Raw genomic sequence first — 139408 nt, 5'->3', positions numbered from 1 at the left:
GGGAAGAAATATTTCGTACAGAACAAGGAAGGGCACTGCAACCTATGCGTAAGGCCCGATGATGCTGAACCTACGACGATCCAATGCGATGAGTGCGACAGATGGTTTCATCTGAGTTGCGCTAAATTGGAAGAGAAACCTAGCAAGAATGAAGAGTTTTTAAGCATAAAGTGTAAGATCGATAAATCTCGCTTGGTACCGATACCAGAGGAGAAAAATCAAGATTCTGCTATCCAAGCTCTCATTGAAGCTTTAAAACAAAACAATATGAATGACAGTACATTTTTTAAACGAACGACTTTGCGAGAACTTCCATATTTTGATGGAAAAGCAAAAGATTGGCCTAAATTCAAAAAGGCATTTGAAGTAACCTCCAAAGAAGCAGGATTCAGTGATTTGGAAAACATGAATAAAATGAATATGAATATATTAAAGGCGATGCAGAAAGAAGCGTCAAACCGCTATTTCTGGATCCTCTAAACGTAAGAACCTAATTATAAAACGATTAGAGGAAGTATACGGAAGACCGGAATTAGTATTTCAAGAATTACTAAAAGATGTAACAAAAATACGTGCAGATAATTGCAAAGTTCCGGAATTGAGTGATGCTCTTGAAAATCTGGTTACAAATATCCAGATCATGAAGAAAATGGCTTTTCTGTATAATCATCGATGAATTGATGAAATCGTGGCAAAATTGCCTCAAAACCTACAAACAAAATGGATAAAGTTTAAGCTAACCGTAGAGGATGACGAAATCATTACTCTATCGCATTTATCAAACTGGTTGTTACCTATTGCCAACACCATTCGTCTTATTCCAAAACGGAATGAGCGCCATACAGTAAACGTGCATGACAATGAAGGTCCAAAAAGCCAAAACTACCATAAAAAATATAATCCATCAGAAAGGTTAAATAATAGACAAGATTTCTATTCGAACAATAAACAAGTAACCAAAAACAAACAGCAATGGTTACTGAAATGTCTCATTTGCAGCGATGCTCATTTGCCATCGAATTGTGACGAATTCAAACAAAAAACTGTTCAGGAAAAATACGATCTTGCTAAGTCACATCGACTGTGTTTAAACTGCCTTAAGAGCAGAAATCACCAAACTAAAGATTGTAGAACAAAAACAGCATGCGAAGAACAGAATTGTAATCAGAAAAATCATCCTTTACTACACCGTCACGAAAATTCTGCTGTTCATTACCATAGGATGACAGAGGGTGTAGTTTATTATCAAATTGTTCCTGTAACACTCAGTAATGGAACAATCAAACAAAAAACGTATGCATTTTTAGATTCAGGATCATCCCTTACTTTGATGGAGGAAGGAATGGCAAAGAAACTCCAACTGAAAGGTACAAATGATCCATTGACCATGACTTGGACACAGAATTTATCTGTAAAGCAAGACTCCAGTCGTAGAGTACAATGCTCAATTCAAGGAAATCACGAACAGACAATATATCAATTAAAGGGAATAAGAACGGTTGAAAATTTACAACTACCACAACAGAGAAAAGACTCGTTCCGAAGAAGAACGAGCTAAAGACATAATAGAAAAGACGCTCAAAAAGGAAAGTGAAAGATATGAAATAGGTTTGCTGTGGAAAATAGATGATGTGAAATTTCCGGAGAGTTATAACCACGCACTCCGACGCCTAGAATCACAAGAAAAACAATTGAAGAAAAATCCACAATTGTTCCATGAGTGGCTTGAAAAAACGTTTGATGAATATGTCCAAAAAGGGTATTTGAGGAAACTGTCGGAAGACGAAGCAAAACTAAAAACAAGGAAAAACGTTTTATCTTCCGCACTTCATTGTTATAAACCAGAATAAGCCAAAACCAAAGCCAAGATTAGTCTTTGACGCGGCTTCCAAAGTGCAAGGTGTTTCTCTAAACTCACAGCTGTTAACGGGACCAGATGAAATGGCATCCTTGTTTGGAGTGCTGATTCGTTTCCGCGCGGGTACGATTTGTGTGACGGAGGACATCAAAGAAATGTTTCACCAGGTGAAAATTCGCAGTGAGGATCAAGATGCACAGTGTTGAGAACGAGACGATATTTCTGTTACGAAACTCATTTTGATTATTTTGAATTGAAAGCAATGCGCTCAACTTGTAACTTGTGGAAGGATCGTTATCGTTTGCCTAAATAAACATATGAGGATCGAAAGGCGCGATTCACGAAACCGGAAACAAACGCGCGTGCATAAGGTAATGGGAAAATAGCGCAAAGGCAAGAACAACGCAATGAACCAAACCATACGAATGCAATAGCTACATTTGGTCAAGCCATAAAAATAGGTAACGAATGTTTACAGGATCGGCCATAAAAGAGGCTCGTTCAGGCAAAACAAATTGCTAGACGGATAGGATATGTGCTTCTAACACATGTTTAGGCAAAACACTGAATCCTTGATGGTTTATCAACCAGATAGCACTTGACTTAGGCTAATTATTTGTTTAGGATCAAAATGAGAATATCGCAGAAAAGAAAAGTCGCGATCGACTTCACCAATACGTTTCAAAGTTTCAATACTACATTCACCAATACATTGTTATCAAACTAGTATATAAGAAACGAAATTTTAGAATAAATCATCCTTTTTACACCAGACACAGAACGATCGACTTCGTCTTTGATTTGGTAGAGATCTTGACAGGGTTCAAGAACGGATGTCTGCCCGAGACGCACTGCGTTTTGGTCTTCTCTGAAGTAACCCTCGAAAGTTACAATCTTTTGAGTCTCGAGAAAGGGATCCGTTTTCGCGATAAACGTACGCGACCGAAGTACCTTCGCACTGTAGGTCGCAACTAACACACAGCGAATCCTATGGAGAAATTGTGACACAAAAACGATACCGGATACATATGTTATGCAGGTTATGACGTTCGGTGCAACTTGTTCTCCAGCCTGTGCACAAGTAGTGAAAAACCGCAACTCTTTGGAACAGAAAGAAAATTATCCTTTGGCATTCGAGCCGATCGTAAAACAGCATTATGTGGATGACTATTTGGATAATTTCTTTACGATGAAGGAAGCTATCGCTACCACAGAACAAGTGATCAAGGCACATCAAAACGGTGGATTTTATATTCGTAATTTTACATCAAACAGAAAACAGCTTTTAGAATCGATTCCAAGCGACAGGGTGGAAACTCCATCATCGGTCGTGGTGCTTGAGGAAAAAGATTCAAAAGTGGAAAAAATATTGGGCGTGCAATGGAATATCGTGAATGATACGTTCGGGCACTAAGTAAAATTGCCCGAAATAGACGAGTCTGTTATTTTAAAGAAACGTGTTTTGCTCAGCTATGTAATGAGTATTTTCGATCCATTAGGATTAATAAGCAATCTGACCATACACGGAAAAATACCTATGCAAGCAGCGCATATCGCTACTGCAGAGTGGGATTGTGACCTGCCAGAATCATTGAAGAAACAATTTTATGAGTGGAAGAAAATGGTTGGCAGCCCAAAAGATTTTGCTATCATCAGACAGATCGTGGTTTCGAAACCGGATGGTTTGGAATTGCATACATTTGTCGACGCTTCAGAAGAAGCTTTTGCAGCTTGTGTGTACGCCAGAAGCCGCTATAACGATTATCACATCGTGCGTTTAATTGCTGGAAAGGCACGTGTCGCACCGATAAAAGCCATGTCAATTCCTCGATTGGAGCATTATTGGGGGTACGATTGACGGAAGCAGTCAAAAGAGAGCTCCGTATTCCAGTAAAGAGATCCATATTTGGGAGTGACTCGCAAACAGTCCTTGATTGGATTAATAGTGAACACAGAAAATATCATCAGTTCGTGGCTCACAGAGTGAGTGAAATTTTGGAATCAAGCCGTATGGATCAGTGGAAATACGTACCACCTAAGGAGAATCCTGCTGATGTAGCTACCAAGCTCTCTAAGGACATGAATTTATGGTCAAACGGACCATCATTCTTGGAAGCGGATGAAGAAAATTGGCCCAACAAATATAAACACAAAAAGACCAAGGAAGAAATCCGCCTGGTAGGGTTGCATAGCGAACAAACAATTATTCTACCAGAAGAAAATTATTCGAATTGGGAAAGATTAATAACCCATGCAACTTATTTGAAAAATTTTGTTGATTTTATTAAGGACAAAAATTCTTTTACGAAGAATATAACAAATAAAGACACAACTATTGCAAAGATTCATTTTTACAAAAGAGCGCAATGGGATGTCAAAGGAAACGCTAGTAGCCTTATGAGATGGATATTAGTAGTAAAAAACGTACTTAGAATGTACGCTCGTCTTCCGAGAGAATCCATTGAGAACCATGTAATTGAGGGAATAATTCGTAAGAAAATTAAAGGAGAAGCGGCAGATGTGCTTAATATTAGCTGCATAACAGGTGATTGGTCTAGTATCAAATCTACATTGCTGCTTTATTACAAAGAAAGAAGGGAGCTAAAAACTCTTGACCATAAACCCACAAGGAACAGTAAGAAATCTTCAGAATCCCTAAGCGGTTATTTTAGTCGCGTGAATGATTTACTAACACAAATAGTAACGCAAATTCAGACTGATACTAAATATGCTATAAATTCAGAAGTACATATAGCATATTTTAGAGAAAAAGCACTCGATTGTTTTATTAGAGGTCTGGAGAACCCTCTTTCCTTTTTGTTAGAAAATCATCATCCAAGTAACTTAAATGCTGCATATAATTATTGCCTTGAATATTGCAACATGAATATGAGGTGTTACGAACGCGAAAAGAAGGAACATGCTAGCACCCGAAAAGGGAATAAACATAACAATCAAGAAACTCGCGAAATCGGTCGAAATACAAAGTATGCAAATAAAATTCATTAATGAGCACGCGCCCAAGAAGGGAGTTAATCATAACAATAAGAGAAACACGAGATCGATCGAGACGCTAAGAACATGAACGAATTCATGAATGAGCACGCGCCCAAGAGGGGAGTTAATCATAACAATTAAGAGAAACACGAGATCGATCGAGATGCTAAGAACGTAAACGAAGTCATGAATGAGCACGCGCCCAAAGAGCTCTCCCGTCTGATACCATAAACAAATACGATCAACTATACGGTTAAGAAACAACTATCGCAAATAAAATGACACCAGACGACCGTCAACGGGCAGGTACACCCGACACCACAAGATTTACCAACGTAGAAGAATGATTCTATCGTTCATCTCGCTTTCACTTTCGAATATTCAAGACACATTGTTAGTATATAAGCGGGAGATTTTGACAATAAACTTCACTTGTACTTTAAACCCTAACACGGTGCTTTCAAGTCAATTCTACGGCCCTTTCAGTGAAAGTAAAGATCCACGTTAGAAACTCGCCCTGGGAATCCAGCTACGAAACCTAACGTCTGATCCGAACTGATCTGAAAGGTGAACGAGACTTGCGCGAGAGTCTCAGGGTAGGCCAACCTTCGCGTGGTCAACCTACGGCGGCGGACCTAGCAGTCCGACTTTGTTCCCGCAGCAACATGAGGTCTGCTCCATGTAAATCAGACACAAGGGTAAACAGCATATCAAAACCACGAGAGCTCTATGTCCCACCACCACCAGCTCGCCCTATTTTTAATACATGTCAGCAAAGACCACCTCTCCCGCCAATAAATTTCTCTCAGTATAAGATTTTTCCGCAACGTAGAAACATGTACCCTGAAGGATATACCAGTCAGCCCGTGAATCATCAACACACAACAGCGTAATAATTACCCCGTGTCTATGGAAGTTGATCCTTCAATACGATCAAACTCCTTGAACTATGGCAATCGACAAAGCTAAAAAACACAGTCACTGGATGATACCCCACTGGAGTATATTTCAGGATCACCGATCAATCATCCTATCTATGGCATACAAGTGATGCAACAGGACAAAGTCGTCAATTTGAGTCTTGAGCATCTACACGAGCTACATAAAGAATTAAGAACGGGGATGAAACAAATCCATTGGGAATCCGACAGCATCACATGGAAAACATCGAAACATTGTTAGTATATAAGCAACAGACAATTTGTTTAATAAAGTTAGATTTAATTCAGAATCTAACGGAGAACGTCTCGACTTTCGTATGAATTTTTTTGGCGTCTCCTAGGATTTGCTTGAAATCTCGGATCTTCTGCCCGCATCGGAACTGTTAGAGTTTCCATTGATACACTTTTGCGGCTTGGGTTCCCGAGTACCGAGAACACTAGCGGGAAGTTTAACTATTAATTTGAGACAATAAAGCCTTTCAGGCATAAATTGAAAATCTTATCTGTTTCCGGTAAAGTTAAGGACTTGAAAGCCATTCCTTCGCGTGATCTGGCCGGAGTTTTACCTTCTACAAAAATATACGAAAAATATACAAAAATATTTGTGGTAAGCACGTAGAATCTTGCCGTGTTAAGATTCAGTTTACCTAACTGTACACAGACTTAATCTTAGTGTCCATCACTTGGTGGATCAGCGTAAGATTCTACGTGCTTACCACATGGCGACCGTGACAGGACTTTGTAGCTTCGGATAAAGTGAAAATGGAAAATGATGACGGATTCAACGAAGAATTTTTCCATGAGATAAGGCATATGCAATGTAATCTATCCAAGAATCTGATAGAAAACCTTATCAAAGCTCTGGAGGAATTCCCAGACGAGTTAGTGCAAATAATATACAAAGACGAAATAGAAGAATTAGTGAGTGACGCAAAAAACAAGTTGGAAAGTGACAATGAAGAAGAGTTGGACGAGTCAAGCGAAACGCTCACCAACTACTTACTCTTCCTAAGAGCGGAAAGAAGATTTATGGAAGAAAATAGAATCTTCACAGGTGAAGTGGAAGAATAAAAGTTAAGAAGTTCATCAGTGTATCGAGGTATCAGTGTATAGCAGTGTACGAAGAAAAAAAAAAAAAAAAAACTAATAAGTGAATAGTGCATCATGGCTGTTGGCGGAGAAAGTGAGCCTCAGTATATAGAGGAGGAAATAACAACCGAAGAAGAGAACATTGTGGAAGAAATTAATTATTCCGGACCGTACATACCAACGCATGAAGACTTTCTGGACGTAATCGCGGATACATTGGAAATGTTCCAAACAACAACGCCACAAAGATTTAACGCCCAGATGCCAATATTTATAAACATAGTGGAAGATTATAACAATAATAAAGAAACGCTAAAGCGCTCGTTCGGTCTAATGTGTGAAGTGCAGTGGGAAATGTTGAAGCAATAGAAAAAAAACCGTGAACTAATATACAAAGAAAAGAAAGTGATAACAGACTAATATAAAAACAATAAAAAGAAGTGCTACGAAATGGGAGCAAGGTCGACTAAACTGGACACCAAAGTTAGTGGTGACCATGATCTCACGATCGTGCAAACACAAAACGTGCATACAGAGCACCATTTGACACACGAAATGAAGTTGAACATCATTATGGTGTTACTAGTGATTCTGTTGATAGTAAAAATCACCAAAGCGTGTTACAAACATTTATGCAACCAAGCACAAAAACACGCAGTGAAAATGCTCTCGTTACCGAAGTGAAGTACCGGTGCCAGCAGAAAGAGAAAACCACTGAGGAAGGCGAGACCATGGTTCAAAAATAATTTTGACCAGCGGGATCTAAAGAGGCAGGAGCCTCCAACGAAGGAAGAAAACTGCGAACGAGCACATGCAGGACAAATAATCAACGGGACAGCGAAGCAGTCAAAAGATGAGCAAGTCATTTTATAAATTATGCACCCCAAAATAGAAGAAAAGGTAAAAAGACTAAAAGATATATATGACCACCTTAAACATCTCGACAGATGCTACAGATTGTGCGCTATAAGCACCTATGAGGAGAGCGCGTTAGAAGCATACAAAAAGATACAGGGAAAATTATTAAAGCATGAAAGCACGTTGACAGACGCAGAAATAACAAATACTTCAAAGATAGCTAGAGCATTATACTTTGATATACAAAAATTTATCCGCATACATAGAGAAAAGAACAATAAACAAATACTAATGACAAAAAGTAAACGCATATCATTTAAAACAATTGCATGCTGTATCACGAACTTAATACGTCTAGCTAGAAATAATAAGCATTACATTAAAAATACTAAAATGACGTCCCCTGCCGAAATGTTAAAACTGGCCTCGGCAGTCGTGCCGCGATATGACGGTAACGAAAGTGAAGCAGATAACATTATAGCGGCGTTAACAGCATTAAAGACAACAGTTAACGAACAAAACGCTCAAACAGCAATCTGCATTATCGTGTCAAAACTATCGAAAAAGGCAAAAACAGTAGTAGGAAGCGAGCCTACCTCAATCGATGACATTATAAAGATCATCAAAGAAAAGTGCAAAAGAAAAAGCACTCCGGAAACCCTTACTGCAACATTAAATGCAACAAAACAGCAGGGTAGCACGGAAGATTTTGCCAATGAAATTCAAAATCTGGCAAAACAACTCGAGAAGGCTTACATAGCAGATCAAACTGCACCAGCCAAGGCCCTGCAGAAAGCAAACAAAGCAGGTATAACAGCGTTTGCAAATGGCCTGAAGAAAGAACAACACCAGACTATTGTCATGTCTGGTAGGTTCGAAACGCTACCGGAAGCCATAGAAGCTTTGGTAGAAATTGAAAGGAAACAGAAAGAGAATACAATCCTTTCTATCAATAAAGTGGAAAAGGTACACCACGACATTCGACAAGGACCGCAAAGATGGTCAAGAGATAGGCCAGGATATAATAACAATAACTATAGAAACAATAGACAAGGAAACTTGTACAATAACAATTACGGACACAACTCCTACAGTAACAGGAACCGTAATCACAACACTTACAACCCGAGACCTAATTATAACAATAGAGTACAAACAAATTTCAGAACAAATCAACAAAACAGCAGACAAAAGTGGCAAACAAACAATAATCGTACAGTATACCGTACAACAGCAGAAGAACAGGAAAACCCTTTTTTAGAACAACCAAGGTCGTTCCAGAACAACGACACATATTTGCCATAAATCTATCGGGCACAGACTACATTAAAGTAAAACTACAGATAGCAAAAGATGCGTATTGCACACTAATAGTGGATACAGGCGCATCAGTGTCTTTGCTACAAGCAGAAAAAGTCAGACAGTGCCGAGTTACAGCTTGTGACGGAGCATGGTACTGATGCCACTCGAGATACAATCATCAGTAACCTTACGTGTCTCATTCTATTGTAACTAATCGGTGTCCCCCTACCCGAGGTAAGGCCCGATATAGTTCTCAGCGCGCAGTGCCTAGTCGCGCCTCACTCCACGTCCGAAATCGCGGATATGCAATTCTGCATTTCTGGGCAAAGCGCCGCGCGCCGATCGGCCCCGTTAGTATCGCGGGTTACCCTAGTTATCGAGTGCGTGTGTCAGCGATAACAATCGAACGAAAAATCCGAACCTACCACATATTCTTGATCGCCCAAAATCCCTAAAAATGGATCGCCGTTTAAGGATAACAAACGACAGCCGACCAAAATCGGACAGGAAATAGAGATAAAATTGGGGAATGTATTATAAACACAGCTGCAAAGTGCAATACGACGTTGTAAAACCCAAGCAAACTTAACGGAAAAAGATCATAAAACACAGATTTACCACGTCACAATCGCCAGGATCGCCTGAATCGATGAATAAACAAGCTTCGTAAGAACGTGAAGAAAAAAAACGTCTAGATATTCCTCCGTTCTGTAACCAGGGCCAAGGGCCAGACTTTTGGCATTTGTTTATCTAGGACCAGTATGAGAAGATCTTAAAAAGGCAGTTCACGATGAACTAAAATATCAAAGGTAAAGGCATGCCCGTACCACTAAACTGTAAGAAAACTAGTATATAAACCATAGAATTTTAGCAATTAAGTAATTTACATTTTAACTTCGGAAACTAAAAAACGTGTCAAGTACATTTGGAAATTAACAAAATCTTTCTTGGACTTCCGTTCGAATGCAATTTCTATTTCTCAATTACGTTCAGCAGAACGTAGCATTTCTCGAACGTAGAAGAAGCAAACGCAAATATCCCCTTTTCACAAAAACTCTAATCCAATCTGTTGAACTTAGTTGAACTTAGGAGTTACAGGCCTTTCCTTTGCGTTACCTAACCTGGAAATACCGGCAATAAGACTCGCATAAGGAATACGCTACCTTCCCACCTAAAACATATGTTTAAAATAGGCGCATATTGGAAATACCCGATGTACTGTTAAAAATCAGGTACATAGCCGGCTTCCAAAAAAGAACGTTATTCTGCACAGGGAATTAAAAAAAACTAAAATCTAAACCACAGTTTTACGCAGGGTATCGAAACGAGATGATATTCTTAATTACATACAATGGCTTGAAGGAAGAAATGAAGAAAAGAACTCATCGAAACTATTCAAACCAAGCCACGATTAGCATCAGCTTTCAGGATCATCATAGGTGGTCATAAATTGGGAAAACTCGCGTCAAGGCAAGAAAAAAAGAGATGGAGGATATGTCTAGTGTCAAAATGATTATAGTTGTAGAAGAGATCGCGATAAATTTAACTAACACAAGCCGCAAGATGTCCTCTTACAAAACATTACAAAATTAGTATATAAGAAAAACTAGAACAGATCATACTTTTACACTCTGGATGCAAAAATTCTTCTGCCACGTATCCGAATATAAATATATTAATTTATATAATCCTCAACCTCAACGTATCACGAAATCCTTCACTAGGTATTTAATAATTTGTCCAGTTCGTAATAAAATTGGCCATTATTCCCTGGTAATTTCAGGATTACATTTTTTCACTCCGTTCTGATTTTTCAAACATTAGTGACCGAAACAATGATAAAATTTCGTTCTTAAAGCTTACACAACTGCTGCTGCGCTGTTAGGAAACGTCCCGCACTTGCATCTAAATTGACCACCCACGCCGTTGAGCTTCGTGTAGAGTCTTGCTTTGTAACACTGAATTTTTGAATCACTTAACGTAACTATCCTTATTAGGGACACACTATAAGGTCTTCTGCAAGAAATCACTCAGGAGTTTATTGCGTCGCACAACATACAATTTCACTTGCATTTCACTGATCCAAAGTTCCAAATATTTTGCCAATTCTTTTAGTGTTCTAACTAACACGATCTAACTGCGGTTATAACACGCCGATGTTCGGACAAGTATATAAGTTTGAACGTTAAATCAAACGTATCGAACTATTTAGCTTGATTGTTCAACAGTTGGACACTATCCACTATAAGGACACTTTGAATATCTTCCAAATTATTTCCTCGGAGTGCTACAATACACACGCTATAAGCAGGCAGCATCCGAAGGGGCGACAGAGAAATTTTATCCGAATCACCAAATGAACGCAACGCGTCTGAACGATTCCGAATTCAAACTGCAAGTGTTTATCCTTTAAATAAAAACACATGCTTATATGCTACATATCTTGCAGTGTATTGGTGTGTGTACGTTCACGTTCTTTCCTTGGGAATTGTTGGGCTTTCTCGTTTTTCTTTCCCACCATTTTCTTACCTAAATACTTCGAAGATCTTTGTCCATGCGGCACTCAGCATCTGCATCTGTTTATATGGTTTATACTCTGTACACATATGGTTTACATTATCGCAATTTTCTATGCGCTTACGCACATGTTTTCATCGTATGCATCCCTGTATTCGTTTGTTGTTTATTTTAGCTCAACTCGACGATACGATCCTACAATTTTAAGCAAGATCTGCTTAAAAACTGTATATAGCATATAGCATTAGACAAAACAAATTAAAATAACAAATGAATAGCCAAGGATATTTATTTACTACCTTTCCACACATGGCATGCTTCAGGGTACGTGAGTCAACGTACCTGTTATATTGAAACGCTTACCATAGCAACGACGATTATGGCCAGGTATGCAAAACAAAGATCGATTTTTTAAAACTCTTTTATGTCCTCTGTCGTGACAAGACTTGTACACAACATAGGTACAATTTTGAAGCAGAGTTTATAATAAAGAAGGGTTAATTTAAAACGGCGCGTTTGCTCTGATCGGCAAATATATGAACCGTTGGGATCGTGCAATACGAAAACGCATAGTTTGCTGAACGTTAGAAATTACCGTACATTTTTGCAAGTGTTGTCCTGATCATATAAACAAGCCTCAGATGAAACAACAGTTCTTGCTCAGATCGGTGAAATGATGAAAGGGAAAAATAAAAATAAGGAGATAAGGGAGTATACATATAAGCAACATAAGCATACAAACACGCAAAATAATGCTGGGTAAGGATTTTGATAGACCAGATCGAAAACAGATGATACCTAATGCATAACACCCTTGGTTATTACAACAAACATATTATCCAGTTTATTCGCTTCCAACATACAGGAAAAGTAACATACACTCACCAAGTAAAAATATATCGCTTAAGATTATTGCTCTAAAATACAATTTCTATCTTGATCTCTGGTTTTCTAGAATTTAAATTTCTACTTTCTCGTTCTTCACAAACTCTTTCCTACTGATTGAAAAACCCTACATCACGTTTGTATTTAATTTCAGTCGAAATTACTTATCAAGGAAATCCTAGTGGTAACAAAACGAGCCTATATAATGATTGAGCAAGTTTGGTATGGGTGTTAAAGTCACTATTATGGATAGAATTTAACCTAAGAATTTGCAGCAAGCGAATTCAGACGGAATGCGAAACATATAATCTCTATACACCTGGAACATCATCTTATATAGATCGTTCTTTTGGCACTTGAATTTCTTAAGCACTGAGATACAGGGAAGGCAAGAAATTGATGAAAAAAAAACAAACAGAATAACTCATATCTTGATGATAAAAGATTGTTAATCCGCAGCGAATGAAAAACACGTAATACATGTAACTTAAAACTATTTTTGCCTCCGTTTTCTTTGGGAATGCCCGTTTCGTTCATCAACGTTAAGGCACTTTGATGGATATTAGCTTTATCAATTATTTAAGATATTGATGTGCGGTTAGAAAGTCCCATCTAATTTTGCAGCTCTTCGTACGGAATTGGCTCGGTGCTTTGAGACCATTTTTTGATACTGCAGAATAGGAACACAATTGTCATAATAGTGCCAATGGAACCAAAGAAGATGCACACGTAGATACCCAACGACGGTAATGCGAGCGCCAACTGAAATAAATAATACGATGTGGATGAGTAAAAAGAGGTATGATTTACTTTGTGCACGCAAATGGTACCTTTGCTTGTTCCGCAAGCTCTTGTGTTAGGGTGGCACGTTGTCGGAACCATAACATCGGTATCATCACATCCGGTACATGCTTATAGAAGCTGTAGTGAATGATACAAATATGACATACATCAGATTTTACTGGCTACGATAATTCATGATTAAATTTCCAACTGCAACATACCTGAACCCGCTTATCGGTTGTAAGTGTTCGTTGATTTGCAGCTGGGCACGCACATCCAATGGTATGCCGGTTTTCGGCTCAATAGCCATATAAAACTCGTGTTCAGATTGATTTGGCTTCAGTCCAGTTACTGCATTTTGGTAGCTCTCATCAGCCAAATAGAAGTGCGGAAAAGATACAAATGTTGGGGAACCGTATTTGCACGCCGAGGCATTAAAGACACCCGGTTTTAAATCTGGGCATTTGGCCGGATCCGCATTGCACCAGCAGCCTGCCTCAGGATACTTCACCCCATTATCGAAGACACGATCATCGCCGACATACTTCATGCCCTGGACATTGTACAGTGAGACTTGCTCCACACCTTGCAGCGTTATGGAACGGCAAATGTCCGATGGGAAGAGTGTGATGTTCGGGGGAGTTTTGGTACTGGCGGGCCAGAGCTCACCGGAGGTACCGTAGACCTCGCCACACTTTCCCCGGTACATGCCCGTCCTTGGCGAACCGTTCCACTGCGTCAGAAAGCCCATTTCATCCAACCCACCAGCTCCCGTTTTCATTGTAAACGACCCGTCGAAGGTATCGCTTAGGTTGCGCCCAACGAACCAGCCAAATTTGTCGAAAGGTATGTTTAGTGTCGTAGTATTGAGTGTCTTCAAGAGATCCAAAAGGGGATCTTTAATACCTTCAAACAGCAGCTCCCGTACAGGTTTGTTTTTCCACAATAACGAACCTTCCGTTTTGAGGAATATATCAATAAATGGTTTCAGTAAAGGGTACGAGTTACGCAAAAAATGTGCCGCATTCTGGAAAAGAGTACAATTAGTACACAAAGAAGGATTTCTGAAGAGTCACCAGTAGTTAATCCGTACTTACCAAGGTAATAATATTTAAATTTGTAACCTCATCATCCAGTGTGCCTTTCGATAGTTCCGGTACAAAATGCCATGTCCGGCGCTGGTCATAGGTTACCGTATCGTTATCGTTCCACACAAGATTGACTCGTTCGTGAACCTCGGAAAAGGTATACGGCCCCATTTCGACAAAGTGTGGCTTTACGCTTTGATTCGCCTGTACTGCATCCGGATTGGTCCAGTTAAAGAAATAAACTTCCAGGTACATCGGTATCGGTGTTCTGATCCAGTTGTCATAGTTCGTCGATCCATTTTTGATTACAAGTTTCTGCCGGAGTGAAAAGAGTGAGTGAATTAAACAGTGACCACAAGTAAAGAACATGATCATTTGATGGGAAACTTACATTATGCAGCATCTGTTCGGACATGGATGGCCATAGGACGCCAAGTGCAATCGCCAGCAGTATCAGAAATGATGAACACCCGAGTGATATAATTTTTTTTTGGAAGTCTGTACATGTTGAACACATTGTAGTTAATGAAAGGGGATACTTTAGATACGCCTAGGTAGGTTGTATTGGAGCAGCTGTGTTATTGCTTTTGTTGATTTGGCCGCTCCGGCTACGGCAGTACAGAGGCTTGTTGCGCTATACTATCAGCTCATCCGGTACGCTAAGAGAAGATTGATATACATAAATAGCAATAACACTACAAACATATTATAATAAAAACTGGATAAAATGAAATATGTTTGGAACAAATAAGTTCTCTAACTTATGAAAGGGAAACCAATACCACTTTTGCTAATTCTTCGACGTTATACTTATCGCTAGGATACGAACTCTATCTCAAATGCGTCAGCTCATTCTGCCGTATGAGTGTTCCCGTTTGTAGGCGATAACATTCATTCCTCAACACGCCTTACTCATCAGAGTCTGATGCAAAGAACCATGCGAATACACACTTCCTCCGGGCGTGTTGACTTTCTTTGCTTCAAATGCAAATAGACTTGCGTTGCACAATTCTTTATGCATCTGTTTCTATCTTTCGGTAGATAATTGAATTAACATCTAACTTCGCTTTACGGCCATTCTTTTCGTCGTGTAGGTAGTCGTGGTGTGCTTAAGTGGACTAAAGCAACAGTTCGCAGTTACATATCGATGACTCATCGTAATTTATTCTACCGGTACCCAATTGCATGTGTCTGGTGGGACAGGTGAGAGGCCGTTATAACATTATGAACGACCTTGCCGGAATGTGAAGTCTGGGGAGAGAAATTGAGCTGCACCGCTATTACGTACCAACGTGATGCAATTTTGAGATCGCATCGCCTCGTCGATTTCGATTACTCGGTTTGAAGCGAGGCGTTGGAACAAGTATTACGTAGAGGCTTTCATCGCAGAGCGTGTGAGAGTCGCACTTTAAATGGAGACTGCTGTAAACTGATAATCGTTCGAGTAGGCAATTTTGCTGATAACCATTGTTTGTTTTTGCGCGTCGATTCTCCTATACCTTGACCTAAGGTGATGCACTCTTATTTTATTTGCCTGGCGCAAACTAGACGCACTACTAGACGTGATAGGCATTTCACTACAATCGTTAAAAGAATAGTTGCATTTTGAAAGATAAGTGTTCAAGGCATTAGAGAGTTCGATTTCAAAAGCGAAAATGTTGATTCATGCGTCTCCAATCTTTACCACACAAACTGTTATGACCTTCAGTAGATGATCTATTGAAAACACAGAGCAAATCGATAATACGCGATATAGCTTCCACCACAACAGAACCCGTAAAATGGTGATTTTGTAGCAATGTAACTGTCTGAGATGTACAAACTATTCTATAACCCCAAATTTACCTTTATTTTCACCCGTCACGAAAATATTCTGTCGTTTACTTGCGCGATACGCACGAAAACAAAGCGAGATCTTGAATGAAACGAACGAAAGTACATGCTTGTCAAAAGGTTGCTGTCAAGCGTAGGGTTGTCAAACTCAAAAACGGATTTTAAAAATTAATATTTTTTCTAAGAAAATGATGTGAATAGGTCTTCATTATTTAAATTTACGAATAAACATTATTTGCATGATTGTCCTTTTTGTTCGATTTGACCAATTTTTCACACATCACTCAGCATTCAATTTCGTTTGACATACCTGTTGGACAATTGTTCCCAGTCGACAATTTGTGAGATGCTTAAGCCTACGCTACACGTTTGGATTATTCTATCCATAATTTGCATCTAGCTAAGGGAATTATCAAGCAATTCTCATGGAACAAGCTCGTTTTGTTTTCTCCTTCTATCCAACTAACAATCAAATCTGCCAAAGCGAGAAAGCATGAGAAAGTTTCACACAGTTCGATCAAAGTTTCCATCTGCTGGCGTAGCTGAAGACGGAATGAGCGGAATTTAAAAGAGTAAAAGTAATGTACAAACTCTGCTAGAATAGTTAAACATAAAAAAATAATGTGATTGAAATCAAGTTTCCCACACAAAATAACTCGTTCTATTGTTAGTGTCATTTGTAAAGCTTTTCGTTAAGACATTACAAACATTACTCGAAGCAATTGGAAAAAAATTTAAAAGTTACTTTTCGAATTTGCTTCAAAACACTGCATTAGCTGCAAACCATTTACTCATATAAATATCCTTCTGAATAAATCGTAAAAATACGATTTTCCGATGAAGATAAGATACGGGTATTAGCGGCTTGTAAGATTTATCTGTACAACGAAAAACAATAAGCAACAATCCCAACAAGCAATTTGGGTGAATTTCGAGTGAATTTTGAGCTCTGGTCCGAGAGCGGCCCGATGGAAGTCGCTATATGACTGAGATCCTGAGGGATCTCATTCATGCACACAGTGGTCTTTCCTCATCAAAATCATTAAAATTTATTTTTTTTTTTCGTTTTTAAAATCAAATTATTTTTTATTTCATTTTTTTTGTTAATTTACAATTTAACTTATTTTACGGTTAGTTTTACAATAAATGAGCATTATAATTAATTTAAAACATAAAATTGTGTACAATTAACATTAAATAGACTTAATAACTATGTTAATTCACAAAATTACTTGCTTACATTCTAAAATTAGTCCTGACTAAACAAACATTTTATAGCATAAACCAATCGTCGACTACATGATGTTCATGTTGCCATTTATAAAAGTTAAAATAATTCTACATTAATTTAAATATTAATACTAAATAAGTCGGTTGTTTCGTCCGCATTTAGCTGCAACATGCTCAGTCCAGAGTGTGCTTGTAGAGTATAAAATGGTAAACACAAACCAATGCTTCAATCGAAAGCAGCGTCCTTTAAAGTGTAGCGACAGGTTGCACATCTGCAATCATTAATTATTTAATTATTATTATTATTCTTTATTATCGTATGAAATGATATAAACCATATGTTATCATAATATGAAATGTTACACTTACCGTTGCATTTGTACTCTCGGTGCAACTTGCTGATTGTGCGGCCTCGAGAAAAATTCTTGGGCAGGAAAATTGCCGCTACGCCTCGTTATTCTGCCTCAGTGTTGGATTGGCATATAACAATAACAAGAAACGATTAGTTTTTTCCGTACAAAATTATTCGTCCCTGCAATGGGTGCAAGAATGTATTAAATATCCGCAAGCAATTGGCTCATTCCAAAGATGAATATTCGTCGATGGACAGGTTAAGCTGAATTTTACACAATGCACAAGCAAAAAAAATCTTACAACAATATGTAAAACTCAAAAGCAGTTTCATTTTGGTTTTACCAACGAATGACCTACACTAGTATTGTCATTTCACTTACCTGGTCATAGCAGGCTGTTATTTTTACTTGTGGCTTCATGCTTCCTGATCATGCTTGGTTTAAAACATTTCCTTGTGGCGTTTTGTACCTATTGGACGTGTAACAGTTTGGCTTTTTTTCAATACGAAAAGCATTGTGAAACATTTTTAGTGTGAACAAAGGGGAGCATACAATAGCAAGGCTTTGCAAGTACGGGATGGGAGTAGAAAGGTCGAGGATTATCGTTTTCATTAGGCAGCCAACGCTTCCAGCTCACGCTCGACAATCTTGCGGTATTCGTCAAAGCCTCCCTCGATGCTCTTCACTGTACCGTCACCGCAAACCCACAACTCCTTGCAAATCATACGAATCAATCGCTCGTCATGAGACACTAGAATTACACCGCCCTGAAACCGGCAAGAAGAGAAGAACATTGTAATTATTGTAATTAACATTGTAAACATTGATATAAAGAAAAAAAAGTTTCTCCTTACGCTGTATTTGTTGATCGCTTTTCCAAGCGCTTCAATCGTTTCGATGTCGAGATGATTCGTCGGTTCGTCCAGCACCAGGAAGTTCGGTCGGCCCATACACATTTTTGCGAATGCGACACGACATTTTTGACCTCCGGATAAGCTAGCGACGACTTGGAGTGCAAGATCACCAGATACTCCGAAGCTTCCCAGTACTCGCCGGTACTCTTCTATCGGTTTGCCCGGGTACGCATTCTGCAGCAGTTCCACGCTGTTGACCGTCATATCGAGCTGGTCGACGTGATGCTGGGAGAAATATCCGAGCCGAAGGCCACGATGTAAATGGACCAAACCGCCCGTCGGTTGAAGCAGGCTCACGACAATCTTCAGCAGTGTTGTCTTACCGGCCCCGTTTTCACCGACCTGTGTGTGTGGTAAGCAATATGATTAATCATAATCAGACGATCGTTTCTTGTACAAATTCTCCACTTACGATGCATATCCTTGAATCTAAGTTAGCACCCAAATTGACGCTCGTAAATATCACCTTATCCTGTACTTAAACTGCACCTCGTTCAGTGTCATCACGGGAGGATTGAGTGGTTCTACTTCGGGGAATTTAAGCGTCACTTCAATTTCTTTTTCCACCGGTTTCAGTTCGGGGCTAAAAGAGAAGAAAACAAACGTGCAATTACCATCGATTCGGTTACCTTTCCTCAAGATCGAAAACTCTTACAGCTTTTCCAGCATCTTAATCTTTGATTGTACGCTCGCGGCCCGGTTCGCATTGTACCGGAACCGATCGATAAACTCCTGCACGTGGTTGCGATGGGCCAGTTGCGCTTCGTACTCGCGCCTCTGTGCCTTGTGCCGTTGCGCGTTTTGTCGAATTGTTCGTAGTTGCCCTTGAACGTTTCGATCCGCATCGAGTGCAGGTACAGTATGTCGGTCGGTACGGTGTCGAGGAAGTTACGATCGTGCGACACTACCAGCAGAGTGGTGGGCCAATTCTGTAGATAGTTCTCCAGCCAGATGATCGCCTCAATGTCCAACATGTTGGTCGGTTCGTCCAGCAGCAGCTGCAGCATGGTAAGTTTTTGATACCACGACAGAGCAGCTGCTTCCGTTGTCGGTGCTTCGTTACGCCTAAAAGAAAACAATCACTCGCCGTTAGATGTAACACTTAGTTAACTGAATTTCAATTTCACCTTAGCAAACAATCGAGGGACATCCGGAAACATACGTTGTTTTGGTTGATCGTCAAATGGACGTGGATACTGCTCCGTGTGTTATCCGTACTGTTCCGGATAGTTTACACTGCTCCATGTATTATCCGGACGGCAAAAGGAGGATTGTTCGTAACGTCGGCAACCACATAGTCATACTTACGTAAATTTCTCGGTCGGCAAGGCTAAAAATGTACGCAAAACATGGAACAAAACGAACAACAGTATCCATACATACCTGCAGCTAAAAATCAAAACCAAAGCACTAATCCTATTGGAAACAAATTTCTGCAGTGCACACTCGATATATACCCGCACTATAATTCTTTCCACTAAAACTAACAGCATAAACTACACTTTTGTAACTAAAATATCTCAAATAAACGATACGATGCGGAAGCGCCGTAAAAACCAAAACAAACAAAATGGGTGACAGTTGAGAGGGTCAGCGATGACGAAGAGGAGAATGAAAAAAACGATGAGTGAGCGCTCACAGCAATGGGCAAGCGTTCATCTCGGCCCCAGTTTTGCCCAACACCTTCACTCGCCGCATACTGTTCCACAGTCCCCATGCACCACCCCATGCAGCGCCCATAACCTTATCGGACTGAGACCCCAAAAGTTCATTCAAAATGACTTCGAATGCCGGTTGGGGGGTCAGCGATGACGAAGAGGAGAATGAAAAAAACGATGAGTGAGCGCTCACAGCAATGGGCAAGCGTTCATCTCGGCCCCAGTTTTGCCCAACACCTTCACTCGCCGCATACTGTTCCACAGTCCCCATGCACCACCCCATGCAGCGCCCATAACCTTATCGGACTGAGACCCCAAAAGTTCATTCAAAATGACTTCGAATGCCGGTTGGGATGTGTTATCAGCAATTTTAAAACAGACGTAAATTTGTTTGTGTTATCGAAATGAGGCATAAGCCCGATCGTGTTAAGATTGCCACGCGAACGAAAAATAATAATTCAGCAGAACTCGAAGAAGGCTTACAGACGGAATGGAACGTATGCGACGATCCTTGGTAAAATCAGAAGGTATGGAAAGTTATTTGTGAAAAATCTAAGATTTATCGATATCTACCAGATAACCAGATATACATTAGAGCCGTCCGGTCTATGACTTGCTAACTATCAAAACTCCAAAGCCGATATAGTGTATAAATCCCAGTTTTATTAGTGAAAAGTCCTTACAATAATTTTAGTAAAAAATAATTAATGGATCACTGCATCAGGTATGTCGTAACGACCGTAACGTTTAAGCTTAGTCTTTCCACACGAAGAACGCTGCGTAAAGCGATAAACCGAGGAGCAAAGCACCCACCCCACAAAGGGCGAATGATGTATAGATGAAACCCCATCTAAGGTTTTCGATTAGCTACAAAAAGCAGAATATGAGTTTAATTTGATTGAGTTGGTGGGCCGATCGACATTTTCGACGCCATACTTACTTTAAGATCATCAGCAATGTCTTCGGTAAGGACCATGCGTTGCTCTACCCAGAACGCGGGAATAATAATATCTGGTACGCCTTGGAACAAACTGAGTGGGTATAAGAAGAGATGCGATTGAGTTGTCGTGTTTTTTTTCTACCGTTTGAGAACACCATTAGATAATGCAATACTTACATCATGCCATTATCTCTGAGATGCATGTTATATTGGATGCGACCGTTAGCGGTCATTGGAATTCCTGAGAATGGATGCAATGCGAAGCGGAATTCGTGTTTGGCTTTGTCTGGGTTCATTCCAGTAACGTCAGTGCGGTAGCTGGGATGTGCGAGATAGAAATGTGGGTAGCTAACAACTAGCGGGGCACCGAACTTGCACTCCGACACATCGAGCACACCGGGCCGATAGAAGGGGCACTGGTCGACAGGAGATGTGCACTGGCATTCAGTTTCCGGAATCGTGTGCCCGTTGTCAAAGTTGCGCGCATCTCCAACCCACAGCTCTCCATCGAGTCCGTGCACGGTAAACTCACGCTCGTGGCGCAGTGTTAGCGCACTGCACAGATCCGGCAGGAAGATGTTCAGTGGTGGAATGTTGTCATCCAAATTGCGTCCCATCGGTGGCCACACTTCACCCGCCGATCCGCGCACCTGTCCGCAGAAGCCACGATAGTTAGGCACCTGGGGAGCGTTGTTCCACTGGCGCATTACGCCCGTGTTGATGCGATTATCGGTACCAGTACCCATCTGGAACGTTCCGTCGTAGGTGAGACTTTCGTTGCGCTCCACAAACCAACCGAACCCTTCCCAGGGTGGAAGGTTGATGTCTGGCACAGTGCCTGGCGGTAATACGGCAAGCAACTCTCGTAACGTAGTCAACAATTCGTCTGGATGTCCATCGAACAGCATCTCATGTACGGGTACATCTTTGTATAGAAATTCGGCAAGATTGTTCGCCATGATGATACCATCGAGCAGGGGTAGCAAGGGATCTCCTTCCAACGTTTTGCCGACGGTCTAAGTGTGACGAAAAGAAGATATTAGAACATGAAGCGACTATCTCGCGTCAATGCGCCGTATTAACACGCCATGTATAGACGAGTTTCCGTATCTTACCGCTAGAACTGGATTAAGTGTAGTGACACGGTCGGTTAGATAATCGCCATTGGATTGTTCGGGGATGTAATGCCAGATGCGTTTCTGGTTGAAGGTGATCGTATCGTTCGCATTGAACGATACCATACCCCGCTCATGACGCTCGGAAAAGACGTACGGTCCCATCTGTACAAAGTTTGGCCGCACGTCTGGGTTCCGGATCTCCTCCGGATTGGTCCAATTGAACACGTAAATATCGAAGAAGATCGGCACCTCACCATCGAAGAAGTTCTCGTACACGCGGGCACCCTCCTTGATGCGGAACTCCGTTAGCGCCACGGCATCGATGATGGCCGGTAGACCAAACCCGAAGAAGGCGGCCGCCACAAAGATCGCCACGACACCGCCAAATGCCCATAGCTTTTTGGCGGTGTTGGAATATTTCTTCGAACAGCAGCACATGGTACGGCTGGTAACCGAAGTTTCGACAGAAAATTTACGTTTAGCACGGGACAGACACGTTGGCCACCCGTACGTGGCACTGCGCTGCGAAGGACTATTCTACTAACCTTTTGACACTGCCGATGCCAAGATGAAGCCGCTGGCTAGCAAAGAGCCTAGATTACACACCAACCCCGCGCGTTACCTTTATCAGGATGTTTCTGATTTTCCCTTTCTTGTCGCAAATCGTTTACGTTACAAAGGTATTGGTTTTCCTATTCTTTTTTTTCGTTTGTTTGGTTTGTGTCACACGTTTTACTGCCTTGTGTTGATCGTGTTGGGCACTATAAAGATAAACTGCCAGATTAGGGTACCGGTAGGTGTGCTAGCTGTTGTTATACGATTGTGCGTAGTATATTACTTATGGTGCTGTAATACCGATTAAATTTATCAATTTCAACCCCCTCGGACGCATAATCTTTTCCTTCGAAATAATCCGTCGGTGATACTGCAAACGTTTTGTGTGTTTCTGTGTGCGTAAAAATGTTCCGCGCTGTTGTTTTGTTTTCTTCAGTACATCCCTGCGCGCTGTACAAGATATATCGCACCGAATGCGATATTGTTTATTGCACATGGTTTATTTGAACCATTATCATGACGGTTTTTTTTCTGCAATCGTTGATATCGACACGATGTTCAGATTGTTTATTGCCCCTGAATGAATGTTGTTGTTGTTTATATTTTTAAAGAGATTTTGGGCCGATTGGCCACTTTCATCTCTTAGGATAAAAAAGAATGAGGTTAGGGATAGTAGGGAGGGGGATATTGAGGATAAGGATAATTTAGCCCCTGAATGAATGAAGATCGATAGGTCGATTAAGCAGTTTTTAACACAGTAGTAGCTGCAATCACTATCAGCCTTAGTCGATGCCCTTTGATATCTGTTTCAGTTCAAGGTGAGGATGATGTAAATGCACTAAACTGCACACCATATGCTTGGTAAGTTTATCGAATTTAGATATACCATCCAACCTCCATCCAATCAAAAAAATATGATCGGTTTGAAGATGATCATTTCTTGAAGTACACATGTGACACATATATGATTTTCTGATCGATTTAGATGGATGGGCTTTTTTTGTGATGGACACACATTAATCAACGTGTTCTTCTTTCTTATCTAGAAGAATGCACAAAAAGCATAAAACCGGGGCAATTTAATAGTTGCTTCTTTCCTTTCTAATTCATGTACACAAGAGCACAATCACAAGAACTAAATAAATATTCTAAACTATACATGTTACCAAAATTTGCGTGCGGTATCTGTACCTTGGTCATTATCAAATCATTTGAACCATTCACAATTCCAGCCACATTCACACATGCACCAGCACTGATTGGTAAATGACCCGTAGCACCGTGTGCAAAAAAGGAGCAAATCAATATACGACAATTAAAAAGAAACCCCCTAGTATGGACTGCACTCGGCTATTGTTAGTACCATTGTCGTCAGAAAAGGCCGAAGGAAAAGGAAAAGTCGATCGAGGCTCCGATCTTATCTTCGCCAAGGTTGGTTGGTTGACGATGTTGGATTAAGAATCCCCGATAAGTCTTATTGGAGAAGGAACGCGGATAAGCTCCAGTGTCCACCCCCGTCAACAAGTACTCCGATAACAATCTTATCAGGTATGGTAACTTATTTATGACGGTTAGTTCGGTCAGGCCGATACCACACCACTTACGCTGCCGGTCAAAGGACGGTGAACCGCACATTCCTAACGTTGGTACACCGTGGTCGTCAAGTATCGGTAACCATGGATTTGATTCTTCACCTTCACTTAACTAATTTCTTGGCAATACTTTAAACAATTCGTAGTGGAACACTTTGATTGTTAATCTATTACACGTTGTTTAAGCTCCAATGTGCAGCTAAACGTATGATGAAAGTCGTCTACATAAAATAATGCCGCTTGCCATAAGCAACAGCTTATTATAAGCTAAATGGATGTAAAATCGTGTTTTTACTAGAGCTGTATGGGATAGTAATTAAAACCACATCAGTATTATGGATGCCGAAATTGCTAATAATTGTTGTATGTAATGAAAACAAATTAAAAAATAAAGCATCATTAGTTACCGTTAGTGGAAACGGATTGTTAATGGCATGGTAGCTGCAGTACTCTCAAAATGTCCACAATTAACCCTATAAAATAAACATTTAAAAGTATTGCTACGATAATTAACTACTTTTTGAATTAAAATATTGCTATCTATCTTCAATTCAATGCTGGCATTGCAACTACAAATAGAGCTGCTAATCGATGAAAGGTCTTGAGAAACGGGTGATGCCTGAATAATCGTATGAGAGACCGCGATCCTGTAAACCTCAATGACTCTCTAATCTGCTCACAGATTAGGTGATTGGTGATATACTATTCGGTGTTCCTGTCGTAATCTGCCTGGGCCAAGGTCCACATGCACCGTGTAAGTAGAGGTTGGTGATTTGTTGCCACTCTAAAGATCCTCGGTAATAACTCCTCTACATGGCTTTGTTACGAGAATAGGTGTCGATTTTGTGTCTTATCTTATTTTCAATCGTCCCTGATGCAATACAACATGATTCAAGATGTCCCTGTACCGTACTGTTCTCGTCCATCCGATTTGCACACATTAGATTGCACTATGCGGCGGGCACCATTACATCTTCAACATGCCGTAGATCTTGAGCGATAGGTGCAGGTTGTACCCATTCCATCGCTTCATTGACTTCAAGACCGCATACGACAGCTTAGAAATCTTCAAAAAAAACCACGACGCAATGGAACTCATTTGAAGTCCCGGGCAAACTTACCAAACTAGTACGAATGACAATGACGAACGTCACAAGCCAGGTGACGGTGGATGGAAAACCCTCAGGGCCCTTTGCTACCACCAACGGTCTGCGCCAAGGAGATGGGTTAGCTTGTCTACGTTTCAACCTAGCGCTAGAGATAAGTCAATCCAGAACCAGATCGCATCCAATCCAGATAAGCTGATGACATAAACTTCATTGGTTTGCGGCTCTCTTACGTAGCGAATGCTTGCCAAATGTTTGAGTAGTCGGCGGAAAATCTCGGGCTGGAGATTAACGATTGATTCAAAAACTAAGTGGAGGGTGGTATCACCAACAACCCGACAGGATCGGACTAAAATCCCATCCGAACCAATGCCCCGTACCCAACCCAGGACTGACTATTCAGTTACGGGCATATGAAGTCAAAGAAAGCCAGAATTGGAAGGCCTAGACCTGCTGAGGTTGTTGTGTCGAAAAAGAAGATAAAGACGTACAAATTGGTGAGCACACTTTCGAAGTCGTACAAAATTCTACCTATCTTGGGTCACAAGTCAGCACTGGCAATATGGATGTTGTGCTGGCTGCCAACCGGTATTTCTGAATTCAATTTCCGGGCAATAAAATATATCAGGATCAAATATTTCAGGCAACAATATTTGACAAAATCCTAAACAAACTTTGTTGGCCGCAGTTTATACAAATGGAGCATCCAAAGGTTCTAGGATTCTAGTGAGAATTACCAAAATGTAGTGAAATGTTATTTATGTGGAATCAGGCGTAGTTGTGTTGAGAAAATGCTCAGAGGATAAAGTCTTTTTCATGGCATAACGTCCTGACTAGGTCATATCTACCATTTCTGGTTTACTAGACTTAATGTTACCATGTAGCCGCATAGTCAGTCCTTATCACGGAACGGTCGGGACGGACTTCTGTGTGTCGGGCCGGTGTCGCTACCAAATACAACCTCTAGGGGCATAGATGTTGTCAAACCATAACTCTTTTTAATGATTGTTATAAAAGAAATCGTTAAAGTATGACACATATTATATCACATATTTATTGTTTTTGTTATCTACGGATTTATACTGCCTGTTTTCTTTTTTTAAAGATTGCACAACTCCTATAACAATTGGTGATATTATGAGTCATTGCAAAAATATACGTGCGTATCGCTGAATAGAATATTAGCTACAGCGTTAATCATTAGATAAACTCGGGTTTTCCACAACAGAAAGGCGATTTGAAAATGGGAAAATAATATAGCACTGAATGAAATAAAACGGAAAAATTAACTGGATTGACTCGTCTTCTTCATCTTTAGTAGTACAGCAACCTCATCAGGGGGTCTAGAAAGACCTGTTATTCCTTAATTGACTTTCTTTGATTTTGTGTACGCATAGTTTCAGTCAATAGTCAATCTTGCGTACGGAGGATTGGTCCGGATAAGATTTTACACCGATCCTGTAGTGTGAAACCTGTGCCGCTACCGCATACACCAGACATACATGAACTTACCACTTAAAATAAACTGCGTAAAGTGGAAAACATTCGGAATATTCAAACAATTTGCAATAATAATTCAACACCACCAAGTTTTGTTAGTATGAGGAAACTATGTTTGTTGGCGGTTTTCTATTGGCTAAATAACAGATGTTTCATGTGTGTTAATGAATAGATTAGAAATTAACGGTATAATTTCGAAAAGAAAAGAATAATAATTGCTAAAATTGTATGTTTCATTGAACCTTGTAACTATTTCGTTCCAGCAGCTAGAGTCGAATTCACACCATAAACGTATAATCACTTCAAATTTTATTTCGTATGAATTGTTATCAAGCACAGTTTGTTTTCAGAAGGATGGTGAAACAAAATACGAGATAATCAATCGTATGGAAATTCAAAGTGTATCTAAAAAAGCTCTGTATCATATGTTTCTGTTTGTTCTGATAGATAAAAATAGTAATAAGAGTAATAATATATATGTAGGGTTGCGTACAGTACGCTCTCGCTTCCGAAACCCAATAACAACATATAAAGTTGGGAAAGAAGTAAACGAGAACAACAACTCTTTTTCTGCATTCCTTAGAATTTCCAGCTTTTACTACATTTCAACTCAAGATTTTTCAACCATTTTTGATTCATGCTTACTTCTTCCTTACCAGGTTTGAGATACATTTCCCTTTTTGGGTCGTGTGCAGTTTAACACCTTCAGCGCCGTGTCAAAAAATTACAATTGTTATTGCAATTTTTACCGTGGTGTCGGTGTCAAAGCTTAGTTGGCTTTTTGTTTAACACATCACCTAATTTTGGGTGATACGGCCTGGTGGTAACCATTAGCATCACCCAACTTCGGGTGATGCGGCGCTGAGCGTGTTCAAACATTTTCCCTTTATACGTTTAACAGTCCTTTTCTACTGCCTCGTTGTCATTTTGCATGATTCTACTGTTTGTAAAAACAGGGTTTCGAGAAGCAGTTAACACTCTTTTTGATGCAACTGCCAATCGATTATCAGTATTCTACAAACCAGACAGATTCACGAGCTCAAATTATCCGATGCAGTGAGAACTTCTGTTCAAAATTCTGCTACAAATTAAAGCATTACAATACCATCATCGGTGGTGGAATCTTAGCAAATTCAGAAAAAATGATAAGAAAAGCATTACGTCTATGTATTATAATTATAACATAATAAGTGCCTTAATCTAATAAATGTTATAGAAATGTGCCAGAAAAAGTATGAATCTTCATCGGGGAACGAAAAAGTTGCTCTATTATTTGATGCATACGCATTGCAGCGTTCAATAAGTACTGGTTGTTATTATGGTTGTCAGAAACTAATCCAAGGTGTTACAAAAAGATAAAAAAAACTACCAGCCAAGATGTTCAACTCAACAACGAAATTAACGACACCAACAAAACTCCATTCGGCACAAGACCTCCCAAAAAAACAAACCTGTTCTTCCGTTAAACTTGCGTCACGAAGGAAATCGAATTCACAATCGCGATCTTTTCTTCGTTCCTTTCGCTTTCATTGGCACTACCTGTTTGCCTCGCATCTGTTTGACTCTCGTCGATACGTCACTCGGTTTCTGCCTCGCTTCTTCCGTTGGCCGTTAGTTATGTTGCAAATTACATCTTCTAAAACATGTACCTTGGAGGAAGAACCATGGTTGAACATTATGTTTGTATCTTTTTCTAACTCCTGGTTTTTCTTGAACGTCGTGTTATGTTTTTCGTTACATTGCATTTTTTGATAGTAGTAATTTCTGCCGTCTGATAGATCTGATTTACTCTTATGTTTGCATGTTATATCATGATATAAAAAAAACTTTTTTTTTGTTAAAAACAATAAATTTGATCTTTTTGTGACTTTTTTCAATTTTTTGTTTTTTTTTTACTTTTTCTAGCATTTTTTATGATTACCAGATAGTAGCATTTCTCTTAAACAATTACAAATCGCAAGTATTTCGACTGCCTAGATTGTGATACCGATTCTGATGATGCTGTTTTTTCTTCATTCTTTAATTTTCGTTCCCATTAGTATTCTACTGTAGTATGTAGTATTATGTACGCTATAAAATATCTTCATCGTTCGTTTGAAGTAACGCGTGTTTCTATGTGAAGAACCTAGCTGGTATTGTAATCTTCGAAAAGGGAAATGTTATCTTCTTAGGCTTTACTTGGGATAAGCCTTCGGTTTTGGTTGCGTTAAGAATGGGTGAAGAGATGGAAATTTCACTGAAGAAACCATTCAATAAGCGTTATGTTGTTCGCTGATGGTAATCGCATATTATGTTTTATGCATTACGTTACACTTATGTGTTGCACTGTGTACCATACGATCGTATCAAAACGGACGAACATTAACAACACCGATTTGGAGTGCAACGATCTCTGCCACCAATCGAAGCTCAGTATGTTAGTTTCGTCCTTATCGTTTAAGAACAGGAAAGTTGTTAGTGTTGCTCATATCCAGACCGAATGTTGTCATTTGTATTTATCTTACTAGCGTCGGTCTATAGACACGAATTTCATTTTAATACGAAAGTACCCACGCACGCCTTCCTGCTGAGATGTTATGATCCTTGATGGTGGATGGTAGGATGGATCATAATGAAATGGATTTCCGTATGTTTCTACTCCTCGATGCTGTAGATCATGAAGAGGTACTCATTTCTCTGCTGCTCATCGATGTGTGGTGGAGCGAGCGGAGATTTTGGGCTGAGTGGCTGAAAACCTACAAAAGAGAACGTCCGTACCAGGTTCGGGCGGTCGAGTCGATCTTTGCGGATGCACAGCACAACCGCGTCACATTCCAGCTTCTCTTCTGCAAACTCAAGAAGCGAGATGAAGGAATGCTTCGACGCCTCGTGCGACATCGCCGACGGCAGCGACACGTACAGAATGTTGTCGATTGGGTTAAAGACCGTCTCCCAGCTGCTGCATTTCTGCGGTGTTACGAAGAGCTTCAATGTGATGGGTGTTGGAGCGGATTGGCTCAGCACTTCCTGAATTACAGCAGCTTCCTGATGGTTCAAATAGTCGACGGTTGATTCGGGGAAATCCAGATCATAATACTCAGATGAAGCGGTGGTCGTTGTCGAATCGAAAGAATCCTTGCGATTGTATTCTGCAGGCCAAACAATAAAACAAAACCATTGGTTCTATGCTATCGGATACCGCATTTTCACCACATGTAGGCATGCTTACCCTTCAAGGGAGACGCCCTATCGTGATCGGTCCTGATTGTTGGGACATCAGGACCACCACAGCGGTCCTACAGCCAACGAAACACAGTAAGAGTCGGAGGCCGTCGAAGACGAGGAGGAAGAAGAAATCGTACGTTTACTCGTACGATTACTACTACTAAGACTTGGCTCACTGTAAGAGAATTAAGTGTAGGAATGTAAACATTAATGAAAGCGGTACTAGATAAACTCACATTTAATGGATTCAGTTCAGTTCAGTTCAGTGAAATTACTACGAAAAAGATTGAGTTACATTAAACGGATCATGGGTACGACACAGCTGCTAGACTACGATGCTATTATGTAAAATCGTGTGCAGTTCAGCACAAGTTATGCATTCGATCTTGATAACACTGTTAACCAATTGCTTACATAACGAGATTAATTAATCCGCATTTATTATACGGTCTAGCGTTTTCTACATGTGCCACACTGTTTCAAATCAGATTGTAGCATTTGTTTACAAATGTAAACGTTTCCCGATCTGACAAACCCGTTTTGTTTTGTTATGGCAGAGAGAAGCACTTACATAGCCAAAGTTCTCTCCATTATACCGGTCCGATCAACCGACTCGGATGTAGTAGCACTGGTAACGGCAACAAATGCAGAAGTATTGGGCACCTTCATATTGATAGCGATCACACTTTTTGATTGCAAACTAAGCATAAACAAAATGCACAAAACCACAGAAGAATAGGTAGCAGTCCAAGCGCAACTTAATTTCGTTCTTCTTAATCTGTCTGTTTTTGCACAATATTGCATATGATATGCTAAGATACGCGTGTGTTTTTTATTCAAACGCAGCCTTCACTGTATTAATCTACGTAAAATCGCTCAATTAACGATCAATCCGATCATACGAAAGTTATTCTTGGTCTGAGCTTATGCATACGGGTTCACTACCAAAAGACGCCTTTACTGCTTGCTTGCTTGATGCGTTGGTTCAGAAAATCTTTCTATTCACTTCACGAGATCTCGCCGTACATAATAGCGCGCATTTTCTCGGACAAACCCCGACTGATTGTCTTTTCCGCAAGCCGGGGCGTTGAAAGGGATCGCAAAATATGATACAGTCGACTCGACAAAAAAAAACTTTCATCACCAACACACACTGACGCGACCACGAAAGTGCTGTGTATGCCGTTTTTTAATGGCCAAGCGGCAGCATCGGACGATGGCGGATGTTTGGGGTGGTTGGTTTCGTTGTGGTTCGTATGTTTACGAAAACTAACGACATTGTCGCTACGGTGGTGGCTCACACATCATCATAGAAGCAGCAGAAGGGAAATACGTAAAAACCAAATAAAGGGCAATACAGCAATAAGACAAGCTAGAATTCTGGTTGATGGTAATTGTGTTTGGTTTGATTAAATACGTTGTATATGGTGGGTTGCGACTTGTACAGTGTAACGATCGTTGATCAATGCCGAACTTAAATGTAATTTGTAAAAGATCACAGCGTTTGGCGTATGATTGACAAGAGAACTTTACTACAAGCGATCATCTCACCAATAAAATGGACATGTACTCTCTCTCATGTTGTTTGGCGAATGTTTGGTAAAACATTTGAACTTTCATTGGCAGTTTGCAGTAGTACCTCCAAGTTTGAGACGCATTTCCACCGGCGTTTGGCATTACGTACAAAAGAAATCATTGCAAAAACCAACTGTGAATTTCTCTGAGTCCCCCCTTTAAAAGTAAAGGAAAGATATGTGTCATTCTCGATTATTTTTATCTCAATCATCACATTCACACGGGGGGGGGGGGGGGTTGTGTTTGTTGTACGTATAAACAGTTGTATCGCAGCAAGTGCTTGTTTCTGTCTCGTTGTCATTGTGAAAATTGCGCACTTGCTCGATTTCGGGATCCGCACCTTTTGGTTGTTAGTATGCGTTCATTTTCTACCCTGCACACCAACCACACGATCAAGCACACGATCAGCCATCTTTCCTGGTAGGGTGGAGGGTTGTTCATCCCCTTATGTGTACCAAATTCATTAATTCAAAACAGCAACAAGCAGCATTTAAAAACAAATCAGAGTAATGTACATCACGGCATGAGCGAATGCAGAGGTCGAATTCACACGGTTCGTCACGGATGGGGGTGTTTTGTTTCGAGTGACGACGGAATGATATGACGGATGCGAGGATCGAAAGATTGGTTAAATTTAGAAAAAAAAAACTCACACACCTACGAACGGCGTGTGCAGGCGAAGAAATTGTTGTAGCAGTGTAAGAGTATTGTTTTATTTACACTCCTATTTATCCCTGGGTATATATGGTAGACATTTTGTTTTTCTATTCGTTATCTGAACTTACCGGTTACACGGGCAGACTCAAATGAGCCAGAAATAACAAACAACGTGTATGTGTCTGTGGTCGAAATTAGCTTCCCGTTGCTCCCAACACGTGGTTGCTCAATTGCACGCGGAAAGACGCGGCCCTTTGCTTACCTTGAACTTGCGCCAAATTAAGTTGACGCGAAGAAGCCACACAAACGAATCAGGTGGAATATACAGATCAAACATGCGCTGACTATAAGATTCTGAGACGAACCAGCGCGGAAACAGAAGAAGAAGAAACTGTTCGCCCCATAATAGCATCTAAAAACATCAAAGGTTCATTGCCATTTTGAAAAATACACCTTTCTTGGGGGCCAAATTAAACGAATGCTTTTACAGCTGTGCATTCCTCCATTATACACGTGAGCGAGATAAGTTCCCAGTCGTGGTTGTGTGTTCTACTGACGCAGTGTGTGCGTTGCGTCAATGTGTGTACATTTAAAATTAAACAGCTACCTTTGTATGACGTACATCCTCCTTTCATTCCCTCCTGTTGTATATAAGGGGGATGAATTTCGAGTGCGAAACCGATTCATTTGGCAGCCAAAAATAGTTCCAAAAACATTTTCAGGGTATTGCGCGCTCGTGTCGGCAGGACAGGCAGGAAATACATTTTTAATGAGCTGATTCTACCGGTAAGTATTGAACATTTTTCATGAAACCACTCGTGCCCCCATAAGGGTTCTTTACATACTGTTGCAGCCAGTACTAAAACGTTTGTAATGTCCTGGATGGAATAATAATATTTAGCCTAGCTAAGTCTAGGTCTGGTGAAGCAATTCCATTTTCGAAATCCCAGAATAATACGTTTAGCGATCATTTAGCGAAGTTTCAAGAACAATAATCCTGTCGGTGGGGCGGGCCGGTGGTGTATTTGTAGAGGTGCCGGTCTTCACGACAGAACCTGTCCAAAATCCCATCCGGAACAATCCTCCGTACGCAGGACTGATTATCCGGCAACGGATAAAAATAAAGTCACCATACGGCGACCCATAAAGACTCAGAAATGGATGGCTTAGACCTCCCGGAATTGTTGTACCGCTGAAGAAGGATCCTATCATTAAGCAACGAGAGCGATAAGTAGCATCATACAAAGGGTTTTTTAGAATCAAGCGAGTGTATTGCGTACAGCTACTGTACAGATTCAAGATTACTGACCAAGGACGCCATGGAACAGCACAGTACTCAAGTAATGTATAGTATGCGCACAGCAAAATTAGGTAAAACCAAAACTAGCAGTGTGATTTTTTTATTTATTCTGTAAAAATTCTTAACCTAAACCAAAAATAAAATAAAAAATCCGTTGAACATCATCCTGAAAAAGGACGTTCGTTGGTATTTGTTTGCATCCATTGAATTTTGAAAAATGTTTTCAGTTGAATGTCTGGAAGTACTTTGAAGCAATATCTTTCACATTATTGGCCTATCGTTTACTAAACGATACTAAAACTGCATTTCAAGTAGTTGGGATGTTCCCGGGGTCTCTAGGTGAGCCGCAGGAGAAAAAGAGAACGCTCCAACATACAACAAAAAATGAATTGCGACTAAACAGCAAGCGTACCCGAAAATAACAACACATGACACATATCATTACATTATCATTACTTTCTGTGACGCAGTTGGAACGATGACAAATAGAAAAAAAAAAAACAAACTTGATTCTGGTTTTCCAAGATAATGTAGAGCCTCTTATCAAAGTTTCAAGCATCAAATGAGGTTCGTGAGCGTGTGTGATAGTGAATACACGATCATGAGACTTGTAACAAATAAAAGCGACTTATTAATGAAATATCAATTCAATATGAGATAAGATAAAGGGTAGACAGTACAGGAAATAGTGTACAAATTGAAAAGATTTGTATACATACGAAAGGCAATAGCGTCTGCTTGCGCCTTATGGTAATGTTATTTTAAATGTTGGAGAATTCAGGATATTTCCCATTTTTATTATTGATTTTCAGCTGTATAGTCAAATCCCGGATTCCATATCAACATTTTCCTTTGTCTTCTGAAGCAATCATAAAACCAATGTTATCTGAGTTTTTGAACAGTCGAATTTTTTTGCTTCTTCTTTATCGATACAACCGCCATTTCTGGTTCTCTTTGACGTTATTTAACCTTAGTAAATTATAGTCAAATCTGAATAGCCAGGGACTGGTTACAGCTTTGCCGCATTCAGATCTGCGCGCATGTCGTTGTATGGAATTTTACGTTCATTACAGCAGCTCTCATTTTTCCGTTCGGCAATATAAAAAAAGTTTGAAATTGCAGCATCGCCGCATGCATTATCTGTCACTTTGAAATCGGCGTATTAAATTTAGCTGTTTTGCATACGTCGAAACAACCGCTCAACGAAGAAAGGTGAATTTCCTGCACGAAAACCGGTGTATGTGGTCACATAAACATGAGCATTACAAAAACAAGGTGAAGCAAAATGCCTGGAACAAAATTGGACTATTACTTTCCGATATTTTTCTAATACTTGGTTATATTTTACGCAGAATGTAAAAAAAGATTCTTTTGCCATTCTCATATGATTTTGGCCCGGTCCTGCAACAAATCACATGCCATGCCTCCAAGGGTACATTGATAATAATCACACATTGACATTGTGACATAATCTAATTGATTGGTTTCGTTAGCATTCTCCAGCTCTGGTTTTGTCAAATTTCAACAATCTATAATAAATTATTTTTATTCTTATGGATTAGCTTACATTGTTTGCCAGAAGGCCCGTCGAATCAGCGAAAAGTGACGGAACCATTCCTGCCAATTTGTACCACTTACAGAAGCACCTTTGGAAACGTTTAGCAGTACGGTTTGGTAAAGCTATAGATACCGAATGCCTCATTGTGATGAGAACCAAATAGAACTTTCTTCAAATGTCGATTATTACAAACGGAATCAAGCTACTTTGAACAGAGTAAGATCATGTTACATCAATAATAAAAAGGGCAGTGCATTATTTTTTATACACCCGTTTTTTTTCCTTAAGCTCCCAAATTTCATAATGATTCATGTCCCTATGGGCTGGTAAAATCAATGAACAACCATTGTTTAATCAGATTGACAATCATTGTGCAATGGCGCTTCGGACGTTGAAATGTAAACAATTCAATTCTGGATCGATCGTTGGTGGTTTAGCAGTACGTACCAATTGAAAACTATTTAGTGTGTATGAAGATACTGATGTACCGACAAGCTGATTGATCCAATGAGCCAACAATCTTGTAATTACTCGAATCAAACTGATCGATCGATAGGCTATGGTAGTAGTTTTTGGTGAATATGATCGCACATGTAGTGGTTTGTGATCGAGACACTGCCTGTGTGTATTGGGACTAAATAGTCATGTAATTCCCTGCTGCTTTACCAAACATTGTGATCGCATTGATGTGGTCGACGTCACTCTAAAAATAGATTGCACAACACTACGCTCGAACGGTGGTCGCTTAACGGAATAGCGTCGTGCATTATCATCTACTCAGTTCAGCATAAGGTCAACTATGGATGATGACGACGTTAGAAATAGTACCGCCTGGATCCAGAATAATGAAGAATCTAACATAGAGGAACATAGAGGAAGATCACAGCGCTTCCGTTCGGTTAGACCAGAAAAATGAAAAGTAAAATACTATCGCTACTTTTACTATCTTCTTCCTTTTTAATAACATAGAAACTAGTCACCATAGTAACGCGTCGATTCATCTAGATGCGCATCCCCGTTGCATCCATCAGAAAGAAAACGATCTCCATGTCGTTAGAGAACAAAGCAGACTCGGTGCTTTTACAGGCGAGCCCCATATATATTACGCACACATACCAACGCCTTCACACACTAACGGTATATTACGACCTATACCAACTCGTTCATTATTAAATCTTTTATGTCTTATCGTAACTTTTGCAACAACGCATTTAATCAGATTGTACGATGCATGGAACCATCTGTATGCTACAATATTGCTACGGACTAAGGAAAACAAAACATCATTTACCAAAAAACATGTTTGTTTCGTTACAAATTTCCTCCGGCTGTAGTGCGCAGACTCGGGTTGGCAACATATGAAAAAATGGTGTACTTTCGCGATGTAACCAACTAACACAGACGTGCCATTCCACGCACACACAATATATCGTGGTGCATGATTGCAAGGCAAACAAAATGGCGATACATTCCACGACGGGGTAATCCACAGTCAAGGCATACTAAAATAATATTTCTTTAAAATAAAACCAGCAAACAACATTACGCAACAATACCTTGTAACAAGAAGGCGACATACTGGTTTTACGTATGTTGTATAGCACAATTCTTTGTTTATATCAGAAAGCTAATTTGGACAAAACTTGCAAGACATGTATCGTCATTAGCATTACCCGTACCGAAACTCGTAGCAAATCTGAACGTAAATCGCACTTCATGTTAGATATCTTACTTACCGCATGTTAAAACTTAACGACGGCATTTTGCTGGATGAGAATGGTTGTTGATTTTCTTTACTTTTAATTCTGGAGCTGCTGTAGCCACGGGGATAAATCATCACTTGCTTGCACCACTTTATGTTCAAGAATAGCTGAGCTCGCCAGCTGTCAAATTGTTATCAACTTTCCAGAGAGACCCAAATAACAAAAATTTCATCGAGCAAAAACATATAAACGAATCGAGCACTTTTGGGCGCAAAGATAAACAATTGAAGCAAAGAAAATTAAAATATAATTGCACTGCATGGAATGATTAAGGTTTGATCTATGTTTCTCAAAAAATGTTTTAGATCGGCGCACCAAAATCATTTTCTTTAGAGAGACAATTAGAGAGATAGAGAGAATAACAACCTGCAAGCTCATGCCATTTCTGGCAAAGAAATATTTCTGGAAGGAACAATCTGGTAGAGATTTTGTATTTGTATTTTTGTATCTTTCCATAATGACCTGCCAGATCATGCCTTTAATTTCTGGCTTACTAGAGTTAAATTGCCACGTAGCCGGATAGTCAGTCCTTGCATTGGGGAATTGGTTCAGATGGGATTTTGGACCGATCCTGTCGTATAAAGACCGACGCCGTTTCCATTATATCATCGGGTCGGCTCAAATTACCCCAGTTTACCCTAAAACCACTATTAATTTATTGTTCAACAAAGGTAACATCTTGCATTTTGCAAACACTACGAAAAACATCAATGCTGTTAAAACCTTTGTTAAATGCTGCACCTTAAATGCACCTTGAATAAATGCTGTTAAAACCAATGTTGTTTTAAAACCTTTTTGAAGACATTAATATTATGCAATTGAAGTTGAATGAACAATTAAGCTGTACGCTGCCTGACGGAGCATTGCATTGCATAAAGATTACGCATTTCGTATTACACAGATTATCGTGCACCGTTTGTGTCGTGTAGACATACCTTTACTGTTTCTACATCTTGTTAGCAGGGAACTTAAACCCAGATAACATTTTTATGATGGCATTTTGACTTCTCATGTTATTTACAATTTGGTTCCGGTGCGAGGAATTTTTTTGGTGAATCTTTTGTTTTATCGTCTAAAGTTTATTAACCTGCAGTGGTTCACTTACTAACTTACCCTTTTACTAAGTGGTTTATATACTCTTCTCAAGTATTCTAGAATCTTTTAAAGGTAAGAGTTACGTTATTTTTCGATTGGACTTTCCCATTAGTTGATAAGAACCTAGGTTCAAAGTCCAAAGCTATAGGGTAGTTTGGCTGATCATCGATACAATTTCTCTACTTTTTTCAAAACCTCTTTGGTACATTTTAGCGTTTTAAAATGCTGCGTGTTTTTCATCGTGCCACTCGTATGGTAACTCCAGCTGCCCGTAATTTAAGCAGCGTGGCTGAAAATAATAAGTTGGTACTTATGGAGGTGGATGATAAAACGGGATATGCTACCGTTACGTTAAACAGGCCACCCGTTAACAGCTTGAGCCTGGAATTGTTGAAAGCTATCTCGCAAACGTTGGACGATCTGCAAAATAATAAGTCTCGTGGAATGATTCTGACTTCGGTAAGATTGTCCGTTCCTATCACATGCGAACAGACGGTATTGAAAGTGTAGGGTTTTATGTAGATTTTTGTTCTCCTATTTTTAGTCATCAAATACAGTGTTTAGCGCTGGATTGGACATCATGGAAATGTACAAACCTAACCAGGATCGACTGCGGGACTTTTGGTCAACACTGCAAGATGTTTGGTTTAAGTTGTACGGATCACCCTTTCCTACAGCAGCTGCCATTAATGTATGAACCATAATCCGAGTAGTGAATTATAGAAAAAATAAAAATGTTTTCCTTTGTTCGTTATAGGGCCATGCACCAGCAGGTGGATGCTTATTATCTCTTTGCTGCGAATATCGTGTCATGTGTCCTAACTACACGATTGGGTTGAACGAAACCCAACTAGGTATTGTGGCACCAACCTGGTTCCAGGCATCTCTTCGCAATACTATCTCTCGCCGGGAGTCCGAGATGGCTCTTACTTTGGGCAAAATGTATACAACGGACGAGGCACTGAAAGTTGGTATGATCGATGAAATTGCCGAAAGCAAAGAAAAGGCATTGGAGCAGGCCACAAACTTTTTGAATCGGTTCCGCAAGATTTCTCCAATGGCACGAGCGATGACGAAACAAGCTTTGCGCAGTAAAGATATAGTTGAACTGGAAGATAATCGCTCCCAGGATATCGATCTGTTTGTCTATGCCGTTAACCAACCTGCTGTTCAAAAGGGATTAGAAGTTTACCTCGAAAGTTTAAAGAAAAAGGCTAAATAATGAGTGGTACGTGCCTGAGCATAGAGTAGCAACATCCGCTTAGCATTTGTTATGCATTTTTTTGTATCGAAAGTGGATAAAATATACATTTTTTCTTCTACCTTGTAAAACCTTGTCTGTTTGATATAAATTAATTACATTTTTCCTTTCCTCTTCTTTTTCATTAAATTTGCATAAAAGCATTATGTTTGCACACGTTAGTAAATTAATTAAAGTACTAACACATTTCATCATCACTCTGCGTTATCACAAGAACAATAATAAAACGTACAGGAATAACACATTTTACGCATAAACGATCACGAATGCCGCGAACAACTGGTTGCCATGGAAATGAGCTTGGGTTAGGTATGAAGGAAATGTTTGTTGTGAGAACAGTTGCACCCTTCAGTCCCTTGACACAGGCGTAGTCGAAATAGTTCTCCAACAAAAGTCTATAACAATACGGTTCACAAGTTATCAACAGAAAGATGGGCGAAAGTGCTTTAGCGACCGACTTATCCTTCAACAAAGAGCTGGAACCTGGTGTAATCAGCAATGAAATGTTGACCAAAGCAATTTTGGAGCAGGGCCACAAAGGGGAAGCCGGACGTTTAGCCCAGCTGAGTCAACTGCACTTGGAAACAGTTACCGTAATAAGGTTGGAGTTTCAGAGTAAGCAAAATGATTTCCTGACAATGGGGCTCAATGGGCTTTAACAATTTAATGTTCAACTCATCTTTCATTTGTTTGGTTTGTAGATATCTTAAAAATTGACCACCTGTGGGTAATGAAAAATTTGGAAGTTCTTTCGTTATCTTTTAACAAAATTGATAAAATTGAAAACCTGTCGCGGCTTCCTAAATTGAAAGAATTGAATCTCTCGTTTAACTATATTGAAAAAATCGAAAACCTGAACAATCTGGAAAATTTAAGAATTTTGTCCTTATACGGCAATCGTATCAAGCGCATCGAAAACATCGACAAATTAGAGCGTTTAGTTATACTGAGTATTGGGCGTAATAACATCACCACGCTAGACGGTTTGGAACGGTTACGATTTTTAAAGGACTTACGATCGCTCAATATTGCTGAAAATCCTATTGCTCAGGATACGGCCAAACCATTACGATTGTATTTAGCAACCCTGCTGCCTCAGCTGAAGTACTACGAATATATTTTGATCAGACCTACCGAACGCGATGCTGGAAAGGAAAAATTTCAGTGAGTATTCCAAGGGGCCAGTAGTGCATGAGATTAATCATTGAATGATATTTGTCAATTTAAGACGAGAACTGATAGACATTTTGGAACATGAAAGAGTCGAAATAATAGAACGCACGAATGCAGCCAAGGAGCGAGATGACGAAATACGACTGTCGAAAAGTTTTGTTGAACATCTAAACAGCCATCAGTTGTTTGAATCACTGTTCCAAGGTGACCCGGAAGGGGCTGCTTTACTGAGCATAGGAGCAGAAGCGATCGATCTTAAAAATGAGCAAGTATCTGTACAATTTATGCATCCTTTGTCCTTTATGTTTTAGCATTTTTGTTACAAACAGTATTGCTATTGCAGCTATCGAAACGAAGCCTATTCGTTTACGCAGAACATATACAAGATGGGCTTGGAACAGCAGGACAAACGTCAAGCAGAAATAGAACTGTACAACAGGTGCATCCGGGATGAACGTAAAAAGGCGCAATCAATGGGACAAACGTAAGATTAGTTCCTCATGTACGGTAAATTGTAGAGAAAATTAATCTGTTGTTTTTTTCAGCATCATCAACAATTTCCTGGAATCGTTCAGGAATTTACACAAGTTAGCGAAGGAAATTGTGAGCGGTTTAAAGGGACGCGATTTAAACAGCAAAACATACAATGCTGAAACGGAGCAGCTGCTGGATGAGCTAAACTTGTGCAAAAGTGGCTTCAATTCCCTATTTGAAGATAGCTGGCATACGCTGATGGGTATTGAAATGCAGCTTTTCGAAAGAACCGAGGTTACCAAACAAATGCATTTCGAGTTAGCTTAAATGTATAGAATAACTATTTATAACTTTTATTCCTATACTTTTTTTCTATTCAGGAAGGAAATTCGACGTTTGAAAACACTATTAAAGAAATGACTAACGAATTTATCGAAATGGCACAGGGCCAATTTGTGTTGTTGCGTGAAGCAGAGATGAACTTCAGTGATGCTCTCGTGGATACTGTACAGCAGTTTGTTACGTTTAAGGCGGCTTCTGGCCAGGCAGAGCAATTGCCAGATGCATTGAAGGAGGTTCGAGTAGATAGTAAATGTAAGCTGATGAGAAATGAGATTAATGTGGTTTGTGCTTTGTTTTCCAGTCATTAGATGACAAGGATGTTATCAGCAATATGGCAGCGGGCATGCGTGATCAGCACATGCATCAAATCGATGCAAGGGAAGATCGACTAATCACACGAAGTCGGAACTGGGTCAAAGAACTGTGCGATGACCTGCAAAAGTGAGTTACAGCAACAGCGCTTGAGCCATTGCATTACTAACTTATCCTTCCTTTCCAGTTCCGAAATTAAACGAAACAGAGCAAAAGTGCTGGAGATCACATACTTCTTGGATCAACACCGCCAGTCCTTTATGAGTACGTTAGATGAAGTGGCTAGTAAGCTAGAAGTGTAGCAAAAATTTAAGTAAAAGCTATCGACGGATTCGATTTTGAAGCTGAAATAAACATCAAAATTATCATAGATAAATAAATATAGAATTCGAAATGAATGATTATATTGTGCGGCACTAAATGACATGAAATAAAGGCATTCAAAATTTTATATTTTATTAGCATTAGATTTATTTTTACACTATTGGTTCATCGGAGGATATCAGCTGTTGCTCTGATCGTGACGCGAACCCGACCCCCTATCCCTTGGGATCTGCACCGAGATAACGATCTCGGTCCTTCGCGAGATAACGGGTACTCGTCCACATCAACCGACGAGAGATCACTCTCGCGGAGAGCGTACGTGAGTGCCCCGCTGCGTAACGTATCCAACACAAAACATTATCGTTCTTCATCAAATACCATGTATGAATGCAATTTATTACTGTTTACAGCTTATAATCTACGCATGAATTGGAAGTTTTAAGCATAGTGTTTAGTAATGATGATGGCTCAGATGGCTCTGTCCATGAACGATGCTGGAGGTGGAGTGCGCGATCGGAGCAGCGTGGTGAGCGATCGGAGCAGAGTAGTGCGCGATCGGGGCAGCATGGTGCGCGATCGGGGCAACATGGTGCGCGATCGGGGCGGAGTAGTGCGCGATGGGGGCAGCATGGTGGTGCTGGACGGTAGCGTGTGCTACTGGAGCATGGGCATAGCTGGACACGTGCACGGGCTGAGCGATCACTTTGTGGACTGGCTGGGCGATCTTCACTGCCGACGGTTCACGACGCACAACGGCGTTGAATCCGGAGTGATGATCGGCATGGTAGTCGACGACGCGGTGGTGGCCATCGGAGTCCAACAGCGAGTACTGTCCGTGCACTTCATCTCCGTGGCGGGTCTCATGCTGGCTCTTGATGTCTCCGGTATGCTCATCGTGCACGGAGTACGAGAACTCGTAGTTAGCCGGGGCATGGTGCTCTACAGACTTGATGATCGTGGGTTGAGCGATGGTCTTGACGACGGTCGGAGCGGAGTGTTGGTAGATAGCTGGGGCGGCATGGATGGATCCGACATGGTGGACAGCTGGGGCAGCATGATGCTGGATGGTGGAGTGCGATGTAGCGATCGATCCGTGGTGAGCCACTGGGAGCAGACCAGCGCTAGCGGCAGCTACCAGAGTAGCCAGCAAGACAAACTATAGAGCGGAAAAGAATAAATAATGTAAAACATAATGTCAATAATGAATAAATAATAATGCTCTTAAGAATATATCGAAGAAGACATTCTTACTTTGAACGCCATTATTGGGGAGCTGGATTGTTTACTGGTTGAAGTTCTGTGTGATTGTGTGATATCTGTACGGTAACCAACGCCTTTTATACTTCCAATAATATCCCGATGGATATTGTTAGTTATCCCTAGCGTCCTTGAGACGATGCTGTCATGAAACTGCACTACTTTTACTCACCGAAACTGATCTACATCAAGTGCACCGAAAAGAGATAAGCAAGCTCTAACCAGTCTACTGGAACGGATTGTCATTTTCGTCACCAAATGTACGACGAAAGTAAAACAACAAGGGTGTAACGGTCACACCTCCAGTGTGCCATACTTATCAGGTATTTAAAGTAATAAAAATACTCGGTATTTCACCCTTCACGAAAGATTCAACATTTTTACTGCAAACGTTTTTGCAACAGAGATTTGTCTCATAGCACACAGGATAGTTTTTTTTAAACCTTTCATATATTTCAAGCAGGCAGACAGAGCGGGATAAAACAAGTCACTATATTCGCTCGTTCTTTGAAATGAGCGCCTTTTCCTTTCCCTAGTCCCTTTTATCATTTTCTGGTCCTAGCTGGCCAGTGAACCCTGGTGGAACCGCAACTTCGACCCGATCGAACATGACTTTATACGCATCTACCATGAGAATGTTGCCATATTCGATCGGACTATTAATGTTTATTAACAAGTGTAGAAATGCAAAACTAACCACACTTCAGGGATAAGAGATTTGCACAAATGAAACCAAAATGGTCTCTACAATTTGATGTTTGAACCATAGTCTTACAATTTCCTGAACGAAAAACAACTTAATTTTTAATATTATTGAAGCTTTACGAACAACTATTGAACAAACTCGCCAGCAATGCTATGCTAGCAACTATTGAACAAACTGTCAATGCCGTCAAAAACTGCCCTTGTGTATATAGTTTAGGTGTATCAACATCAGTCTTACTTACCTTACCAAAAGACTGCTAATTTCTGGGATGTGCATCATGAGTCTTTGCCCTTCCTATGTAACATCTTTCCGAATGATCAAAGGAAGTGTAAAAAACCTTCGTCTGCAGATATTGTGTCTCTAGGATAAATGTTTCGGAGCACTATCCTACGAATAATCGCATCTGATATCTTAAGTAATCAATTATTATTGTAATTATTAATTAATCAATTAATTAAAAGCTTATCTCCATTCTCATGTGATCCTCGATTTCACTCTATGATAAAGATATTAAGCTATTCATAATATTTCTGATCGAATAAGTTCGAATACAAACTTATATACATAGATCTATTTCCAGATTTCTTTTCGATCCGTTAAAAAAGCTAGATAATATTTGTTGTTTCTGATTTTTGAGCGGTTTTTGGTTTCTGATTTGGTTTAAACTTTATAAATAAGCGATTTTGAGCAGAACGTTTACAACATATGTTTAGAAAAAACTCACATTTCACATCACTTTACGAGCCAAAAGCAAGCGGCACACACGACTTGCATTGAAATTTGATTCAAGATTTTCAAATTAAAGCCTTGAACTGGTCCAAGTCGGTCTTCTTGTATTCGTTGGTAATCGACATCATACAGAACCAAACAAAAAAAGACGATAGGATTCAAATTCGGAGAATTGGGAATCCCCAAAGTAGTGTTCAAAATGACGTATGTGTAAAGTCGTTCGAAAACCAGGTTTGAACAAATTTCGCACATGTTCTGGAGCACCGTCTTACTGGAAAAATTAATGTTCATCTTCACAGGTATTTTTCAAACAACTCAAAGAGAAGTGGCCTCGATTAGAGACTGCCCCCCAAATCATCACTGACGATGCATATGGGATGCGTGGGATGTTCAAATTGGATTCATGGAATGATGTTCCACGTTGGAGTCTTTCCTTGGTATTTTTGGACATCTTGAGGTATTATGTGGCTGGTACTGCATGATCTGTCTGGTACTGCCGAAAAAAGTGATTCTTGACCACACAGCTAAAAGAAGAAAATCTCTTTGTGCTGATTCCTTCGAACGAACTACAACACGGTCAACATCTTGGGCCTTTTACAGCGAATATATGTCACAACAACATGGGGCAAAAATAATGACACGTACTTGACGATGCAAATGTATTTTCGAACTTATTGAACACCCTTTATAAATTTACCTAGCAATGATAATTAAATTTAAGCATATTTTAATTCCCAGCAAAACTCTAGTTCTGTAGAAACATACAAAGTCTAGTTAGATTCTATAATCTTCATTTGACTGCATTCCAGCAATAATTGTGTTCACGTGTGTTTTGCGTTTGGAATACGAAGTATTTCGTAAAAGAGCTAGTGGCTAGTGATGCTATAACAGTCAATGGCTGTTACAATGGCAATGACAACAGTTAGTAACAATAGCGCGAGATGCTACAACAAATCCTAGATAAACTACTTGCAGGCGCCGTTCAATCCAAGGACACTCCAAGGATTTCAAATCAAAGGATATATTTTCAGTTCTTCAAGAATTCCATATCCTACGGTTTCAAGAGGATTGGATAACAAGTGAATATAATACCCTCATTAAATCACTTATTTGTATGCTTGGTGTTATGGTAATGTATCTGATGACGATGACGATGCTAGTGGAGTTCGCTCTAGCGTTTTACTAATGGAATTATGACACATAGTCGCTCATAGTCAAATAAATGTCTTATAGATAAAGAAGGAAAGCAGTGTGTTTGTTTTATGAGTTGCTTTTTATTATAATCCTACACATTTCCTAAGTCACAGACTTTACTACAATTCTACTTGAACTTAGTAATGATGATGGCTCAGATGGCTCTGTCCATGAACGATGCTGGAGGTGGAGTGCGCGATCGGAGCAGCGTGGTGAGCGATCGGGGCAGAGTAGTGCGCGATCGGAGCAGCATGGTGAGCGATCGGGGCAACATGGTGCGCGATCGGGGCGGAGTAGTGCGCGATGGGGGCAGCATGGTGGTGCTGGACGGTAGCGTGTGCTACTGGAGCATGGGCATAGCTGGACACGTGCACGGGCTGAGCGATCACTTTGTGGACTGGCTGGGCGATCTTCACTGCCGACGGTTCACGACGCACAACGGCGTTGAATCCGGAGTGATGATCGGCATGGTAGTCGACGACGCGGTGGTGGCCATCGGAGTCCAACAGCGAGTACTGTCCGTGCACTTCATCTCCGTGGCGGGTCTCATGCTGGCTCTTGATGTCTCCGGTATGCTCATCGTGCACGGAGTACGAGAACTCGTAGTTAGCCGGGGCATGGTGCTCTACAGACTTGATGATCGTGGGTTGAGCGATGGTCTTGACGACGGTCGGAGCGGAGTGTTGGTAGATAGCTGGGGCGGCATGGATGGATCCGACATGGTGGACAGCTGGGGCAGCATGATGCTGGATGGTGGAGTGCGATGTAGCGATCGATCCGTGGTGAGCCACTGGGAGCAGACCAGCGCTAGCGGCAGCCACCAGAGTAGCCAACAAAACAAACTATAGAGCGGAAAAGGATAAATAATGTTTAAAATGCTCTTAAGAATATATCGAAGAAGACATTCTTACTTTGAACGCCATTATTGGAGAGCTGGATTGTTTACTGGTTGAAGTTCTGTGTGATTGTGTCTTGCTTTATCTTGAGCAACGTCTTTTATACTTAAGTTATCCCGATGGAGTTTGTTTGTGTTTTACGTCCTTGAGACGATGGTATCGTGAAATTGCACTACTTTTACTCGTCGAAACTGATCTACATCAACTTATCTACGCCGTTGAACTCCGTCCAGCGAATGGCGATGGATTTAAAAATAAACTTCGAATGGACACACCTCCACAATGAGAAAATGAACGAAGTAAAGATAGAAGAGATCAGGTATCTTCCGACAGTATTGCATAAACAAAAGACAAAAAATGTATAACATTCGTTAGGTTTAAGCATTTCATGTCTTTTGCCATATGTTGTGCTTAATCCTTTGTATTGCAAAATCCTATTGTTCAAATAAAACCAGATTAAATGTTGAGCATTGATATGTAATTTGAGATCACATAATCGCTAACGAAAATAACAGATGTTGCAAAGTTTGTTAACTGTCCACGATTTTAAGCGTCGCAAGGTTAATGAAAATGAGGCCTCGTGTTACAGATACAACCAGTTACAAATGCAGTTTTTAATTGCTGGCTCTTTACGGTAAATTGCGTAGTTGTAGCAAATACAAGATTGTGCGAAACGATCGATGACGCCCAGCAGCAGGACATGGTCAACCGCGAAATAAACGAAAAGTAAAAAAATAAAAGCAGAAACTGGAATTTGACGTAGTTACCCGAATGTTGACCACATTCGCAATACGCAGTAAAACGAAAGGATTGAATGAACTGACCGACAAACCAGAATAAGCAAAAATTGAAAAGAGGTGTGTCTTTTTGGTAAATTTTCTGCCACTATTCTAGACATGTATGTCCTTGTTTACCTTACAAGGGATATGTAAGTAAAAGTAATTCTTATTTTGATAACAGTGGTCAGTGTTATCGTTTTTCTTGTGTTATTACTTTTCTATCGTCAGTTAAATTAAATTGACGTTTATGGAAAATTCTAAATTTAAGTGGGAGTAATGTAAAAGTCCTGCAGTTTCAAAGATTAAGCGATTTATTTAAGAAAAGCAATATGGCGAAGATACGGTAACATCTTTGTATTGACAAAATTTTCGATAATACAGTTTCTTTCGTAATTTAAAAAGTCGTTTTAGGTAGTCCTGAACGTAGAATTCCAGCATGTACTCATTTTAATCACTTTAATGTTAAATTACTTTAATGAAAGTAAAATTTCTATATTTTCTAAAGAGCTTAATACTTTACTAAGCAATACAAACAGGTTGTTCGTTAAGTTATTTTTAAAAAAAATTCACAAGCACTTTCCTAAATATTTCCCTCTCAGCTAAATTACACAGTTAGTTGCTAATGCCGGATACAACCCTGGACAGGCAGCTCAAGTTCACAACGGCTGATGCAGGAAAAACATCGTGTTTATGTGTTTTAAAGTACTCTGCAATTGTGGATGTACGGTTGCATGCGCATGCGCCGACTAGAATTTGGTTATTTATCAACTGATCGCTTCGTGAGTGAACTCAAGTGCAGTTTTGCGAAACTTTTAGTGATCGTAATTGGAACATTTATGCGAAGTGTTACAGCGTTTCATTGAAAGTGCAAATATGTCTCAAGAATGCTTGTGAAGGACCTCGTGTTTGTTGTGTTTTGAAGGTAAAAGTTTCCAAACAAGAAAATTACTTGCGCTGGGCGTGCAATGGGCATAGTGGTTGCCTAGGAAACGGATAAACATACACGAATTGGTTGGTACGCACCCATCCGGTCCCGTTTTCTGGAGACTAGTTGTAAGGGTTCGTTTTTCCGTAATGGTCGACCTGGTCGTGTCCGTGCTGTCTGTTTGCGTTGAACGTGAAGCGCGTAATCGACCGTATAACAATAAAAATATTACAACAAAGTTTACCAATCTGTGGCGTTGCACATAGTGGCAAATGTGTTGGGAGGTTGAAGCACCGCAACGCAGTGTTTATACAGTGTAGCTCAGTGTAGTGTTGTATGCTGTAAGAAAAATGTTTTAACAGCGGTTTTGTAGAAAAATTAAAGGTTCTGTGCGTATTTGTGACCTCAAAGTAAGAAGAGATTTTTTTTTGTCACGAAATGTCTCAGTTGGGCTTGCTGGCCTCGTTCCGTATATTCAATTCCAAACTTTACACTGCGTTTGTGATGTATCATGTTTCGCTCGTACAGATCGCTTTTCACCCCACAACTAACTCTAAGGTTCACTCGGACCAATTATGTTGATACACAAAAAAGAACCCTACCCTTTAGGACGAAGAAAAATGTTCCCGAGTATTAGTTTTCCAAGGTAGAATGATTAAAGTTGCAATGTTAAAAAAAAAAAATGCCACGGCAAAACAGTTTTTGCTCACATTGAAAGAGAGCCGAAAAACGAGGTCAAACACAGCCAACATCGTTTAGAGCTGTGTGTACAGTGTGAAGGATTTGCAAGGAAAGCGTAGCCATGGTCTTGGAAGTTCTTATTATTCTTGTCAATATCGAATGAGAGTGTTCGGAAGTAGACTTGTAAGTGTTGTGTGTTGTTTCTGAACCAAAGAAAAAAAAAAAACGGTGTTTTCGTTCGAAACCACTAATTGGCGGAAAAGTTCGACGGCACGGAGAGTTGGTGTTTGCCAGTGTACGCACTGCCGAGTGTAATGTTTGGCATGCGAATGTTTCCCTATTAAGTTGCGTGATACTTTGTGGGTTAAAAGGTTAATGGTGTTCTTTGCTAGCCCACATACAGGGTAACGGTTTCGGGTTGGAATTATTTTACATTATTTTAATCGTTTGTTTTTAATTTATTATAACCCGCTGTTTAACACTAATAAAATAATATTGTGATACTGTTGCGCATCTTACAATTGCCCAAATACTGCTCAACACAGCTCAGAGATGTGGTATACAAATTGTAGAATATGTTTAATATATCGGTTTCATGTAACCATTCATAAACAAAATTAGTGCTTATCTTTTTGAACATCTTTCATATGATAGCTATCACCGTTTCGTGACGCGAGAAACGCATGTTCCTGACCTCCCTGAAGGTTCAAATTAGCTTTGGTTGTTGACCAGAGTATCATCGGAATGCTATCTGTAGTCTATTACCGGCGTTGATGGTTAATCGATCTCATATTCAATTTCTTTGACGGTCAACCTGCTTTCGTATATTGTGCTCGTAGAACAATGAAAAAACCATAATTTGGAATTTGCAGTGTTTTTTTGTGTGACTGGTGATGTATGAAACAAAGAAGTCCTACAAAGTCTTTATATAAACAAACAATGGATAAACAAAGACTTTACAAAGTATTCTACAATCACCGTACACAAGTATTCTACAATCGTCGTACACAACTCATCCGGAAATATTAAAGGCCTAAGGAAGCTTGCAACAGCAGACCTTTAAACGTCATTAGTTAGGTCTAGTTAGTTTTAGTTTTTACTTTGTCGAATTTCATTAAACCAACTTCCTCATTTTTTTCGATATTTTTCATCATTTAAATGTCAACTCCATCGACTAAATTTCTACGACAGTTTGATCTAAAACTATAACTTTTTATAAGTTCCAATAAAAACGATAGTTTTATATGAATATTTCAAATCTTAAAGAGATAAACAGTGTCGTTACACTGTTAGACAGTAGATGTTGTGTTTTTTCTACATCGTATTTATTGATTATGCCTCACTTTTCTACCTCACTCAATCAATAATTCAACCCTAAACATTGAAGGTTTTCCATTGACCAGATGACCAGACGTTGTCGTGAGATGCAAACCCAGTTGCACCCATTATTTATGATTCACTGAGTGAATACATTGGTGTCTTGTTAGTGTAACAGTGCAAAAGGTCAGTTTCAAGCGTACGGAAATGGTTGAAAAACTATAACTACTTCGCGTAGCATGACGCTAGCTGCCAGCGATCCTTTGCCACTGCGACAACGAACGGAAATGGTGGTACTGTAGTGCATATCAATGGTGAACTTAAAGCTTTCTCCGCAGCGAGTGTGAGTTAGTGAGTTCGTGGTAAGCAGAAATAAGAGAAAAACAGAAACATGAAACTTGTGTTCCCAGTGGTTGTGTGTTGTTTGGTACTGGTTTAATGTTTGAAGGCAACGCGGTTGATCCCTGTGGAACATCTTTTATTTGGAATGTGACCGTGCAAGTAGCGAGTAGAACAACGGTTTTACAGCAAGACACGGTCCAGCCATGAATCGATACCTGACGCTAAGTCAACTGGGAGACGGTACGTACGGTACCGTTGTCCTTGGCCAGCGGAAGGACACCGGCGAAAAGGTCGCCATCAAGCGCATGAAGCGGAAATATTACTCTTGGGAGGAAGCCATGAGCCTGAGGGAGGTGAAGGTAATGCAGTTTGCTTTATGGGCAATCACATCGGAAACCAACCGATGGCCAACCATTCATGCATCGTTTGTGTGTCCCCACGTTTTCTTTGCTTTTGTTTCAGTCGCTGAAAAAACTTTCCCATGCCAACGTGGTGAAGCTGAAGGAAGTGATACGGGAAAACGATGTGCTGTACTTCGTGTTCGAGTACATGCAGGAGAACCTGTACCAGCTGATTAAGGATCGTGATACCCATTTCCCGGAGGCCACCGTAAGACTGATACTGCAGCAAATTCTGACCGGGTTGGCGTTTATGCACCGACACGGTTTCTTCCATCGCGACTTGAAACCAGAGAACGTGCTGTGCAGCGGACCGGAAACGGTAAAAATAGCCGACTTTGGACTGGCTCGGGAGATACGCTCCCGGCCACCGTACACGGACTACGTTTCCACCAGATGGTAAGGGTGTGTTTATAAATATGTCGCCGGTGTGTTGAATGATCTCTCCAGTGCTTAGAACTAGTACAAACCGGGTGCGTTTTCCATGGTGGGAGCGAACATATTGCGTGTTGCGTGATCAAAGTCAAAACATGTTGCGAGTGTCATGAATTATTGTAGCCTTTTTCGGGCAGCCTGGCCACATTACACCTTTTGAGGTTTTGGATGAGTTTTAGAGGTTGTCTTTCGTCAATTGTTTCCGTCCTACGGCGTCTGATGACGCATGAAATAAATAATGCAGGAAGATTTAAACATTGACAAGCAAAGAAAAGAAAATGATTACAAAAGTGCCGCGTCCTACGCGGGTAGTTTTGAAAGTGTTTCTCCCAAGAATATGATACTGTTCTTTAAATTTTCGTATAAATTCAGTGAAAATAAAGACTCGAGGTATTGTTGCTGATCATCTTGTTTTATCACTAGTTAATATTTTGAAATTCAAACATCGGGTTACTAACTAATAAACTAATACTACTACTACTACTACTACTACTACTACTACTACTACTACTACTAAAAAATTTTAAACAAAAAATACATGGTTTGACATATTTCTATTGGTCTTTCTAGTTTGATGTTCTTTAATAATAGTAATAATGTGGTAAACATTATTTTATTTTGTCGCATTTGTGTGTTATTTTATCTATGCAACGGATTATCATGCCATGCCGTGTATCTGTGCTGGCAGAACTTAAGTAAATGTTTTTAATTTTATTTTTGAGCCCTTTTTAAGAAAATATGAAAAGCTATTTTATATCAACTAGTTTTTTTTTGTTTTAAGGTATCGTGCGCCAGAAGTGCTTCTACATTCAACGCGCTATGGGAGTTCCATAGATCTATGGGCAGTGGGATGTATTATGGCCGAATTATACACCTTCCGGCCATTATTTCCTGGCTCCAGCGAGGTTGATCAGCTGTTCAAGATATGTTCTGTGCTAGGCACACCGGACAAGGTAAGCATTGCAGGCATAAAATATCAGATAATCCTTTGCCGGTTTGGTTGTAAAGCTAATTGTCCATTTTGTATGTTTTGTTTGTTTTTAAGTCCGATTGGCCCGACGGCCATAAACTTGCCGCAACGATTCAGTTTCGGTTTCCGGAGTGTCCAAAAATACCGTTGGCCACCTTAGTGACACGTGCCAGTACTGCTGGCATACAGCTGTTGGAAGATTTGCTCCAATGGGAGCCGGAGAAGCGACCAACTGCACAGCAATCGATGAAATATCCCTACTTTAGCACAGTGAAGGCGCGAAACTCAGCGAATATCACAACAAACAGTCTAACACAACACAATCAACCACTTAATGGTAACGCGAACGGTGGTCCGGCGGCTGGTGTACCGAATGCTCGTTTATCAATCATGGAACTAGCTACCAACTCGAGGAATGCGCGCGATGCAAATGGAACTAATGGCAATTTCAATCCGATTAGCCACAACGAACTGAACGACTTGAACTCCATGCTAAGCCTATCGCGCGTGTCGGAGACTACTATTGACCGGACGACTCAGCAAACACAGCCAACCCAAGCCAGTCAGCAGATCTTCACCGAGGATGAGAAGGAAACTGGTAAGCTCCAAAGTGGTATAAACTACAGCTTGTTGAACGAAATGCTCAATGGATACACGGTGGGAATTGGGCCTTCAGTTCAAACAAATGGCCAAGGTATGACGAGAATACTGCGCAATGGTCCAACAAGCACCTACTCCAAGTCAAACGTTGCCTACGAAACTAACGATGTAGCAGGCGATGTGGATAAGAATGACAAGAACACAGGGTCCGTTGTCAGTTACGCTATTATTAAACCCGCTGTAGTGCGTATCGAGGAGAGCCGTTTGACGGATGTACCGATACCACTACCCGACGGAATTGGAGGCAAAAAAGAGAAGATAAACGATATTTTCGTGACACGAAACACTGATTATAAACACCATCAAAGCGGATATGGAGTCACGAAGCCAGGCGGACATCGAACGCTTCCGGTCATTGATAGTGACGATTCGAGCTACTTCGGAAGCGGGTTCTATCTGCATAAGAAAAATTCGGGCCACCAGTTAAAAAACGGAACCACTGCTTTGAGTATTGGCGGAGGTAGTGATGGTGGAGGTGTAGGAGCTAGTCGGAGAGCTGGCGGAGGGGGTGCGTTTAACGGCGGCTTTCTGAACGATAGCAAGGTGTACAACGCATTTTCCAAACAACCTATGCTGTTGACTAGAAAAACGGATGAAGATCTGAAGGTGTACCGAAATCGAAACGGACCGATCGATCGAGCGATTCATGGACATTTCAGCAAGAGCTGGGAACCAACCCATCATCTTGGAGAAAGGCATGAAGATGACTCGCTGGAAGATATTTTAGGGTATGTAAGCTAAGGTTTTTTTTAGCCGTTCATGTTTGCAAAATTAATGTACAATAATTAATTCGTTCCTCCGTTAGAAGTCGAATAAAAGCAACGAAGAAACCAGCGAACGACTTTAAGCTAGAGGACCTTTTTGGGGCGTTATCGTTCAGCAAGGATTCTACAACGGCAAAATACCCGAACACGGTTCCATTTGCCAAGAGCTCTACCAAAAACATCGGAGCCAGCGGAGCGATAGCGGACATTTTTGATAATTCAGATGCTAAACCTTCCCATTCAAGCGCTAATGTGGTGCCACGGCGAAAAAATCAGCAGCAAGTATTTGTTTCAGACACTAGGTATGTGAGTGAGGGCTAAAGAGTGTGTATAGCCTCGATTAAGTAGAAAATAATCTGCTTTTTTGCCAACCACTTTCAGCAATTTAAGCACCGACAAGTTCAGCGGTATTAATCCATCGTTTAAGTTGTTCCCATGGGATGACATGCCGAAAAATGGCGTTGAAAAGAAGCAGTGGATCCCGGACAATGGTAACTTTGGAACCATGATAAATAAAATAATGAACTAATAATAATGTAATTGTTTATCTATCAGAGGTTTTAACGTACGTTGGCGCCGGTAATGAGCACACAGGACGAACGGATTGGGCCGCTAAGTACCTGAGCAAATAAGGAATGTTGCCAGTTGCACGTCGCATAGCATTATAGGATTCGTTCTTGTTCTGTGTAGCAACCTATCTGTGATAGATCAGCGTAACTTTAGACAATTTGTGGCAGTTGTTATGATGTTAGTTTGTTTATTTTTTGTTTAAGGTTATAGGTGTACGCTCTGTAAAAAGATGATTATTGAATATATTCAGTTCGCTGATTGGACTAGTTGGTAGATCAAATAAAAAATAACTTTTCATAATCCGTTCTGTAAATTTTATTCTACGTCAGTTTTAGTGATGACAATGACCAGAATGTACATTTGTAAAATTATTACAGTGTGTGTCATTGTTGCACGGTAAAGAAAATTGAAGAAAAACATTGCTGATAAGATTTATATGTCTTTAAATAATTTACATTACAAACGCATTAAAAATGGTCAGCTGTTTCGACGATTTTTCATAGAGGGTTCAACTAACATATAGCGAATTACACTCACCAGGCTCCGCCATGGTGGAGTGGTCACGTCCCACACTCCCCTACTCCTTGCTCCTTGATAGCAATTATCATGAATGTTTATTAACCATAGTAATCAAACCTGCTTTATTGCATAAATTTATCTTCTAAAGTTTTTTCTCTTATTTTTTAAAATTTGTCCTTTTGTAAGGCAAATTTTAATAGCTATAACAAATATTGTGGTTCACTCGTCCAGCTACACATACGGTAAAAAGTGTGCATAAAACACATATCAGGTTTCCGATGGTAAAAGTTGTGCAGTAGTTGTCTCGCTTCAAGGACATACGAAAAACTTTATTCCGTCATGATATCCTGAGTATAAAAGGCGTTGGTTACCGTACAGATATCACACAATCACACAGAACTTCAACCAGTAAACAATCCAACTCCCCAATAATGGCGTTCAAAGTAAGAATGTCTTCTTCGATATATTCTTAAGAGCATGTTTAACATTATTTATTCTTTTCCGCTCTATAGTTTGTCTTGCTGGCTACTCTGGTAGCTGCCGCTAGCGCTGGTCTGCTCCCAGTGGCTCACCACAGATCGATCGCTACATCGCACTCCACCATCCAGCATCATGCTGCCCCAGCTGTCCACCATGTCGGATCCATCCATGCCGCCCCGGCTATCTACCAGCACTCCGTTCCGACCGTCGTCAAGACCATCGCTCAACCCACGATCATCAAGTCTGTAGAGCACCATGCCCCGGCTAACTACGAGTTCTCGTACTCCGTGCACGATGAGCATACCGGAGACATCAAGAGCCAGCATGAGACCCGCCACGGAGATGAAGTGCACGGACAGTACTCGCTGTTGGACTCCGATGGCCACCACCGCGTCGTCGACTACCATGCCGATCATCACTCCGGATTCAACGCCGTTGTGCGTCGTGAACCGTCGGCAGTGAAGATCGCCCAGCCAGTCCACAAAGTGATCGCTCAGCCCGTGCACGTGTCCAGCTATGCCCATGCTCCAGTAGCACACGCTACCGTCCAGCACCACCATGCTGCCCCCATCGCGCACTACTCCGCCCCGATCGCGCACCATGTTGCCCCGATCGCTCACCATGCTGCTCCGATCGCGCACTACTCTGCCCCGATCGCTCACCACGCTGCTCCGATCGCGCACTCCACCTCCAGCATCGTTCATGGACAGAGCCATCTGAGCCATCATCATTACTAAGTTCAAGTAGAATTGTAGTAAAGTCTGTGACTTAGGAAATGTGTAGGATTATAATAAAAAGCAACTCATAAAACAAACACACTGCTTTCCTTCTTTATCTATAAGACATTTATTTGACTATGAGCGACTATGTGTCATAATTCCATTAGTAAAACGCTAGAGCGAACTCCACTAGCATCGTCATCGTCATCAGATACATTACCATAACACCAAGCATACAAATAAGTGATTTAATGAGGGTATTATATTCACTTGTTATCCAATCCTCTTGAAACCGTAGGATATGGAATTCTTGAAGAACTGAAAATATATCCTTTGATTTGAAATCCTTGGAGTGTCCTTGGATTGAACGGCGCCTGCAAGTAGTTTATCTAGGATTTGTTATAGCATTACTAGCCATTGTAGCAGCCTCTGTATTGTGCTTTTACAAAATACTTCGTATTCCCAACGCAAAACACACGTGAACACAATTATTGCTGGAATGCAGTCAAATGAAGATTATAGAATCTAACTAGACTTTGTATGTTTCTACAGAACTAGAGTTTTGCTGGGAATTAAAATATGCTTAAATTTAATTATCATTGCTAGATAAATTTATAACGGGTGTTCAAAAAGTTCGAATATACAGTTGCATCGTCAAGTAAGCGTCATTATTTTTGCCCCATGTTCATATTCTGTGGTGATACTGTTGTCACATATCTTCGCTGTAAAATGTGCAAGATGTTGATCGTGTTGTTGTTTATTCGGAGGAATCAGCACAAGGAGATTTTCTTCTTTTAGCTGTGTGGTCAAGAATCATTTTTTTCGGCAGTACCAGACAGTTCATGCAGTACCAGCCACATGATGCCTCAAGATGTCCAACATTACCAAGGAAAAACTCCAACGTGGAACATCATTCCATGAATCCAATTTGAGCATTACATACGCATCCTATATGCATCGTCAGTGATGATTTGGGAGGTATTCTCCAATCAAGGCCACTCTTGGAGTTGTTTGAAAAATACCTGTGAAGATGAACATTAAGTTTTGCAGTAAGACGGTGCACCAGAACATGTGGGAAATTTGTTCAAACCTGGTTTTCGAACGACTTTACCGTCATTTTAAACACTACATTGGGGATTCCCAATTCTCCGAATTTGAATCCTATCGTCTTTTTTTGTTTGGTTCTGTATGATGTCGATTACCAACGAATACAAGAAGACCGACTTGGACCAGTTCAAGGCTTTAATTTGGAAATCTTTAATCAAATTTCAATGCAAGTCGTGTGTGCCGCTTGCTTTTGGCTCGTAAAGTGATGTGAAATGTGAGTTTTTTCTAAACATATGTTGTAAACGTTCTGCTCAAAATCTCTTATTTATAAAGTTTAAACCAGATCAGAAATCAAAAACCGCTTAAAAACCAGAAACAAAATAATATTATCTAGTTTTTCTATGGATCGAAAAGAAATCTGGAAATAGATTTGTTCAAAATGTTTGTATTCGAACTTATTTTACACCCTGTAGATAAGAAATATTATGAATAGCTTAATATATTTGTCAAGGGGAATATTAAAACAGATAATAAATTATATAGAGCAAAATCGCGAATAGAGATAAACTATTCAATAAAATAGAGTTCTTGACGATTTCATCTCAAGTAGACAACTACCATCAGACTTCAAAGGCAAAATCGTCTATCATGGTTCCTTATAATATTAAGATATCAGAACCGATAAGGGTTTATTAGTAGCATGATGCTACGAAATATTTGTCCTTGAGACACAATATCTGCAGACAAAGGTTTATTACACTTATTTCGATCCTTGGAAAAGATGTTGTTACATTGGAAGATGTGCATCCAGAGTCAGTCTGAACAGTCTTTTGATAAGGTAAGTAAGGCTAATTTCGATAAACCTCAAATGTACGTACAAGGGGAGTTTTTGATGGCATTGACATACCAGGCTGCTTATGGCGAATTTGTTCAATAGTTGTTCAGGAAACTTCAATGATACAACTAATTTTCATTCAGGGGATTGAAAGACTATGGCTCAAACATCAAATTACTAAGAGACCATTTTTTTTATTTGTTCAGATTTCCTAAGCCTGAAGTGTGGTTAATTTTGCATTTCTACACTTGTTAACAAACATTAATAGTCCTATCGAATATGGCAACATTCTCATGGTAGATGCGTATAAAGTCATGTTCGATCGGGTCGAAGTTGCGGTTCCACCAGGGTTCACTGGCCAGCTAGGACCAGAAAATGATAAAAGGGACTTGGGAAAGGAAAAGGCGCTCATTTCAAAGAACAAGCGAATATAGTGACTTGTTTTATCCCGCTATGTCTGCCTGCTTGAAATATATTAAAGGTTTAAAAAAACCATCCTGTGTGCTATGAGACAAATGTCTGTTGCAAAAACGTTTGCAGTAAAAATGTTGAATCTTTCGTGGAGGGTGAAATACCGAGTATTTTTATTACTTTAAATACCAGATAAGTATGGCACACTGGAGGTGTGACCGTTACACCCTTGTTGTTTTACTTTCGTCGTACATTTGGTGACGAAAATGACAATCCGTTCCAGTAGACTGGTTAGAGCTTGCTTATCTCTTTTCGGTGCACTTGATGTAGATCAGTTTCGGTGAGTAAAAGTAGTGCAGTTTCATGACAGCATCGTCTCAAGGACGCTAGGGATAACTAACAATATCCATCGGGATATTATTGGAAGTATAAAAGGCGTTGGTTACCGTACAGATATCACACAATCACACAGAACTTCAACCAGTAAACAATCCAGCTCCCCAATAATGGCGTTCAAAGTAAGAATGTCTTCTTCGATATATTCTTAAGAGCATGTTTAACATTATTTATTCTTTTCCGCTCTATAGTTTGTCTTGCTGGCTACTCTGGTAGCTGCCGCTAGCGCTGGTCTGCTCCCAGTGGCTCACCACGGATCGATCGCTACATCGCACTCCACCATCCAGCATCATGCTGCCCCAGCTGTCCACCATGTCGGATCCATCCATGCCGCCCCGGCTATCTACCAGCACTCCGCTCCGACCATCGTCAAGACCATCGCTCAACCCACGATCATCAAGTCTGTAGAGCACCATGCCCCGGCTAACTACGAGTTCTCGTACTCCGTGCACGATGAGCATACCGGAGACATCAAGAGCCAGCATGAGACCCGCCACGGAGATGAAGTGCACGGACAGTACTCGCTGTTGGACTCCGATGGCCACCACCGCGTCGTCGACTACCATGCCGATCATCACTCCGGATTCAACGCCGTTGTGCGTCGTGAACCGTCGGCAGTGAAGATCGCCCAGCCAGTCCACAAAGTGATCGCTCAGCCCGTGCACGTGTCCAGCTATGCCCATGCTCCAGTAGCACACGCTACCGTCCAGCACCACCATGCTGCCCCCATCGCGCACTACTCCGCCCCGATCGCGCACCATGTTGCCCCGATCGCGCACCATGCTGCTCCGATCGCGCACTACTCTGCCCCGATCGCTCACCACGCTGCTCCGATCGCGCACTCCACCTCCAGCATCGTTCATGGACAGAGCCATCTGAGCCATCATCATTACTAATTGTGAGTTCTGTTCGAGTTTAGGTTGTATGTTGATTTAATTAAAATGCAAATGTTTTGAAAAAAATATGGTGTTCTGAATTTGAACCAAGAGTTCTTTATCCGTTTATTTCAACTTTCTCCCTCTCTAGAACATGCCTTGTTGTCTAGAACATTTTTTCATTTTTTAACCATTACCATTTTTTCGCTCAAACAAAGCGAATTGAATACGAATTGATTCCGAATTTCTTATATCATACTATGGCTTTTAACTACTGCAGAAGTTTATACTATCACCAAAGTGCAAGCGGGAGAGTATGTCTATAATTGCAGTATTAACCAATATATCTTGTTAACGGCTACAAAACCAAGTTTTTCAAATAACTTGATTGACTTTTCGTTGTTTGCAGTTATGAACGTTTGTACTTGCTGCTGATGATCCACCGCTATAAGCCTTGCCATTGCTTTAGCAAGTGTAGTTCCGTACCCTTTATTATAACGATCAGGAACTGTGTACAGGTGTCTGAATCAGAAAATTAAAGTTATCATTACAAGTATTCCACGATACACGAATTAATTATTGCTTATCTTACGCAATGCCATCGAGATCATTTTTAAACACACATGCGACCAGTTCTGCCGTGATTTTATCAAACAGTCCCAGAGCTCCATTATGTTTGATGGCTGATTCAATATACCACTGCGACATTTTATATCGGTAAGTCCACCATTCGTTGATTAGTTTTCCATGTTCTTTTTCTAATGGCATCAACTGTACATCGCTTGGTATACTGGCATTCGAAAGGAAAAATAAACCGGAGTATCAAGCGGAAAATGAAATAAAAGAACGCGTTGTTATAAAATATTGCATGCGGAACGTATGGAATGCCAAATACTTACACAACGTTTAGGTTAGCCGCTTTTTCTCGTTGCAACCAGTAATTTACAAAATCGAATGTATCTATTCTTAAGCTGATTTCCTTTGCTTTTTGATGTATTGTCTCATGGATTAGTGTTGCCTCTCCTACAACAAATGTTGGTTTAAGATGCCATTTAATTAGTTGCGTGTTTTGAAGTGCATCAGAAAGCTCGAGGGGAGGCTCTTCTAAAGAGTGGGCCATAATGTATAAATCCTGGAAAAATAGTGCAATCACAAATCAAATGTACAATTTTTTAAACATTTTTTTTAAACTTACGTCCTCATAGCTAATGGCTACAAATGTTCCCAGCCGGTTTAAACTATGGTTGTTTGGAACGTAAATGGTTTTACGTATCCTGTGCGAAGCTTCCTCTAGGTCACAACCGTGAACTGTTGTATTTATGCGTAAAATGTTTTGTAATATTAACAAAAATTGCACTGCTTCGGGTATACGCGTTTCGTAGATTTGAATAAGACCCCGTATTTCTTCTTCACTCGCAGGTCGCAGAGGTTCCATCGCACGGTTCGCGTCTTTCTTGCGTCGATTACAGCAAAGAACTGAGATTCCATGTTTCTGAGGCTCTACCTCGGACATTCTGGGAGTACGGTTGAATAATGCTTATCTTTTAGAGAAACTCTCTTACTGTGGTTTGCGGTTCATTTCGCAGAGTGAGAGAGCGAAACTATGATAAGACTAGTGATGGGAGGGATTGTGCATTTTTTTCGGAACCGGAAACGGAACCAAGTTCTTTTCTTAAAGGAACGGAACGATCCTATCAGGTTCGTAGTAGTGGTGGGTCATACGATTCATTTTGCGACCCGACCCGGAGTCGGGTGCGAACCCATCGGAATCGATTCCGACCCGTGGGTACCTACAGGTCGACCCGAACAAGTTCGGGTCGCTTATGGAGCGCTCCGACCCGGTAGGTTCGGGTCGACCCGCACATCACTAGTTCGTAGGTCGGTGAACCAACTCCCACGGGAAAAATAAAATATTCCTGTATGATACGATTTTTACATATACGTCACCATTATTAAACATTGTAGTATAATTAATTAACAATTTTTGGTACACAAACACTTTTGAATGTAAATTTTGTACTATGAATTCTTCGAAACTTTCAGCGATATTTTTTAGCAGAGCTCAGAAAACATCATTAAACAGAGGAAGCAACAAACTGAAAAGGTAAGAAAACGAAAGGTATGTCTGGATCGAATGATCTTTTTAAAAATTGCAAATATTCGACGTATATTAAACGATGTAATATTCGAACCGATCGCAACTACAACCATTAACGAACATGAAAGTTCTTATAAACGTATTATCGTAGAGTATCGTGACACTCGGACAGCTTTCACCTATGAGAATTTTTGTGTTGTTAACAAATGAGGTGGTTTATTATCTAAAATTAACAATACAATACAAATTAAAAATTGAACAGATAAAACTCAACACATCAACACGTCCGTTCCTAACGCCGGTCGGGAGCAAAAAAAGAGTTTAGCATCTCTGCCTTTGACGCCGAATGTCAAAAGGGAGTGCTTGACGTCTGCGCCTAGCCCAGAATTATCCCAGCACAGGGTGCTCCCAACATCCCCCCTCCTTAATTACGCTGGTACGACTCCATCCACTGCGGAGGTCTTCGAACACGTGAAGATCTGCGTAGAGGTTGTACCGGCGATGATGATCCACTATCCGCTGTCTCGAAGCCTGGGGATGTCACCGATGCATGTGTCCCACTACACCTTTCCGAAGATGACGATGATGACGTGCACAAGGATGAGTAGGACGAAGAAGACGGAGATGGCAATGACGATGACGATGGTGATGACGATGACGATGAAGATGATGATGGCGATGTCATCGGGATCACCGGTGATGGCGATTCCATAGGAGGAATTACTGTAGGATCAGTTTGACATTCATCCAACAAAATGTCTAAAGCCATGGAAGACTGTACAGGATCCGACTGAACATCATGTGTCACATGATCATCCTTAGCGTTCATCCGTGGCCTCAACTGGTTAATGTGTGAACGCAATATATGACCGGTTGTGCTCACCACTTGATACATAACCTGCCCAATCCGCTTCTGAATAACAGCAGGGACCCAACTCCAATTGTTGTAATGATGCTTCTTCGCGTAAACGGTTTCACCAATGTTGAATACTCTGGTTTGGGTCGGTCCATCATCGATTTTGCGAGATACAGGTGGGCGCAGTAACTCTAAGCAAGTGCGTATTCTACGACCGAACATGACTTCTGCTGGTGTCCGCATTCCTTCTAATTGCTTGTTAGGTGTACTTCTATACGATAAAAGGAATGTATCCAATGCCTCATGCAATGACACCTCCCCCACCTTAATCTTCTTGAGTGCCCTTTTAAAAGAATCCACAAATCGTTCTGCTTGGCCATTCGATTGGGGATGGTAAGGAGCAGTCTTCATATGCTCAATTCCGTTACTATTGCAGAAGTCAGCAAATACTGCGCTCGTAAACTGCCTACCGTTGTCGCTTACTATCGTATTAGGCATTCCATATCTTGCACATAATCCTCTCAAAATAGCGACAGTCGCAGAAGCAGATATCTGTGAAGTGGATACAATTTCTGGCCATTTGGAATGTGAATCGATCACAAGCAAAAAATAAACGTCTTCAATTGGCCCAGCAAAATCAATATGGATCCGTTGCCATGGTGCATCAGTTTTCTGCCAAAGTGATGGTAAGCTGTGTGCTGGAGACTTAGCCGCAGAAGCGCACGATTTACAGCATTTCACCATTTCCTCTATATCAGAATCTATGTTTGGCCAATAAACGTAGCTACGAGCAATTCCTTTCATCCGCTCAATACCAGGATGTCCTCGGTGCATCATTTCTAGCACATGTTTTCGCTGAGACGCTGGAATAATTAACCGGTCTCCAAAGACAATACAATCCTCGATTGTTGAAAGAGAGTCACGTCTCGCGTGGAAGATTTTAAGATCACGACCTTCTAATATCCTTGGCCATCCATTCTGGACGTAATTAAACACAAGTTGAAGCACAGGATCTTTTCGCGACTCGCGCACTACGTCCTCAAATGCAAGCGGCAAAATCCTCGCTGCATTCTTCACCGAAGCGCAAATATCGTTGTCCAGTTCGATGCTTGCAATCACAAAGTCCTGTTCTGGCTTCTCATGACGATCCATTAAACGAGAGAGCACATCAGCATTTCCGAACTTATCGGTTTGAACATACTCGATCTTGAAATCGTAAAGCAACAACGTGAGAGCGAAACGTTGTAAACGATTAGCTGTATATATTGGTATTCCTTTCTTAGATCCAAAGATCCGTAGTAATGGCTGATGGTCTGTTTGTAGCAGGAAATGTCGCCCAAATAACATTCGATGGAACTTTGTGACGGCAAAAATAATCGCTAGCCCTTCTCGATCAGGTTGACTGTAACGCTGCTCCGTTGCAGTAAGCGCTCGCGATGCGTGTTGGACTACCTTCAGCTTCCCATCTGGCATCCTATGTGATATGGTAGCACCGATGCCTATCGATGAAGCATCCGCTGAAACTATGATGTCGAGCCGCGGATCATAATGTGTCAGCAAGAGATCAGACGACAAAATCTTCTTAAATTGCTCAAAAGCATGCTGGCACTGCGGAGTCCATTTGAATAATCTTTCTTCCTTCAGCGGCTCATCCAGAGGCTGCCGTAACATCCGCATGTTATGCACAAATTTTCCATAATAATTTATCGCCCCGAGAAATGATCGCACTCCCGAGACGTCAGTTGGTGGTTGCAGCTTGATAATGGCACTGATCTTCTCCGGGTCTGGACGCAATCCTTTAGCGTCAAGCAAATGACCCAAATATTTAATCTGGGGCTTGCGAAAACTGCATTTTTCTGCTCGCAGAGTGAACCCGTACTCTTGAATTTTCTGTAATACTGCATGAAGATTCTTATCATGATCTGCCATATCCTTTCCTCCTACAACAATATCGTCTAGGTAGACCGCTACTCCAACCAAACCAGCCACCATTGTGTCCATCAATTGCTGGAACGCTCCCGGCGCAGCTTTTACACCTGGTGGTAATCGGTTATATTTGAATAACCCGCGATGGGTATTTACGGTTAAAAGCTCACGACACTTTTCATCCACCTCTACTTGAAGAAATGCATCGGAGAGGTCAAGCTGGCTGAATACCGTACAGTTGCTCAAGCTAGCAAATATATCTTCTGAAAGAGGTAACGGATATTGATGCGCCATCAGCGCATTATTAAGGCCTGTGGAATAGTCACCGCAGATCCTTATACTTCCGTTCGCTTTTCGTACAACCACGATGGGAGCTGCCCACTCTGAATGCTCCACACGTGCGATTATTCCTCGTTCCTCTAAGCGTTGAAGCTCTTCATTTACAGCCTGTAACATCGCGTATGCAACTGGTCGCTTGGGCCGGAACACAGGAATAGCTTCATCCTTCAGCTGGAGTTGAACCTGCGTTTTCTCACATCGCCCGAGCCTATCAGCAAATAGCTTAGGATAAGAATGGCAAAGAGTCGCACTGCTCACATCGCCGATTTCTATACGCCTGCAAATTGATGATAACGGCACATCCCACAAACCAAAAACGTCCATTACATCCGCACCTAACAGCATTAAATCGCCTTTCACTACGCGAATCACGCTCGGCTTACACTGCTGCCCTATGCTTAGCATACACTGGAACTCGCCCAATATGTGTAGAGGATCTCCGGATGCTGTTTTGGCTTTTACTACAGGTTGTGTCAATGCAGGTTTTCCCATCTGCAGCCAATGCTTGTCGGATATTATGGTTATGTCGGCACCCGAATCAATCATCATCCGAGTATGCATCCCGTCTAACATAACCTTCACTTGTCCACGTTTAAAATCAGATATCCTGTTAACCCAAACAGTTCTGATGCTCTTTTGCCTCCGACCGTTGGACCATCTAAGCGCGGAACTACAAAATCCGTCCATATGCCCGTACTGACGACATTGACGGCATCTGTGGCTATTGTGTGGACATTTCCTGGCATGATGCCCTTCGCCACACAACCAACACTTAAGCGTTGAATCGGTTTTCTTTTCTTGCCCGGCGTTCTTATGTATTCTGGGATATGCTTTGTGCCTCTGCTCACCACGGACAACACTGACTGTTTTGTCCTGAACACTTATCATTGCCGTATCGTGTTTAATGCTGACCAATCTCTTGCATTCGTCAGTCATTTGACTAAGGTTAGTCACTCGTTTGTCCTCCAATCGGCTTAATAGTCGAGTACGCACATCAGCATAACATTCCTCCTTTAGTCCGCACACAAACAATAAACATTTCAGCTCCTCTTCTGATAAACCGCCAAGCTCCGATTCAACTACAGCCTTATTTACACGACACGAGTATGCTACAAAATCCTCCAGCTTCGTTTTCACAAGATTAAGGCATTTATAACGCCTTTCCATCTCAGAGCTCGGTGAACCAAACAGCTTCTTCAGCTTGTCAACAGTCGCCGCAAAATCAAAATCACTCGGCTTCGATGGCAGTATGTGTGAGACGTATCTCTCATGTTCCACGATCCCAAGCTTCCGCAACAACAGTCGCACACGAGCGGCTTCGTCCAGCTGCTTCGCGTCCTCTTCGAACAAACTGCCGTAGCGAGTAAACCATCCGGCAAATAGTACACGTTCATCCGGATTATAACGGAACTCTTTAACATGATTCGCCAACGCATCGATGATTTGCTCCGATCCTGATTGCTGCCGCACATTCATAGTCGCAAGCACTTTGGTTATTAACTGCTCTTGCTGGTGCAAAAATGCTTCTTGCTGCTGGTGTAAGGATATCTGCTGCTGCCGAAAAATCTCCTGAATCCAGTTACTTTCCGCATTGGGGACGCCATTCTGTTGCTGTTCACTATGGCCGCCCCGCGATGGTTCCCCGTTCTCCATTTAGCACAATGAAGCACGTAAAGCTGGTAAAACTCGGTCACTGTTTCTGGCGTAAAACGTTGTTGAGATGTATTTCCTTTAATCCTCGTCGCCACTTTTGTGTTGTTAACAAATGAGGTGGTTTATTATCTAAAATTAACAATACAATACAAATTAAAAATTGAACAGATAAAACTCAACACATCAACACGTCCGTTCCTAACGCCGGTCGGGAGCAAAAAAAGAGTTTAGCATCTCTGCCTTTGACGCCGAATGTCAAAAGGGAGTGCTTGACGTCTGCGCCTAGCCCAGAATTATCCCAGCACAGGGTGGTCCCAACAAGAATGGAATATAACATTATTAGTAATTGGAATGGTTCTCTAAGACAGCGTATCAATTTTGCAAAAGATCATTGTATTTTGCATAAGAACATTGAACAATCGTGGGTAAATTATTGTTGCTATGAGTGTTGCTTACATTCCACTACAGCCTTCAGCAAAGCAGCAGCAAACATTATTGTTATAATTTTCGCAAGACGAACAAGACATTTAGGTGCAAAAAAACCTACAATATGATTTTTTTTGCACCTAGGTTCGATCGTTCCACAAAAGGAACGGAATTAACCTAGTAGGTTCGGAACGAAATACATTAGATAAGGCTAGTACCAACATGATAAGATGTACAATGTACAAGCTCGTTAACTGACAGTTAATTTAAAATCTCAACATCAGTTAGTGTGTGGAAAGATATATATCAACGAAAATTGTTTATTAGTTTTCAGCTATGACGGCATATCAGTCAAAGTTAAATGCATATTAAATATCTGTAACAATAATTGTTCCGTTTCCTCGGAACAAGAGAAACAACTTGAGAGAGGACAATTGGTAATATCGCGATTGTAGCGGTACGACGAGCGAAGGTACCGTTAGTTAGTTCGATACCGTTACCGTTAGTTTTGATCAATTTAAAAGCGGGCGCGAGTCCTGCGCTAGGGGAGTCGGATGTGAAAAGCGATGGAGATAAGTCGCAAGTGCTGACACAATAAAGTAGCTTGTGCGTTAAAGTAGCCGACAGTCTAATTTAAGTAGTTTCCGCTGAGATATCACATTGGTCCTTCGAACCGGATTAACTAGTAGTTGGATTTCGGTTATCGCTCATCATGCCTCGAACACCTCGAACGCCACACGCCACACCAGCCGTGAATTCGGTCGTGGAACCGGGATCGGTGGATGTGATTGTTGATGCGATGCCAAACATTCACATGCGTGACCTTGCATGTGAGGAGTTAACTCGCATATTTGATAACATTTCGCTGGCGAAGAAAGAGGAAAAGGCGCTGACTGCGGTACAGTGCAAAGTGTATAGGAAAAAGGCGGATAGTGCATTAGAAGAACACAACAAGCATTATGCAGAAATCATAAAGCTTGTAGGAAGTGAAAGTGCAGTGCATGACGCCAAGTATAAGGAAATGATGAAACTGCATGAGACAGTGATGATGGAAATAGAGAGTGCATCTGAAGCCTTTGCGGCAAAATCCATCGAATCTCAAGCAGTAATACCTGGTCCTAGTGTCACACCAGTGATTGTGCATGCTCCATTACCTCGGCCAATTCCTTCGTTTAGTGGCAAGTATGAGGAGTGGGAGCGATTCAAGACAATCTTCAAAGACATTGTGGATAAAAGTGGTGAAAACCCGCGATTAAAACTATATCACTTGGAAAAGGCGTTGATCGGTGATGCGGCCAAGGTGATAGATGAAAAAACAATTAATGACGGTAATTACGAACGCGCGTGGCAATTGTTATCTGAACGGTATGAAAATAAGCGTCGTATGGTGGACTTACATATCAGTGGACTTTTCAATTTGAAGAAATTAAACGAGGAAAGCTATGTAGGTTTGCGTAATTTGGTCGAGTCAGTTGAGAGCCACGTTGAAAACCTAAAGTATTTAGGTGAAAATGTTACCGGTCTTTCGTGTTCAATGATCATACATTTAATTGCAAATTCTTTGGATATCGAAACAAAGAAAATATGGGAAACTAGTATCCCTAGAAACGAGCTTCCGTGTTATGAAAAAACCTTGTCTTTCCTAAAAGAAAGAGTGTCGGTGTTAGAAAGATGCCAGGGAAGTGTCACTGCAGGGCATAAGGGACGATTACCTTTAAAGAAGCCAGGTTCCAACGAACATACACCCATGAAATTCAATGCGGCTTCAACATTGTTCAGTGAAAATACGTGTAATTTGTGCAAGGGACATCATGAAACAAATAAGTGTTCAGAACTCTTACTACTACATGGAAAGAATAGAGTGCAATTGGTTATGACAAAACGTCTCTGTTTGATTTGTTTAAAACCGGGACATTGGAGAAACCGTTGCAAATCGCGTGTGAAGTGTAGTGTGTGTCAAGGAGCGCACAACACAGTATTGCATTATAACAACAATTCTGATAATTCGGAACAAGCAACAGGAGAATTCGAAAGAGTGAGCGCGAGCCAGCATGCAGATAATGCAGACAAATCGAAAGGTATTGTCTTGTTGCAAGCTGTTTTGCTTTATGCGGAATCAGCGAACAAAGAGTTGTTGTTGTGTCGCGCGTTGCTGGACAGTGGGTCGCAGATTAGTTGTGTAACCGAAGCGCTTGCAGTGAAATTAGGACTAAAATTGGAAAAGGTAAACGTGCCAATAAAAGGTATTGGAAACATTGACTCGCCTGTAAGGCAGAAGTGTTCGTTTACGGTGAAATCCAGATGTACCAATTTTAGTATGGGCATTACTTGCTTTGTATATCGCGAAATAACGGGTAAAATGCCGTCTGTGAAATTCGACATAAGTGAGTGGAATTTGCCAAACCCTTCATTGTTAGCTGATCCAAACTTCAATAATCCTAGCAGTATAGATATTTTGTTAGGCATGGATTGTCTTCCGGAATTAGTGTTGTCAGGGTCCATCAAGCAAGCAAATACAATGCCGATGATTACTGAAACCCGTTTTGGATGGGTGATAGGAGGACGCGTTGCAGAAGTACAAAGGGAAGAAGAAACTTATACCCATGTGACAGTAAGCGATCGCTTAGAAACGACAATGCAACGGTTTTGGGAAATAGAAGATGTGACAAATGAGCGTTCTGTGAAAAGTGAGGACGAAATTTGTGAAGAACATTTTCTCGAAACACATTATCGTGAAGACACTGGTAGATACGTTGTGAAATTGCCTTTAAAGGAATCGGTAACCCAGTTGAGTTGTTCGCGAAATGTAGCATTGCGCAGGTTTTATTCGTTGGAAACCAGGTTGTCGAAGAATCCACAGTTGCGGTCGCAATACCAGGCCTTTATGCGTGAATACGAAGATTTGGGTCATTGTAGAGTGATCGACGAAAGTAAGGACGTTACTCCGATAAGGAAATGGTATCTTCCTCATCATGCTGTTCTTAACCCGGATAAAAGCACCACAAAATGCCGTGTGGTTTTTGATGCGTCAGCGAAGGTTAACGGAAGATCATTGAATGACGTTATGATGACTGGACCCAAGGTACAACACGACTTACTTTCGATCAAGCTTCGATTTAGAATGCCTCGCTATGTGGTAAGTGCCGATATTGCTAAAATGTTTCGACAGATTAAGGTGGATCCCTGTGACAGCCCATTACAACGAATATTCTGGAGATCGTCACCACACGATCCGTTGCGTGTGTTGGAGCTTACAACGGTTACGTACGGAACTGCAGCCGCACCCTTCCTGGCGACACGAACGCTGTTACAACTTGCTCGTGATGAGAGAGAACGTTTTCCTTTAGCAAGTCAAATCATCGAGGAGAATTTCTATGTTGACGATGGTTTGTTTGGGGCAAACGACGTTTATACGGTGCATGAGGCGCAATCTCAAATCATCGAAGTGTTCAAAACGGCAGGTATGAAACTACATAAATGGACAGCTAACGACGAAAGGCTTTTGGAATCTATTCCCATCGAAGATCGCGATGCACTAGCAAGGTTCGACGACTGTCAAGCTAACGAGTTCATAAAAACGTTGGGTTTGATGTGGAATCCTAATGATGATGAATTTATATTTTTGACAAAGGTTCCAATGATCGATAAAACACCAACGAAGCGAGAGGTTCTTTCTACCATAGCAAGAATATTTGATCCGCTTGGACTCATATCCCCGGTGGTTGTTATAGCAAAAATATTGATGCAGAAGCTATGGATTACTAAGCTAAACTGGGATGATAAAATAGATGAGCCATTGCTGGAAGAATGGAACAAGTTTTTGAAGGCTTTGCCAATCGAAAAGCAGATTCGAATTCCTCGACACGTAGTAGGCATCGACGCAGTCTCGTATGAAATACATGGGTTCGGTGATGCATCATTGCAAGCGTATGGAGCTTGTGTGTACATAAGGTCATTAAATCAGGATGGGACCGCGCAGCTAAGGTTGTTAATCAGTAAATCCCGAGTCGCACCATTATCGAACGTAACTATTCCGAGAATGGAGCTGTTGGCTGCATTATTACTTTGCCGGTTGGTTAAAATGGTGCTAGCGGTGTTGAAGAGTTCCCACTTTGAAAGCGTCAACATGTGGTCAGATAGCCAGATAGTTTTGGCATGGTTGAAAAAACCTTTGGATCGGCTTGCCATCTTTGTTCGAAATCGTATTGCAGAAATTAATGAGAATCCTAATTTCAGATGGCGTTACATAAGAACCGACCAAAATCCTGCCGACGTTGTTTCAAGAGGTCAGTCGGCATCTCTTTTGACCCAGAATGACATGTGGTGGAACGGACCTGAATTCCTGAGGAGTCATGATATACCAAATGAGTACACCAAGGATTTAACTGATGTGGAGATTCCCGAACTATGCACGGAAGTTACTTGCAACGTGACAGTACCAACTGAAAGACTGCTAATTCTGGAAAGGTTTGAATCCTTTCGAAAGATGCAGCGAATACTAGCGTATGTTGTGCGATTCAAGCAGAATGCCAAGCGACGTAAGGGAGATCGAATGGATGAGAAAAACCCAACAATTGCAAAACTGCGAGAATCTACGCGTTGGATTGTACGTGCTATTCAACTTCAGGAGCTGTCAGATGTAATATCAGCTGTTAAAAATGGCAAACCTGTGCAACGCTACCTGAATCTCAACCTATTCTTGGATAATGATGTACTGAGAGTTGGAGGCCGTATACGCAAGGCAGATCTGCCGTATGAGAATAAGCACCAAATGCTGCTTCCACATCAAAATGTAGTAACCAGACGCTTGATTTCAGCAATTCACCGAGAAAATCTGCACATAGGCCCATCCGGAGTGATTTCAATTCTGCGTCAGCAATTCTGGATAGTGAATGCTCGATCTACGGTTCGAAAGGTGCTGCATGAATGCATTGTTTGTTTTAGAAGTAGACCAAGCACCATGGACCAACAAATGGGTGATCTACCAAGTTGTCGAGTAACAGCTGCCCCTACGTTTCAACGAGTTGGTCTGGATTTCGCTGGGCCAATCATGTTAAAATCAGGCATTCGTCGTGTCATTGCTGTAAAGGGATACATATGCGTATTTGTGTGCATGGTCACAAAGGCTATTCATTTGGAAGCTGTAGAAGACTTATCAACTAGTGCGTTTCTTTCAGCCTTTAGACGATTTGTATCCAGAAGAGGAATTCCCGAAGAAGTTTACAGCGACAATGCCACCAATTTTGTAGGAGCGAAAAATGAACTTCGTGAGTTGTACGAATTGTTTAAGAATGAAACAACAAGGCAAGATATTTTCCAGTTCTGCCAAGAAAGAGAGATTGTGTGGAGAATGATCCCGCCTGGTGCTCCTCATTTTGGAGGAATTTGGGAAGCAGGAGTCAAGAGTGTTAAAAGTGTATTGAAAAAGGTTTATAAATCGGCATCTTTAACGATCACCGATTTCTACACTCTTCTGTGTCAAATTGAGGCCATCCTAAACTCTAGACCGTTATACGCCCTTTCAAACGATCCACATGATCTGGACTGCCTTACTCCTGCGCATTTTACTATCGACCGTCCATTGATTGGAGTTGCGGATCCATCTTATCTGGATCTTCCAGATAATCGACTGAACAAGTGGCAGAGGCTTCAGCAACTTCGGCAGCAGTTCTGGAGGCGATGGCAGAAGGAGTATTTGAATGAGCTGCAGACTAGGCACAAGTGGACAAAACAGAGGGACAATATCAAGGAAGGAGCACTAGTGCTGATGAAGGAAGAGAACATGCCTCCACAGTTCTGGAAATTAGGACGAATTTCCAAAGTGTATCCAGGCGAAGATGGGTTGATACGAGTGGTGGATGTGCATACAAAGCATGGGTTATTCAAACGGCCAATACACAAGTTGGCGCTTCTTCCCGTGCCGAAACTGTAATATCCCCTTGGTGGGGGGGAGGATGTTCCGTTTCCTCGGAACAAGAGAAACAACTTGAGAGAGGACAATTGGTAATATCGCGATTGTAGCGGTACGACGAGCGAAGGTACCGTTAGTTAGTTTGATACCGTTACCGTTAGTTTTGATCAATTTAAAAGCGGGCGCGAGTCCTGCGCTAGGGGAGTCGGATGTGAAAAGCGATGGAGATAAGTCGCAAGTGCTGACACAATAAAGTAGCTTGTGCGTTAAAGTAGCCGACAGTCTAATTTAAGTAGTTTCCGCTGAGATATCACAAATAATATTACCGAGTATTGGAGAACAATTATTTTAATATTAAAGTATGAAAGTGAAGATTTAATTTACAAAATATCATAATTTAATGTTAAATATTGGACATTTATATTAATTTTATAATGGCTGTGATGCAGTTAAAAAAATAACGAATCACAGTTATTGGAACATACATTGGTTCGAAATAGTATCGGATAGTATCGTTTAAAGCAAATTTTAACCGCTAGCTCATTGAAATCCAATAGAAACGGAATCCATTTTAAAGCAATATAATATAACATGTAGCAGAAACAGCTGAATAATATAACCTATTACTTTATTTCAACGACAACTCAATTGAACTAAACGTTCGTGCGTTTTACTTTTTTCATGTTAGTCAAGTCTTATTCACTTTAGTAGTGTCCAGTGTAGGTAGGTTGAGCTAGAACCTTCTGAACGGGTTGGACAACTTTGACGTGAGTTGGTTCGCGTCGAACAACGGCGTTAAAACCGTTATGGTCATCAGCAGTGTAGTCTACGATGCGCTGGTGACCATCGGCATCCAGCAGACTATACTGACCCTGTACCTGGTCGCCGTGGCGAGTTTCGTGCTGGCTCTTCACATCTCCGGTATGCGAATCGTGCACGGAGTACGAGAACTCGTAGTTAGCCGGTGCGTACTCTTCGACCTGTTTGACATAGGCTGGTTGGGCGTAACTCTTCACAATGGTTGGCTGTGCGTAACTCTTCACTACTGTCGGTTGCACGTAGTTTTCTACGAGTGTAGGCTGGGCATAAGTTTTTACAACAGCCGGTTGCTGCACTGTTTTTATTAAAGCCGGCTGTGTATATACTGTGTGCTTTTGTGCTGGCTTAAATAGAGCAGGCTGTGCAAAGTTGATTGGCGCTGCATGATAAACGGGGCTTATTGGTTGTTGTAACACAGCGTGGGCTACGGCGAAAATAGCGCAAAGCGCAAGGAACTGGAAAGAAAATTGGCAATAATCAGTATCAATATGTTGCGAAATATGTTGATGCCTGTATGATTATGGGCCAAAGCTCAGCGATCGCGAACTTTTATTATTCTCCAAAAACTTGCGTGCATACTCACTTTGAAAACCATTCTGTCTAGCCACGTATGTTCGGACCAAAAGAAACCAAGCGAATGACAGTGTTCTTGAATACAGCACAGTCTTTATATATGCGTCGCACCTCGTAGGGCAAAGTTCCTTGAAGCATTTCCTTGGAAGATTCAAACTCTGGGAAGGTCCTTGTACCAAGCGGCTTACTTTGCAACCACTCTCCGGACGAAAGGGGATTGGAAACAAACGAGCGGAGTTTCGGTTAGCTGCGTCCCCAGGCGAAACGGTGTGCGCCAGAACGTGTGTGCAGTATTTTCGGAAGTTGAAAGCAGTAACATGAAGCAGGGCAGTTTGTCTTCAAGGGCAAACTGGCATGTGGTATTGTGCCTCAGGTGACGCGAATAGCAAGACGAAGCGTTGCTTGATTGCGTCTTGCTGTTTTTGGGGATTGATTCAATTTACGATGTAGGCGCGAATGAAATTGGACCGCACTGCTCGATCGGTACTTGAAGGCACACCAGTCGGCGATGATTTCTGACCCGATGTACGATAAATGTAGGCAAGATGTAAGAGATTTGCTTACCACGGCTGAATGTGTGATCGCAGGTCAACGCACATGAAAATGTTTTGATCGACCCGCATTACGCTGGGGTGGTAATAATTTGCGCAATTTTACGGTTGAAGCTGTGATACCGTTATGAGGTCAAAGATATTTGCATTTTGTAGGATTTGTACAAGATATGTTAGGTCAATAACATCAGTAATGAGAGACGAATGTAGATTCAGAAAGTTGAAGCCTCTGTAAATAAACGAACAAAAAACATTAGTTGTGTACAAAATAAAATGTACACATTAATGTAGAGGGCCTTTAGATGATACTAGAAAGCAAATATTGTCTAAATTATGTTGTGCAATATTGAAAGTTTTATATTTCTATTTGTATCGCTGCAAAAGTATTACTAAATCAGATTTCATATTTTTTATCTCTTGTTTACTAAATCTATATTTTGAAAACTTCGTAATTAAATTAAAGTCCTTGGAGTTTGGAATTTTGCTTAGACGCTTTTCGCTTTAGAGCTGCTCACGGCGCATCGTGGGATATGTCTATTTTCGCGCATTGCTTGTAAATTTCAAAGTTTTGGAAAGCAAACCGGAAATATTATATTATCCTATGTTGTCATTAGTAAATAAAGCAATGCTAATAGTTCTTACGGTAATAGAGCTTTTGGCTATGTAACAATTATGATTTTATTTTTGGTGGCTTTCCATATCTGAACAGCTTTACGCAGGGTGAAACTGCCTTAATGGTTTAAGGGCGGGCGACACCTTTAGAAACAGAAAGGTGGGCCAGATAGTAGAAACAACATTGCAGCTACGGAAGAGTTAATGAATGTGCTTCGTAACATGAAAAGAAGTATTCGATTCCTAAATAGTAAATATAAACGATATTGTAAAGGGAATTCTATTAACGTGAAAATTCGTAACACGCGATTTTCTCTGATACGCATTATTCATGTAACTCGGGAAATGTCTGTACTTCATACGTCTGAATCCGTGCGAGTATTTGTTCGCATTAAAGCAACTTTTGTAAACTTTCTGTTCGATAAAAAATCAATTACATGAGAAAAGATCGTATGATCGTATTGGAGATTTTTTTTTCTTTTCCCGGCATAATCCTTACACCGTTTGCTGCTAAACTGCTTTTTTCGAGGTCCCTAACACGGGGAGGATCTAGGCGGCCACCTACTCCACCTACCGATAGATTCGCCACTGAGCGTATGAAGATTAGAATAATTGATAAGATCGATAAACTCCTAAGATCGTAATTAAGAGAGGCAATTGGATTATTCTTCTTTATCGGTACAGCAACCTCAACAGGTGTTGAAAATTTTAGTAATGAATTTTAGCAATGTTTTTGCTCAATGAACTAAGTAGGAAACAACAATACAGGAAGAAGTATTTTGTGAGAAGACATTAAACGACAACGATTTCTGGACAGATTATGTGTACTTGGAGTAAAAACCTTTGCTCTTGTCATCTTGAACAGAATGCTTTAAAGATTGTTATATTTTTAACACGATTTCGTCTTAAAAATCGTCACATGTATTTGTACTGGTTAACCTAAGAATTTTAAGTATAAAGAGCGTGAGATACAGTAAGAGTAGAAGTGCACTTTGAAAATGGTAGTCTAAATCAGTGTCCCATACGATTGATGAAACATCCAAATTAGTAATGAGAGAGTCCTACGGTTTTGACAACAGTCGGAGCTGGCTGGTGGTAGTATGCTGGCTGGGCAGCAATAATTTTGGCTGGCTGAGCAATGACTTTGGCAATGGCTGGTTGAGCAATGACTTTCTGAACAATCGGCTGCGGAATCTTGATATCGGTGGGTTCGCGATGTACGACAGCGTTGAACCCATTGTGATCATCGGCGGTGTACTCAACGGTGCGCTTGTGACCATCAGAGTCGATCAGGCTGTATTGACCGTGCACTTGATCGCCATGGCGGGATTCACGCTGCTCCTTGATGTCACCGGTATGACCATCATGAACTCCGTAGGAGAAATCGTACTGGGCATCGTGATCCTCATCGATGTGTTTGACGAGCGTTGGCTGAGCAATCGTCTTGACTATCGTGGGCTGAGCAATGGTTTTTACAATGGTTGCCGGTTGGGCTACTGTTTTAATCAAGGCAGGCTGTGCCAGATGTGTGGAGTAGGAAGCTGGCTGGTAGGACGTATGGACCTCCTCAATCGGTATAACTCCCGCGCTGGCTACGGCCAGTACAGCGAACAAAGCAACAAACTGCAAATGAAAGAAACGAGCCAAACTGGGTTAGGCTACGCACTGTGACACTCTTGTGATAATACGATAGACACTTACTTTGAATGCCATCACGATTGCCTTCCAAGTGCACTAGATCTGAAGATCCAACTTAAACTGATGGCTTAACTTGACTGACTCAACGCTTTTATATGGTTTCTTGGCTGCTTACCGAATGATCGATGAACACTGGCTGTCACAGTCGAAGGGTCCTCAACGAGCACGTCCTGGCAGACCCTGGAACAGTCTAGCAATTTCACTGCTCTGCCATTAGCCGATCTTTTTGCATGTCTAGTGTCTGGTTTGTATTTTTTTTGTCTTCTCTTGTTTTGCACATTTTATTTGCACCGTTGCAGTTCTCGATTCCAAAAAGAAGGAAAACTTCTCTCTCCCACCAGTTCGAATTATGCGAACTGAGAAGCCTGTTTTATCTTTATCTCCTTTGCTCTTCGTTTCGGTTGACGTCAGTGTTCCGAATCAGTCATCGATGCGGGACGGTACTTTCAGTTTCGTTTTTCAAGATACAAGTTCAGATGTTGCATAACCATGCGAATGAACAGCCTGAGGGTAGATTGTATGGTTGCGTGTGCAGGGGCTTCATTCCGGTCGGCTTGTTTTATTCATGTTTGTTTGTTTTCTTCTTCTGGTGTTAAAGGGTGGGACAGAAAAGGTGAAAATGGAACTACCATTAAAACGCCACAATTTAGTGGCTAGCTCAAGCAAAAAAAAAAAAAAACATCCCATTGGAACATCCCTGACCATGGATCTGACAAGTGGACGGAAACACCCCATTTATGCAGTGTGTGGTGAAGCACTCTTTTCTCCACGATAGGAGCGTTTGTGTCATCTCATTATTGTTGGAAAAAAGTTATGTGAACACAGAATATGCATTTTTTCCGGATCGGAGAGCAGAGACTCTACACTTGGTTACACTCAAGGTCGATTGTTAACGTACGTAGTGGACCTTAACGGAAACGAAGGTTTTCGTTTTCAATTGTGTTCTTGTGGGCAAGCAGAAATATTTCAGTATTCGATCATTTATACAATTTATGCACCTACTTGCATTGATATTGGCGAACTTATGTTGGCGTTATTTAACATGAGATTGAGTTTCGCTTTCAATCGATCTTCATTTGCTTTATTAAGTCGATATATGGTTGTCATTTTACAACATCACGCTAGGAAGGATATAACGCATGAATCATTTTTGCGATACTATCACACCCTATTTTGCATGACAGATATGGCGGTGAATACGTTTCATTGTGTGGCAGTGATCTGACAATGTAAATCAGTTGCTGTACTGATAAGAAACCGATGGCGCTTGGAATCGAACTTCCGATTGTGATGCAATTTCTTGGCCTGCTTGACGTCGATCATCACGATTGTCACGTCTTTCATCTCGGCGTTCCTCACGTCGCTCTTCGCGACGATCATCATGGCGATCTCCTCGGCGATCTTCGTTGCGCTCATCGACTCGATCGTCTCGCAAACTGTTCTGGCGGTTTTCCTCACGGTTATCGTGCCGATCGTCACGGATATTTTCACGTCGGTCTTCACGGCGTTCCTCGCGGCGATCTTCACGGCGGTCATCACGGCGATCTTCGCGGCGGTCATCACGGCGTTCTTCGCGGCGTTCCTCGTGGCGTTCGTCACGTCCATCATCACGACGCTCATCTCGACGATCAGCACGAGGTTCCTCTAGACGATCATTTCGAATGCTATCACGACGATCTTCACGTTGATCCGCTAGCGCATCTCGAACATGGCTTCGATTATCGCGTTCTTCATCATTGCCATCCTCTCGGTTATCATGCGACACCTGTTCACGTCGTCGTATTTGATCGATACGGGACACGGAAGTATAGGCAGGAGCAAGAATGGCATCAATTGTGTAAAGCGGAGCTACCGTTTGTGCAGGGATTAACTGCAACACTCTGTTGAGTCGTGGACGATTTGCAGGTTCGCGTCGCTGTTCCGCATTGAATCCAGTGCGATCGTCAGCACGATAATTGACAATCTGGCGTATACCATCGGCATCTACCCAAGAATACTGACCACGAACGTGACCATTGCGACGAGATTCTTCCTGGCTCTTTTGATCACCGGTGACTGGGTCGTGAACCGAATAGGAAAAATCGTATCCTACTTGTTCATCGTTTAAATGCTGTGCATCAGACGCGTATCGTTTCAAATCCCACGGATCGGCCTGATTTTGTTGTTGTTGTAGCTGCTGCTGTTGTTGTTGCTGTTGCTGCTGCTGCTGCTGTAGGTGTGTTTGCTGGTGATAGTCTTGAAGACTGGCAGCACTCACAGCCGCTATTAAGAATATCGTAAACTGTGAACAGTAAACCATGTTAGAAAATTTTGTAGTACGACAATTGTAAGACGAGGAGCACCTCGTAACTGTTTAGTAACTACCTTTAACGCCATCGCACCGTTGATGGTGTTTAAAATCTAGTATTGTATTAGAACTGCTCTGCGATCAAACTGATACCAATGAAACAGCAGCGTGGCCTTTTTATAGTGCTTATCATTTTGCTCTACATGTCTTCTTTTGCCTGTGGCGACTGAAATGACGACTAAAAGCATTGGTAAGATGACACTGGGCGTAATTGTTGTGGTATTTGGCGTTCGGTACTATCCATAGGCGTCAGCAAGTTACAAGTATCATGGCTGATATCAGATATCCCGAGCTAGAACAACCTTTTCATAGCCTTGTAGAGAACATCTAACGGTAGGCTGTGGTTTACCGATATGCAGGAGGTGATTGTCAGTCACCTGTGCAGCTTGAAATACTACTTGCACTTGTACTTGTACGTTGAATGAAGCTCGAGACAAAAGTATGTATCGTTGTTAATATAATTAAAAACTGTTTAATTTGATGTCCTCTTGGCGACATTATTTTAATATGCAATAATTTAATTATTAACCTAATAATTAATAGCAAATAAATGCTCCATAAATTCATGCTCCAGTTTGAGTCTTGGCTGTCATGCATTGTACATTAAACTTTTTTTTGTATATTTTATTTATATTTTATTCCAAGTTTTTAATATTTAGTAACAACGCCGGTCCCATACGATAGGACCGAGATAAAATCCCATATAGACCGTTTCCCCGTAGCAAATATTTACCATATACGGTAAACTAAAGTCTAATAATCCAATAATTCATAATAAATATAATTAGTAGGTCGTTACGATCAGAAGAAAGATACGATTATTTCGTTTCGATACAAATTCATCTTCCTAAGTGTTTATGGCTTGTTGCAGTTATTAAGAGACAGTATATTTGTTGAGAAACACGCTAGAGCTGGAAGCCTAGTAGAAGTGAAACAACATTGAAAGTAAAATGCAAGACTGGTCATGAACCTGGTTGACATTTAGATCTTACCGAATTGCAGCTCAAGTAAGAGAAAAAGTGAAATGTAGTACACTATGTTGACGACAGCAAGACTAGTCAGCATGATCTCGCGCAGTTCTTGCCACCATTTCAAAGTTTGGGTGATTTTGGACGGGCACATATTGCATCATCCAAAAATAAGTGGCTGGACTGGATTAAAGGCTTTTGATGCGAAATAAAGTTTATTGTTGCTTGTCTAGCTACATGATGTGCAGTATGCATTCGCACATCGTAGAGAGAAGATCGAAAATGTGTTGATTATAGGACGAGGAAACTGTGCAACGTGAACAATTTCTCTATAATTTAGCATGCGTGGTGCGAATCCAGTATAATAGACATTACGCGGCGAGTTCTCGGATTTAGAATAGTGAAGTGAAATTTCCGAATAATGATGAACGCAACAATTACAGTTCAGACATTCAGCAATTCTGTGCAAAATAATAGTTTAGATCTTTTTGATGATAAAAAAATGTGAAAGAATGATTGCGATCGTGTACAATCTAAATCTCTCATCCAGGGATCAGTTGTGTTAACTTGTGCAATTTTTGGGAGCTGTCTTTAAAGTAAGTATTTGCTTGTTTAGTATTTGCAAATTTACATTAGTATTTGGATTCCACCGAATACCGGTACAAGTTTGATAAAAAGTGAAATTAAGTACATTATTTTGATAAACGCAAATATACTCAGTATGATCTCTTGATGTTCGAAACTTGTTCAAATTATGAAATGCAGCGGAAGGAATATTCGCCAAAAAATGTATACGGCATACATAAATTGTTTTCACAAGTCAGATTTTGTAGAAATTTCATTTGAATTAATACAGCAAATTTCCTTGCTGCGTTGCGTCAATGGTCAAAGGACTTAGACTTAGCAATTTGTCTATTCTAGGTTCAAAGCCATGTAGGTCATGTCGGCACGTTATTTACCCAGCTGCATTATTATACACGGAAAATTACAAAATCATATATTACTCAGTACAATTCGGGTAGTAAATGTAATTTTCTTTATTAATTTTTGTAAATCCACTTAGACTATGACGACTATGTATAATCATGTTTAAGTGAACTATGGTAAAGAACAATTTTTCATTTCACACGGTGAAGTATTCCAATATTTTGTGATCCGTGCCATTTTATGACAAAAAATTAAGAGATATTTTTTTATAAAAATGAATGGAGTTTATAGGAAAATTTAAGAATAACATTTGAAAAAAATATTTCGTGCACAAAATCGTTGTAAAGCAACGCAACTTGGTTCACTCTACTCAAAAGACGTTTGTTAAGAATACAGGTGGTGATAATACTTTATTTTTCTTCTCAGTCTAACATCCTACAAGCTAAAGCTTAACTAGACTTAATTTTACCACGTAGTTGGATTTGTTGGTAGAACGGATAGGATGGGGTTTCTTAAAATGTCACCCTTGCCTGTATAATGGTGCGACCAGTTGCGCAGTTGACCAGCTGGCGGAACAGCCAATCGCCAAAGGCCCCAAAGAAAATAACCTAGTCAGAATGTTTCTGTAGGCAAATTATTGCATTAGTATAATTGGATAGAACAATATACAGAGACCAATATACAATATATATATTTGAATATGTTCAAACCCCATTTAATGGCAAATGAGATATATGATGAGCTAAATGAAAGCTTAATAATGAATAAATGGACCAAATAAAAATAAAAACGCAGGATGAAATAGTGGACTAAATGAATTATTAAAAAATTCTATAGATGAAAAAGTAAATAATCATACTTAGCAAAAATTGAACGATATGATAAACTACAAAACGAACTAAACCAGATTAATACGCAACCAATGAAATGTTCAACGCAGTTAGAACTTTTACTTAGAACTAAATATCTGGGATGGATGAACTTACCTATGAATTTAATGAATTATTTTTTATTTAATGCAATCTGATAAAATAATAATGAAATAACTTAACCTGATTCTGAACGAAGCGCCAAATAAATTGCTTCCTTATTCGTTAAAGGTGTAATTGCATTGGAACCCAAGCGTAACAGAGAAGCATTACTGACTGAAACTTATTCTATTATATTGCGATTATGAAGTATTTAGACTATAAATTTTTAAATTAATTTATTATTTTACTAAAGAATCTCAAATATATTAAACTTGCAACTCAAGCCATTTTGTTAATTAAAGATTTTTTTTTATTTAGGCGAAATAAAAACTCTTTGGCAAGCTCGCCTCCTTTGACACAGAAAAGGACATAGAGTGAACCAGATTTTAATAAGAGGCAACCAGGTCATATTGCTTAAAAGTATTGAAGTCTTAACCTAAGGTATAATTCACATTAGTTTTGTAGCGGCGCTACTTGTTGCGCGAAGTACTCAGGTCGCGAGTGTGATCCTTTTCACGGAGATCTGAATAGATTGCGACCTGCAAAGATTGCTTCGTAGAAGACAAATGTGTTCAGCGCACCTTATTACAACCGATTCAAAAGATCAACTAACTTTGAACCCGGCCGAAGGTTTCTTTCTTTATTGGATTGCTTCAGAGAAGAGAGATACGGTGGGTGCATTAGGCGTTAGACAAACATCCATTCCCGAATCCGTGGAGAAGATACCAAACCAGACGAAACGGATTCTTGGTGTTTGTAACATGTAACACGAGAGTTTATTTTTAAAATCCTGCTTCATTTATACTTTTTTAATTGCAATGTATGAACGCGTGTTTATTTCCCAATCAGCGCTTCTATTATTTATTATTTCAATTCAAAATATCAATCAAGAACATAGGAACTCGTCATCTATGGTATATTTTGTTGATACTCTCCAATCAGAAATTAAAATAAAACGATTAGTTAGGCAAGTGAATGCATTAGCCATGGGTATTCACACTATATACACCCATCCTTGGCTATCCTAACAACACAGAAGATTTAAAAAAAAACGCCTATGCAGATAATAAATCTGTAATAACAACGGGTAGTAAGAAAATAGAAGGAATAAAATTTTTGATTTGAAATTTGAATTTGACCCTCGACTTGACGCTAGCAAAGCGAGGTCAATTGCCAATTATTTTGTAATACGACTGGCATGTTGTTTCTGAATAAGAAGATAACATTATTCCTGTGCGGAGGGTATTATCTCGGATTAATGGGTTACGGATTAGAAATTTACACAAAATTAACGTAACGATCGTTTATTAAGAGTGCAGTAATGAAATTCGAAAACTGTATATTCAATAGAGATTTCGGCTGTCCCTAGCTGGTCCGGCAAAGATTTTTGCGTTTGAAGTTTAATTATTAAATCTGCTATCCACAAGTTTTTGTTGTGAAAATAGTAGAAGGATAATTGTTGCAGCCTAAAGTTAGGTAATTTGCGAAATGCAATAGTTGATACTTGGATCCAAAGAACATGGTTTGTTGCAAAGCAACGAAGCCGAAATAAATTTATTATTGTTAGTTAAGTTTGTAATGTTTATATTTACAAAAGAATGCCATAAAAACAGTGTTGCAGCAACTGTCTCCATGATTACTTATGCACTACTTTATTATACAAATATCAAGGGCAAAGAAGTCAAAGTCGCACATACAAATTAGAATTGTAAAGCCGATGGTAATAATGCTTGATATTTTTCAATAATTTCAATCAGATAGAAATTTTTCAGTAATATCGTTGAAAGTTGTTTTGACGTTAATGATATAGTTGAAAATGTGTAATTCTTCAAGGATATTTTTACTGCCCACGATTGTATAACGAAACTATATATTGGTGGTTTATGGTTATCTAATGAAAATTTTCTTGTCGAAGGAGAGCGTTGGAATATGCTATATGAATACTCAATCAATGGGACTATAACGTAATTAAGTTTTTAAAAAAATTATTACTATATGGAACGACTACACTTGAGCCCAAGCAGTACCATTTTGCCTCTGTTCGCCAGATTTTACAGCCTACAGTGGTCCCAGCTTTCATTCAAATCTCGAAGGATTCTACTCGGCACTGGAAGCCACTATAACTTACATCAACAAGTCTCTAAGTCGTAGTGAAAGAACAATAATATCTAAAGAACAATAATATGAAACATTCTAATAATATTGTGACAATTGAATTACTGCGACAGATTTTGCAAACCACACACTATATTGTTGCTTGAATGAAGCTTATTGAAAAAAATGTTTTATTCATTTGTATTTAAACTTCCATTATATACCGCTTGATGAAACACACTTAAATATTCGTTTCACCAACATCATTTGACTATTCCAATATTTATCTAAACTAACTATATTAGTGATGATAGTTTTGATGGGCTGGTGCCTGATGATGGTATTGTGGCTGGTGATGATGCTGAGGCTGGGGCGCCTGGTATCCCTTGATCGGTTCCCGGTGAACTTCAGCAATGAATCCGCTCTTACCCTCAACGTGGTAAGTTACGGTACGCTTGTGGCCATCGGCATCGATCAGATAGTACTCGCCCTGGGTAGAGTCGTCCTTACGGGCCTCCTTCTGTCCATGGACATCGCCAGTGTGGTCATCATGGATATCGTAGTGGTACTCAAAGTGCACTGGTCCGTGATGCTCTTCTTCATGGTGATAGTGCTGTGGCTGATGGTGTTCCTGATGGCCGTAGTGAGATTGAGCGCTGACGGCAGCAACCAGAGCAAGAGCAACGATGATCTGAAATTGATTTGTGATTAGAGGAAACATATCCAAACGACAGAGGTTTTTTGTTATTATACCTTGGAATACATTTTGTAGGATATTTGTGCGATGTTGTGAGGATTGCGAACGAATGGTTTCTGATGCCAAAAACAGCAGAGGGTCTTACTTTATATAGCGCAGTGAAATGCACCAACCGTATCAGGGAAGTGTTGGAGAAAGGAAAAAAATAAGCAAAACCACCGAAAATCGGCAATATGTTGTCAGGGATGGTGATCACGGTTTGCCAAATGTTCCAACCGGTTGAACCAGACTGCTCTAGTTGAAGTGAAAGGATTGCCACACTGTAGGTATGTTTAGGAAGAAAAAAAAGTTTTGATAACGAATGGACTTAATGAGTAGGGAGTCAAATTACATAATGGTGACAATTCAAGGTTAAGGCAACATATGGATGAATTTTGGCTTTATTTAAAAAGTTTTATAAGTCATTTTTAGAAAGATACTATGTTAAAATTTACGTATTAACAATACTGCCTGGCTGTTTTTCTTGAGCAAAAAAGAAGAAAAATACCTATTGCTACATATTGGCAATTGTTCAGCCACAAAAAACGGATAATCTGTATTTAGATATCATAACACAAATTGAATGAAATGGTCATTTTTATGGTAGACGTAAACGTTGGTTATAAACTGTACTGTGTAGATCCATGTTGTAATGCATTAAAATATATGGGAGAAAGGTGGAACTTATTCTCGAAATTGATCTTGTAATCGATCGTTAATAAATTTTCTTACTGAAAACATTGCACCAGAGTTATTTAAGTAGAGAAACTCTATAGCAATCTTCACTAATGACTAATTTTGTTTCCTGGTATTTGTTAAAATGTGGATGGACATGTTTCCACATTGACGTTCTACCAAGACTGACCGATAATTTTAATGGTGGACTTGCTGGATTTTACTTGCTGGATAGGCCTTGTGCCATAGGTCTTCCCGAACGTAATTCCGTTAACATGACTGATTATAAAACTACAAGTAAATAAATAAAAAAAACACACACAAAAATGGCTGACTGAGATCACATGAGATTGAAGTTCCACAAAAATTTAGATGAAAGCAATTTTGAAAATGTACATTATTGTCAAGGGTTAGTATATTAACATTTAGAGGATTTTTTGTAATAAAAATCTCGTTTAAAATCGTGCATACCCTATTTCCAAATCTTTCATCTTAATATTTTTATCAGGAGCACACTCACCTCTCTAAACTTGCATTGAATTCACTCGTAGTCTAGACAATAGCTGCAAGAGCAATATATTTTGTTTGGCTTTTCGTCACGAAAGAATGATAATAACTGTTGCTGGGCCGAATAAAGAACGGCTGGAAATTTCAAAAAAGCTATTGGTGCTATGACTAACATCGTGAGTGATTTCAGTGATCCTGTATATCATTAAAGCTACCAGTCAATTTCGAAAAAGCTTTATTAAGACGATTGATTCATTATTGATCCAGTACAGGGGTCACTACAGGGGATACAGGGGATAGGAACAAAAATAAAACAAATCTTGAAGCCGCAGGTCAGATGCCATTTTCGAATAATTAGACACAGGAATTATCTTACTATCTTGATATTTTACTTGGCTCGAAGTTTAATTTCGCTCAACATCACGATGACTTCATTTCACGAGCTAACAGAATATTATTTGTAATATTTAAAATCGTAAGAGACTTTAACGACCCGACATGTATTAATGCTTTGTACTGCGCGTTAGTAAGATCGATTTTAGACTACGGATCAGTAGAGACTGGACAACTGAAACAGAGTTTCGAGATATATGCCTTCTTTACCGAAAGCGTTGGGGATTTCAGTAGGATGCAGACTTTACTAACTAAAATTGCTATACAGAGAGAGTCAGACAAGAAAAAATGTTGAAAGTCCTAGACAGTCTAGACTTAACTACATTACAAAAATCCATTCTTGATGTCGTGATGACGACAAGTCGTATTCTCAAGGCGTTTAAAATTGTCTCCTGTGTCAAATAAAATCGGTTGGTGGCTTAGACTATACTGGGTATATTTTATTGACAGATGCTTCAGCCTGAAATTTTGAAAGCATATCTATTTACAAGCTAAACAATGAACGAACTATTGAACCACAAGTTGTAAAACAATTATGTAAATTGTGATTGAAGTTTTATTATACATTTGCTACGGTAATTCAAAAGAATATAGAAGGTTTAGTGGTGATAGTGTTGGTGAGCAGGAGCCTCATGGTGGTACTGTGGTTGGTGATGATGCTGAGGCTGGGGCGCCTGGTATCCCTTGATCGGTTCCCGGTGAACTTCAGCAATGAATCCGCTCTTACCCTCAACGTGGTAAGTGACGGTACGCTTGTGGCCATCGGCATCGATCAGATAGTACTCGCCCTGGGTAGAGTCGTCCTTGCGGGCCTCCTTCTGTCCATGGACATCGCCAGTGTGGTCATCGTGGATATCGTAGTGGTACTCATAGTGCACTGGTCCGTGATGCTCTTCTTCATGGTGATAGTGCTGTGGCTGATGGTGTTCCTGATGGCCGTAGTGAGATTGAGCGCTGACGGCAGCAACCAGAGCAAGAGCAACGATGATCTGAAATTGATATGAGATTAGAGAAAACATGTCCAAATGACAGAGGTTCTGAGCGGGATAGTACCTTGGAATACATTTTGTAGGATATTTGGGCGATGTTGCGAGGATTGCGAACGAATGGTTTCTGATGCCAAAAACAGCAGAGGGTCTTACTTTATATAGCGCAGTGAAATGCACTAACCGTATCAGGGAAGTGTTGGAGAAAGGAAAAAGATAAAGACACTACTGAAAATTCGCAGTCAGTCATGGTGATCACGGTTTGCCAAATGTTCCAACCGGTTGAACCAGACTGCTCTAGTTGAAGTGAAAGGGATACTTGTGACGAAAAGGTATGTTTAGGAAGAAAAAAACCCGCTTTAGTTGTGGAATGGTATGTGTGGATACGTAACTTAAATATTTCACGGCCAAGGCTGAGTTGTGGGTCAAAACCATGATTGCACATGCTTATCTAAGAATTGTTTTAACAAATTAAACATAACACCCAATGAGATTGTGAAGCTTGTAGTACAATGGAATATGTTCATTTATTGCCATGTGTATCACATATCAGTCAATCACACGATACACGAAAATGCTATTAAAACAGATTCTCATTAAATAGATCGTTGTCAATATAGATGATAATATGGAAACGGTTCTCATAATTCTTAAACATAAACATGACCGTTAGGAATGTCATGAAGATGTCTCATAAATGAAGAATGAGACTTTAATTTTGAATACTTTTTACTTGGAGTTACTGGATTGTTCCTACATTCGACACTAGTTTTTCATGATTGGTCCCTAGTTTTATGGAGCTCGCCAAGATGGAGGACACCGTAATGTCCTTCATAGCGGCCAATGCGAGCAGTCGCATTTGATTTGTATTTGCATTTTTGGTTAGAATTATTTGCTTAGAATTGTCAGCCCAGAGGATTTAGCAAAAAGTAACTTATGTAATAAATGAAACCGAACATAAGCTCATGTTAGTACGACAGCAGCGGAAGTATAGTTGAAATCGAAGTGGTGATGCATGCTGTTAAAGTGTCTAAGATAAACAAAAAATAAGATATTTAAACCAAATCTAGTACGTCTCGCAAGATTAGAGAGAATCGATCGGGATCGATGGGCATGGAAAGGAACATACATTAGAACACGGGAAAGGAGTGAACGCACAAGACAGTGACGCCCAGAAGCAGCCGTCCAATTGCTTGAGCTCGCTCCCGCTTCACTTTCCAAAGATTGTAGACCAAGCACTTGACATCGAACAACATATGAAGGGATTGATTCGAAATGGAAACCCAGAATGCGATGAAAAATCAATCTCGTTGAATATTCCTGTCCTTACTCGAAATTCTTAGCCCAAATTATAGCTGCAGGATACCATACAATACAAGCTTATTTTAAAGGAAAAGAAGGGATCAAGGACACTTATTTAAAGGAGTACTCCTCCCCCAAGGAGGTATACGTACTATTAAATATCTTTACTTCACAGCTATGGCCCACTAGAAAAATTTCAAGTCATTGGAAAAGATTAGTCGAGAAATCGATTTTTTTATTTCGCAATAACAGATGGAGCTGTACTCTGTCGAAGGTCGCAGAAAATCAGTATACACTCCATTCATCTGGAGTCCTCGATCTATGCAATCGATTGTCATAATACAAATTTTTGTAGAAGGAAGACCATGTTTGGAAGACCAATTTTTTTTTGAAGTAGCTTTTCTTAGCCATCTCACTCTAAGCGTCCCAGGTAATCTCTAGGCATCTCTAAGCGTCCCAGGAAAATAACTAAACAATACTTAAAAATATAAGTAGCTAAAAACAATTTAAAATGTTCCAAAATGACAACCGTATTTGGTAAAAGTGTCAGAAGACATTAACAAAAGAAAAAAGAACCATAATAACATTTTCATTAAAAAAAATGAACAAAGAATCATACATGATTATGACTAAAGCTTCATAGCAGATTAACATTGTTTTGAAAAGCAGTCACGATTATTCTAAGACCGATCAGGAAGTGATCGTAAATGTGATAAACAAAGATATAACAGAAAAAGTATAGAATATATCATTTTAAAGAACATTTCTTCCATAACTAAGATATTTATTAATGATGATAGTTTTGATGGACGGGAGCCTCATGATGGTACTGTGGCTGATGATGATGCTGAGGCTGGGGCGCCTGGTATCCCTTGATCGGTTCCCGGTGAACTTCAGCAATGAATCCGCTCTTACCCTCAACGTGGTAAGTGACGGTACGCTTGTGGCCATCGGCATCGATCAGATAGTACTCGCCCTGAGTAGAGTCGTCCTTACGGGCCTCCTTCTGTCCATGGACATCGCCAGTGTGGTCATCATGGATGTCGTAGTGGAACTCATAATGCACTGGTCCGTGATGTTCTTCTTCATGGTGATAGTGCTGTGGCTGATGGTGTTCCTGATGGCCGTAGTGAGACTGAGCGCTGACGGCAGCAACCAGAGCAAGAGCAATGATGATCTGAAATTGATATGAGATTAGAGGAAACATATCCAAATGACAGAGGTTCTGAGCGGGATAGTACCTTGGAATACATTTTGTAGGATATTTGTGCGGTGTTGCGAGGATTGCGAACGAATGGTTTCTGATGCATACAATTTCGGTGGGTTTCCTTTATATAGCGCAGTGAATGCATTCATTTTACTTGAAAAGCATTCGACATGAGCGTAAGCTAAGAAAAATGCCAAAAAATCGACAGTATGTTGTCAGTCATGGTGATCACGGTTTGCCAAATGTTCCAACCGGTTGAACCAGACTGCTCTAGTTGATGTGAAAGGACATTTAGTTGTACAGAAAAGATGGTTGGGGAGAAGAAAAAGAAAACTTTTATTTTGATTTATCATGCAACCGATGCAATTTAAAGCAAATCGTGATCCTATTGTTTGAGAGGGGTTTTTCGTGAAAAAAAATTAATAAAATTTTTGGTGGACAATTCAATATATTTTACAATTCTAGTCGAAACCACACTGTCCACGACGTGTTAATTCACCATAAAAATATATTTGTATTTGTTGATGGAGCAATGGTAGTACTGTTTTTAATTGGTGCCGCGCTCATCCGATGGTTTTATGTTATTTTCCACCGCCATGTTTGTGCATGGCTGTGCATTCTTCCTTGCGATGAAAAAGCGATTTTGCGAGAACAGTGTAGCGAGTTTTGATGTTTGCGTTGAGGGTACGATCGTGGAATACTTGTAATTTACATTAAAACCTATATATTATAGCAAGTTCTTTTCTGTACAGTAGACATCGTCTCGGCATTAAAGCAATCTTTTCTTGTCTTTGTCTATTTGGAAAAACTTACTATGAGGTTCGAACTGATACATAATGTGGTGTATGGGATCAAGAGACTTTTGTCTATGTTGCGTTAGCGTAGAACACTACTACGATTTACATTAGGTTTGAAGGAACAAGATGATGATGGGGTAGTGTCTAACCTCATTATAGCTACCGTTGAGATGCTCATGGATTTGGAAAAATCATTAGTAGAGTCAACAGACGTGCCTTTGACTTTTTTAATCACGAACACAAATTTTGTATTATTCAATTATAATCTACGAAGCAAATCGATAAAATCGTAGAATATAAATTATTTGAAGAATAACATTCAGAACAATAGTAAACTTCCACATTAATAACACAAGTCTCAAACGTTTTAGTGACATTGTGTCTTAACAATCAAACTATTTTACGTTTTGAGAATGCGCCGGCCACTCAATAAGTTCGATTTGTCTATCCCATCTATTTGTAACTGCTATAAGTCAATAGGGTGATCGCTACAATAAATATAATGTACAACTGAAGCAGGCTAATCGGCTATGCAGATTCGGTAAAAAATGTAAAAGTGAAAGAAAATGAAAGAAAAATTTCCCTTTCTCAGAACATATCATGCAAAAATAAACACAATAACCATAATTTCACACTGAAATAAAAATTCGTCTTGAACTGTTGTGGATTTGCTGCTATATTATGGAATTCAAATTAAATAAGTATATATGAGATTAATTATGTATTTATTACCAGACTCATCGTTCGAAATTTAATTACGTACAAAACCATACATATGCAAATTGTTATTTCAGCTTTCAAAATACTTCAATATATTTTTTAAATCAATCAATTGACAACAAGAATGTGTTGGTACGATGATATTGACTAAGTTTTGTGTACAAGCTAAACAATTAATCTAATGATGATAGTTTTGATGGACGGGAGCCTCATGATGGTATTGTGGTTGGTGATGATGTTGAGGCTGGGGCGCCTGGTATCCCTTGATCGGTTCCCGGTGAACTTCAGCAATGAATCCGCTCTTACCCTCAACGTGGTAAGTGACGGTACGCTTGTGGCCATCGGCATCGATCAGATAGTACTCGCCCTGGGTAGAGTCGTCCTTACGGGCCTCCTTCTGTCCATGGACATCGCCAGTGTGGTCATCATGGATATCGTAGTGGTACTCAAAGTGCACTGGTCCGTGATGCTCTTCTTCATGGTGATAGTGCTGTGGCTGATGGTGTTCCTGATGGCCGTAGTGAGATTGAGCGCTGACGGCAGCAACCAGAGCAAGAACAACGATGATCTGAAATTGATTTGTGATTAGAGGAAACATATCCAAACGACAGAGGTTTTTGTTATTGTACCTTGGAATACATTTTGTAGGATATCTGTGCGATGTTGTGAGGATTGCGAACGAATGGTTTCTGATGCCAAAAACAGCAGAGGGTCTTACTTTATATAGCGCAGTGAAATGCACTAACCGTATCAGGGAAGTGTTGGAGAAAGGAAAAAAATAAGCAAAACCACCGAAAATCGGCAATATGTTGTCAGGGATGGTGATCACGGTTTGCCAAATGTTCCAACCGGTTGAACCAGACTGCTCTAGTTGAAGTGAGAGGACATGGCGGTCAAAAAATGATTTTACAATGATCGGAGATAGTTTGCGGTAGGTTAAGTTACGTAACTCAAATTATTCATGATCAAGGTTAATGATTGAGGAAGTTTTTTAGGTACTTTGAAATATTGAATCATCTATGTAGTGACTATTTATTATTGAAGTGATCCGTCCGGCGCTGGATGTTCAATATTGCTTAGTAAAATTAAGTGAAAGTCTTGCTTTAGTATTTTGTTGGATGTTAATTCAACTTCCATTTTTTAACGAATATTTTGTGAAGACCGAAGTCTACATCTTCCATAATCAGTTTAATATAATTGTCAAAAACAACAAATTGTCTAATAAAATGAATAGAATAATGCATTTTAAAGATGCTGTGGAATCTGTGTTACTGCGGAAACAAATTCGGAATGCAAGTAAAACAGCCTGACTATACACTGGACATAAGGCTTTTTTTGGTATAACCAGAATTAATTCCTCCCGCTGAATGGTACATTGTCTATTAGCAGTTGTTACCACTGCGGCAACCGCCTCTTGTCACCCGAATCTAAATTGAAGCAAAGACGATCGCGTATTTTAGCACACTTTCTTTATTTAGCGAATTAATTCTTTAATGTACAATTAAGTAACAGAATATAAATTGTAGATGAAATATGCTGCATTATTAGTTGCAATTAAAAAGTACAATAACAGTTTTCTATTTTCAGTTCTATAAAATCCATGCATTCAAACTTTCTCTTGGGGATTGTAGCAACATCAAATGTTATTAAAATATTATAGATAGATAGATGGTAATGTGCGACACGGAACAGGGATGCGAATCAAAAGAAAAAGGAAGGATTAAGATTTTAGGTCAGTAATTGAGGAGGTATTTACAGTTTTTAATTAATTATTTATTTATTTCTTCCACTATGCTTTCCACTATGGCTTTGCCGCATACAGTTTTTAGTGCAATTCTGCATACGCCGAGAAGAAGGCGTCATATTCTAATATATACATAATAGATTTGACTAAATTTCCAAAATTGTAGTCAAATTATAATAAGATATAGGTGAAATGTACGGTCGTGTTTGTCTTTATTGCCAATAAAGATTAACGACATGAGAATTCTATAGCTGTTTGAAAAGAATGAAGGAGACGTTCAGGGAGTCGCAGGTGTTAGTGTTGATAAAATTGCAAAACCTATGGAAATCAATGGGATTGACATAAAAATTAATTTTATAAATGATTTTAAATGTTATTTGTAAAACCAATCGATAAAAATTTAACACTAAACTGTAGCAGACAACTATGGAATGCTTAAGAATTGTACATGGACAAAAAGCATACTATTATTAAAAAAAAGAATTGTTTACATAGAAATCCATGTAAATTTGTGGTTTCATTCTATATTTATTACACAACTTCAAAATCTAATCTAAAACTATGAAATGCTTAGTGGTGATAATGTTGGTGAGCAGGAGCCTCATGATGGTACTGTGGCTGATGATGATGCTGAGGCTGGGGTGCCTGGTATCCCTTGATCGGTTCCCGGTGAACTTCAGCAATGAATCCGCTCTTACCCTCAACGTGGTAAGTGACGGTACGCTTGTGGCCATCGGCATCGATCAGATAGTACTCGCCCTGGGTAGAGTCGTCCTTACGAGCCTCCTTCTGTCCATGGACATCGCCAGTGTGATCATCATGGATATCGTAGTGGTACTCATAATGCACTGGTCCGTGATGCTCTTCTTCGTGGTGATAGTGCTGTGGCTGATGGTGTTCCTGATGGCCGTAGTGAGATTGGGCGCTGACGGCAGCAACCAGAGCAAGAACAACATAAATCTAAAACAAAATATACATTATTTGTCTTTGTTTAAAATACATTTCTCTGAATATTTTCAGACCTTCATCATTATGCTTTAGTTTATTGGAACTATGTCACTTTTGTTTCGACGATTATTTGTCCTCTGCCACCAGCAAACGGCGCGAGTTCCTTTATATACCAAAGCGTTTCTTCGTGAAAGGAGAAAATGGCACAAAAAGTATGGCAAGAAATTTCTATAAAAAATGGACTTGAAAGTCACGATTCGTACAATTCGATACTGCCAAACTGATTCCTACCAGTTTGACTAGACTGCTCTAATTGAGGTGAAAGGAACAGTAACGGTGGCTTGAATCATTACATAAGTTCATAGTCCGCCAACAACAATCGGTAATATCTAGACAGTAATGTTCTTGTTATCTCTTTAGTATGTGCACTGTGTTCTGTAGTTTGTTCTTTTGAATCTTTGTAAAGAACGTTCCGAAGGTTTTGTGCTATGTTATTCAGTATACTACTTCGTATTTTCTAGATCGATTGTCATCTAGAATTTAACAAAACTCGTCAAACCAAGATTTTGAATCACTGTATATGTAACGCATGATCCAACAGGTTGTTAAGCCAAGTTCATTCTAACATATTAAAGGAATAGTTAATTTGAAGCTTCTACTCCGATTTTAAAGTAGTTACAATCCTTTTTTAAAGTGATTTGGCTTAGATGTAACATTCGAGTATAAAATATACGGCCTGTCCGTAATAATAGTGATAATGATCATTTTCTAATATCATAAATAATATTATATGTATGATCTAATCCGAAATCATTCTGGTCTTGTATAAACTCAAACCGAAATCAGAGGCAACTTTCAATGGAAATGTCATGTTAAGGAATAACGGATAGCACATTCATAAAGCTGTAGTTTTTTTCTAGTATAGTTCCCATGATCTAATAAGCTCACGCAGAGGATTTCCTGCATGTATAATGTCAGTGTATGTCATCGAACATTATTATTGGAGTATATACTAAAAAATTCTACGAGTTTTTTTCATACATGCAATGCAGTCATTCAATTGTATATGAAGCGTGTCCCAAGGGAGTAAGCATCACATTACGAGTTAATATGAACGATGTGTCTAATGTGATGGGAAGAAAATATTTGAATGTAGCCAGAGAATATAAAAATATATGCATCTGTAAACATCACAATGAACCTACATGTTGTGGTAAGCATCGTTCAACATTTGGTGTAATAGTAATTCGGGTAGGAAAATATGTTATTGTCTTCTTTATTAATTAAATCGTTATTTTAGAACACGAGACTACTTCAATCATATAGATCAAATTTACATAAAGAAAATACAAATTTTACGCATTTAATGGAATGATTACTACCACGGAACGATTGTAACTCACCGCACTATAGATAACATTCTTAGCTTCTGGATTAGAAGCTTATAGAAAAGATAGTAGATGTTAGCTAATAGACAGAAAACGATAAACTATGTAAATCAAAGAACGTGTTTATTGAAATAACCAAATTTTTGATATTAACTGATAACAGAAATTTTTATCTGATGCTGTAATAAAACACCGGTTCTCACTATTTGTACTAAAAGTGCAAAGAAAAGATGGAAGTGTACACGTCAGGTGCGAAACAGATCGAAGGGAGTATAGGACTCCAAGAACGAGAGAAGGTAGGGAAAGCTGAGGTTATTGGGAAGGAGGGAAGGGACATAGATTGGGCTAGAAACGACGTAAAATAACGACGCGAAATAATATATTCCTTAATCAAGTAGTGCATATTAAACGGTCGCAAGGACTCACTTGTCATTACCAAATAGGCTGATTGTTATTTGGTAGCCGGAATGTAAGTCCTTTCTTACTGCAAACATTTGAACTTTAACAGAGAAATCGTCAAACAGTTTCAGTATCGGAAAATTACTTTATTACCATAATCAATACTAATTTAAACCCTCCCACGAACTATTTTGTATCAATCCTATATTAAATATTCCGTTCTAGTGATGATAGTTTTGATGGGCTGGTGCCTGATGATGGTATTGTGGCTGGTGATGGTGCTGAGGCTGGGGCGCCTGGTATCCCTTGATCGGTTCCCGGTGAACTTCAGCAATGAATCCGCTCTTACCCTCAACGTGGTAAGTTACGGTACGCTTGTGGCCATCGGCATCGATCAGATAGTACTCGCCCTGGGTAGAGTCGTCCTTACGGGCCTCCTTCTGTCCATGGACATCGCCAGTGTGGTCATCATGGATGTCGTAGTGGAACTCATAATGCACTGGTCCGTGATGTTCTTCTTCGTGGTGATAGTGCTGTGGCTGATGGTGTTGCTGATGGCCGTAGTGAGATTGGGCGCTGACGGCAGCAACCAGAGCAAGAGCAACGATGATCTGAAATTGATATGAGATTAGAGGAAACATGTCGAAATGACAGAGGTTCTGAGGGGGATAGTACCTTGGAATACATTTTGTAGGATATTTGTGCGGTGTTGTGAGGATTGCGAACGAATGGTTTCTGATGGAGAACAATGCATAGGGCCTTACTTTATATAGCGCAGTGGAATGTAACGATCGTTTCAGGAAAGCATTGGGCAGGGGTGCCCAAGTTTTGAAAAATGCCAAAAAATCGACAGTATGTTGTCACTCATGGCGATCATGGTTTGCCAAATGTTCCGAACCGGTTGAACCAGACTGCTCTAGTTGAAGTGAAAGGTTTGCGTTTCACATGAAAATTGTTGTGATAACGAATATATGCAATCTGTAGAAAGTTAAAATACTCAACGCAAACTTTTCACTGTCAAGGTTTCAAGTGGCCTTATTATGAAATCATAAGGATATGTGTAAAGAACTGTTAAAAATGATATGCCTAATTATTGCATTATTGCAAACATGTTGACAGTATGGATATTCCTGAATAGGTTGAGTAAATAAAACAGGCATGAAACTATGTTCAGTAATTCGCGGTATGCATTTAAATCTCGAATGGCCTATTCGTCATTCCCTATTGAACTACCTGTATACACCTTACTTATTTATTACTTTTTTACTTATTAGGCGCTACAATCGCTTCGTGGTCTTTTTCTGCTCCATAAATCTTCTAAATCCCCCTTGGTTGAGCGTAATTGTTTGTCAACTCAATCCAATCCACCCTTTTGTAGCGGAGACATCAGCGGTATCACTAATTCTCAATATGAAAATGCTATGTCTCCTCTGTCCATGTGGACTACCTAAAAGGGGTAAGTATTGGAACTATATGACCATCTCTTTTCAAGAGTTCCGTAGAACCTAAGAGTTCCTTCCCAGCAACCTTCTCTGTTTCGGTGGCAGAGCATGTATGAGTTGGGGCCAGTGGCGGATTAATCCCCCTGGGAGATCCTGGACGGAATGATAGTTGGGGTCTCTAATTTTAAGAACGAGTGGGGGGAAGGGAGGGCCATTGATGCCCTTCAAATGAGATAAAGCGCAGTAAGAAGGAACCCCTGAACTGTCTCACTTTGAATCATACCCCTAGGGGCCCTCAACATGGCGAATCCTTTTTTTAGTCTCTCCGCTAGTGTCCCTGCTGCCTTGGTTCCGTGGGCTCCCTGCAGATAGTGCGTTCTTTCTTTTTTTGATGATTTCCCGACTTATGTCGAATCATTTTTCGTTGGATGCACGTCTACAGCATAACAATCGGGCAGAGACAAAAGTGTGTGGCAGTGGGGTCGGGTTCCATGGTGAGGAGCATCTTTTATGGTCCTGATTCGAAACGCCGGACCCTCCTTGATAAACGCAATCGTGGGCATCGGCAGAATCGCGAGTACATCGATTTGAGATGTTTTGGCTTGTAGGGACCTGAAATAAACGAAGCTTATTTTTTGCTTGGCCATTGACTACGGCCATTGAATCCCATCCTTATTCTCCCGTGTATCCTTTCGTTCCCCATCCTATGTTATTCGTTGTATCGTCCTTGAAAATGAATGTTTCTTGTAATGCCATTTTTAAGCCGTTGAAAAACAGTCGCCTCTGAGAACAGCACCAAATCCACAAAAGGGATCCAGACTAGACAGGGTGTTCTGATTTCTCCAATCTGAAATTAATTGTTGTTTGTTTTGTACAGTCAAAACCCGATCAAACCCGACCGCAAACCAATGATGTCTATGTCTTCAGCGTACGCCACAATCTGAATTGACTTATAGAAGATGATGCCCGAAGTATCCAGCTCCGATACGAGGATGGCTCTCTCTCTAGCAATAGATTTGATAGTAGATATTCATTTACGTTGAAGTTGACGACTCGGTGTTTTATTTAGTAGCGGAGCCTGTTCTGCATAAGACTGCTACGAAGGACCATTTCCTTTTACGATCCTCTTTTAACATGTATTCGTCTTTTCAATGGGTTTGCCACTTTCTTCGACTACGGTTCTCCTCTTTCTGTTTACCGAAACCATCTTCGGACTCATATTTCCTCTTTGTAACCATTTTCCTTTCCCATCCTGTCTAACGTTTGGTTTCTCCTTTTCCCCCTCCCCTTAATTCTAATTTAATTCTAAGCTTTTTTTTTGTATATCCTTAAGGAAAACAGAAATAAATTACAATAATAATAATAATAATTTAGACCGTTTCCGCATTGCACGGTGTGGCTTAATCTCAGGCTTAATCTACCTAGAAATGATGTTGCCGTACCACTATACTACCATGCCATATCAATATCCTTGCACTCTTATAGAATAAGAGCTATTTATCTTTGAGACGATTTTTGAGAGTTTGGACTTCTGCCTATAATCATAAAGTACTTCTTAAAGGGTACAGACTTTCAGACTGAAGATTGTATTCGCCAGATAAATTTTAATGATTTCATGATGAGTGAAAGTACAAATTTAAGTTATAATGTTAGATCTTGCTGAGATATGGCTGCTTCTTTCAAATATAATATTCTAATTTTATTTGGGTTTCTCAAAAATAGCGTAGTTTTTTTTATTTGAATACTATATGATTTGATTTTTTATAAAAATGCATGTAGTTTCAAAGGCGTTGATGATTTGACCTAGTCCAAGGTTTGATATAAAAAACAAACCAACATTTGAAAATTTTACAAATGATTTAAAAAACTCTTAAGAACATTTATCATTTTCACTTATAGGGCCACGATAATAAGAGATATTAGATAAGAGGAATTGAATATCTTACAACTTATTCAAACATAAAAATAAACATAAATAACGATGGTACACGCAACGAATAATATGAAATAAATTTAAATTTTATTACACAACTATTATAGCGATAGAACTGGATTATGGAAAAATTAGTGATGGTAGTTATGATGAGCAGGAGCCTCATGATGGTATTGTGGCTGGTAGTGGTGCTGAGGCTGGGGCGCCTGGTATCCCTTGATCGGTTCCCGGTGAACTTCAGCAATGAATCCGCTCTTACCCTCAACGTGGTAAGTGACGGTACGCTTGTGGCCATCGGCATCGATCAGATAGTACTCGCCCTGGGTAGAGTCGTCCTTACGAGCCTCCTTCTGTCCATGGACATCGCCAGTGTGATCATCATGGATATCGTAGTGGTACTCATAATGCACTGGTCCGTGATGCTCTTCTTCGTGGTGATAGTGCTGTGGCTGATGGTGTTGCTGATGGCCGTAGTGAGATTGAGCGCTGACGGCAGCAACCAATGCAAGAGCAATGATGATCTGAAATTGATATGAGATTAGAGGAAACATATCCAAACGACAGAGATTTTTTGTTATTGTACCTTGGAATACATTTTGTAGGATATTTGTGCGATGTTGCGAGGATTGCGAACGAATGGTTTCTGATGAAGTTAAATGCGGAGGGTTTTCTTTATATAGCGCAGTGATATGCATTCATTGTGGTAAAAAAGAAAAGAAGATAACTATACTGCCAAAAATCTACAGTTTCGAACCGGTTGAACCAGACTGCTCTAGTTGAAGTGAAAGGATTGCGTGCAACAAAAAGGTTTATTTAGGAAGAAAATAACGGTATAATGGCCAGGCATTTTATTGCAAATAAATGCAACAAGTTTAGTTTTCATGGTCAAGGCTAACGTGTGGTCCAAATATTTCTCATATATGCAATTTGTACAATACTTGTTTTCCATTTTCAGTTTCCAATAAATTGCAGATATTTTGACAATTTTAAGATTTACGGCCTCGGCCGAGTACAATCGGGGTAAGATGCCCTAATATTGTTCGGAGTAAGACATCTCTCCAAATTATTGGAGTACCTCAGATTAAGATTTCAAATTGTACCTTAGATTAAGATTTCAATAGCTATAACCAATACGGTCTGGCTATTCTTCTTGAATGAAAAAATAGACTTACGGACTGATTGTTCGACGAGAGTTAAACAAGATTATATATATATTTTTTATTATCGTTTGAACGGCCAGGCCGTATATCTAAACAAGATTATAATTCTAGATGAAAATCTTTATATTATCAATCCATGAAATGAAATTTCGGAATAAGAGTGGCTGATGCTCTTTTGTAGGTTTAATTTGCTATGTAGGTATTGTTTTATTCGATTATTTATTTATAATTTTGTATAAATGTATTGATCGATTTATTAATTAATTAATTTAGATATTTTTTAAAATAATATATTTTGTGGTTTAACAGGGATTTTGTGAATAATTCTTACGAATTATAGCTATTATCTGTATATTTTAAATTGTACATGGCTTTTCCCCTTTTTCCACTACTTTGTCGTTCCACAACTCTTCCTTCTTCTGTTAAAAATGTATAAGTAACGTATAGTAAAATTCTGTATCATATATTAGATGTAAAGAAATCATTGTTATCATGTTTAAAAAAAAGCAACCCAATTTAAAATTTTAATTTTTGTCTACAGATTTTTAAAAGAGTATTTTGTAGCGAATTTCATTTGCCAGGCTTCTTAAGAGTTGATCATGTCATCAGAATGGCATCATCCATCCAATCTGCCAGTAAGTTGTTTGTGAAGCAGTCTAAATCAGCAAAATCTAAATTCGGATGGAGAGATAAATTTGAATTGCTGGAGGAACTCATAGAATTTAGGTCTTTCTCTAAGCGGATATAATGCTGTAGAAACTAAGCATGCTAATAATTCTGTTTTGATAATTCAACGTTCTAGTTATTGTACTAATTAAATGTCTCCACCTTCATTTCTTTTAAAGCAATACAATTGAAGAGTTCTTGGTCAGGCATGTGTCGTAATTTACTCATATCAGGATAGTATAACCTGCGTACTTCGGAAAGGTCAGGTTGCGATTTGGTGCCGATCTTTAATATGAAATACCAGCACCGCTAATATCTGTGTGGCAAATATGCAGAACCTCGCCGTGTAAAGATTCCGTTTTGCCTAACTGTGCATCGACTTGATCTTAGTGTCCATCACTTGGTGGATCAACATAAGAAACGGACTTCGCGGTTTCAGATGATGATAACACATCGAGGCCTTACCGTGGGTCGGGGGACTCTCGATGGTTCTAGATGAAAAGACGACACAAATTACTTCATGGTCCTTAGCCAACTGAACTCTGGCTTCCCTTGTCCACACAAGGGCTCTTTATTTTATACTCATTTGGGTTCGGATGTGCATGTTGTGGGTTCGACGCCTTTGTCTGACGGTTTGGTCGGAGCCTACTTAAGCTGACCTATTTTCCCACGCTAGAACCTTTCCGCGCTCGCGTGTTCCTGTTTTGGGTTCTTGTCACCTCGTAAACAATCTGGGCTCCGTTGCGCACGTCATTGCTATGCGCTCATTGGGTTTTGTCGCCTCGTAAACAATCTGGGCTCTGTGCGCGCGTCATAGCTATGCGCGCAAGTTCTCGGATTGCGCACTTGAACTTGAACCTCTTAGCGGGCGTTGCATGTTTTCCTTTAGCTTATGTTTTCCGTGTTTATGGTTCGCTTGGCTTGGGTGGGCCCGTTATTTTCCTACACTTGGTGTTCTGTTTCCTGGTTCTGTAATTATGTGAATTAAGGCTTACGTGTCCCTACTGTCAACCTTTAGATAGTTTATGACCTAGGTCTGGTTTTTGTCTATTGAGATCTTGTAACTGTAGTTCGTAATACAATGTTGCTTTCTATGTTACAATGTTGCTTTGGATGTTACACTCTTGCTATTTATAATATCCAGCAGGCCTATGGAAATGATTTAACAAGCCAGCCAACATAAATGAAGCTTTAAACTTAGACCTAAAATTGAAAAACAATCAACACACAAACTACTAGTACCTGGACTTAATACAAACTGTGATATATGACGAAGTGATACTGGCGATTTGAAATTTGAACTAAGTGGAATTTTATTCTACTACCATGGAAAGTTTAGTGGTGATAGTTTTGATGGGCTGGTGCCTGATGATGGTATTGTGGCTGGTAGTGGTGCTGAGGCTGGGGCGCCTGGTATCCCTTGATTGGTTCCCGGTGAACTTCAGCAATGAATCCGCTCTTACCCTCAACGTGGTAAGTGACGGTACGCTTGTGGCCATCGGCATCGATCAGATAGTATTCGCCCTGAGTAGAGTCGTCCTTACGGGCCTCCTTCTGTCCATGGACATCGCCAGTATGGTCATCGTGGATATCGTAGTGGTACTCATAGTGCACTGGTCCGTGATGCTCTTCTTCGTGGTGATAGTGCTGATGGCCGTATTGAGATTGAGCAGCAACGGCAGCAACCAGAGCAAGAGCAACGATGATCTGAAATTGATATGTGATTAGTGGAAAATAGTCCAAAAAGCAGAAGATTTCATCAGGATAATACCTTGGAATGCATTTTACAGGATATTTTATGGGGTGCTGTGAGGATTGCGAACGAATGGTTACTGATGGTAAAATCTATGGCAAGCCAGACTTTATATAGCGAAGTGAAATGCAGTGATAGTTAAAGGAATGCACTGCGAAAATAACAAGGAGAGAAAATCACCGAAAATCGACAGTGCGTCGTCAGCCATGGCGAGCTTGATTTGCCAAACGTTTCGAACCGGTTGAACCAGACTGCTCTAGTTGAAGTGAAAGGTATGTGGGAGTTTTAGTAATTTTTGTTATATTGTCATAGAAGTTTCATTTTTAATGTTGTAACATTATGTGTTTGACGAATTGCTCGTTTTCAATGATATTAATTAAGTAACAGCACTTGTGTAATATTAAGTAATATAAGACTCCGATTCATACGCTTTGTGTTTTTTATTGTTTACTATTTTACAATGACTACAAACTCGATTTTCAATATTTTTCTTCAAACTTATGATGGAAATTATGATGTGCTGGAGCGTCATGGAAACCCTTGATCGGTTCCCGATGAACCTCTGCAATAAATCCACTCTTGCCCTCAACATGATACTTAACAGTGCGCTTATGACCATCGGCATCGATCAGGTAGTATTCCCCATGGGTGGAATCATCCTTTCGCGCTTCGTGCTGACCGTGCACATCACCAGTGTGGTCATCATGAACATCGTAGTGATATTCGTAGTGCGCCGGTCCGTGATGCTCTTCGTCGTGGTGGTAATGCGCTACATCGTGTTGTACATCGCTGTGCGCACCGTAGTGATTTTGACCGCAAACTAAAGCCACTAGACCGAAAATTCCTACAATCTGTAGATAAAGCGAATCTATTGTTTTACACAATCATCACAAATTCGTATTGCTTCTTTACCTTCAGGAACATGCTGAATATTCGACTGTATTTACCGCTGGCTGTACGAGCACGAGTTTTCCGGATATCTACCATTCACTGAGTGTGGCTCGATTTCCTGTGATGCTATTTATACCAGTGATTGAATCCTCCTCGGTCGAGCTTTTCACTTTCATTTAAGAAAGCTCGATGCCTAAGAAGCAAGACACCTCTGAATGACCATAAACGGAGCATCTATCTTCTTCTATCCGATGGCAAAACTTTATCTATGTATGCTTCTTTAACTTCAATTAGGCAACCATCGGTCATAAAACTGTACCAATATTACATTCGTTCGATCGAAAAGGAGTTTGGGGGCCGGTTTCGCTGGAACTGGTAGCGGATCAGGAAATACAGCGCGATGATGCTAGAGATGCTCGTTTTTGCAGCGGTAGGAAATTCACATTGAAACTGGTTTCAATGTGAAGATCATCAGCCACAACCGGTTGAAAGTGATAAGTAACGAGCAGTGGCAATACGTAAATGGCAGTCGGGTGGCAGATTTATATTGGAAGGGATATACATGATTACCTATGTATGCAGTGTTGCCGCTGCAAACTGTGAAACGGAAAACAGTACTACAACAGTTTTGCCACATTCATCGCACAATAGATGTTATGTATCGGAAGTAAGTACAACATTGTAGTTTCTTGTTAATGCATGGTTTGCAGGAATACTGGCAACGGAACCGAAACGACGATTTGCATGAAGTCATTAAAATTAATATGATGAAATTCAATGTAAAACGAATGTAACATATAGATAATGTTTTATCGAAATGTTGTATTTATAAAAGAATACCAACTGAAGTAAATAAATCAATGATACCATTCGCCAATTCTTGAAAAATCTTGTGATAGTTTATTAGGGAATATGGCACACAATTATGATTAACAATTAAACTATCATGCTATATCAATAACACTTATTTATTATAACGACCGAAAATTCCTTTCAAAAATCCATACTGCTTTTTAGGATTAAAAAATCGAAATAATCTCCGACGCCCACCTGTCCTACCCGGTTCCTTATTTTGTTGTGATCTATCATTCGGGTGGTGAGGTAATATCGTTGTTGGTTCCAATTTCCGGGACACTTTGGCTTCGAATCCTTTGTTTTCATCGGCTGTATACACCACGGTTCTTATGTATCCATCTGGATCGAGGACAGAGTATTTTCCAAAGACTGCATTTCCAACTCTCCTTTCCTCATGTGATTTTATGTCATTCGTTTCACGGCTATGGACAGAGTAATCAAATGCGTAATCGGGAGCATCGGTAATTGACGCACTGGTTAGTGTGCTAGCATAAATAATTTGTATCTGAATTCCAAAAAAGCCGATTATAATAACCGAAGTTTGGAAGACGCCAAAACTCAACAGTTTCATACTATTTAAATTAATTTTTGAGTACGTTGAAAATCAATATATAATAAATGCAGTGATAAATAATAAGTGCTCTTTTCGATCATCCTCAAGGAAATGACAAAACATATGCGATGCAGTTTAATATTTATACTCTGCGCAACAGTGACGTTGAGAAAGATAGCACTTCAAAGGGTTATTAAATCGACAACATATCGCAAGAAGTAACGTTTAGCGTGCCAATCAAAGGACGTATTGAAAGACATAATAGCATATGAATAATAACTTCAAGTTGGGTAATGTCACATTAGGTTGCTTATGTCAGCAATAAAATACTATCGATGCTGACATGGCATGTCTTACCATTTGGCAATATTGCAAACTAGTTCAAGTTTTCAAGCTGGGAGTAAAGCCGGCTTCGATCTAGAAAACATGACAGCAACTGTTGGTCAACTTTTTGAAATATTTAGGATATACATTTGGGCGTAAGTGTTATAAAACAGACATTGGAAGGTGAAAATAATTATAGGCACAACACATAAGGTTTTGTCCGCAGGAATCAGACCGTTCATAAGACATAAAACCGAAGTAAATACCACAATACGTATCATTCCAAATACTACATTAGCTCGCAGCTGTTTCGGTTTAGCCATTTCTCCAAAATCAACATGCAACAAGAGACATATTAATATTCGCACAAATAACACCTGCGTGTGATTAAACTTTACAGGTTGCACTGTACTGGTTTTTATCGTAGCAATAGGTGGTGCTGCTGTATTGCCAGTGGTGAATCACCATCGCAATGGTAATGGTTGGGCAGATTATCAATTCAGATATTCTGTGCATGTTGGTCATACAGGTGACATAAATCAACATCACGAAGTTCGCCATGATGATAAAGTAACTGGCCAGTAGAGTCTTATCGACGCGGACGGATTCCGTCGTATAGTGGATTATTCAACAGGATTACAGGATTCGTTGCTAACGTGCAAAGTGGAGGTAGTTCCTGTTGTAAAGCTTGTGTAATCGATAGATTAGGCTCCGCCGGTACATCACACTAAACCAGTCTTGCGTATAAATCCAGTGCATCTAGTAAAAGTTCATCAGACTGCCTCACAGTTTCACATCCCGATAGTTTACGCTTCCGAACAGAGCAATAATGCACATTCGCATACTAGTTTCAAGAGAAAAAATGAAAGTTATCAGTGTTGAAAGCATGCTGTAACCTTAATTTATAAAATGTACTATCGCGGAGTGCATTTTTAGTTCATAGTTTTCTACTTACATTTTGTGTTGACATTAGCGATGTTTTATACTTCATGTATTGAGCCTTTTGCTTATTTTCAAATATTAATGAAATAATATATTGAAACATTAAGAACAATAATAAAAAATATGTGCATCACCTTTACAATTCATCAAAAACGTCGTTGAAAAGCAAAAGTTGAAAAATCCTTATGCATAGTTATCTAACAAACTGTCGCTATCCACGTATCACTGTAAATATATGAGAACGAAAATTGAATTCTTAAAACGATTCCACTAAATCATACGTTCAACCAAAACATCGTTTTAGTTAATTAAATTGTAATTGATCAAACTATTGTAATTGAAAGGTGAACTATTTCATAAATAATATCTACAATAGGAAAGTAGTGTTGTTTGCAAAATAAACGATTTTCCCGTGCAAAAATGTGCAGAAATATTAATTCTTCATAACAGTTAGATAGAAGACTGAGATTGACCAAAACCCATTTTAATTCTAGTAGAAAAAATAATTTAATAAAAATAGTAATTCCAATTTGCAAACAACCTCTCATAACTTTTTATGAAAGGAAGCGTGTCCATGGCGCATCACGACATCATAGTCAAAAATCATATATTAAATGTCTTTGAAATCTTGCTTCCGTAGCAAGAACTGGCTATAAGAATATGTTATAAAAGTAAGTTAAATTTGTTTTATTACAACCATATCGTTAGGTAGCTCTACAAAGCCTTATGTCAGTTTACTGAATTTTTTAATTAAAGATCATGTACAGCAACAAATCGTGGATGTATAATTTACAATACTTCGCGAATCAATAACGTTGAGGATTCATACTAGTTGGGGTAGTTAGTAACGACCATACGGCATTTGTGCGTCATAATGGAAAATAAAAAAATCCTGAAATCATAATCTTTCATTGTACATGAACTAACAATAATTAGGTGCATTGTTTTTATTTACCTTTTATCAAGGTTTTTTTCACATACTGACAAAAATTGAAAAGAATCGTGGAACCATACATTATATGTTTTTTTATGTATTACTAATTTGAATATTAAAAGGCTATTCCTACATTTAAACAATTTCTTCCAATTATTGATATTAGACCAATTCATTACACAAGCACAGATCCTTGTCTTCAAATTGGCAAATGGTTTATATAATTTGAAGTGTTTTTGGCAGTGGCTAGGGAATCAATTGTATTAATACTTCGCTAAAGATTAAGCAATACTCGCTTTTACTCAAACTAAACTTTGAATATTTTCAAACTATAAAACTGTATCTATTGCATAAATGCGCTAAATCAGAAATGAACCGATCAGTAAGTCAGTAAGGATGTTATGATTTGTTTACTTTTAATTTATTTTTGCATGAATTGAGAAATATGTACAAAAAGAAACAATTTATTTAGCTAGCTAGGAAAGTTTCAAACGAACAACTTAATAGTGGTAAGCCGGGTATGCAACCTTCGCCACTGGGAGAGCGACCTTGGCGATCGGGGTGGCGTATACCTTGGCAACTGGAGCAATGACCTTGGCGACCGGGATGGCGGTCTTCACAGGTTCACGACGAACGACAGCATTGAATCCGTTGTGCTCATCGGCGGTGTATTCGACTACTCGGCGGTATCCATCAGCATCAATCAGCGTGTACTGTCCGACAACGTTATCACCGTGACGTTCTTCATGCTGGCTCTTGATATCTCCGGTATGGTCATCGTGCACTGAGTACTCGAAATGGTATTCGGCCGGAGTGTCCGGGTATTCGATGTGTTTGACGGCTACAGGAAGCACAGCAGCGCTGGCAGCGGCCACCAGAGCAAACAGCATACAGTACTAGTGAACATAGAGCGTATTGTTAAATAAATATTTAAGCTATACTTCGTGTGGGACACTTACTTTGAAAGCCATTTTAACTGATTAGTGAATCTGAACTATTGCAAGGCTGGTAGATAACTGATGCTTGGAACTGACCCATGCCGTGGTATTTATACTCGATTCTCCGACAGGTTCTATGTTATTTTAAGTCATTCCTTACAATATGATTGCAGAAAGACCTCCCACATGGTATGTAAAATTTGATCGCAAAATTAGTATAAGCCTTCCCCACCTAAGTCTATATCGAACGTGCTACAGTTTTATCTGCCACTTACGTTCAACCTTCCATACATTTAAAGACACACCAGAATCGCGGTTATGTTCTCTTCCTCTTTGCAGATTTTACCACGCCTATCTCAATTGATTCGGGTGGAAATGTGCTACTAGATTTGCGAGCACGATTTTTGCAGCAAAGTCACGTGCTGTCGAAAGGTGTGTACATGACACCAGACAGACCAGACAGGTCACCATTTTGGCTATTCCTTTTTATTCACTTATCCGTTGTATCCCCGGTACCAGTCCCTATGTGGTAGCATATTGAAATTAGTGCTCGAAATTTGCAATGGAACTGTACTATATAGAAATCGAAAACTACACTAACACAATTTGTTATTTTTTTACTGTAGAACATCACGGTGGCGAAAAGTCGGTGATACATGTAACTCCATCAGATCAAAACTCAAACATCTACGTCGGAAATAGTATATACTCGGTGAGCCATGGTGAGTATGTGCGCACATTTTATGGCTAGATTATGTATGTGGTTTATTTAGACTATCTGATCAAGGATAATTGGCTTGACCAGATTGGAATTGCCTGTTTAGGTCTGATATCGATGAAAGCCTCAATGGCAGTTTCTGCATGTAGTGACTATTTATTTTTGTTTTGTGCAAAACGTTGTATAAAAGATCTGAAATGTTGAATGGTCACCATCATTCGCAGACCGATACTCCTTGCAATCAGTAAGCCATCGCAACACTTTGAACAATTTTTATCAAAAAATGGCTTTCAAAGTAAGTGTTTTACATTATTTGTAATAGTTTTTGGGGGTTTATATCATATAGCTTAAATAATATTTATTTAATCATTTGCTCTATGTTCACTAGTACTGTATGCTGTTTGCTCTGGTGGCCGCTGCCAGCGCTGCTGTGCTTCCTGTAGCCGTCAAACACATCGAATACCCGGACACTCCGACCGAATACCATTTCGAGTACTCCGTGCACGATGACCATACCGGAGATATCAAAAGCCAGCATGAAGAACGTCACGGTGATAACGTTGTCGGACAGTACACGCTGATTGATGCTGATGGATACCGCCGAGTGGTCGAATACACCGCCGATGAGCACAACGGATTCAATGCTGTCGTTCGTCGTGAACCTGTGAAGACCGCCATCCCGGTCGCCAAGGTCATTGCTCCAGTTGCCAAGGTATACGCCGCCCCGATCGCCAAGGTCGCTGTCCCAGTGGCGAAGGTTGCCTACCCTTCGTACCATTACTAGGATATCCCATTCATTATTATTACTTAACTAGTTAAACATTTATAGAAATAAACTGTGAAAATAAAGTTTCATAATTGGAGTTGTGTATTTTACAAATGAAGTTCAGCTTTTAGTGTTCCGAAAGTGTCCCGATGAAGTATAATGGAAGTATGTGCATATCAGCAGAGGAAATTGGACATATATTGCTAATAAACATCAAGTAAGAACGTGTCACAGCAACGATTGAATAGTCAGAATTCATAATAGATTGAGCTTAATATTCGATAATGTCGCAAACAACAATTATTTAATGAACGAAAACAAAATATCATACTGCAGTTGAAATTCAAACATGGTAGCATACGAACTGCAACTTCGTATAAGCACAAGTAAAAAGATAATCGCATAAAAGGAAAATGTTACTTGTAACTGAAAACAACAGCGCACACGATGCGAACGATTTTAATATTTCAAATTAAGTGCTGTAATAAATAATATAAAATAAGAAATAAAAGATATGAAAAATATGAAAAGTAATTAGTCTAAATTTTTTAATTAGTTTTATCATTCTAATTAAAAACTACTTATCATTGATATTAATTAGTTATAGTGATGGTCAGTAGTATCATTAATAATTCATTTACATTTTTTCACTTGAAAGTCTATTAATTATTTTAAAAAAATGAGAGGCGAAAGCGACCCAGGAGGTCCAAAACCTAAAAAAAAATCCAACAACAACATTTTAAATAATGAGTCAGGTCTGTTCGACAACACGTGGCAAAATGTTTGCAATATCTAGTGGAATTGGCTAGACTAGAGACATTTTTTTGAGAACTTCGTAGATGAACGATTTACAAACATCAAGTTTGCAATCATATAACAAGAAATCGAAACTACATGACGAGAAATTGTTCAATTCGGTCATATCTAAGGCGTCCGAGTCTGCGACACTGTTAATCGATTGATGCACAGTACATCTGATCTTGTGCTCTTGTGCTGTCATAAAGAAACTAAGAGTCATAATCAAACATATTTTTTCCTTGCTTCAATGTCACATTTTCTTGAGAAATTGTGTTAATGAAGTCAGTTGCATTTCACTGTCGCTTCACTTTTGATTGCTTCATTAGCAAGTCGATGTTTTTTGCTCTTGTACTATACTATTACTCTGGCCATTCTGACAAGAATAGCCATTCTTTACATCCGTCCAAGACCTAACATTATCTGGACAAAATTGGCACGCCTTTGGACGTCGGAATGGGCGTTGTAATAAACGCGAAGTGCGCGATGCTACCAATGTGTCTTTAATTGTGCCTTACATAATCATTGCAATAGCACAGTGTGAGATATAGTACATACAAGACACGCGGTAATAGGATTATTTGCTCAGCTCAAATAAGGCATGTGCCATGAGGTGACAAATTAATAAGTAATAGCACTGGTGACAGTATTTCGTGCGCGGGAGACATAAAGTAGTGAGAGTTGAAGAAAAAAAGGAAGAAAAAATATACATGGTCGGTTACACCTCTGGCCCCGTTTCGAACATACTTTTTTCGGTATATTGACAGCAACAGAAGAACCGTTTGGAAAACGAGTTTTAGGTGTGCGTTGCCGCTGCGTCCTTTGCGTAGGTGCAAGTTGTCTTTTGCGGGTAAGTGTGGCCGCTAATGCAAGGTTGTTTAGTTGTCAGCTAGATTTCAGTTACATCTCGCTCGATGCACGACTGGGAGGCGTATTATTTGGTAGATGAAATGCAGCGTAATTTGGCTGGTGCTGTTAGGAGCTGGATGGAGGTGCCGTAGACCCAGAACTGGTTCACGTTACAGCGAGAGATTTAGGATGAAATTGAGTTGATTTTATGGCGCGATTACAGCAAATACCTACGACTGAGCATGCACCGTTTCTTCTGCCACCGGTTTTTGGTGCTTGATTTTTAATGTTTTATGTATGCCACTGTCACGCCGACATGCGTAAGATGCAGGTTTTACCACAGAAGTAGTTGAACTTGATGTAAACCTGGCTGGTAGGAACTTTGTGGTAGGATGGCTTAGTAATACTTGTTAGAAAACGAACTATAAAAAGCAGTAGATACTAGCGGAACTACATCAGTTAGCAACAGCTTCGTTACAGTTCACAGTCAATTCCGAGCAGCACTCACCGAAATGGCTTTCAAAGTAAGTATTGAGTATTAATTACATTTAAGTAAAGTAAATCATTAAAATAAACATGTTCTCTACTTAGCTCTTCGTTACTTTGGCCGTCCTGGGCGTTGCCAATGCCGTTCTTCTCCCAACCTTGGTTAAGAAAGTTGAACTGGAAGCTCCTGCCGAATATCAGTTCTCGTACTCCGTGCATGACGAACACACCGGAGATATCAAGAGCCAGCAGGAGGAACGCCACGGTGATGATGTCAAGGGACAGTACACCCTGGTCGATGCCGATGGACACCGTCGTGTCGTTGACTACACCGCCGATGAGCACAACGGATTCAACGCCGTCGTCCGCCGTGAGCCACTGACGGGACACAAGCTGGTAAAGACTGTGGTTCCAGTTGCCAAAGTAGCCGTACCGGTTGCCCACTATGTAGCTCCTACCTACAAGGTTGCCGTGCCTGTTGCCAAATATGCTGTCCCTGTTACCAAGGTTGTCGCTCCGGCCCATGTTGCTACTGTAAGCTTCTCTGCACCAAGCCTTACCTATCACTACTAAGCATGATTATTGCCCTGTTCGTATAGTGTCAGTACTTTTTCAATAAATGTAGCGTAACATGTTTCCTTTGTCAATAACTACCTTTGTTTGAATTTAGAATATTTATCGCTGTAAAAATAAGCATCAGTACACTGACTGATTTTGGGGATGTAAATCACATAACTCACGACCATGTATTGCTCGGCGCATGTAAACAAGAAACGCATTTTACTGCACGTAGGTAAATTTGCATGTTGAGTATGGTAATATGGCTAGTAATTGCATCTGACAGCAACATTCATAACTCCCGCAACGAAAGATGCAACCATTCATGTCTCCCGTGTGTTTGGTTAGGAAGATCAGACAAAAAACACACACCTCCAAAGAAAGTGACCATGCCAAGTGGTGAACTTGTCGAGCATACTCTATTTCAAGCGATGTAAAGAAGGGAAAAAAATAACCTCGAAACCGCGGGTGAACAGGTTTCTACGGATCACAGATTGTTGCCAAAAATGAAAATAAAACGAAAGAAAACATGTGGCACTCTCAAAATGGGGGTATCTTGCCCGTAGGCCACTGGCGGTTGAAATTTCGGTAAAAGTATAACGCCTTCGAACGCCAAGTCGTGAGTTCGGGCCGGCTGTCGTCGAAAGGGTTTGTACAGTGTCGGATCAAACCCGAACTACTTTGTTGGACGATTGCTTGCCATCGCTTTGTAGTGCGTGGACTAGCCCTCAATTATTATCGACGAGGTGGTTCAAAACGAAAGAGAAGGGATGACCGAACGCAGCCCCCGGGTCACATACGAGTCCCCAGATTTGGGGAGGCCGATTTGTGGCGATCGCCTTCCCTCCCTTGCTAGTCAAGAATTGGGACTTTTCTTTTCGCATTTGCAGATTCCACTGATGGAGCGTATGCGTGAGGAGCACGTTCTCGTTCATTCTCTTTCTCGAGTGCATACCCTCGGAAGGGGAAAAGATCGCGATCGCCTCCAGGTAGTGGTTGGCGAGCGAACTCTTCTGGGTCTTGTGCACAGTTCGGACAAGCCGAAAGGCAACCTTGAAAGTAGTCGAATGGTGGTGTTATATAATCGAAACACGATACTCTTGATCCAAAATTGTTCGATCGAGATCATGGGATGCCGGCAGCTGGGGAACAAGTTTTTATTTCGGAGCAGCGGCTCAGCATGTGGCTAGGGATAGTGGGTCTCAGATAGGGGTAACAGGAACAACGGTCGCACTGAACGTTGACTGAGCTGCTTGCTTGTGAGAAATATGTGTGTCAATGGAATGAAAGTGAAAACGGCAGTACAACCATGGACGATATAAAAGGGAACACGTCAATGTCTGGGACTGCCTTCTCAGAGAGAGTACGATCAGTCGTTACACGTATTAAGGATGGGAGTGGCCCTTGCTAATATGTTCCTGGAAATTACGCGTTTAACACACATTACGCGAAGGTCACTGATCTGAAACATGTTTACTTCTTGTAAGTTATAACTTGCAATACTCACGATTCTTTTGATGTTTTTTTCGATAAAGATCGGTCATACCGTAATGCTGTTTCTATGGATGTATCATTTAATAATAATAAATAAATAGTATTCATATTTGCGAAACCTTCCAATAACGCGTTGAAATAATGTTACAAAATAGCAATATTTTATTTCTAGTATAAGCATAAACCTATTACATGGAGCAGAATTCTGCTTTTCTATGGATTCTATTTTTCTATCAGTGAAAACTATACCATCAGTTGATTATTCTGAACTGGTTTTCTGAGGTTTGTTATGATACGTTAAACAACTCAATAGGTCATGGCTCCCATAGTTAATAAATAATATAAAATTTTACCGCATAGCTGGAAAATTAGTATAAAGTACGAGGTTAAAATCCGGATGGGTTAACTCACTGCACTGTTCCTGTTGCGTGAGAGAGGACAAGTTAATTAAGAAAGTCATTTAAAACAAACCAGTAGAGAAATTATAGAACTGCAATCAAAAATCACCGAAATATTAGCACATTCACAGAAACTATAAAAATAAATCAAGTAAATTTTCATGTTTTACTAAAATTGGTTTAATATATAAAAGTTATATGTTGATAACACATTCTTAAATGTTTTTCAAATTCAACCAATAATTAATAAACTAACATTTTACTTTTCGTAATGCATTTCGAGCTGACTAAGATTCGAGATTCTTTTTCGTATCCATTTATGTAAAGGCGTTTAGGGTCTCCCAAATGTCAAGAACCCTGGTTTCTTTTAGTCACCCCTAATATATTTCAAAATAATGCCAGTTTTGTTGAGTTTAAACAAATTAGATTCGACCCTACACATTGTGCCGGTTTTGTAAGACAGAATGTGCCACTGCAATCGCTTTAGTCGTAGCCAAATTGTTTCATCATTAGCTAACCACGGGATCATCATAACACAACCCTTTCGGATAAACGGGCCATTTTGACAAACTGATTCCGTGGGAAATTGAGCTAAGGATCGAATGTTAAGGTCATGGTGTGCACGACTAAGTTACCTTCAGGCACATTGCTGCCAAAATTGAAAGAAACCCTAACCCAAAGCTTCATCAGGCATTGGTTTTGTACCGGAGGCATCTTTCATGCTCCATGGGAGATCGATTTGAAATCTCCAAGCACGCAACCCTAGCGTAATGGGATAAATACATATTTCATCGTTTGTTGGTAGCCTTAGAGCAAATGGGCGTAGGATACCGTTTAGCGTCACACATAGATTTATTTATTTTATTATATATTACGAAAACTGCATCAAAAAACTTTAAATAGTGTCGGCAACGTATACAAAATGGAAGTTATGGAAATATGGACTTATAAAGTACTTGATTGAATGCTTCTCCATTCTCAGATTGTAAGTCTGACACATTATGCAGGTCTGGCCTCACTGAGGATCTGTGAGGCCGAACTGAGTGACATACTAAATAGGTTTTACCGACTCGTCTACCCGCTTTACGGCGCTGACCCTACAGCTTGGTGGTTTTCAGTATGGTAGGGAGACAGATTTTTGCAACATCTGAATCATGCCCGCAAGCGTTATGCGTGAGTGATTTCGCGAAGAGATGGCAGCGGGCAGGCGGGGAAAAATAACAAAACTCATATTTTGCATGTACTGCCCAAAACGAACTATCTGACCGGACAGATTGTAGGAAGGGTAGCCAAAAAACTTCGAAAGATAATCAATGATGGCAAAAAATAGCAACCGGCGAATATTGAAGCGATGTGAAGGATTGGAAGTGGCAAACTGGCAAGAATACGCCGTGGAACACTACTGACAACGCACGACCTGCAACCGATCACTAGGGGTTGATAGTTCAACAATTTGGGGGACCCGATCGCATCGGATATAAATAGCGAATTTTTGCATCAAATCAGCATCAGTTCATTCAAAGCCTTCAGTAGGACACAGTCGAGCAGAGTGGTAACGAGACTTCTCAATCAGCAATAATAGAAAATGGCATTCAAAGTAAGAACAGTCAGATGGATGTATCATTTCGAAATGTACAATAATATGATTTTTTGCAGTTTCTGGCAGTCGTAGCTTTCCTGGCTGTTGCCAGTGCTCAGCACTACGACCCACACCATTACCAGCCACAGTACCACCAGTACCATCATGAACCGGCCGTTGTCAAGACCATCCAGCCTGCTCTTATCAAGACCGTCCAGCCCGCTCTGGTCAAGACCGTCAAGCACGTCGAATACCCAGAAGCCCCGGCTGAGTACCAGTTCCAATACTCCGTGCATGATGAACACACCGGAGATATCAAGAGCCAGCAGGAGGAACGCCACGGTGATGATGTCAAGGGCCAGTACACCCTGATCGATGCCGATGGCCACCGTCGTGTCGTTGACTACACCGCCGATGAGCACAACGGATTCAACGCCGTCGTCCGCCGTGAGCCCCTGGAGGGACACAAGATCGTCAAGACCATCGCCCCAGTTGCCAAAGTGATTGCCCCTCTGCCTGTCGCCAAGGTGTACAGCGCTCCGATCACTAAAGTTATCGCTCCTCAGGTTCACTACAGCCATCAGCCTCACTACGACCAGCACTACTAAGCGGCTATTAGATCGATAAGACAACGCTTCAACGGAGTAATCTAAATCGGACCTATTGTCTATTTTCACCTTTCATGTCATGCTGCTTCATCTTCCATTCATGCTAGTTCAATTGTAATACGAATACAATGTAAATAAAAAAGAAACAAATCTATACACTGTAATACTTTCTGAAGTACTAGCGCCATGTTCCATACGTATATTTGGTTAACGTTGCTCGTTATACTTTTTGAAAAGTAGACCATCTGGCGAGGCAGCTTAGCGTGAAAGAAAACAATTATAACAACCACATGAACACGATTTGGGTATTCTAAACGTACTTCATTGTGGACAGTTTTTCGAAGTATAAATGAAAGATTGAAATAGTTTTAACTAAATTAACAAAAATCTTTTAAAAATAAAGATTTACACATTTTTATAGATTGTGTATTGATGTTCATATTTCGATTGATGCAATAATGAAAATCATAATTTTTAAACACGTTTCAGCTACGTGATGCTGTAAACAAGAATCGAAAATTCGGTTTAAACGGTCATTCCTGAAACCAATCGGACGAAATTCTTTGGTTTGGATTGATAAAGCAAGTGTGGTAATATACTTTGGCTTATACAAAATCCGAAAAAGGAGGAAAATAAAAATTAATAGTTTTTTATTTCCTATGAATTTTTCGTTTATTAAGGAAGTCACGGAAATTTAACGTTGACTGATGTAAACATCGCGCTAATGGAATGTTACAAATAAGTAAAGGTACGTTTTAACTCTGTGTGTTAAGGTGGCTGCAGAATATCTACATCTGAAGGAAGCATTGAAGCATTGATTATTAATCGTATCGTAGTTTAATTATTAACTTTATTTAATTTATTTATTTAATAACTTACCAATTTAACTTTATCAAAGTTTAAAGCAAAGTTTATCTATTAGTAAATATAGTAGTATTTATTCATCAGTATTAAATATTTTATTTGTCGCATTGATTACATTATCTTAGTCTACGACAACATAAGAAGAGTAAACTAGGACAGTATGAAAGCGATAATTACAATGTAACGTAAGTGTATAGTAACATAACATTAATAATCAAGAACGTTTCCTGTAAAAACGTTGAAAAATAATTGTTATGGTATTATCTGCACCTTGTTGCATCTGCACCTCAGTTAAAGTTTTAATTATTAGTCAAGATGTCAAGCTACGGAATATCTATGTATGTTTATTTTTGGTTCTAGATAGAATGTTGATCACGAAAAATATATTTAGATAGAGGTGAAATTATTTTTCTTCTTGCCATAACAACCTACTGCCTGCCATTTTCGGCTTACTAGATTCATTTTACTATCAAGCTAGGTTGGGCAGACGCATCCTTGCTACCACCCTACAAACAGCGTTGCCTTCTTTTGGGCATGGAAACATTAGAAGTCAGGCGCAGCAGAGCTCAGGTCATCTTTATTGCAGGACTACTACTAGGAAACATAGATGATCCCTCGCTAGTAAGTAGGATTCCGTTTGCTGTTCCGCGATCGGTATCTAGATATCGACAAATGTTGCACGAAACTCGCGCTAACACAGTATACGTTAGTAACGCGCCACTTAAAGCCATGATTAGACGCTTCAATCAATGTTCGTGTCAGTTCGATTTTACGATGTTCATGTCTCAATTTAAAAGTTTTTTGCGTTTATTGTAATTCTAAACAATGATCCTCGTTAAACCGTTCTCGGTGGACGAATTAATTAATAAACATTAAACATTAAACATCATTTGTAGCTGGACTAGCCGTCCTTGCTTCGGGGGATCAAGGATCAAGGGGATACATCACCTGGCCGCCCCTTAGAGAGGTTTAACTAACATTGCGCCAGTGAGATAATTTGAAGAAGGACAATAAGAGAGTAGTCTGCAAGTAAGTTTCAACTTCAAAAACACATCAGTTGTATTTCGTTATTTATTACAGCGCCATCGTTCTCAAATTGGTAGGCACCTTATATACACTCATATTTACAATTAGTTAACACAGCGGCCATTCCATCGTTTGTTTCATCATAATCCAAATCTGTTGCGGACATCCATCACAGTCGTGTGTGACAACGTGTAGACCGCTTAGTAGTTATAGTTGCTCGACGGTCCGTGGAACTGGACGTGGTTAACGGCTTCGTGATGGGGAGCGTACGCCACCTTGGCCACTGGGACAGCAACTTTAGCGACGGCCGGCAGCGCTAGCTTAGCGACCGGTGCGTACACCTTAGCGGGAGCCGGAGCATGGTAATACTGCTGGACGGGTTGGTGCTGATAGTGCACTGGCTGCGGAGCGAACACTTTCGTGACGGCTGGAGCAGCGTATACCTTAGCAACTGGCGCAACAACCTTAGCAACCGGGGCAAGGGTCTTTACCACCTTGTGGCCCTCAACAGGTTCACGGCGGACGACGGCGTTGAATCCGTTGTGATCATCGGCGGTGTAGTCCACGATGCGACGATAACCATCAGCGTCGATCAGGGTGTACTGTCCTTTGACGACATCACCGTGGCGTTCCTCCTGCTGGCTCTTGACATCTCCGGTGTGGTCATCGTGAACATCGTACGCAAACTGGTACTCGGCCGGGGCATCAGGATATTCGACATGCTTCAGCGTCTTGACCAGAGCGGGCTGGACGGTCTTGACAAGGGCAGGCTGAACAGTCTTAAGCAGAGCGGGCTGCTTGTAAACCACGTGCTGTGGCTGTGGCTGATAATGGTGGTATTCCGGCTGGTGATGGTACTGGGGCTGCTGGTACTGCTGGTAATGCTGGGCACTGGCCACAGCGATAAGAGCAAACAAAGCGACGTACTAAAGAAAGTGGACAACAATGAAACGTGTTCGTTAGTAACTGCCATGTCCAGTGGTGCGTTATGATAGTAACAGCACACGCAATTATTCACAAAGCACTGCATAATGGTATCACTTTGTTGGATATACGCACTTTGAAAGCCATCACGACTGACGAACTAGCAAGGATGCTGTAGGACACACCGAAACACTAGACACCGATCTTTGCCGACTGGATGGCTTTGGTAAACTGTGCTAATTCCCAAGTCAACATTCACTTTATATACTGAATTCAGCAAACTGCTACAGATTAGTTCAAGGGACCAACGGAACCAACCCGTCATCCGAGGCCCAGGAGGCAAGGCAAAAAAGCCCTGCAGACTTTAGACCGAACCGCCTGAATCTCGCCGGGGGTTGCACTAATTTTTGGTGAAATGTGTCACAATGCCGCGGCTACCCCGATGGCCTGTCTCGTTCACTCTAACCCCTTGGGTCAGCTAGCTCGGATGGTTGGGACCATACATGCTAACAGGTGAACCCGCACCACCAACACGGAGAAGGGGATTTACGCCAGCCGATGAGATCATTATTCCGGGCGTTAACCACACCTTTTTGCTGCCACAGGGCTCAAAGCGCCACTCTACTCCGGATTAGCATCCGGTGCCAATGGCATGTACGAAGAGGTAGGGACAATGATCCATATGACACGCATATCGCTGGGGAAGCGTTTTGGGGGTCAAAGCCATGCAGAGAGGGGCGATGGATTCCGTCGAATGTTTCAATTTTGTGAGCATTGGGCATAGGTTTCAAACATTACCCCGATGGAAATGCAATACCACTGCCCGTTGCCTGCGGCAAGGTGTTTATATTAGACCAGAGCGGTCTCAAACATTCAACCCATAACTGAGGGTCAACCGATGGTTAGCAGAAGATAATTAATGAGTACCTCCGTCATGTAGCCGTTGACGAAGCATACACAGTTCAAGTTCACGTGATGTATGATCCTTTTCTGCTATGACACCCTTTGAGATTAGGGCTGGCACGACCAGTATGCGCTGAATGTGGTTTTATATTCACACGTGTTCTAATTAATCTTCCCGCAAGGTCCCACACCCTGGCATACTAGTAATGCCGTCCAGCCAGATAGGCATTTCGACACATGAAGCTTGAATCTGAACATTTATCAATTAGTGAACGATCAATGGAAGATGGATCGATGGGCGGAATTCCGTGTCAAGTCCAGAAGGACACATATGCCTGAGGTATGATCGCTTGAAGCTAAGCCGAAGGAAACCCATATCTAGCAAACCTACATCCTAAAGCCTATGACATTCATTTCATTCCTTAGTTTTTGGGTACATCTTGAAGGCAAGTTGTGATTTCATTGAGGTCATATAAAGATAGTCATGATACCATCATAATACAATGTTATAAAATAAAATATATTCTATATGCATGATCTGTAAGAGCAGATGGTTAACCAATGGTAAAGAGCATGAATCACTCAATAAATCATGTTAGTTGTATCCATTAATCAGAAAGCAAAATGTCTCAATTATTGTTGGATGTGAGGTGCGCCTTCATGAATCAGATCAACCAATGTAACTTTTTTTTTGGAAACAAAAATATGAGCTAACTGGATAATCACGAGAAACGCAATTTGCATACATTACGGTATGTTTGTTTGAAACAGTAACCGTGAGAGTTGAGGAATTAAATAGCTTTCCTACATTCTACTGTATTGTATGGAGATCGTAAATATTAGTACGTACGAATACGATAATGATACACCTTGAATACTTCGTACTCATCAATCAGTAAACATTTTTCTTACGATCGCCTTCCCCTTACAAACCATCAGATCTGTCTGAGGTCCAAACGCAGGTTGGTTATGACATGTATGTTAAGTAAACAGACGATCATACCGTTATATTGATTCTTCCAACGATCATAGGTGGTCGCTGGAAAAGGGTCAACCGATGGTAGCTGGCGTTGTTGGCATTATGCAACGGAACCGCCACAACGATATTTGTGAATGGTACGATCGAAAAGGAGAGCGGGAAATGCGTTCTTTAAATTTTTCAATCTTTGCCTATTCCAACCCCTCGAAGCCGTGGTGCTCCGTGTCGCATGCAGCGATGGTTGACTGACATCTCGCGACACGGCGTTTATAACCGTTGCGCCGCAATCGTAAACGATGCAAACCGACCCAAATGATCGCAATGTTCAATCTGCGATCTATGATCATGTGCAAAAGTTCGTTCAACTGAGTGAAACTCACGGATGGAGACAGATTTTTGCACACCACCGTCGAACATCTTATTCAACATCTCATCAACGGATCGACCTTGATTTAATGTCTTATTTCGTCCATTCATAATTTACGAAGAGCGTGACACTGCTGTAACACGTACCTTTGTCGCAGTTTGGTTGACAAACGAAAATTATTGTATGAAGACATCGTAAAGGAGCAATGCCAGTTTAGGATATATTTGGGAGCGAAATTGTATTACGAACAAAATTGCAGTAATGTGCCATACCTTAGTAGTTACTATTTCTTTGGTTATCGGGTAGTGATATTTTTGGCTACATTAAAGTATCGGGGAAGGAGCATGTTGTCAACCGGAAATTAAAGTCTTAAATTAAGGATTGTTTTACAAAACAAACATAATAATCAGAACATTATCTCAGGAGTTTGCTGCGTATATACCCTTTCTAGTTTGTTTAGTTATATTTTGTTTGGTTGACATATGAATGCCCAGTATATATTCCTACTCCTTAGCACAGCTTCAAGTCGAGTGCGCTTCCAAGTTCTCAAGGACTTTATTTAACATATTGATTCCAAATTCACAAGGGATTCGATCATCCTTGGTGTGCTTGGTGTGCGTGTTGCCCAAGAAATCACTGACCCTATACATCTCACCCAATCACCTAATCCATTGTTATTCCGGCCCTTCTTGGACGTTTGTATTGACGGGACCATGTTCTGCTCACCACACTTTGACTTTTACCTCTTCTTTCATTTCTTTTTACTTCCTGCTTCTTTTTATGTACGGTTCAGTTCAACCCTCTCTGCTAGGACAAATTAGGTAAGGTTTAGATTATGATAGATTATACTTAACAAGTAAGTTAAACTTCTTAAACCTTTTCTTATTTCTCCAAGAACGGCCCGGCCGTATTGCTAACTTGTTATACATTGTAAACTTGTTAAACCTTGAAGGCATACAATTTTGTATTAATGGAAAAGCGATCGGGCAGTACATCGTACCAACTATTCATAATTTCATATTTTTTTTCATATTCATAAGCATTTAAAATAACGAAACCCTATTGTTATGTAGTTGGAAGATGTACCACAGATGTATTCGGTATGTCGACACACAAATATGTACGCTGAAATTAAATAACATGCAATAAAATCCTTCCTTCGGTAGCGTTCGCTACATGGTTATCTCTGTTCAAACCAGTTCCACTACTACCGTTGCATAAATGAATGGAAATTAAAGGCAAACTGAAGAAGCGTCGTGCGAAGAAGATTTGGTGGACAGGAAGCCGTGAACTTGACTTTGCGCTCGCTGTTTCAACGCGAAATGCGCAGCCGGCTTTACGTGCAGCACTTGTGGAGGCTTCTTTTACTCTGATTTTTTAAGATACTGTATGCATTGTTTTCATCACCGATATAGGTTTGATTGATTATTTTTGTAACTGTTTAGCTCAATTCTATTTGTAACGAGGGTTATTGGTGGCATTGTGTTACCAATAGATTAGTTATCCCCGGAAGGTAGGGAAGAAAAAGGTTATTCTAATCTATTTAAACTTTGAATCGCAAACATCTTTGAGTTATCGTGCAAACAGTGCAGAATAGGGATTTTATATTACTCTCGTATGTGCGGAGTACAATAAATTTGCTTTTTTAATTCGTAGTGTCACATTCTATGCGTATTCTGCGAATGGGAAATGTTAATGCACCATAGCATACGGCCGTCGGACGGCTTAGCCAAAATCATTATCATTATGCAAAATTGGGGATATTTCATTTGCTTTTTGCTACAAAAATAATAGCAAACACACAACATTATTCGTGAAATAGAGAGGATAAGCAACATATTGCTAAATGCCTAGTCGCTCCAGCATCGGTGGCCAAATGATGTAACAGCAAAAGCAGCACGATATTCGATCGAGTCCTCGACCGTGAAAAATGGAACTGTAATCTACGAGATTCGATCAGCTTTGTTGTTAAGGTACCCTCGCGGGCATATGCGAGGCACAGTTTGTGAAAGAGGTCACCAGTCACCCACATGCATGGTGACGGCCTGCATAGTACGTAGTACGTACCAGAGTACGAGCGAAAGCATGCCGATGTTGAATGATTATTGGTGAACTCCTAGTAATTGGTTCATTTACCTGTCTCGCGGAATATATCAGCAAATGAAAAGGTGGATTGAAAAGTGTTTTGAATGGAGTTATTCGCAACCGATATAGCTATTTAATCGGTTTAAATGTTATGTGTTCGAAGAAAATTCTTGTACTGTAGCAACATTTGGATAATTGATGATTTGTAAAATTCATGGCCGAAAAATAGGGCAATTTTCATTTGGTTCCCATGCCAACCAGTGAGTAAACATAGCAATCAAGAAAATAGTTGTGCGTGGACTCGAACGAATGTCTGCGATTGTGTTACCGTTTGCCTTTACCGCAACCTGGTCCTAAGGTATGATCGTTCTGGCGACCTCGGTGGCTAAGTCATTTCGCGAACTATTTACTCTCCGGGAGCACCTATCTGTCAGTAGAAGATTGTGTCAGTGTAGTTTTTTTAAATATTTTTTTTCATTAGTACGGAACGACCAACGAAAGAAGCATGGTAGACATGGACGGTTTCGTTCGCTTTTAAAATCAGCCTCAATTTTTTGTCGACCCCTTTCTTTGCTCTGTCGGACATTTCTTCAGTTGCGTTCAGCCTTGAAAAGCTCTCACTTACGGGGTGTTCGGTTTCGAACACCCGTGGCGACCTGTGTGACTGAGGGTAAGGATTTTTTTACACGTGCATATAGTTCGCAGTTAAAAATGGGAACAATTCGTTTAAGTGCCGATAAAGCGCCGGTAGACGGGTTCGCGGGCGAGCGAAACAGCAAGGATGTCGGAGTGCCGAAATATGGCAATGTACGCCGAAATATGGTCTAAGAAAATTGGCCGGGAAGAATTGCAAGCGAATGAGTCCAGCGTAGCCTAAGGAGACGACGTCAGTATGGTGGTTGACCATTCGGAGATAGTTAATGAATTGATCGGGCCATATTTTAGATGTCCTTCTTGAGCGCGATTGTGATTGCCGTAGGCATTGTAAAATGTTCATGGTTTGACCCGTATGGGCGTAGAATCTGGGGTCCAGTAGAGTCGAATTGGCGAATGGATTTAGTATTCAATCGGTATCAAAGGAGGGCTTCGCTTACCTCACATCATTCGTCTGTTGTGCTTTGTTGGGTGGCTTGTACACTCTCAAATGGAAAGCTTTTAGTAGAAACAGAAATACAATAAAAATTTGATGAGTGATATAAAACTCGAGCTGGATAATGATTACTACGCCCTAAGATTGTGTGTTTAAGCAAAGTAGCTTACAATGTAGCTTGATTCAAGGATGAGGTCACAATGTTGGCACTGACAGGTGTCAGTGGCTCGCAACAGCATAAATCCAACTGAGCTTTCAATTTGTTTACTTGGCGCTCCAACCGTTCATTAGTTGTTTCAAGATGGTCGATCTAGAAGAAAATGCCATCATTAGACTTTTCCAAAAAAACATGCTGAAACTAGAACATCTGTCATTACCGATTCTAACTCGAACTCTAAATCATCAATTGTGTCATACGCTTTGTAGAGTTCCTTTTCCAAAGCACTGCATCTATGCTCGAGAGTAGTGACTTTGTCCTCCATGGCTTTGGGCTTTCCTATGTCGGCGAGGTTACCTGTGAATGAAGCATTAGAGACACACGATCTTTACTAAATGTCCACGTGGTTGTACCGTTTACCTCACCGAAGCCTGGATGCGTACCAATAATTTGCACTGGGACCTGTTTCCTTTTCGCTCTCGATTGTTTCGCTTCCTTTGCGCTTTGCTCGTAGGATTTGAGCTTCTGGTTTTGTGCAATGTACTCGTGAATAAGATCATTGTAACGCTTTTTAAGCAAAGCATGCGCTTCGTACTGCTCAGCATTACTAGCGATTTCCTTTTCTAGTACCGTTTTGCATCGCAGGCGTCCCTCCTCGGCCAGTGCATATTGTACCCGGAAGTCGGCAACATCCTCCACTAGCACACTGTTCTCTTGTTGTAGTTTACGATGTTTTGTATCCACTGAAATAAAACCAGCATTGGTATTGTATTGCACTGTACTTTTAGAGCTTAGAAGCTTGCTGCACCCACAACTGTCTAGTTGAGTAATTAAATCACGAATTTTTTTGTTTAGCCGTAAAATGTTCTCCTCATATTTGTCCATGACTCGTCACCAGTTAACTGTCACCGTTTCTGCAAAAAGTTCACACGGCCGTGAAGGTACGCTGAAACAGGTTATCATAATATCGGCTCAGAGCATAAGATTTACTGATAAGATTATTTCGCCTGGAGAGCGTCTGGGGGATGTACACGGTTGATCAGGGGTCGGCAATGGGCGACCCGCCAAAACCTTTCCAAACAACATAACATCAAGGAAAAAAACATACACGCACATCTTTTTACAACGGCATTAACAATCTTTCAATGGGAATTATCATCGTCATCAAATGTGTCATGTTTGTCCATCTTTTCCCTTCAAAATTTCCACTTCAAAATGATGAGTTGTCTAAAAAAATAAAACGACCATAATACTAATAAACCTAAATTATGCCGATAGCTGGTTTAATATGTTTCAACCACTACCTTACAATTGGTCAAGATAGTTAAGTTTTGGACGGTTAAGTTTATCAACAAATTCTTGTATTGAATTCATGTTCGTTTTTTTGAGCAGTTTTTTAATACTGAACCACGAATGCACATTTATAATTATTTTTAGGATTTTGCTCCGCATTATTTTTGTTTTGTTGCGGTGAGAAAGAGATGCAGCTTGGGTAAATTATAATAAATATTTCACCATGGTTTTATAATATCACATATTTAATGTGTCTGAAAACTCGTTTGAAATGTCTGGTGCATATCATCGGAATTGTTTCTACTATCTGGTACTTGAAAGGTGTGCCGAACCCTGGATCATTGGATGTTGAGTGTATTGATAGAATCAGTGCGATGCAGGTTTTTAACGTGCTATGGTTTATTTACATAAACAATAAAAATGATATTCCCTTCTATTTTAACATCATACCATTGCATTGCTTCAGAATTATCTGTGGCATTTAAAAGATTTGTCAAAAGCAAACATTTTTAGAGTTATTTCGATGCTTTTCACTGCAGCGCCACCTAGGGACGGGTCAAGAAAGTATTGGTTGAAATATTTCACGAAACACAAGTGTCGCACACGTGGATAAATTTCCAAACTTTACTTTGACATCACTGCTCGATTTCGCTTCGCTTGGATTTTCTGTATTCTTTTAGCTAGAGATGTACAGTTAAAGTACAAAAGTGTTTCAATATCTTTAACTTTCTCATTGGAGTATATTGGTGTCCTTCTATCTTTTTGCAATACATGTATGTTTCACAAATTTTAATAACTTAATTTAAATAACTTATTTACTAATTATTGCTTGTCGGCTACTTTACTAAGAATGACATAATTTTCATGTGTGACTGTACAACGTTTCTGAGTGATTATGAAGTAACATACACAGGCTTCAATTAACAGAAAAATGCCAACTGGCCTTATATGACACTTGTTTTGTTTTGGTTGTTTCAATAGAATATGAAAAATTAAATCCAAATCTGACAAATGCCGGATCCTTTATCCAAAGCCTATAAGTTGTCAACAAGGTGTAAGAGTGTAAGTAATGTCCAAATAAAAATTGCCGCAGCACATGCGCAGCACAACATAAACATACCACCTGCCATCCTGCTCACAATGACAAATGGCACGTGTTGAAAGGATCCTTCGTCTTCTTATGAAAAAGGATACGCTGCATCAGTGATTCACAAAAAAATATGTTTTATATCAAGCACAAGGAGTGGTGTAACTGCAAAACGGTGAAATAAAACAGTGATATCCGTGTGCTATCCGTTTCCTCCAAACGGTTTCCCTCACAGGATACGGCTAGGATACGATTGCGCTTTAGTGTGGGTGAAGAAAGTGTGTAGTATCGTTATGTCACACACCAACACGCACCCAGACTGGCGTAACAGTGCACGGAAAACAGAGCTAGTTTTCGTCAGTCCGGTGTCCGTGTTCTGTCTCAGCGCTGCTCGTCAAAACAATGCTACATATTTTGCCACTAAAAATGGCCGTCTAGGGTTGGTTCCACCTCGGCTTCAGTGAAATGTAGGTTTTGCTGAAAGAATATTCATAGTTCGTGTGGGAAATGCTCAAGTGTGGTCTGTAAAAAAGCTGAAAGAAATTCAAAGGTACATTTTTCTTGCTGAGAGGAAACCTAAAGAGCAAAACTAATTGTGAAGTTTTGTACAATAGTGATGTTTTACATGGATTCCAAAAACTGTTAACAAGCACCGTATTCGGTTTGGTTGGCGACAAATGTGTGTTTTGTGTTACGAATTGAATTGAAGTGAAATAAGCGGAATATTCGCTGATAACTGAATAACAACTCCAGGAGCGAGTGATGGTGATAACATCACCTCTGGTTACGTGAACCAATATTCAATACTACCACGATTACAGTAAGTAGTCTTTTCAATCACGTACCAATGCATTCTAATTTAAGTTGTTTCATAAGCGGGCCGGCTATGAGTTTCTTATGCTCATTCGATGGAAGTTTTTCATAAGAATTTGCATACATTTCCTCATCAACTTATTGTATTACGTGGTTTAATCTGCCGACAATGCACAATTGGGTTTTCAGCGAATAGTATCCAATGTAACAGAGTCAGCAAAGCCGCGCAAGAAAAATATATAACATAATTTCCTTTTGGCAACAGTTTGCCTTTCGGCCGGTCATTTCAAAGTGGTGGTATAGTAAAAACAAAAACCCAACCGTGACCTACATTTCCTCCTGGGAAATATACAACTGCTCGGAGCATCGTCGCATGGAACTGAGCAAACGAATGATCCTTGACATCCATCGTGGTCATGCGTTTCGTTAAAAACACACCCTTGTCAAACCGTTTTTGTTCGGACATTTTTGCTCTTTGATAAGAGCACCCCGATTCGCATCTCAATGCCACACTGTTAAAAGCGTAGCTTAGATAGAACCCGGATCCGTTTGCCATTTTCGACAGCTGCTAAAGCACTAAACTATCGAGCCTATTGTGGCTAAGCAGCGATGCTTAGCAGCGCTAGTATGTTAGAGACTTTATTGATGAGTGTCAGCCAGAATAGCCAGCATGTTGGGCAAGCCCATCTTAACGCGGCTGGTACATCGGTACCCCAATCGTGTTGATGGTGCTGTCGAGGAAGGAAGGGATAGCATGGAGGAGCCCGTAACGTGGAGCGGAGGAAACGAGTTCAAAGTTTGCAATCTATCCTAGCGCGGCGGGGGATGAGAAGTTTCCAAACATTTCGTATGCAACCCAACATTAACGATTGTCCTGGGAGACTGAGGTTTCCGCATGGTAAATATTTATCGATCTATGTCTGCATAACGCACGATAAGCAGCTAAGCCATACAGTGAAGATGATTATTTGGACCTACGGAACAAAATAGAAGGGATGAGAATTTTATATAAAATTTTTAATTCTGCGTCAAACCACATGCTGTAACGTTTGAGAAGAGTGGTAAGAACTTATAGCTTGAATTGGTCCCATTAAGCTTCTACTCCTTTTTGATACTACTAATAATTAGTGAAACATTGAAGTACAGCCATATTCTGTGTAACCTATTTGTATCATGCTCAATTTTTAGCAAATACTTCAGAAATCGTATGTTTGTAAGGAGGAAATCAGGCGATAAGATTATCTTTCTGGTATAATCTTATTGCCGGCAACAATCGTACGTATCCGTCCCATTGCATAACGTAGATACCCTTAAAGATTCATTATCAAATCAAAAAGATTTCTTTTCTACCGATTGCTTGCAACCTAGCGAGCCGTCTTTAAGTTGCCCTCCACGCTACAAACTTTCGTTGCGCAGGGCAAATGATGTTTAAAATTTTACGAGCCTTCCACAACCGAGCGCCGTGTACACTTTCCTTTTGCACTCTATTATTATCATTGCATCAGCAGTATGGCTGCAACGGATGGCCTTTGGTGGGCCGCTCGCAACACGAGCCGGTCGTGGGCCGGCAAAGGAGCGTGTGCATGTCCTTGTCGTTATTTGCGATGAGCATTATCTTGCGAGTGTTTGCAAGAGGCTACGAAGTGCAGCCGTCGGTTGCACCGACGATTCATGAATTCAATGTAGCTTCTGTTAATGCATATGTATATGAACGTATCCTTTAGCGTATATTGTGCAGTCACGGACTACGGGCTAGATGTCAACCACAATGCCGCAAAGCAGCAGATGGAAGCGGACTACCGTGTTGAAGGGATAAAAAACCATACCGCACGCCAACGCCAATTGTTCCACCCCCACACTGCACCCCAGACAGCTCACCGCTAACGAGACCTCGTCCTTTCGATGTGTCACTGTGTGTGTGGGTGTGTTTGGTGTGGGTCCATACAACCAGTCAGTTCACTATCGGAGGTCTCCTTCCAACGGCACGGCCGTCATTGATTGAGCCCCCGGTATCCATCGCCACGCCACATCCCAACTCCGCTGACGGTGGTCCGGTTTCTAAGATACCACCTCAGACATCACACAGAAAGAAAGGAAAATCCTCGCCGACGCCGATCCGCCAAGTGTGATAGCAACTGGCAGCAATGTCCTCCCGTACGAAGCGCATAAAGAAAACGTCCTGGGGCGCACGGGAGCGGGCGGGCATGAGCTTCCTGATTGTCGTAGCGTTCTTCGCCGTCTTCGGGCTCATCATTCTGACGGAGGTTCTGATGATTGACGATCGGGGCCGGGCGGGTAGCATCATCGTGCGGCACGGGAGCAATGGCGGCCGGTTCGGTGAATCCGTTCCGGACTACGACGATGTGAAGGTAAGCTGACGCTAAATTATTCCACCAGCGTGGGGAGGCGTAATAAGACAGCGAACGAATCCCAGCTAAATGAGCCGGTAGTAGCGCGGTAGTAGAGGAAACAATCGACACTAACCCATTGCTTCTCGATGCTCGTTCGTATCGGTTTCTGGTATATGCTGTATATGTTCCACAGGACGACTATCTGGACGATACGGGAATCTTTGTGCGGGAGACCAAATACGGCGGCCAAGCAGTGAAGAACATTCTGAAGAACCAAAAAGGTATGACGCTTTGCGCGCTTAAGCTTGGCCCTAGGGGAAAGTTTTTAATCTGTCGTAGAAATTCTGATAGAACTGATCATTTGTAGTAAAAATAGAAGTTTTATATCATTAGTTTTTGAATCACACAACTGTATAGATTCGAATTGAAATTCAAATAAACTTAAATTCATTTCAAATTCATGTAATTTCAACCATGTTTTTATTAACTAATGTTAGTAAAACTCATATAGCTTGTTTTGGCTGGCCTTGCACCTAGCGTACTCTCACCGTGTAATAGTTGCGTAGATATTCCCATTTGTGAATGGTTGTACTTTTCTCCTATCAACTTTGAAGATCTGAAAAACTCTATTGGCATATCCGTGCTAACAGATTCGACCGAGCCGCGTAATCCTCCCGTTGTGCCTTGGGGCCAGATGTTGCCGTCGAAGATCGAGCAAACGTTGCCCCGCTTTCCGGCCGACATGAAACCAACTGACGGCTCGTGGGAGATAGTCAACGGTACCAGGTAATTGCATTGGATGGAAATGCATTTGCGTGATAGCCCGCCGAGGGGTTCGCCTGTTCTCACCCATACATATCCTTTCTGGCAGGTACAAGTTTTTCGTGTTTTCCGCGTTCTACGATCGACGCGACGGTAAGCTGGTGCGTGTTATCGGGGCCACCAAAACGCGTGGCCCGGAAAAAGTGTGGTGCCGGTTTTGGTACCAAACTGGAGTGAACAGTACGAAATATCGATCGGCATCGGTGATGGCACGGGTGAAGGTGAGACTCTCGAATGTATACAGTGCGTTGGTGCTTTGGCAACGAATAATGTTTTTTTTTGTTCTGCGCTTGTCTGTTTTGTGTGTCGTACTGCTTCCGATGTAGATCATCCGTGAGAACTGGAATCTGAAGTATAGCGCCTGTTTTATCCTGTGTCCCATAAGAGGACCGTATCCAGAGATTCCGCATGCTGTGAGTGTGGTTAGCAAGATAAGAGCGGCACCGGGTAATGTACTTATGCTGCGGAACACTGACAACGTAAGTGTGGTTTTTCATAAAGATGTCTTACGGTCGATGCGTAATTATACTCCTTCAAACATTTCTTAATTTTGAACCACGAATTATTAATCCCTTAGAATTGCTACTTAGGGTGTACCATATCTTCTACATTAACCTTATTTACAAGCTTGATATGTTTAAGGCATTGACACACAATAACTACACCAATTCCTTTTTTATTCATGTTGATAGCATTATGACAGTAAGGATCATTATGTATTTTATTTTGTATTGGTTGTTACCAGGATCCCGATTTTACGAATCGAACATTTAGCAACATACCGAACAGCATCGGCGTTTGTGTGAAGCCCTTGCACTTCAACTATGATCAGGTAAAACAGATCGACATAGCAGCTGTTGAGGGAGTTGCAAACCTTCATCGCATTAACTACGTTTCCTTATTGCAGGCGCTGTATTTGCTAGAGTTTCTCGAACTCAACAACTTGCTGGGTGTAAGTCATTTCACCTTTTACAATCACACGATCGGACCGAAAGCGTCCTGTGTGTTGCAGCACTACGTAAATGGCGATCTGCCACAGCACATCGCACCGTACGAAGACGCTAGCCCGCCAAAGGCTCCCAACAGCTCATCGTTCGATACGACCGATGGTCCCTATCGTATGCCTATCAAATACAATGAAGACAATACTGCACTACTAAAGCCAAAAATCACTGTAAATATTATGCCATGGAATTTAAGAATGCGCTCGCAAAAGGAGATACGTACCGAGGGGCTGTTTGCTTCGCTCAATGACTGCCTATATCGCAGTATGTACAGGTGCGTGTGTGTGTGTGTGTATGTGGCAAGTCCACCGTAATATTCCGGCGCTGTTCATCATGGCTGATGTACACTGTTTTGTTTTGCAGATACTCACATGTTGCTTTGATTGACTTGGACGAGTTTATCATACCGCACCACAATGACACTTTGATCGATCTCATCACGTAAGTGGCCTCTAGAAGCGTGCACACTCCATCTGCCTTTGAGGAAGTGCTTCGGAACAACAGCGCGTCATTAAGCGCTACTTGAGAAACTGCTCACAACATTAACTATGTGCTTTGTTTCGTTCTCTCTCTCTCTCTCTCCATCTCTTTCTCTCTCTTTCCACATCATGGCCAAAATGGTCGACAGTTGGTTGTCGAAGCGCATCAACAACCGCAACACGGGAGCTTACTCTTTCCAGAATGCATTTTTCTATCTGCAATTTGCCGATGATGAGCTCATGTACAAGGGACAGGAAACGCAGACCAATCTGCGGGCGGCCCTTACCACACAGCGGAAAACACGCCGAAGATCGAAGCTACATCCACAGAAGCAGCGGTCGAAGTACATCTGCAAACCGGAAGCCGTCATCGAGGCGGGCAATCACTTCGTGTGGGAGTTCTGCCCTGGTCGAGGTTCCTTGAACGTCCCCGCAGATGCAGCTATTTTGCACCATTATCGGGTAAGTCCGAATTACCTGTTGCTGTTGGGAGTGGAACCCAAACTGACCAGTATTACGTTTGTAGGTGTGTGAATTCGGTGGAGACGATTGCATCAAAACACCGTCACTAGTAGATCGCACTGCACATCGCTATTCGAAGCGCTTGCTGGACCGAGTCGGAACGGTATACAACTATCTGAAAGAAACATGCAGCCTACCGGACATTCCAAGGGCACCCACGAAGCCCCCACCAACACGCAAGAAAGAGCTCAAAATACGAATCCCACTGAAGCCGGAAGATAATAAGAAAGTAACTGAAACGAGCAAATCCCATCCGAATGGGGCCAGCGATGCCTCGCAAGGACCGGCAACGGTTCCGATAGAAGTAATCCTCAAGACACGTTAATGAGGTACGAGTTTGTTTATTTGGCATTGAATTATGTTGTAACATCTTTCATTAATTCCTACAAACTAGTCAGCTACAGAAGGAGGCCAGAGTAACTAACAGTTTTACATCAGAAACTTCAATCAGTCGCACATCCTTTGGCGAGCAATCAAGAGAACGAAAAGGGAAAAGTTGAATGTACGAAGCATATTCTCAAGTAGTTATTGGTCGTTTGGTTGAAAGAATTAGTGACGCAGAACATTTAAACATATTTGGTCCTTCCTAGCATTTTAAGTTCTGGTGCCATCGTGATCGGTGGTTCGATTGCTGAAATATATTTGATCTTTTGTGTAGTCAAGCTGCATGATATTCAAGTATCATGAACAAGATTCTAATCAATACTCTACAACAAAAACTTTAATCGTTCTTTAGGCATTTCCTTTCCAGTTAGTCATTTACAGACGTAATATGCCGGTCAGCTCAGTTCGGTATCATGTAGCAGAAGCGCGAATGTTATGAGTATTGAACCTAATCCAAACTAGCTGCTTCGGAATGAACAGCAGACAAGCAGCAATGCAGAATAGGAGCAGCAACAAATTTTCTAATTCTTCCATTCGTCACCATTTGCCGATTTGGATTGATCACAAGCGACGATCATCCAGCGCACATGCTATTAGTGCATCAGATTGTAGAACAGAGGCGCTGCTGATGCCAATCAGCACGTTGTAAAGGCTACTAGCAGCAAAAGCAATGGCGATAAACGATAATTAAACGCAGCGACAGAGTCTTAGAACATCGCATATCAAGATAAAGGAAGGAATTCAATACACATATTCAATTTTTCTTTTCTATACCCTACCGACATTACATGCGCTTGATGTTTAGACGCACAAGACAATGAATGGCCAGTAAAATGACGTATAGTTTCAGCAGATGGAATCAACGAGATGAAATAGTTCGGTAGAGTTAACGCTTCAGTATCTATTATACGCGTGGACGAAGGATAACACTATGCAGCTATGATAGCAGATAGCAGACAGTAATGTCACACATTCATAAGCGTTGATGCGTTCCAATTCGTTGCGTTACGTTGCGACTTTTGTAAGCTTATTATAATAGCCATATGCAATTCAGTGTAATTATTCGACATAACAGGCGCGTTCTTCGGTGCGATTTCTCTGTACCAGATTTTAATTGACACAGCAAAATATTTATCATACTCATGTCGAAGGATGGATTGAAATCATGGAGCGTCACAGGAGCAAAGAGAGCAAATCAAACGGGTGGGAAGGGAATGTAATGGGAATTAATAAAGAAAGGAAAAAGGAAATATTTTACAAAACATTTCCACATGAGTTTATTTATTATATGCTAACTGAAGAACGTAAAATCGATTTATTCGATACTAAGTAAGAGGTGACATATAACGGGAATATTTATTCAACAGTTTTGCTCTTTCTTCTCTTTAGTGACACTACAAAGCAGTTCCGATTAATTTCGACGATGTAGCTATCTGTACGTCGCACCGTTTAAGTCATCCAACATTTTTTCTATCTTATTCCAAATGCCCGACAACAAAATTAAAATTGAGAGATATGCTAGGCTGTGGGTTTTCAAACCGATCATTCTTCAGTCGGAAAAAAACTTCTCCATTGAAATCACCTACCATTCGGGTCGAAACTCTGATTAGCTTAACATTACATGTCCCGAGTTCTCAGATAACTCTCTAAGACATCGTCACTGTTCATAACTGTCAATAATGAGAATTATAAATTGTAAGTTGAACTTATTAGCTTACAATGATGAAGACTCGATATGGTCCGATTGGCTATTTAAGTCATTAAAATGACATAGGATGACATGACACCGTAACGTTATTTCAGATCATGGACAGATCAAATTAAGATACAATGACAGTGCGACCATCCGAAAGAACGAAATATATAAAAACGTTTGGCTGTGAGTGACTCTAAGGTCTACAGCACCCAACGTAGGTAAGTTACTATGTCTTATTTCTTTGAAACAATATTATTTATCATCTGCTTATCATGCCTGGTTCGCCATGACTTACTCTGAAAAATCACCAAGTTCCAATCTAATAAGCTCTTGTCTCTGTCCTTCAAATAGTGAATCAACCTTAGGGCTACAACTCATATTTCTCATATTTCTCTCAGTCCTGTTACTTTTTCAATTTTAAGTCGATGTAGCTGGATTATTACTTTTGCATATATGTGAAAGGTTTCCGCGAAGGGTGTTAGTATAAATTCCGCTGGAGCAAAATAAAAAATACTGGACAATAAATAATCAATCCATAACATTACACAGACACTACATAATAAAGCATGTATGAGCTAGTGATTCGTTAAGTCAGGCAAAAAACTCAATCAATAAACCGTATTACATACTAATCTTAACACCTGGTCAACTCATTCGAAACGAATCTCTCAAAAGTTTCTCAAGAGAATGCAAGGAAATTGCAAAATTATACGAAGAATAATTTCTCAATCGTCGGTCACGTTACACATCCGGCAGGCTTCCAGAGACCCTTACCTAGAATTGTTTGACGTTAAACGTTACCGCGCGATATGAGCGGGAGTAACTGTTGTAATCATCTCACGGATAGGCTCTGTAGGCACATTCAACACGTGGTTACACAAAAACTGTATTCGACATCGAGTGTCCGCATAGGAATATATCGACCCATCTAGACCAGTTTCGACCGGCGATATGCTGTATAAAAACAAAACGTTCCTGGATTCAAATCATGGTCAAATTTGACGAGCAATTAGTCTATGAAAGTGCTATATAAGTGACAAGATGATTAGTGATGACTCATGAAACCTAACGGTTTTTCAGTAAAGAAGGAAATTCTATAACTTTTGTATGCTATAATATGGCTTTTGCACTATTTACAATATTCAAACACTACGAAGGAAACACTACGATGTTTAAATGTATAATATGGCAATACAGTTGCTTTCATGTTTTGATCATCACTTCCTTTCTGCAATGGGTGTTAGAATCATGCATATGTAACACACATTAGGTTTTGAATATCCTGGCTCGTAATGATGAATAAGTAAACTCTTACCAACACAACCCAGAAAGCCACGTGGCTTTTGTATCAACAAATCGGTAGTACGCATCCCAACTGTGTGCTATTTACTGTTATGAGCAGCTTTCTCTTACGTAGTTCCCATTTACTGTAAGCCATTTTGCAACTCTCACTATTCTCCGGCAAACGTATGCTCTCTTAAAATACTCCCCGTTTCTCACCCGAGCAATGTCCTTTTTAGCACGATCTATATTGCACGATGACAACTGCCCTCAGTCAGTAAGCGGCATTCGGAAAGATTGTACCATTTTCCCGAGCTTACGTATTTCAGCTGATGCCATCCGAGTGCTCCAGTGTGCTACCAGTTGTTGTGAGAATCCTTTTTCGTTGGTGCTGAAATGAGAAGCTTCAAGAAGCAGTTCCAACCCTCAAACTAGTGTCTAGTAGCGCTTGAAACGGTTGGTTTATTAATAATTGTGAACCTGATAATTTGTGTGCCGTTTGCTGAGCAATCGTTTCCTGTTATATAAAGCCAGTGCAGTGCAATAACAGCTGATAAACTGGCGGTGCACAGTAGAAGCCGATCTGGGTCGGGCCCGTAGCATGTCTGTTGGTCGTTGAGTCGTTATTCTACAGCCAATGCGTCTGCTATCGATCGATCGATGCCATCATCCTGTAGTGGGGTTCTACCGACGTTGAAGCGATATCGTCCTGTGAGTGAGTGGAAGCAGTAACTCCCGACGGAGCAATGGTACTAAATTGGGGTTATGTGTTGGAGTGAATGGTGTTAGTTTAAAAATTACTTAATAACCTTTTGCTTGCTTGGTGCATAGTTTCTGTTTCCACCACGAAAAGTATTTTGTTTTTCGTTTTCAATTAGCCCTTAAACAAAGCAGTTCTACGTCAAACGTCTACGGGAGAGTGATGCGTTCGATATATAGTCATTAATTATTTCTAATCGTTTTAAATCGTAAGCTCTAAGGCCAAATCACGAGCAGTGATTACTGCCCATTTATCCATAATAATTGGCTTTATTTGATTATTATTCGGATTAGTGTTTGTGTTTAGTGGTGATTGTGTAGCCCTACTGTAAGTTGCCCAAGTGTAGATGTTGTTTCTGCGGTACGTGCGTGTTTGCAGTGTTTTTATGTGTTATGTGTGGTGATAAGTTTGCTACACGGCCAAGTCTCGGCATGTGCGAAGGTGATAATCGAATGTGTCGAGTTGACCGCGAAGAAGTAAATCCTCTTTAATAATCGACTCAACAAACGTTACGGTAGTACCGTGTCGGAAGCGCCATACAAATAAAAAAAACCATCAGCAACAAGTGTAAGGTAAATGTCATTTATCATTGAAACGTATCTGACCCTAGAGGGTAGTTTTGTATGTAAATTTTCGCTCGTTTCAATTGTACGCGGAAGGATTACGATTTGCACGAAAACAACCTACTCGATTGTCATAATCCCAGAAGGGATTGCACAGTATAGTAATAGCGATAAATGTGATGTTTCTATTGGTGCATGAGAAACAATTGTGCCATAGATAATGGTTGGCTGCTGACATTGGAGATGCTATTGTGATTTAATGTTCCCAGTGTTGATGTATGTTCGTGACGCATTAATGCGGGAAATTTATATCCGTACTTTAAAACAACATGTTGTTGACATATTTTCTTCTTTTAGTGTAAAATATAACTTATTTTGCTTACGAATTCAAGAATTGGATAAATTAATAGGACATGGTTCGATATTAATAGGACATGGTTCGAATGAAAAGAAATTAAATATTGCACTCTCGTTCATGGCACCGCATGGGAAGTAAGTGTGCAATCGATATAATACACTACACCGTGGAAACTTATTGCACCATTGCGCTTCAGATGCATACCCTTTCGAGTTGCCCGTTTGCTTCGATATAGTAGCATTCCATGGGGTCTTTTGAAGTTTCGCAATCTGCACCAAGGACTTCAAAGGAGTTTCTTGTGGTTTGGTTTTGTTTCCACTTCAGCTA

The 139408-nt window shown here is 40.3% G+C and overlaps 30 protein-coding genes and 1 pseudogene across 31 annotated transcripts; 9 read left to right on the top strand and 22 right to left on the bottom strand.

The window, feature by feature from the left end:
- Positions 1-12388: 12388 nt before the first annotated feature.
- Positions 12389-16237, bottom strand: LOC128304951 (protein croquemort-like). 2 transcript variants are annotated; one of them, XM_053042202.1, is made up of 6 exons: positions 16164-16237; positions 14710-14977; positions 14328-14633; positions 13452-14257; positions 13278-13368; positions 12389-13209 (listed from the first exon to the last, which is right to left on the bottom strand). In XM_053042202.1, exons 2-6 carry the CDS (start codon positions 14833-14835, stop codon positions 13060-13062), a joined length of 1479 nt encoding a protein of 492 aa, XP_052898162.1. In that variant the 5' UTR covers positions 14836-14977; positions 16164-16237; the 3' UTR covers positions 12389-13059. The 2 variants fall into 2 exon arrangements, with proteins under 2 accessions (XP_052898162.1, XP_052898163.1); XM_053042203.1 differs by lacking the exon at positions 16164-16237 and having other exon boundaries at positions 14710-15271.
- A 1057-nt stretch (positions 16238-17294) lies between these two features.
- On the bottom strand, positions 17295-20362 carry LOC128304952 (ATP-binding cassette sub-family F member 3-like). Its single transcript, XM_053042204.1, is given in 9 exon segments — positions 17295-17653; positions 17751-17840; positions 18116-18501; positions 18589-18990; positions 19061-19122; positions 19125-19231; positions 19304-19442; positions 19445-19713; positions 19776-20362. Coding segments are annotated over 7 exon segments (1158 nt in total). The 5' UTR covers positions 19799-20362; the 3' UTR covers positions 17295-17653; positions 17751-17840; positions 18116-18345.
- Positions 20363-21059: 697 nt separating this feature from the next.
- LOC128304949 (protein croquemort-like) lies at positions 21060-22808 on the bottom strand. The gene is made up of 4 exons (XM_053042201.1): positions 22362-22808; positions 21424-22262; positions 21247-21337; positions 21060-21173 (listed from the first exon to the last, which is right to left on the bottom strand). Exons 1-4 carry the CDS (start codon positions 22800-22802, stop codon positions 21060-21062), a joined length of 1485 nt encoding a protein of 494 aa, XP_052898161.1. The 5' UTR covers positions 22803-22808.
- A 6111-nt stretch (positions 22809-28919) lies between these two features.
- On the bottom strand, positions 28920-30990 carry LOC128302713 (ornithine decarboxylase antizyme). Its single transcript, XM_053039575.1, is given in 4 exon segments — positions 28920-30245; positions 30326-30374; positions 30376-30496; positions 30893-30990. Coding segments are annotated over 4 exon segments (762 nt in total). The 3' UTR covers positions 28920-29751.
- A 7216-nt stretch (positions 30991-38206) lies between these two features.
- On the top strand, positions 38207-39595 carry LOC128303440 (enoyl-CoA delta isomerase 1, mitochondrial-like). The gene is made up of 4 exons (XM_053040388.1): positions 38207-38341; positions 38483-38728; positions 38814-38960; positions 39027-39595. Exons 2-4 carry the CDS (start codon positions 38492-38494, stop codon positions 39489-39491), a joined length of 849 nt encoding a protein of 282 aa, XP_052896348.1. The 5' UTR covers positions 38207-38341; positions 38483-38491; the 3' UTR covers positions 39492-39595.
- Positions 39596-39961: 366 nt separating this feature from the next.
- Positions 39962-42133, top strand: LOC128304415 (dynein regulatory complex subunit 3). Its single transcript, XM_053041603.1, has 8 exons — positions 39962-40145; positions 40232-40694; positions 40759-40968; positions 41047-41187; positions 41249-41471; positions 41558-41752; positions 41821-41960; positions 42019-42133. The coding sequence occupies exons 1-8, from the start codon at positions 39962-39964 to the stop codon at positions 42131-42133; spliced, it is 1671 nt and encodes a 556-aa protein (XP_052897563.1).
- Positions 42134-42606: 473 nt separating this feature from the next.
- Positions 42607-43438, bottom strand: LOC128300576 (cuticle protein 7-like). The gene is made up of 2 exons (XM_053036689.1): positions 43407-43438; positions 42607-43311 (listed from the first exon to the last, which is right to left on the bottom strand). The coding sequence occupies exons 1-2, from the start codon at positions 43416-43418 to the stop codon at positions 42607-42609; spliced, it is 717 nt and encodes a 238-aa protein (XP_052892649.1). The 5' UTR covers positions 43419-43438.
- Positions 43439-46178: 2740 nt separating this feature from the next.
- On the bottom strand, positions 46179-47005 carry LOC128305342 (cuticle protein 7-like). Its single transcript, XM_053042731.1, has 2 exons — positions 46953-47005; positions 46179-46883 (listed from the first exon to the last, which is right to left on the bottom strand). The coding sequence occupies exons 1-2, from the start codon at positions 46962-46964 to the stop codon at positions 46179-46181; spliced, it is 717 nt and encodes a 238-aa protein (XP_052898691.1). The 5' UTR covers positions 46965-47005.
- Positions 47006-51184: 4179 nt separating this feature from the next.
- LOC128305327 (dual specificity tyrosine-phosphorylation-regulated kinase 2) lies at positions 51185-54840 on the top strand. The gene is made up of 7 exons (XM_053042713.1): positions 51185-51340; positions 51444-51778; positions 52596-52767; positions 52860-54172; positions 54250-54510; positions 54590-54699; positions 54764-54840. The coding sequence occupies exons 1-7, from the start codon at positions 51185-51187 to the stop codon at positions 54838-54840; spliced, it is 2424 nt and encodes an 807-aa protein (XP_052898673.1).
- An 888-nt stretch (positions 54841-55728) lies between these two features.
- On the top strand, positions 55729-60081 carry LOC128302712 (histidine-rich protein PFHRP-II-like). The gene is made up of 5 exons (XM_053039574.1): positions 55729-55740; positions 55810-56475; positions 59120-59129; positions 59243-59307; positions 59377-60081. Exons 1-5 carry the CDS (start codon positions 55729-55731, stop codon positions 60079-60081), a joined length of 1458 nt encoding a protein of 485 aa, XP_052895534.1.
- Positions 60082-60380: 299 nt separating this feature from the next.
- On the bottom strand, positions 60381-61495 carry LOC128302711 (uncharacterized). Its single transcript, XM_053039572.1, has 4 exons — positions 61256-61495; positions 60960-61192; positions 60653-60850; positions 60381-60582 (listed from the first exon to the last, which is right to left on the bottom strand). Exons 1-4 carry the CDS (start codon positions 61493-61495, stop codon positions 60381-60383), a joined length of 873 nt encoding a protein of 290 aa, XP_052895532.1.
- A 12478-nt stretch (positions 61496-73973) lies between these two features.
- LOC128302710 (cuticle protein 8-like) lies at positions 73974-74683 on the bottom strand. The gene is made up of 3 exons (XM_053039571.1): positions 74672-74683; positions 74306-74543; positions 73974-74263 (listed from the first exon to the last, which is right to left on the bottom strand). Exons 1-3 carry the CDS (start codon positions 74681-74683, stop codon positions 73974-73976), a joined length of 540 nt encoding a protein of 179 aa, XP_052895531.1.
- A 2132-nt stretch (positions 74684-76815) lies between these two features.
- Positions 76816-77537, bottom strand: LOC128305331 (larval cuticle protein A2B-like). The gene is made up of 2 exons (XM_053042719.1): positions 77526-77537; positions 76816-77447 (listed from the first exon to the last, which is right to left on the bottom strand). The coding sequence occupies exons 1-2, from the start codon at positions 77535-77537 to the stop codon at positions 76869-76871; spliced, it is 591 nt and encodes a 196-aa protein (XP_052898679.1). The 3' UTR covers positions 76816-76868.
- Positions 77538-78482: 945 nt separating this feature from the next.
- On the bottom strand, positions 78483-79950 carry LOC128305328 (uncharacterized). Its single transcript, XM_053042714.1, has 2 exons — positions 79887-79950; positions 78483-79803 (listed from the first exon to the last, which is right to left on the bottom strand). Exons 1-2 carry the CDS (start codon positions 79896-79898, stop codon positions 78757-78759), a joined length of 1059 nt encoding a protein of 352 aa, XP_052898674.1. The 5' UTR covers positions 79899-79950; the 3' UTR covers positions 78483-78756.
- Positions 79951-85130: 5180 nt separating this feature from the next.
- Positions 85131-85594, bottom strand: LOC128305340 (larval cuticle protein A2B-like). The gene is made up of 2 exons (XM_053042729.1): positions 85583-85594; positions 85131-85520 (listed from the first exon to the last, which is right to left on the bottom strand). The coding sequence occupies exons 1-2, from the start codon at positions 85592-85594 to the stop codon at positions 85131-85133; spliced, it is 402 nt and encodes a 133-aa protein (XP_052898689.1).
- A 2145-nt stretch (positions 85595-87739) lies between these two features.
- LOC128305339 (larval cuticle protein A2B-like) lies at positions 87740-88205 on the bottom strand. Its single transcript, XM_053042728.1, has 2 exons — positions 88194-88205; positions 87740-88129 (listed from the first exon to the last, which is right to left on the bottom strand). Exons 1-2 carry the CDS (start codon positions 88203-88205, stop codon positions 87740-87742), a joined length of 402 nt encoding a protein of 133 aa, XP_052898688.1.
- A 2010-nt stretch (positions 88206-90215) lies between these two features.
- LOC128305338 (larval cuticle protein A2B-like) lies at positions 90216-90681 on the bottom strand. The gene is made up of 2 exons (XM_053042727.1): positions 90670-90681; positions 90216-90605 (listed from the first exon to the last, which is right to left on the bottom strand). The coding sequence occupies exons 1-2, from the start codon at positions 90679-90681 to the stop codon at positions 90216-90218; spliced, it is 402 nt and encodes a 133-aa protein (XP_052898687.1).
- Positions 90682-92330: 1649 nt separating this feature from the next.
- Positions 92331-92793, bottom strand: LOC128305335 (larval cuticle protein A2B-like). Its single transcript, XM_053042723.1, has 2 exons — positions 92782-92793; positions 92331-92720 (listed from the first exon to the last, which is right to left on the bottom strand). The coding sequence occupies exons 1-2, from the start codon at positions 92791-92793 to the stop codon at positions 92331-92333; spliced, it is 402 nt and encodes a 133-aa protein (XP_052898683.1).
- Positions 92794-94466: 1673 nt separating this feature from the next.
- On the bottom strand, positions 94467-94927 carry LOC128302709 (larval cuticle protein A2B-like). The gene is made up of 2 exons (XM_053039570.1): positions 94919-94927; positions 94467-94856 (listed from the first exon to the last, which is right to left on the bottom strand). The coding sequence occupies exons 1-2, from the start codon at positions 94925-94927 to the stop codon at positions 94467-94469; spliced, it is 399 nt and encodes a 132-aa protein (XP_052895530.1).
- Positions 94928-96852: 1925 nt separating this feature from the next.
- LOC128305336 (larval cuticle protein A2B-like) lies at positions 96853-97318 on the bottom strand. The gene is made up of 2 exons (XM_053042725.1): positions 97307-97318; positions 96853-97242 (listed from the first exon to the last, which is right to left on the bottom strand). Exons 1-2 carry the CDS (start codon positions 97316-97318, stop codon positions 96853-96855), a joined length of 402 nt encoding a protein of 133 aa, XP_052898685.1.
- Positions 97319-100137: 2819 nt separating this feature from the next.
- Positions 100138-100601, bottom strand: LOC128305337 (larval cuticle protein A2B-like). The gene is made up of 2 exons (XM_053042726.1): positions 100590-100601; positions 100138-100527 (listed from the first exon to the last, which is right to left on the bottom strand). Exons 1-2 carry the CDS (start codon positions 100599-100601, stop codon positions 100138-100140), a joined length of 402 nt encoding a protein of 133 aa, XP_052898686.1.
- A 2566-nt stretch (positions 100602-103167) lies between these two features.
- LOC128305341 (larval cuticle protein A2B-like) lies at positions 103168-103615 on the bottom strand. Its single transcript, XM_053042730.1, has 2 exons — positions 103604-103615; positions 103168-103539 (listed from the first exon to the last, which is right to left on the bottom strand). Exons 1-2 carry the CDS (start codon positions 103613-103615, stop codon positions 103168-103170), a joined length of 384 nt encoding a protein of 127 aa, XP_052898690.1.
- Positions 103616-104064: 449 nt separating this feature from the next.
- On the bottom strand, positions 104065-104652 carry LOC128302707 (larval cuticle protein A2B-like). The gene is made up of 2 exons (XM_053039569.1): positions 104613-104652; positions 104065-104453 (listed from the first exon to the last, which is right to left on the bottom strand). The coding sequence occupies exons 1-2, from the start codon at positions 104650-104652 to the stop codon at positions 104065-104067; spliced, it is 429 nt and encodes a 142-aa protein (XP_052895529.1).
- Positions 104653-105127: 475 nt separating this feature from the next.
- LOC128302706 (pupal cuticle protein Edg-84A-like) lies at positions 105128-107090 on the top strand (annotated as a pseudogene).
- Positions 107091-108567: 1477 nt separating this feature from the next.
- On the bottom strand, positions 108568-109055 carry LOC128305333 (cuticle protein 7-like). Its single transcript, XM_053042721.1, has 2 exons — positions 109044-109055; positions 108568-108980 (listed from the first exon to the last, which is right to left on the bottom strand). Exons 1-2 carry the CDS (start codon positions 109053-109055, stop codon positions 108585-108587), a joined length of 408 nt encoding a protein of 135 aa, XP_052898681.1. The 3' UTR covers positions 108568-108584.
- A 968-nt stretch (positions 109056-110023) lies between these two features.
- LOC128305334 (larval cuticle protein A2B-like) lies at positions 110024-110524 on the top strand. Its single transcript, XM_053042722.1, has 2 exons — positions 110024-110035; positions 110129-110524. The coding sequence occupies exons 1-2, from the start codon at positions 110024-110026 to the stop codon at positions 110522-110524; spliced, it is 408 nt and encodes a 135-aa protein (XP_052898682.1).
- A 2052-nt stretch (positions 110525-112576) lies between these two features.
- On the top strand, positions 112577-113209 carry LOC128305343 (larval cuticle protein A2B-like). Its single transcript, XM_053042733.1, has 2 exons — positions 112577-112674; positions 112742-113209. Exons 1-2 carry the CDS (start codon positions 112663-112665, stop codon positions 113207-113209), a joined length of 480 nt encoding a protein of 159 aa, XP_052898693.1. The 5' UTR covers positions 112577-112662.
- A 3406-nt stretch (positions 113210-116615) lies between these two features.
- LOC128305332 (larval cuticle protein A2B-like) lies at positions 116616-117273 on the top strand. The gene is made up of 2 exons (XM_053042720.1): positions 116616-116683; positions 116743-117273. The coding sequence occupies exons 1-2, from the start codon at positions 116672-116674 to the stop codon at positions 117271-117273; spliced, it is 543 nt and encodes a 180-aa protein (XP_052898680.1). The 5' UTR covers positions 116616-116671.
- Positions 117274-119363: 2090 nt separating this feature from the next.
- On the bottom strand, positions 119364-120234 carry LOC128305329 (pupal cuticle protein Edg-84A-like). Its single transcript, XM_053042715.1, has 2 exons — positions 120223-120234; positions 119364-120089 (listed from the first exon to the last, which is right to left on the bottom strand). Exons 1-2 carry the CDS (start codon positions 120232-120234, stop codon positions 119364-119366), a joined length of 738 nt encoding a protein of 245 aa, XP_052898675.1.
- Positions 120235-125677: 5443 nt separating this feature from the next.
- LOC128305330 (uncharacterized) lies at positions 125678-126553 on the bottom strand. Its single transcript, XM_053042718.1, has 4 exons — positions 126481-126553; positions 126112-126411; positions 125889-126025; positions 125678-125821 (listed from the first exon to the last, which is right to left on the bottom strand). Exons 1-4 carry the CDS (start codon positions 126551-126553, stop codon positions 125678-125680), a joined length of 654 nt encoding a protein of 217 aa, XP_052898678.1.
- A 4452-nt stretch (positions 126554-131005) lies between these two features.
- Positions 131006-134637, top strand: LOC128302372 (uncharacterized). Its single transcript, XM_053039183.1, has 10 exons — positions 131006-131230; positions 131406-131493; positions 131827-131998; positions 132084-132255; positions 132361-132513; positions 132780-132866; positions 132942-133312; positions 133402-133479; positions 133667-133979; positions 134044-134637. Exons 1-10 carry the CDS (start codon positions 131006-131008, stop codon positions 134362-134364), a joined length of 1980 nt encoding a protein of 659 aa, XP_052895143.1. The 3' UTR covers positions 134365-134637.
- Positions 134638-139408: the final 4771 nt, after the last annotated feature.

The sequence above is a fragment of the Anopheles moucheti genome, chromosome 3, assembly GCF_943734755.1.
Source record: "Anopheles moucheti chromosome 3, idAnoMoucSN_F20_07, whole genome shotgun sequence".
Classification (NCBI taxonomy): Eukaryota; Metazoa; Arthropoda; class Insecta; order Diptera; family Culicidae; genus Anopheles; species Anopheles moucheti.
This window is presented reverse-complemented; position numbering and strand designations above follow the sequence as displayed.

What these genes read in the sequence shown, in the direction of transcription:
- LOC128302707 (XM_053039569.1), bottom strand. Translation starts at nt 104,652, where the DNA reads ATGAAAGTGAAAAGCTCGACCGAGGAGGATTCAATCACTG. An exon ending in CGAGGAGGATTCAATCACTG is followed by an intron (nt 104,454 to 104,612) that starts GTATAAATAGCA and finishes GTAAAACAATAG; the next exon opens with ATTCGCTTTATCTACAGATT.
- LOC128302710 (XM_053039571.1), bottom strand. An exon ending in GCAACCGACAGTAGTGAAGA is followed by an intron (nt 74,264 to 74,305) that starts GTTACGCACAGC and finishes ACGCCCAACCAG; the next exon opens with CCTATGTCAAACAGGTCGAA.
- LOC128304951 (XM_053042202.1), bottom strand. Translation starts at nt 14,835, where the DNA reads ATGTGTTCAACATGTACAGACTTCCAAAAAAAAATTATATCACTCGGG. An exon ending in CCGAACAGATGCTGCATAAT is followed by an intron (nt 14,634 to 14,709) that starts GTAAGTTTCCCA and finishes TCACTCCGGCAG; the next exon opens with AAACTTGTAATCAAAAATGG. An exon ending in CAACCGATAAGCGGGTTCAG is followed by an intron (nt 13,369 to 13,451) that starts GTATGTTGCAGT and finishes CATTCACTACAG; the next exon opens with CTTCTATAAGCATGTACCGG.
- LOC128303440 (XM_053040388.1), top strand. Translation starts at nt 38,492, where the DNA reads ATGCTGCGTGTTTTTCATCGTGCCACTCGTATGGTAACTCCAGCTGCC. An exon ending in GTGGAATGATTCTGACTTCG is followed by an intron (nt 38,729 to 38,813) that starts GTAAGATTGTCC and finishes TCCTATTTTTAG; the next exon opens with TCATCAAATACAGTGTTTAG. An exon ending in CTACAGCAGCTGCCATTAAT is followed by an intron (nt 38,961 to 39,026) that starts GTATGAACCATA and finishes TGTTCGTTATAG; the next exon opens with GGCCATGCACCAGCAGGTGG.
- LOC128304949 (XM_053042201.1), bottom strand. Translation starts at nt 22,802, where the DNA reads ATGTGCTGCTGTTCGAAGAAATATTCCAACACCGCCAAAAAGCTATGG. An exon ending in CACTTAATCCAGTTCTAGCG is followed by an intron (nt 22,263 to 22,361) that starts GTAAGATACGGA and finishes CGTCACACTTAG; the next exon opens with ACCGTCGGCAAAACGTTGGA. An exon ending in CTCAGAGATAATGGCATGAT is followed by an intron (nt 21,338 to 21,423) that starts GTAAGTATTGCA and finishes ATACCCACTCAG; the next exon opens with TTTGTTCCAAGGCGTACCAG.
- LOC128302372 (XM_053039183.1), top strand. Translation starts at nt 131,006, where the DNA reads ATGTCCTCCCGTACGAAGCGCATAAAGAAAACGTCCTGGGGCGCACGG. An exon ending in GAGATAGTCAACGGTACCAG is followed by an intron (nt 131,999 to 132,083) that starts GTAATTGCATTG and finishes CCTTTCTGGCAG; the next exon opens with GTACAAGTTTTTCGTGTTTT. An exon ending in CGGTGATGGCACGGGTGAAG is followed by an intron (nt 132,256 to 132,360) that starts GTGAGACTCTCG and finishes CTTCCGATGTAG; the next exon opens with ATCATCCGTGAGAACTGGAA.
- LOC128304415 (XM_053041603.1), top strand. Translation starts at nt 39,962, where the DNA reads ATGGGCGAAAGTGCTTTAGCGACCGACTTATCCTTCAACAAAGAGCTG. An exon ending in GCTGGAAAGGAAAAATTTCA is followed by an intron (nt 40,695 to 40,758) that starts GTGAGTATTCCA and finishes TGTCAATTTAAG; the next exon opens with ACGAGAACTGATAGACATTT. An exon ending in AGCTTTTCGAAAGAACCGAG is followed by an intron (nt 41,472 to 41,557) that starts GTTACCAAACAA and finishes TTTTCTATTCAG; the next exon opens with GAAGGAAATTCGACGTTTGA.
- LOC128305327 (XM_053042713.1), top strand. Translation starts at nt 51,185, where the DNA reads ATGAATCGATACCTGACGCTAAGTCAACTGGGAGACGGTACGTACGGT. An exon ending in TGAGCCTGAGGGAGGTGAAG is followed by an intron (nt 51,341 to 51,443) that starts GTAATGCAGTTT and finishes CTTTTGTTTCAG; the next exon opens with TCGCTGAAAAAACTTTCCCA. An exon ending in GTATTTGTTTCAGACACTAG is followed by an intron (nt 54,511 to 54,589) that starts GTATGTGAGTGA and finishes AACCACTTTCAG; the next exon opens with CAATTTAAGCACCGACAAGT.
- LOC128305330 (XM_053042718.1), bottom strand. Translation starts at nt 126,553, where the DNA reads ATGGACAAATATGAGGAGAACATTTTACGGCTAAACAAAAAAATTCGT. An exon ending in GGTCCCAGTGCAAATTATTG is followed by an intron (nt 126,026 to 126,111) that starts GTACGCATCCAG and finishes CTTCATTCACAG; the next exon opens with GTAACCTCGCCGACATAGGA. An exon ending in TAGAGTTCGAGTTAGAATCG is followed by an intron (nt 125,822 to 125,888) that starts GTAATGACAGAT and finishes ATTTTCTTCTAG; the next exon opens with ATCGACCATCTTGAAACAAC.
- LOC128302711 (XM_053039572.1), bottom strand. Translation starts at nt 61,495, where the DNA reads ATGGAACCTCTGCGACCTGCGAGTGAAGAAGAAATACGGGGTCTTATT. An exon ending in GCGGCTAACCTAAACGTTGT is followed by an intron (nt 60,851 to 60,959) that starts GTAAGTATTTGG and finishes TTCGAATGCCAG; the next exon opens with TATACCAAGCGATGTACAGT. An exon ending in AATGATCTCGATGGCATTGC is followed by an intron (nt 60,583 to 60,652) that starts GTAAGATAAGCA and finishes TTTCTGATTCAG; the next exon opens with ACACCTGTACACAGTTCCTG.
- LOC128302712 (XM_053039574.1), top strand. An exon ending in CCCCAATAATGGCGTTCAAA is followed by an intron (nt 59,308 to 59,376) that starts GTAAGAATGTCT and finishes TCCGCTCTATAG; the next exon opens with TTTGTCTTGCTGGCTACTCT.